Consider the following 110,344-nt stretch of genomic DNA (forward strand, 5'->3'; position numbering starts at 1 on the left):
CTTAAAAATATCATAAGCAAGTTAAGTGGATCGTATTAGGTCAATATGACTCATTTAACATGTTTATGATATTAGGCGGTTACACGAGTCAACACGACTCATTTAACCTGCTTATGATATTAGGTCGGTTACACGCATTGGGTTCATGTCACCTGACTAATTTTTATATTGTATTCGTGTTGACAAATTTAACACTGTTATTAAAATAGATCATGTTTATGTTGACCCTAATCGTATCGCATGTCAGACAAATTCGTGGTGAACCTGACATGTCAATCCAATTTGACATCCCTGCTTATTTTAGTATTAAAAGAGGTAGACTCAAACTTAATTTTATTTTCATACTAAGTTTTTGAGTGCTTATTTGAGGAGATTTTTGTTGCCAATAATCTTGTTTGAGAAGTAATCCAATTCCAATATGTTTCACAATGCAAATGAAAAAGAAGGCTTAGATTACTTCCGGGTAAGGTTACCAATAACCAAGCTCTAAGTACAAACAAAGAAACATCCAATGCTTATCATATTTATGTGTTGCTTTTTATGTTGGTCCCCCCAAATTTCCACAACTCAACCTTTAGTAAAGTTCTTGTACAATGGCATCTTAAATAGAGACGTAGACATAAATTTAAAGCAAGATGAAAACATAAGCACTCACATTCAAAAAGATATAGCATTGTCACATAAAAAGATCAATAGAATCTATAAGCGTGGAAAGGGTGAAGATAATTAGAATTATTTTTTAATTTTAATTTTTATTGATTGTAACCAATTGAAAATAATTAATTTTTAAATAATGCTAAAATTGATAATATTAAAAAAAATTTCAGAAACATTGGAAAATGAAAATCCTTTTGGTTATTAGTAATTTTTTTAAAGATTTGATGTCAAAATAGTTTCAATCTTAATCTTTCTAATTTTTATTTTTTTGGTATCCGAATTCCACAATATATAGATGAAAAGTTAAATAAAAAAGAAATATTTTATTTTTAACCAAAAAATAACAAAAATTCTTTTTATTAAGAGAAAATTTAGAATATCTATGGTTCTGTCAGTTTGCTTCATCCTTCTTTACCAAAAAAAGAAAAGAAAATTCAAAACATTTGAAGCCTGCACAAACTAAGAGCGGGCTCAAGCCCAAATCTGGCCCACATGGGACGATGGCCTCGAATTTTGGTGGAGTAATTGAAATTTATCACAAACTAGATGTTTTCGATTTTATTAAAATCGCAAATTCAACTCATGGAGTTTACGATTTCAATGTGGAAAAACTTGAAAAAACATATCTACTCATGTATGAATTCGTAATTTCATAAAATCGCAGTAAAATCATTAAAATCGAATAGATTTTATATTTGCACTAAAACTGGTTAAATGGGCCGAATATAAAGGCTCCAAAAACCCATATAAAGGCTCCAAAAATACAAGCCGAAGATAGTGTGTTTTGATGAAATTGTGGATACCAAATTGAACAATTTGCTATTATGCTTGATGTTGTGCACTTGGTTTATTAGGTACGAGTAAGTGTGTAAACATCACTCCAATTTATATGTAAATATTTTTAATTACCAATTTAATATCTCGTGGTCTTCATGAGATACAGAATCATTCAGAAGTGGTCCGTGAATTTATAAATGTTAATGTTGTTATGCGATGTGACCGCAATTCATTGCTTAGTTTAAAATAATCCTTCATGTATAGTTAAAACAATGTATACGTTGTCCAGCATGTACTTGGAGCTATGCTATTTTTAAAATAGTATTTTAGGTGTTTCTAAAATTTTCTTATTCTACATGATTTTGTGGATTCTCCACCAATTCTAGAGATGAATGGGGTAAGATAGTTGAAGGTGTGCTGGAAAATCTGGTTCACCATGGTTCAAACTTTTAATATTGGTAAAGGAATTTAAGAAAAAAAAGAGAGAGAGAGAAGGGGCTATCGTTCATCTCCTCTAGTGTATAGCTCTGATCCCCCGTCAAAAATCATCTTCTTTACGAAAACCGTTTTTTCAGAATCTTTAACTCCACTTAGCTTTTGAATTGTGCAAAATCGCGAACCGAATAATAAAAAACCTAGCTTTTTGACAAAGAATCAATTGAAAGTATCATTCAACCTTATTCTTTTCAAATCTTAATAATTAGAGATTGGTTTATGATTTTTGAGACTATATTATTTTTTTTCATTTTACTCATATTTTTATTGGGTGAAATTCATTTTTATATTTATATTTAAGAATGACAATTTAAATATAGTATCATATATTTTTAAAAAATCAATAAATTTTAATTATTTTTTTAATTCTTGTAAAAAGAGCAAATGATACTACTACCTCTATTATGATACTTGTCACATTTAGAATTTCATGTCGTTAAGAAAATCATTAAATTTGTCTAAGTTAAGATAAATTTTTGAATAAATTGACTATATTACCCTTAATGTAATACTAATTCTCTAAGAAATCATTAAATTGAAGTAATAATTATTGATTATATACAAACGGTAAATATGAAAGAAAAAATTATGACTTCTTGAAACCACAAATATTATAAGTATTTTAAAATAAACTATTTTCTTAAATATAACAAGTATTATGGAAGGGAAGTAGTATTAAAGTGAAACGAAAGGAGTAGTATTTATGGATTTGGTTGGTTTAATCACCTTTATTATTGGTTTGTGAAACAACCCGAATTTTTATTTTCAAAGATTTTCTAATTAAATTTAATAAACCGACAGCCTGTAAATTAATATTAATATTTTAGTACGAATACTGTGAGAAACCGGATCGAAAACCGATTGAAAAAGGCTGAAAACCAGTTAAAAATCGATGATTTGGGCCGAATCGAATCGAACCGAACCGGTTCGACCCAAAGCATCTAGTATGTCCAGCGCTGCACCTTCATTTCTCACCCACCATTTCTGCGCCACCTCCAGCTCACCACCGCACCACCACCATCTCCTCCTTTCTTCCTTTTCTTCTTTCTTTCTTTCTTTTCTTTTCTTCTCTTTTCTTTTCTTCTCTTTTCTTCTTCCCTGTGTCTATCTCTGTGTGACTGGCGAGAGACAGCAGATCCACTGCGCGCCGCCCAGCCCTCGCCGCCTCTCTCCACACCGCCAATCGACCTCCGGCCACCAGCCCCATTTCCGGTTAATCGAATTCCGGCAACAATATATGAGGTATAATTTAGTTTTAGTGAATGAAATTAATTGTTTGTAGGTAATTTATTTAGTTAAGTTAGTGTTCTTGAATTTATTTAGTTAATTTATTTAGTGAATTGATTTAGTTTAGTTAGTTTAATTTTAATAATTTTAGTCGATTTAGTTAATGTTAGTAATATTAGTTAATTAGATTAATTTTATTATTTGAAGTTAATTAATTTAGTAATATTAGTTAATGAAATTAATTTTATTACTTATAGTCAATTAGTTTAGTTAAGTTAATGTTAGTAATGCTAGTTAATTAAATTAATTTTATTATTTGTAGTTAAGTAATTTGGTTAATTTAATTTGATAATTGTGAGTAGTTAACAGTTTTATAATTTTAGTATTGATTTAATTAAGGTAGTTTAAATATAATGTTATTGTAATGTATAATTTGGATTGTGTGGTGATGTTGAGATTGGAGGAGGATGGGAAAATGTTGTTTGATTAATTGCCCGACGGATGGGCCGTATGGATTGAATATTTGTGAAATTGTTGATATTTTAATAGGTAGATAGTCCAATTTTTAAGGGAGATGCTACCGAAATTTCGGTAGAAAAATAAAAATAAATTTGGTATAGAAATAAAATAAATTTCGGTAGAAGAAAATAAATAAACTAGAGTTAGATAAAATAAAATAAAACAGAATAAAATAATAATAATAATAATAATAATAATAAGAATAAAAGTTATGTCAGAAAAGAAATTTAATATAGAGAATAATTAAGTATAAAAAGTAAGAATAGGAAATAAAAGTTATTAAAGGTAAATAAATATCTTACCTGATATAATTATTTTCTGGTGTCATTCTCTGAATTTCTTAGATCGCCCAGGTCCATCTAGTGCTCCTCCAGGACAGAATCAAAGCTAGAATTTCGCTCTCCACCACTGTGAGTAATAATAAATAATGCATATCAACATGCATTTGCATAGCATTTTTTTTACAAACCTTATATATACATATATATTTTTTTATATTAAAGCTCATATTTATTTTATGTTGCATAATTGTATATTTTTATGTATTTGGTGCAGTACATTGAAAGAATTGTTTGAATAATTGTGTTGTGCATATATTGTGATTTGTTTGTGTGGAATTGGGATGAAGTGGGTCACCATGGGACTGTGAGACCGTACCGTTATATGGATCCAATATGATTACTGTTAGCCGGGTAAATGGGAGATTGGCGCCCCCGTGTGCACCTACTGCTATGATCTGTGTGATATGGAAAACCACAGGTTGGTTTCTTTATTGGGCGCACCTGATAATCTAGATTTGATCGCAGCCCGCAGGGTGGCCTCCTGTTGTGAGCGCCTGATGATCTAGATTTGATGGAGACGACCGGGTTACCTCCTGTTGGTATGAAAAAGAAAAGAGAGAATGGAAAAACAATGAGAGGGCTGGTCAAGTGAGGATTAGACCGGTCGGCCAGTATGGGGGATCGGCTCCCTGGTGCACATGTGAGAGGATGAGCCATGTGGGAGGACGGCTCATCGGGGGTTCGGTGACTCCACTGACTAATCTCCACGTGATGTGATTAATTGAAGGTGATATTATTTGTGGGTGCTGATGTAATGTCATCTGATTGACTGATGTGTGTTCATTCAGTATACTAGGGTGCATTTTGCTTGACTGTATGTGGTGTGTATTATTTATTATTATTCACTGAGTTGCAAAACTCACCCCCTTCTCTCCAAACCTCCTAGGTACTAGGAAGCAGCTGATTCGACTGAAGCTCTGCAATCTTCTCCGCAGAGTTATAAATGTAAACTTTATATTTCTGTTATTTAAATTTGGATGTATAAGTTACTCTACTATCAGATTATTATTGAACTCCGCAGTTATAGGGTTGTGTATTTATATTGGGTTTTATTATTAGCACTACGCTATAAATTAAAGATTATGTAATTAGCTGCAGGTGAACCGGTAAACCCATAATGTGATTATAATTTATTGTGGATAGGTCTTGGTTACATATTATGTATTAATTGTGATTGGGTCACATGGTTATATATGGGCTTACTGTTTTGTTGAAATTAGGAGAATTATGTAGACAGATTGAATAATTTAGGCTTACTACGGGCCTCGGGGGCCTTAAACTTACCTGGGCTCTAGTGCCGGTCCGGCCCACGGAAACGGGTCGTGACAAAGGTGGTATCAGAGCAAAAGTTCATAAATCTAGATGTAACTGCGGAGTAATTCCTGTCTTGTCTTGACATAGTCTTCCTTGCTTTCCTTTTCAGCGTTGTTCGCAATCAGGTTAGAGTCAAGTTGTTTGATGTGTAAAATTTGTATCCTTGTTCTGTAGAGATGTGATTTAGTTACTAATGCTAACGGGATGGTTTAAACAAAAATCCTTATATGGAATAAATAATATTCATATATAATTTAAGTATGTAAGAAGATAAGATATATAGGATTAATAAGTTGAAGTTAGATGATGAAAGTGTGCTATTTTTATTTAATACGTGTTGAATGCGGAATACATACATAAAAATGCATGAGTGCGTGTATATGTGTGCCTGCAGAATTGAGAATTAGTTGCTAGTTTTATTTAATAAGAGAACTAAATGGTTCGGATTTAAGGACATTAGAATCTATTTAAGTGGTGCCTTGAGTTAATATATGTATTTGGTGATGAGTATTTTTCATAAAGAATAATATTGGTGGAATTATTATACCAAGTGATTTTTAATTATGAGAATTAATTACTGCTTAGTGGAGAAAAGTGTATTGTAGCATTCATCAGCTATTTCTTTTCAAGGGTATGAATATAGGGAATAATATAAATTATTGTGGTTATAAGGAAAGTAAATTGTGATTCTTAGTAAGAGATAAAGTACTCTAATCTTTATGTACTTAGTAATGGATATTGTGTGGATTGTGGCATCTTATGGTTTAATATGGTACAAGTAAGAATTAAATCTAATGGTATTTAGCCTTTTGATATTTAAAATAATTGTTGCACACTCGATGGTATGTGAATTACAAATAATGATTTTTGTTTAATGGGAGATTCTATGATCTGAGGAGTTAATGACTCCATAAGGGAATTAAGGTACTTATGTTATGTAAACAGTGGGCTATGATGATTAAGTGTATTGATGAATGACATCGGACATGGAGAGATAATTGTCCAATTAATGAATTGATATAATACTAATGAATTAAATAAGTAAGGATGGATCTAGTCCTGTTATTGTATGGATATTAAGAAGAATCAATTACAGAAACGTGATGAGCATAAATTAGTATTATTTAAATGAGGATAATTATTATTTGGAGTTTGATAAATTTGGGTCATTGTTATTAAAATTGATAAAAAATAGGAGTGATGATGTATTAGGGGATTTAAGATAAGGATTTCTATATTTTGGGATTTCATGAGTGTAGAAAAATTGTGGTTTACAATTCATGAAAGAGTTATGGATCCATGTGTGATATAATTAAGATCCTAGTATATGTAGGATGTTTAATAAGCCAGACTAAGCTTATGGATCAAGTATAATAAAAAAAAAAGTAAAGGATAGCAAAGGAAATTAATGGTTTTGGGATTGAAATGCTATTATATTCAATGATAATTATATCAGGAAAATTATAGCTTGAATATAATTTGAACATAATTTGAATATAAAGAATAGAGGAGAATAATGTTTGTATAATTAAATAGTTTCTTGTTATCTCTTGGAATATAGAGAGAATGTGAATGTTAAGAAATTAAATGATCATGAATAGTAATTTTATGCTGTAAATAAATTTAAGATTTATGAAAACTTTAGAAAGTTAAAAGATGCTTTAGAATAAGTAGATAAAAATATGTAGTTAGACAAAAAGAAGTGAAATATTATTAAAGGTAGAATGATGGAACATGTATACTATTGAAGGTAGGAAAATGGCTTTGAGGTTTAAAATAATTATCACTGTCGGTGAGAATTCTAATAGAATATTAGATAAATAATGGATGATGTTATAACCAAACTTATGAGTTGAGTTAATCGGTCTTTTCGAGGTGAATTTTGAGGATTTGATGGATCATAAATAGTAAATTTAGAATCTAAAAAGAGATCAAATATAGGAAGCTATTGAATGTCTTGTGATAAACGAATAGATAACTGAGTCAAGGGTTGTAATCCCGATGATAAAAGAACTTAGTACTTATATTCAGAAAGAAAGATAGATTTTCTGCTTGAGAGAAAGAGATAAGAAAATTTTGACTTCTGTAATTTGATAAGTGTATTATGTTTTATGAGTTATCTTAATTGAACCCATATATTGAGCTTATAAATGTAACTTGTCGGTGGAAAGTACATACATAAAGACTTTCTATTACTTAGTGCATATTTTGAAAGTTACTTATTTTATTGAATGGAGAAGAAAAGTTAACAATTATGACCCTAGTAGAACATAAAGGTATTTGGAATAGTGGCATTTGGTAACAAACTAGCTGAGTTTTAATTTACTATTCGTTTGGAACAGTGAAACTTGGTATAAGAAATAAATAGGTGAATTTGGGATAGTTTTAACAATTTTAGTGAAGAGACTACATGCTAATATTTGAAGACTGATAATATAAGTTGTAAGATTATTGGATGTGATAACTAGATAAGATTATATCTTAATTATCTTGGAGTGCCACTTCATGTGTGTCCATCAGATCATTAATCAATGAAACTTTCTCATGGAATGATTGAGATACCAATTAGGATGAGAATCATGAATACATGATGTGGAGTCAATGTAAATCTACTCTGAATTCCTTAGCAATTGGTAGCAATTATGATTGAATGAATAGAATTGTGTTATAAATGGCAGTTTGCGACATATCGAATGGTTTAAGGGACTACTTAATTAGTTAGGTCCATTTGAGGACTGGTACATTAAAACTCAAATGTTGAGGAATTCAATTAGGTATTAACCTTGTTTGGAGTAAAGAATATAGAGAAGACATAATTAAGGTTGAAAATATTCCTAGATCGTATTAGGTATAAATTTTACAAATTTTTGGAGGTGCTAGACATTATGATAGACTTGGAGAAAAGGAATAACCCTATGATATTATTATCTAAATATTCTTTAAGAATTCAAGGGGTTAAAAAAAAAAAAAAAAAAAAAAAGACTAGATTTCATTATGAAATGGAGTATAATAGAACTGTGTTTGCGAATTTTAGAAAATAAATTAAGAATTAACCGACATGGCAATAGTTAACATGGCTAGTTGCATAAGTTCTGGTCATAATTAATTAAGAAATGGTATGGTATGACAACTGGAAAAAGGAACAGAGAAGTTAATAACTGAAAGAGGGACTTGATTGTGAATTTAAAATTCTCTATATAATTGATGTACTACTTGTTTTTATGGATTCTCATTAGTAGGATTTTTAAAGAGATTGTATATCTATCTTTCGTTAGAAAATGGTTAAGTTGTTAAAGAGGTGATGTGATTGGGATAGAAGCAAAGTATATCCTATCAGTTGATAGCACTTAGCCAGAGAAATGTCTTGATTCTATTTGAAATAAGCTTGTAGTAGTGGCAAGAATTTGTTCTCTTTAATTGGAAATGATTCAAATAGCACTTACTGGCAGAATTTGATAATAATCGAAAACTTTCTTGAGTTGGCAGCAATCATCTTATTTAATTATGAACAACTTCAATGATTATGAGGGCAAATATATGGAATTGGAATTGATGGAAAATGGATTGAGTCGGTATGTAGGTTTTGAATTTTAAAATAAGGAGTCCAAATTGGGATAGTAGTAAATTGAATATGTGGATTCTTGTATCAGAAGATTTAATACTTGGTTTGTGTATGAGCGTCTTATTGAGTGATGATCATTGCCTATAATAGCTAGTGAGAGATAAATGAGGCGATACATCAATGTAGGTCACATGATATATTAGTGCAAAGGTTATAAAAGACTTAAATTCTTACGTGTAAAGGTGAATAATAGTGTCAAATCTGTGCCTTGGGTTATGGATATTTGACTTGAGATGACGACTTGTAGATATAGTACAATTCAAGTTTAAATTAACCATGTGATAAGGTAGATATCTAATTGCTCATAAGAACAAGTATTCTCCTGAATATGAATGTCATAACTTTTAGCAGTTGCAGCATTATGTGAGAAGCACAAACACCATTGTTGTAAACAACTGTTGCATCCTAGTTTCTTGCTAGCTTTAAAATTCGAGGACGAATTTTTTTTAAGGGGGGAAGACTGAAACAACCCGAATTTTTATTTTCAAAGATTTTCCAATTAAATTTAATAAACCGAAAGCCTGTAAATTAATATTAATATTTTAGTACGAATACTGTGAGAAACCGGATCGAAAACCGATTGAAAAAGGCTGAAAACCAGTTAAAAATCGATGATTTGGACCGAATCGAATCGAACCGAACCGGTTCGACCCAAAGCATCTAGAAAATTCCTTTTTTTTATATGTCCAGCGCTGCACCTTCATTTCTCACCCACCATTTCTGCGCCACCTCCAGCTCACCACCGCACCACCACCATCTCCTCCTTTCTTCCTTTTCTTCTTTCTTTCTTTCTTTTCTTTTCTTCTCTTTTCTTTTCTTCTCTTTTCTTCTTCCCTGTGTCTATCTCTGTGTGACTGGCGAGAGACAGCAGATCCACTGCGCGCCGCCCAGCCCTCGCCGCCTCTCTCCACACCGCCAATCGACCTCCGGCCACCAGCCCCATTTCCGGTTAATCGAATTCCGGCAACAATATATGAGGTATAATTTAGTTTTAGTGAATGAAATTAATTGTTTGTAGGTAATTTATTTAGTTAAGTTAGTGTTCTTGAATTTATTTAGTTAATTTATTTAGTTAATTGATTTAGTTTAGTTAGTTTAATTTTAATAATTTTAGTCGATTTAGTTAATGTTAGTAATATTAGTTAATTAGATTAATTTTATTATTTGAAGTTAATTAATTTAGTAATATTAGTTAATGAAATTAATTTTATTACTTATAGTCAATTAGTTTAGTTAAGTTAATGTTAGTAATGCTAGTTAATTAAATTAATTTTATTATTTGTAGTTAAGTAATTTGGTTAATTTAATTTGATAATTGTGAGTAGTTAACAGTTTTATAATTTTAGTATTGATTTAATTAAGGTAGTTTAAATATAATGTTATTGTAATGTATAATTTGGATTGTGTGGTGATGTTGAGATTGGAGGAGGATGGGAAAATGTTGTTTGATTAATTGCCCGACGGATGGGCCGTATGGATTGAATATTTGTGAAATTGTTGATATTTTAATAGGTAGATAGTCCAATTTTTAAGGGAGATGCTACCGAAATTTCGGTAGAAAAATAAAAATAAATTTGGTATAGAAATAAAATAAATTTCGGTAGAAGAAAATAAATAAACTAGAGTTAGATAAAATAAAATAAAACAGAATAAAATAATAATAATAATAATAATAATAAGAATAAAAGTTATGTCAGAAAAGAAATTTAATATAGAGAATAATTAAGTATAAAAAGTAAGAATAGGAAATAAAAGTTATTAAAGGTAAATAAATATCTTACCTGATATAATTATTTTCTGGTGTCATTCTCTGAATTTCTTAGATCGCCCAGGTCCATCTAGTGCTCCTCCAGGACAGAATCAAAGCTAGAATTTCGCTCTCTACCACTGTGAGTAATAATAAATAATGCATATCAACATGCATTTGCATAGCATTTTTTTTACAAACCTTATATATACATATATATTTTTTTATATTAAAGCTCATATTTATTTTATGTTGCATAATTGTATATTTTTATGTATTTGGTGCAGTACATTGAAAGAATTGTTTGAATAATTGTGTTGTGCATATATTGTGATTTGTTTGTGTGGAATTGGGATGAAGTGGGTCACCATGGGACTGTGAGACCGTACCGTTATATGGATCCAATATGATTACTGTTAGCCGGGTAAATGGGAGATCGGCGCCCCCGTGTGCACCTACTGCTATGATCTGTGTGATATGGAAAACCACAGGTTGGTTTCTTTATTGGGCGCACCTGATAATCTAGATTTGATCGCAGCCCGCAGGATGGCCTCCTGTTGTGAGCGCCTGATGATCTAGATTTGATGGAGACGACCGGGTTACCTCCTGTTGGTATGAAAAAGAAAAGAGAGAATGGAAAAACAATGAGAGGGCTGGTCAAGTGAGGATTAGACCGGTCGGCCAGTATGGGGGATCGGCTCCCTGGTGCACATGTGAGAGGATGAGCCATGTGGGAGGACGGCTCATCGGGGGTTTGGTGACTCCACTGACTAATCTCCACGTGATGTGATTAATTGAAGGTGATATTATTTGTGGGTGCTGATGTAATGTCATCTGATTGACTGATGTGTGTTCATTCAGTATACTAGAGTGCATTTTGCTTGACTGTATGTGGTGTGTATTATTTATTATTATTCACTGAGTTGCAAAACTCACCCCCTTCTCTCCAAACCTCCCAGGTACTAGGAAGCAGCTGATTCGACTGAAGCTCTGCAATCTTCTCCGCAGAGTTATAAATGTAAACTTTATATTTCTGTTATTTAAATTTGGATGTATAAGTTACTCTACTATCAGATTATTATTGAACTCCGCAGTTATAGGGTTGTGTATTTATATTGGGCTTTATTATTAGCACTACGCTATAAATTAAAGATTATGTAATTAGCTGCAGGTGAACCGGTAAGCCCATAATGTGATTATAATTTATTGTGGATAGGTCTTGGTTACATATTATGTATTAATTGTGATTGGGTCACATGGTTATATATGGGCTTACTGTTTTGTTGAAATTAGGAGAATCATGTAGACAGATTGAATAATTTAGGCTTACTACGGGCCTTGGGGGCCTTAAGCTTACCTGGGCCCTAGTGTCGGTCCGGCCCACGGAAACGGGTCGTGACAGTTTGATTTAAATTTTTATAAATCACAGAATAGATATGGATTGGATAAAACTTCCAAACCAAACCTTGAATATCCCTAAGACTGATATTTCAAGAAACATACATTTATTTATTTATTTATTATTGTGTGTTTTGTATTTGAGAGTAGGAGATGAAGCATTACTTTAGCGTTTAGACTTTAGAGTAAGAGAATAGGAGATTAACGATATTGTCTTAGTTTACCAAGAGTAAGAAACAAGACAAAACCTTCTATTTTATCTTCTTCTTTTATTTCTTTTTTCAAGAAAATATAGATAAGATAAAACATTTTTAGTTTACCAAGAAGGAATAAGCGACTGAGAAAGAGATAAGATAAAGAAAGATAAAGATAAAGTATAAGGTAAGAAACGAGGAGAATGACTTGCCTTGCTTACTTTGAGTGCGAAGGGTAAGATGCAGTGCACTGTAATTGTTAGAACGCAAAACTTCAGTTATTTCAGTTTATTCGTTTTTCTATATTAAAAAGTAAATAAAAAAATCCAAAATGTAACATTTTTTTTTTCGACCGAACTGAACAAATTAAATTTAAAAACTGAACCTAATAGTCTGAACATTGTCGGTTTGGTTTGTTTTTTTTTTTTTTTTGGTTTGAACCAAAATTTGCTCATCTTCTATTTTGAGCATGAGTTGTCATTATGCCACAAAAGAAGATATATATGAATACAGTAGGAGGTTCATGAACCGCTCAAATCGATTTAAAAATCGTGGTTTTAAAAATTAGAGATTTTATTTTATTTTTAAAATTTGAAAAGCTGAATTAATAGTTCGGTTTATGATTTTAAAGTTAAAATACCAAAATCAAATAAACCAAATAGAAAGTGAAGGTTTACTATGGACTTCGTCTCACAGTGATCGCATATTTCTCACCCGAATACAAAACTGTGTCTAACCTAAAACTTGCCAGCAAACGCACAGCTCTGCATGATAGACACGTACTTCCCTACATACTCTCCATTTTCCCCTTCATAAATCCCACCTCTCTTTCTCTCTCTCTACCAAATCCAAAACCCTCAAGAAATCTGAGAATCTAACAAGCAAGGCAAGAGAAAGGCAACCCATAATGGGAAACAGAACTACGCTTTTCTTCTTACTGCTAGTTATTTGCTATGGAGTCACCGCCATGGCAAATGGGTTTAGTTATAATGAAGAGAGAGAGGGAAGCAGGAGCGAGAGGGAAGTGACAGAAGAAAGAGGAGAGGGAAGCAGGGGAGAAAGAATAGAAGGAGAAGATAGGTTTTTGTTGCAAGATTCAAAGCATGTGGTGAAAACTGATGCAGGGTATATGAGGGTGGTGAGAAATTTTGGTGGAAGAATGATAGAGAAGCCTATGCATATTGGGTTTATTACTATGGAACCGAAGTCTCTTTTTATCCCTCAATATCTTGACTCTAATTTAATCATCTTCATTCGAAGAGGTATGCTAATTTTATGGGGTGTTATCATATGCTAGATTATATATATTAAATAGGTTTTGGACATGATTTTTTTTTTCTATCCTGAAACATAATTGATTGGGCTGCAGGGGAAGCAAAGATTGGATTGATCTACGAAAACGAGCTGGCAGAGAGGCGATTGAAGAATGGGGATATATATCGAATCCCGGCCGGTTCAGCATTCTACTTGATCAACCCAGCAGAAGGGCAAAGACTTCATATAATTTGCAGCATTGATCCAACTGAGAGGTTCGGATTTGGTACTTTTCAGGTACTTTATTTTCCTTGCTAGAAAAAGATATATATTTGTATATACACAGTCTTCAAAAGACTAACTTTTTATTTTTTTTGTATATATTTGCAGTCTTTCTTCATTGGCGGAGGAACCTATCCAACTTCTGTTCTCTCTGGTTTTGAACCAGAAACACTTTCAACTGCCTTTAATGTAAGCCAAAATTTATGCAATTTTCAGTTTTTCTTACTCTTTTTAGGACAATTAGACTCCGATTGGGTTTCAAAATGACAACCTCACTGCACCGGAGACTTCCAGTATGGAATCTAAGCTTACTTAGATTGTTTCCGCTGACTAATATAATTGTTGGTCCATCATATGTAGGTCACAATGGATGAACTTAGGGATATCATGACAAGGCAAAATGAGGGTCCAATCGTATATTTGGACGATTCTCGAGCACCGAAAGCAAGCGTATGGAAAAAGTTCATTCAAATGAAGGAGCAAGACAGACTTCAGCACCTAAAGAGAATGATGAAGTTCCAACAAGAACCAATGGAAGAAGAGGAAGAAGAGGAGGAAACAACATGGTCATGGAAGAAACTCATGAGTTCTGTTTTCGGGCAGGAAAATGAGAAAAAAAAGCGTGAGAGGACCGGTAAATCACCAAAATCTTATAACATGTACAAGACCCCCGACTTCAAAAACAACTATGGATCCAGCATTGCCCTGGATGACACTAGTTATGATCCTCTCAAACACTCTGGCATTGGAGTATACTTCGTCAATCTCACTGCGGTATTGTTCTTATTCTTTTTCTTGTTACGTCAAATTTTGTAACATTGGATTCATACAAGTAAAACAGACATTTTCATTCCTACCAAATTGGAAATTTCAAAGAATTCGTTTGTAACTTTGCCTCTTAGGGATCAATGATGGCACCGCATGTGAATCCAACAGCAACAGAATACGGAATTGTTCTGAGAGGAACTGGCGTAATACAGATTGTGTATCCAAACGGAACACAAGCAATGAAAGCGAAAGTAGCAGAAAATGATGTGTTTTGGGTGCCAAGATATCACCCATTCTGTCAAATTGCATCAAGAACAGCTCCTTTTGAGTTCTTTGGATTCACAACCTCAGCTCAAAAGAATAGACCCCAATTCTTAGCTGGTTCAAACTCAGTTCTTACTACCTTAAGAGGCCCTGAGCTTGCAACTGCATTTGGCTTAAGCGAGGAAGGATTGGAGCACTTTGTTAATTCACAACGCGAGTCAGTTATATTGCCTTCAGCATCTGCAGCACCACCAGACAAGTTGAAGGAGGCGGCTAATTCTGAAAGGGTGCAAAAATTGATAAAGAGCTTTGATAATGATATGATAATGGGTTTTGATTAGAGAAGAGTAATGTAAAGAATAAAACGTGGTTGCAAACACAGACTGTAATAGCTGTTGGTAGTAGCTTTTTTTTACCCTTTTCGTTTATCTAGTTATCCTCAGAGTCGTTAATGAGTTTCTCTTAGTTTGTGAATAAAATTTACTTTCTTTTTTCTCATTATTTCTTGTGGATTTTCTACGGGTATGTTTGGCTTGACTTTGGATTAATAGATAAGAATATCAATTTTGATTTCATTTTGTTGGATTAAAAGGAATAGCTGAATCATTTCTTGATTATAGTAACTACATGGTGAAAACATTTTCTTGTTTGATTATAATAACCACGGGATGAATGAAAGGGTGAATATTAAGAGGAGTCAGGGATCAAAATGAAAATATACGGTGAATATTAGATAGACTAAGGGATCAAAATGAAAAGGGTATTATATTTTTTTGAAAAAATAAAAAGCATATTTAGTTTTTTTTTTTGGCATAAAAAGTCTATTTTCCCAAAAAAAAAAAAAAAAAGTAAGAGAGTATTTCTTGTTTGGGATTTTATTTTTATTTTTATTTTTATTGCATATGACCACGAATATATAGCAACTTAAAAAAAAAAAAAAAAAAAAAAAAAAAAAAAAAAACTTATTTTGGTGGACAAAATTCATGAAAATTTATATTTTTTTTTTTGGTTTTAATCATCCGCGTCCTAAGTTTGCAATTCTGGAGAAGTTCTTTCCTGTCATGTGTAATGACTTATGTTCTGCCGTCAGAGCAGGGAGCTGCGTGAGCGGCTTCTAATTTGGCAAATGCTTCAGCTTTGTTGTCGTTTAATCCCGATCTGTGCCGGACAGGCCCACAAAGAGTTGCAGTGCACTCTTCTGAATATTTAAAGAATTTTTCAAAATCTTTATTTAAGAGAGAGATTTCGAATCATCTCATTTCACAGTTTATTTTACCATTTAAAATTAAAATTTATATTATTTTTAATATAAATCTAATCTCGTTTTAAGCTCATAGCAATTTTTATACACGATTATATATCAAAATATATGAATATTTCATTTTTGATTAATAGCAATCAGGATTAGACTTGATTAGACAATACGTACGCCTTCATTTATGGATTATAATCAATAAAAAAAGTTAAAAATTATTTTTAATCTTTTTAATATATGGTCAGAAATATTTTTTTTTTTTTAAAAAAAAAAATTCATTTCATTCATGAGTGAAATCGAAATAAATACATGTGAATTTTAATATCCATTTTAAATTTGTTTAGAATATTTATTTAAATATTTTTATAATTTTAGTACATGTATTCATTTCAAACCGTTCAAGGGTATCCGCGAATTTGACGGACGGGAGCTTACTTCCTAAGACGGCTAATATTACCCAACAAGCCATAGTTTGAGTAGCCTGCGCCATTTTGAACTTTTTAACAAAATATCGTGCGGCCTAAAAGGCCCATAAAAAGCCCATCCTAAATCCAAATTTAGTAGGTCCATCTCTTCTCTCTCTTCCTCGACGCTGTCTTCGCCAACAAGTCTGAGAAGATCTGCTTATAAACCTTGTAGAAGAAATTAAATCAAATCAATTTTTCACATATATACTTCTGCTATTGTGTTCTAGCTATTATCCTCTTGATCATAAACCAAAGACGGCCGCGGCTATGGCGAAGGAGACCGGTTCAGAACCCGCCCAGCTTTTGGGCCCCGAATCTTCTTCTGAAAGAACACTGTAAGCCACCTCCCTCCCTCTCCACTTCCCAGTGTTATATTTTTGGTCTTACATGTATAGATGTACTTCTGTTCAATTTTTAGTCTTATATGTATAAATGAAACCCTAGCGTTGCATTTATTTATGTCATTTTGGTGCAGGTATCCATATGTAACGGGTACATCTGTTGTAGCTTTGAAGTATAAAGACGGCATTTTGATGGCTGCTGATATGGGAGGTTTGTTGCTTTACTTTTTAAAGTTGCTGATTTGTGGAAAAAATGTGTGAATGTTTTTTCTTTTAATTTTTACTATTTTTTATAATATTATTTTCTGCTTGATTTCCGAGGATATGAGCAAAGTAGTAGAATAGATAAATTCATTTAGAGTTGACTCAAAGACTTTGGATTATAATGTTTCAGTTGCGCTTGTATTTTTCTTGTGATTTAGATGTTTAATTAAACTAATGGAGTTTCAATTTCTATGTGATTGACATAATTATACCGAAGTACCAGGATCATAATTACAATTAAACAAATGGTGTCCTTTGCAATAAAACGAAAATCTCTGCTGTTATGCCAATTTTGTAGCCATTCACTCCCACTGTCTTCACTTATTAGGCTGTAAACATGAAATAGCAAATGGACAACACTACAAAGTAGCTAGCAATTTTTTTTTTTCGAAGATCAGAGATCACTTTGCATTAGGTTTTACATTTTTCTTAGCTTAAAACTTTACTTGAGATATTATTTTGCTCAATCGGAATTGAGGTATAGGTGGTGGGATTGTTTGTATCCAGCGCATATATTGGTTACATACTTGTGTAATATATAATAACATAGAATGAAAGAGGCATATCTGGAATCAGAATAGTGTCAGTCTGTATCAACCATCGCAGAAGATGCTAGATATGTTCGTTCTTCTAATTCATGTTAATTGTCAAGACCGTGTTAACTGTTCCCTCTTCTCTTCATCACTCCTGCACTTAATTTCAACCTTAAGTATGTTGCTCTTGCTCTTGGCATTATTCTTTTGCATTCTCAAGATCTTTACTTTTAACCTTATTTCAATATCATTGTATATTATGCTTGCATGTTTTCTTTTTAATTCACACCTTCCCTATTTCATTATCCCTGATAGTGTGAGTTGTATATAGTTTCTGCAATCAAACAATTGTTGCTAATTTCTTTCTTGCTTATTTGAAATTGGGAGTTGTTTCCTTTAATAATGTCTAGGTTGAGTGATGACAAAAATTTTTGTTGTCATTGAATATTGCCAGCATCTTATGGATCCACCTTGCGATATAAGAGTGTCGAGCGAATCAAGCCTATTGGGAAGCATTCTCTTCTTGGTGCCAGTGGAGAAATTAGTGATTTTCAGGAGATTCTACATTACCTTGATGAGTTGATGTAAGTTTAGGTTTTATAGAGATTGAAAAGGGTAAAGATTTAGTTAAGTTCTTGTTATTTCTCATGGTGTTTCGCTTGAAACTTCCAACGAACTTTTGGTTATAATGTCTGATGTCTGCAGCCTCTATGACAATATGTGGGATGACGGAAACTCTTTGGGTCCTAAAGAGGTGCACAACTATTTGACTAGGGTGATGTATAATAGGCGCAACAAGTTCAATCCATTGTGGAATTCACTAGTTCTTGGTGGAGTTAAAAATGGACAAAAGTATCTTGGCATGGTAGGCCTCAGTTACATTTTGTGCAATGATGCTCAGCTATAAATCATATTCTTTTGCTATTTTTAACCCACAGTAGGGCGGGCAAAACAAATTATTGTTATATTTAATAATGATTTCCTTATGTTCCCATGCATTTTCAGGTCAGTATGATTGGAGTGAATTTTGAGGACAATCACGTAGCTACTGGATTCGGAAACCACCTTGCACGGCCAATACTTCGTGATGAGTGGCATGAGGACCTGAGTTTTGAAGATGGTGTTAAATTATTGGAGAAATGCATGCGGGTCCTCCTATATCGTGATAGATCTGCTGTAAACAAGCTTCAGGTTTGGTTCTTTTTAAATACAGCTGCCTGATTATTGACATTTTCTCCAACTATATACTGCAAACTGAATTAAGTTTTGGGGTAGTTTTTTGCTATGTAGTTTGTCATTTTTGCGGTAAAGTGGATTAATCTATATCTGATTCATTATGGATTATGTTAAGGCTCTTTTGGGTTGAGTTGAAAGTCCAGAAAGTGTATTGGCAACTGACTTGCTGTATCCATTGCATCTAGAGAACTTGGAATATAATTGGGATGGATTGATGAAACTAACAAAACTCGTTTAGGATACAGAAGTCGATGCTCATATTGTCTAATCAACTGAATGGCATGCATTCTGATGTAATCTATGGAATTGAACTGCTAGTGCTAATTTCTCATATAATTGAGTGGGGACCCTAGCCACTTAGGAGTTATCCTGATTGACCAATTAAATTTCACGTGTCAATCATACTGCCAGTGATGCAGATACTTTTAATAAAATTGCGTTAGCTGCAATCCTTGCCTTTTGGTATTTCCTTGACTATAGGGAAGTGCTTCTTTGTTATGTGTTTGTCATTTCCTTATAGCATATAACTACTGATTCCATAGGCATTCTGTCTTGATAAATCCCTCTATTCTTGGTTGCTTATTTCAACAAATGCTATAAGACTTCTCTAATGCTATATCGTTATGTGATACCTCCAAGATGATAAATCAGCTGAAAGCAGGACAGATGGAAATGCCAGTGAGTCCAGTCTAAGAGGGTTGAAAGAAAGAAGCAATAGCGCTAGCAAGTTTCTCTTTGCAAAAACCATATAGTAAAAAAGAAAGGGTTCTAAAAAGGGCATTCAAAGAAAATAGATAGGGCTCTCAAATATGGCATTCAAAAGAAAAATGCGATTAATATATCAAATGGTTGGATCATATTTCTTTTGCCTTGGAATTAAAATATAAATATTTTTCAGAAGAAAAAAAAGGGAGAAAGGAAGTGAATGATGAAGTCAAAGCCTATGTTCACATGTTGATATAATCTCTCTCTCTCTCTGTAGTGAACCCTTTCAGACTCTTTCTTTTTGCTTTGTTAAATAATGTATAAGTTTCTTTGAGTTCAACGTTTTAGTCTATATGTGCATGTCTTCCACGTGTGTGCTTGTGCCCTTGCAGATATTCTTTCTTAATCTTCAGTCTGGCTAAATGTGAAAGCTACTTGCTTTGCAACTCTCACTGAGAATGACATTAAGGAAAATAGCTTATTTAGGATTGCTTGTATGGGTAAGGACTACCATAAACTAGGCTTTTAGAAGGGCTTAGACTGGGTGGTACATCTCAGCATCATGATGTTCAACACGTGATTTTAAGGATAGCATGTACCTAAATAAAGTAGTCGATTGGTTTCTATTGATTTAAATCAAACTTCTTTTTCCTTGGGTTCTAATGGTACATTAATTGTCTGAATAATATACTTGTCTTCAAACTGATACCTGTCCGGTTAAATTTTACAATTGCAGATAGCTAAAATCACGGAGGAAGGTGTAACAATTTCACCCCCATATGCACTGAAGACCTTCTGGGGATTCACTGCATTCCAGAATCCAACAGTTGGTGCTGAAGGATCATGGTAGAGCGGTAGATGATAGCCTGCTCGGAGGTTAATCAACTGAACTGCGAGATTCACTTGAACCATGTCGGGGTTCTCTTTTAATCTGCTAGATATTATATCTGAACCATGAATATTTGCTCCAATTACTGTGGGTTTCCTTTTTCTGCTTGTTGTAATGACTAGCCATCATGTGCTTTTGGGAAGAAATTAAATCCTGCAAGTTGTTCATGTGGGAAGACCAATTCTAATGGATAATTTATTAGCATTGATAAGTGAAGTAAGAAAGGATGGTGGAGGCATGTGAATATAAAAATATTCATATAATCAAAGTAATATATATATGTCTCGGGAAACACGGTTGCTATAACAGTGAATTTTCTATTTAACCTTTTTACTTTTCTTTAGTTATATTTTTATCATATAAAATTCTTTCTATCCATTTTATTATTTTTTTAATTAAATTTTTTGCCATAATAGTTTTTTTTTTCCACTTAATTCTTTTATTGTATTTTCTAATTCTATATGTATTTTTTAAAAATTAAATATTCTGTTCAATTATTTTTTAAATCAAGGACAAGATATTATAATTTTTTAAAAATTATCGTTATGTTTTTAAATAATTTTTTCCTAATTATTTTTATTAGTTAAAAATACTTAAAATTTATTTTTTAAGAAAAATTAAGCTTCTTGTTCTTTGATGTAAATTTGGAGAGTAAATTGTGCAAAAATGTTGATTTTTGGCAAATAAAATATTGCTTCCAAATTCATTGACCAAATTTGAGCTGTTCCTTCATTATTTAATCTCTTGGTTTGAAAAATATTATTTTTTCACCAACACTATATAATTTATAAAATCTTAGAATTTTATGTTTATGGTTGGATTTAATTAACCCTTCAACAATCTTATTTAAAAAAAAAAAATTAACTCGTTCATAATTTAATTTCCATATATGTTTCAAACTAATACTATAATCCATTTTAGATGGATTTACGTACTCGTGAATACGACTGCTCAGGTTACTGAAGTTGTATTGGTCAACTGTTAATGTTGATCAATCAATATTTTTCAGTATTTGGTTGCTTATCTAAAACTTGCTTACATGCTATTCCATTGGTTCCAATATTACTCGATAAAATCGGATCCAAACCAAACCCGTTCAGCTGATGCTCAAACCCGTCTTAAACGGAGTTTGAACGTCAAGTATTCATCCCTACTTCTGCTATGCTCATCTTTCATTAGAAAACAGAAGAAAAAACAGAAAATAATGAGCATATTAAAAAGAAAAAAAAACAATGAAATGAACAAAACAAACTTACAAAACTTCTTGTCCCCCCACTGTCTGTATTTAAACATAAACGTCGATACACTTGCAATGTTTCCTTCGCTGGAGGTATGATACCGGCGCAGCCATGCCTCCTTCCAAAGGATTGATTCAGGAGCGACGGTGTCATATCTCCTGCGTAGCAAACCTCTCAGTGCTTCTAATATATATGTAGAAGAGGAGATGATAGAACTTTAATCTTCTAATATTTGGTCTGGAATTTCCGTTGTTATTATTATTGGAACCCTTCATATATATAGAGAGGCAATAGGCTTATTAGCTGTAGGGTGTTAAATTGCTAATAACTAATCACTATTTGAACAGTGATTTGATGGCTTCTGTTGGCTATCATGTGGTCGGTATTTCAAGAAACTCCATATTTAAAGCCTCTTGTGATGTCACAGCTTGTATGTAAGCAATGTACTGATGTTTCCTCACGTCAAGTTGGCAATGGCGGATTGGACGGAAGTAAAATATAAAAATGATATAAAATAAAAGTGAAAATCTATTTGGAAAATATCTCTTATTTGGTATGGATGAAAATAATAAGAAAGATGTAACATAAATTTTTATTTTACATCATTTCTACCCTATTTTCACTTCATTTTGGGAGAAAAATAATTTTAACTCCAACTTTATTTTATTTCCTCCCTCTTCCCAAACATAGCATAAATTATACGGTGCCTTGCATATAAAATTGCAAATGATTGAAGTCACTAAACTGTTGGGATATCCTTTCAAGTCCCACGTCGAACAAATGTGAGAAGAGGAACCAAAATATAATTGGGAGGTGTCCAAAAATAAATTCGTGAGGACTTGATTCAAAGCGGACAATATCATACTAATTCAAAATTGGATGAGGGGACGCGCAGTCCCATCATAAACATATGCTCGCTTTGTCCCGAAATTTTTGTCTTACTTCCTCAATCCTAAGTTGTCTTAGTTTTCTCTTTGGAGCTTTGTTTTCCCCTCCTTTGCATCCAAAAGAAATATATCTATATATATAATTATATAATTAAAACCTAATCTTCTTTGGATTCGTCAATGCTAAATTGGTTAAAATACCTTAAATTAGATGAAGGTTCATTCACTTCATGGAATTAAATAATAAAAAGGTATTTAAAATCTAAAAATTTTTGAATTTGATTCAATGCATTCAACTTGATCTCATTCATCATTAATGCTTTGTATTGATGTTCTATCTCAATTCTTACACACACACATGTACTATATATGGTGAAAATTATTTGGATTGGAGTGGAGGGAGGTGGTCCCACTTTCTTTTTGGAAGGAAAAGGTCACAATCAAAGTATTCAAAAACTGAGCTGTAATTTCGTCAAAAAAAAAAAAAAAAAACTGAGCTGTAATCCCTTTACCATCTCACTTTCACCTTTTCAGATCTGTCCTTATTAGGCAGCTTGCTTTCACCAAATTACTCATAGTACACTTCCAGTTTTTTAACTTCTAACAACTTGGCACGGTTAAATTTGATTTTTACTTTGTTATTAAGCCAGAAATTATCATTGGAAAATTTGTCAAAATCTAACAATAATAGTTTTATTAAAATAAAAATAAAAGTTCGTTGATTTTGTTAATACAAATTGAAGATTAACGAAGCTTTGAAGATTGGTAGGTGTTTGGTTGAGCTTGACTATCTTTTTAACTAAGTTTGCAGGTTCTTAAAGGTTGTCAGGCTTGAGGCTTTCTGCCCCAAAAATATTAATATGTAATCCAGATTTTTATCCTGCTAAGTATTAGAGTAAAATCCAAACTGATAGAATAAAATTCAATCTATTTAATGACATATTGTATATGGAGTTTAGAAATTAAATTCAACTTAGATTAATATGGATAAGATATTAATATAATATAATCTGATTTCAATTTCATTTTCTTATATATAAACTTAATTTACACACTTAAACTCTATTTTCTTATAGAATCTTCAATTTCATTTTCTATATCACGAGATCGATTTACAAACACTAAACTATTAGTTTAATTTGAGTTTCATTAGTCGCAAATTGCAATGAACAATCCTGTATAACAAAATTTAAAATAGATTGTATAAAGTCGGTTTATACTAGAGAGAAACTTCAACTCTCATTCTTCCATACAAGAAGATTTGATATTCAAACATTAAACTTTAATTTAATCTGATTTCCTTGCAACTTGAAATGTATAATCATTATATACATTTTAAAAAAAAAAAAAAAAAGCTAAAGTGAAGGAGTAAAGTTCAGCTGCAACTTCTCTTCAAAGCAGTGGACAGCGAGGAGGAGATGCTTTCTATTTTGGCTTGTGCGTTTTCCTTTTTGCATGTGGGGTGGAGGCGGAGGACAATTAGGTGAGTGAACTGTGAACGTGGGTGATATTTACATGTGGCCCCTTTTTCTTCTTTTTCCATCACTAAAATTTGATGGAAGTGACTTTAGAGATTCACACACTCCTTCCTCTATTAGAAATTATATTATTTCTTGTCAGCTAAGAGGGGTTTGGTTCAGTGGTTGAGGAGCAGTTTTTGATAGTTATTTTTAATAATTAAATTAACCTGTTTGATAAACTAAAAAAAAAAAAAAAAAAAAATCTTAGCATCGACTAGCACTTTATATTTTCAATTGTTTCTGATTTGAAAAGCTTCATTTTGGATTTATCTTTAATCAAATTTATCAACAACAATATTACGCTTTCTTCAATTAACTTTTTAAGTCATTTCAGAAATTCATTAGGAAGACTTGTGCATTAGTAACTTAACTGCTATAAGTTATAGTAATGAATCTTCCATTGAGTTCATATAACCCCGCCCTAAAGTCCAGGCTCTTGTCGACTCTTTTGAGGATATCTTTGCCATATCTTCCTTTTTCACTTTCGATGTTTTCCACAATATTTTTTTTAATAGTCAGTCAAAACGCTAAACGCTATTTTTTATGATGTTCCGTAACATATCGTTTGAAATAACTTTTAGAAATTAAGGTAGCTTTTGTAAAAAGTTAATTCATATAACGTTTAGCTTATAAAAACAACTAACAGTTATCAAAATATTTAATTTTACCGAACAAATCCCTTTATCGTAGCAACTTCCATGGAAAGTTTGTTGTTGAACAAAACAAATGGTTTAAAAGAAATTTTTGACTAAGGCGTGTAAAAAGAAAGAAAAAATATGATCACGTCCCTAAATTATAGCAAAATTAGCACATTAGTCCTCTCACTTTCAAGAAGTGTCTCTGAAGTCCTTAAATTATGCTTCCTTCCCACAAATTGGTCCCTTCATCCATTTTTATTGCATTTTACTGTTAGTAAATTAGAAAAAGATCAGTCAAATGAAAGATAAATTAATTAAATGACAAGTGGTACCCTTGCCAAAGCACAATAAGTGGCCCTTTTTTATTCATACACTCTCTAAAACCCGACAAACCGAGTGAAACAATCCGGAAATTTTCTTTCAAAAGTTTTTTATTTAAAAATTTAAATATTAATTCTAACCAATGATATTAGGACATTATTATATTTAAAAATAATTCAATTGAGGCTTTGCAAAATTATTAAACAAAATTTAATAACAAATACTTTTGTTATTGCTAAATCAAACCTTAAAAATTAAATTAAACCCATAATCAATTAAAAATCACTCAAAACAAGGGTCTAGACTGAATCAACTCCGATTTAAACCAAACCACTCACTAAAACCCTGAAAAGAAAAAAAATCCCAATTTCCTATCTTCTCTCGCCGACTTTGCCGACAACCCCTACCCCCATCCCCTTCTATGGTTTCTATTCATCGGAGCTCAAGCTCCGCCGACTTAACCACCCGCACCTCGCTACCGATCCCTCCGGCCACCGCTTTCTATATTTCGATGCGTTGTAGTGTAAACGAGAGAGAAGCAAAGGCTGCATGCATTTCGTTTACGATCGGACAACTCCATCTCAATTTTGCCTCTCGATTTTCCGGCAACGTCTGTCCTTAGCCGGCAATTGTTATCTAGCCTTGTCATTTGTAGCTTCTTTGGCACCATTTTTCCTTTTTCTCGATCAATCATTGTGTCGCTAGAGAGAGAGTGCGACCTCGATTGAAGCAGTTCGTTCCTCCTTGTTGCTCGCTTTTCCGGCAACACCTGCCACTACCTGGTGGAAGATGAATTCATCATATTTTTATTTTGGGAAAAATTTCTTTCCTATTGTTAGCAGGGGCTATTAGTTTGAACAAGGTTAATTATGTCTTATCATAATTGACTAACGGCAAAATGCAATAAAAGTGGACGGAAGCATAATTTAGGAGTTTCAGAGCCACTTCTTAAAAATAGTAAGACTTACTTGTTAATTTTGCTATAATTGATGGCGTAATTAAATATTTTACGTATCCAACTTTAAATATTTAAAAAAAAAAAAAAAGAAAAGAAAAGGACATGTTTATTAATCAGAAATGTTCCCATAAAATGCATTCATGGGAGTTTGTAGAAATGGTGGAAATGCATCCATTTAAGCAGATGACTGTAAATCCAATCTCTCTCACGCAGCTTTAAATAGCATGATGTTGTGTTTAACAAACATTTCATTTCACCACCATACGACAAAAGATGATGCGACTCTACACTGTTCCAATAATGGTGTATGCTTTCTGGTTCGATGGCACTGCCTGTCATAATTATAAAATCACTACAATTATTATTTTTAAACAATTACTATAACATCCCTAAATGTCACGTAAACTCTCATATTCTTCTATCTAAAATATCAGCACTTCACTTTAATCAAACATCTTTTTGAAGAGGAATGTGCGATTTTTTTACGATAAAATGACTAATAGTGAGTTTAAGTAAATATTAACGACGTGGTAATAATTTCTCAAACACAAAGAGATTGCAAGTGTTAATTATAATATACTTTAGGAATCTAGTTATATTTTATCCTTATAATATTGGAATTAAATTGCCTAAACTGAGTTCATATCCATCCATTCTTGAAATTAAATTAATAAAAAAAAAATAGATTTTAAATGGAGGGAGGATATTCACGCCATTTACTAGAGAAAAAAAAAAAGATAAAGTGAGAATAATATTTAAAAAAAAGAATTTATTTTTATTGATTTGATTTATGGATGAACTTATTCAAAATAAATCTAGTTAGTTTAATTTTTTATTTTATGCTGTTATTAATTTTTAGTTTTTAAAATGAAAAAAAAATATTATATCTTGAAATGTTCTATTAAATGGTAGTAAATCGGAGTCTAACAAGCGAAATTTTTTAAAAAATATTAGTCGATTACTTCAAATCCTAACTCTTTTTTTCTTTTTGGAATTCTACAAATCCAACTTTAAGTTGGATAAACCTTTATTTTAATTTTTTTTATATGTTATGAAATTGGCCTTTTCTTTTTAGCCAAACATTTAGAATGTGTTTTTTTTTTTAATTTACCGATGAATTCATTTATATTATAAATTAGCTAATCAATTATTTGGACCTAATAAATTTTATTCACTTATTAATTATTTACGGAATATACTATTTTTTGGCTTTCTTACAAAGTGCATTTCCCGAGAAATGAACTTGTGTGTTTTTACACTTATAGAGATTGAGATTGCTAACCACCTCAACGAACATCTTGTTGATATATTAATTATTTGTTTAAAAAATAGTGCTCCTTACTTTCCAAAAACAGATAGTCCACTTTTTATTTCACATAGATTAGTGAGTATTAATAATTATTATGGTTAAAAGATAATTTTATTCGTATAACTTTTCAATTATGTTCATCTTAAATAACACATGAGTAATTATTATATTAAAATAATAAATAAAAATTGTTGAGGATTATTGAAAATAAAATAAAATTTAATAAGGATATAGTAGATAATTTAAGGATTAACTGTAATAAAAATAAAGAAAATGCATTATATTTTGAGACAAACGAAAAAAGAAAAATGGATTAAACTTGCAAGTAGCTTGCTCTTTTTATCCTTATTTGCAAGTTTAAGCAAATTTTTCCTCTTTTTAATGCTTTTAAAATTCTCTCCTTCTCGGATTAAACTTGTCTAAAATGAGTCTGCGTCCGTCCATGGATTAAATCAATGAAAATAATTTTTTTTAATTAGTTCTATTTTATAAAAAAAATTATTTTTTATCAGTTTAATATAGGAGAGGAAGCCGAAGTATGTAAGTCAATTTCCTCTATCTCTCCCTCTTATGTGACTTTATAAATCATAACACTCAACCGTTTTCTCAAAAAAGGAAAAAGAAAATCATAACCTTCAAAAGAGAAAAAAATGCAGTCCATGCTAAATCTCCATGGAACCTATGGCCTACCTCTTTCTGTTTTAGGAATCACTCACTGTCTCACTCTTTCTAGAGAGTACTCTCTCTCTCTCTCTCTCTCTCTCTCTCTCTCTCTTTATGTTTTTTAATATTTTTTTTTGTTTATTTCAATATTTATCTGATAATTATTATTGTCTTTATTTTTGGTGAAGAATGGCAGATCAGGATCGCAGACGACAGGCACTAAATAAACGAAGATCACAAGTTAGAGAGGGTATGCATGCAAATCAAGAAATGGGTATTGAAAGAATTATCCAAGAGGGTGAGAATGAGATAGATGGAGATCTAACTATTGTTTTACAGGATCTATCTTCTTCTTCGACAGCAAAGGCTGCATAACTTTTGGTTTTTTTAATTAGTGATATTATTATTAAATATTTATTGTATGCTTTTAATCTATTTTCTCTTTAATTTAGCAATATTAAGTACAGTTTTATTTTTTTTTCTGTGATGTTTATTGTTTGGTTTGATATGAATATGATATTCCGAATGTGTTCCTTTCTGTTATTTCCTTTTTTTTTTCTTCTTTTTCAATATGTAAATAAATTAAAATCATCATAATTTATTTATGTTTTTATATATAAGAAAAAACTGGCAGGCTTCCGAAATAGACTTATGACGTTCTTCAAGCTCATTTAGACTTTTGTTTTGGGATTGGATTTCGAGCTTTTTTTTTTTTTTTTTTTTCTTTTTAAGTTGTCTTTCAAAAGTCAAGAGTTAAAAGAATAAACTAAAGATTTTGGTGTTCATAAATCATGGTTTGCTAAAGCTTACTAATTAATTGTTACCTTAAATTCAATTATGTTTTTTAAAAATAATTCATATTGTATATTTAGTCATAAAAATATTTATTTAATTTTTAAAAACATCATATTACACGTCAATATATATAAATTAATTATTTTAAAATTCATTAATCGCTAAGTTTCAACTTGATCAATCTTATTTTCACTGTAATTTATGTTTTATAATTTTTAAAAATAATTTTTTATGTACTCATATAGCTTTTGAATAAAATTTAGTCGGTTTATAATTTATATAATTAAAGATCCATGTATCATGAATTTATAACCTTCAATTTGTAAATTGGAATATAGAATTTGTAATTAATATATTTTTATAAATTTCTTAATTAAAAGAAATTTATGCATGTACTAATTTACCTATTTTTTATGCTTGTAAAACTACTTTTATATCATATTTTATATACACGATTCAAATGATAAGCAATAATTTTATTTTTAAAAAATTTAATAATGCTAGAAGATAAATTTTATGTACATGAATTTGAATTATAATTTTTTTCTAGATAATTTTATATTTATCATTAGACAATATTTTATATAATACGTCATGCCATAGAAAATAAATATAGATAAAAGAAAAGATAAAGTTAGGAAATATATAGATAAAAAATAGAATAACAAGTTGAGTAACCTATTACCGTAAGTTTCTTTATACACGTGTCAATTAATGAGGATTCTGTAACAATACAGAATAATTACTCTCTGTACAGTAATCGTAGTAAAAGCGTAATCAGAACTTGGAGACAAAAAATTCATGTTGTTGGCTCTTTTATACTTTATCCTATTTATTAATATATGAAATAAATTTAATTTTTTTTCTCAGATTTTTTTTTACAAGTATTTCAATTTTTTTTTTCGATTTATATTTTGTTTTGCCTGGACATTAATATGATCATATATTCATATAGTTGACTCAAAGGAGTTTAGAACTAAGTGTTGGTTGTTTTTGTTTGTTGCAGCAATGATATATGCGGAGAGTGTATTTTCTACGATGAAAATAATGAAATTTGATTACATAATTATGCGAAGATAGTTTTATAAATGATTATTTAGTTATTATATCAAGAAAAATGTATTTTTATAATATTGAAAATTAAAAAAATTATTAACCGTATTGGAATATAAAAACTCGTAGGAAACAATTATAAAATGAAAAATCAATTTTATTTGCTTCCTTAGGAGTAACATCCTATATCGTCCGAATGAGATAATTTAACAGCAAAGAGTACTTGCAGAGTTGATTATTATGACTTAGATCATGAGTTTGATCCTCCAAAATTTAAATTTCTCTTGGGTCAATCTCTTTCTCCGAAGGCGAAATTAATCAAATTTATGGACAGTTAAACGGACATAAGCCTTAATAACTTGTGCAATTATAAAAAAAACAAAATCCTATTTCCGTGTCTTTGATTTCATGATATGAACTTTATAAGGGAAAAAAAAAGGTTGAGGATTTCAGAACTTGAACTCGTCATTTTTACAAAACATCGTTAATCACTTGTTACATTTAATTTACAAAATTAAAATTTTGAATTTTATTTTATTTTTTTTTAAATTAAAGCTGTTTGGTTTGCAGTAGAAAATCGGACTGTATCAAATCGAACCAGTGATGGGTTGGCAAATTAGCCGGTCCGACCATCTGGTCCGTTCCAATTTTCAAAACACTCATTCGACCATTACGACTCATGAGAAACTACCCACTTTTGGTTTGTCTACAACAACGAGAAAAAAATGCACGGTTCAACTTCTCACACTCGATTCTCTTTCAAGTGTTTATCAAATTCAGCTTCACTACTCACTATCAGAAACCCTAATCCTTGTGAAGAACTATCTCTCCCTCTGGAAAATGCCAGAAAGCTTCGAGATTTTTCTACGGCATGAACACTAGTAGAAAATTCGCTATCTGGGTAAGTTGATTACAAATGATTTCTATGCGTAAAGATTGCTGGACACAAATTTACTCTAAAATCTATTTTATCAATAATCCATGTTTCTCTTATAACTCCAAAGGCTCATCTAATTTTGCATTTCCATTTTTGACCTCTCTGAACCATTATTCTGTTAATTCTTGTCTATTTAAATCCAGTATCAATTCATTCAAGTTTGTGAATATTTTATCTCAAAACCGAATAGGTCCTGTTTCTATTTTGCCTTCAAATGCAAAACTTCAAGGCTTTTTTGGTGGGTTTTTGTTTTCCTTTTACTCAACTAGAGTACCTTCAAGGTCATTAAGAAGGAGGCAAAGTAAAAGATTAAAAGCAAGTAGGAAGCCCATTCTTGATGAAACTAAGTTTCAAGAAGCAATTGCTAAACTCCCACCAAGATTCAATAATGACGAACTGTGTTATGTCTTAACACTTGAAGAAGATACTTTAGTATGTTTTGAGATATTTAATTGGGCATCACAGCAGCATAGGTTTAGGCATGATACATCCACTTATCATATTATTATAAAGAAGCTTGGTGTTGCTAAAATGTATCAAGAAATGGATGATGTTGTAAATCAAGTGCTTGCTATTCCTCATATTGGTAATGAGGCTTTGTATAATACAATTATCTATTTTTTCACTGAAGCTAGGAAGTTGACCAGAGCAGTGAATATATTTAACCACATGAAAAATGGTCGTAACTTGGAATGCAGGCCATCGATTCGAACTTATAACATTCTTTTCACAGCAATGTTGAGTAGGGGGAAAAATTCTTATATAAATTATGTATATATGGAGACTATTAGATGTTTGTTTAAGCAGATGGTCAATGATGGAATTGAGCCTGATATTTACTCATTGAATTCTATGATAAAAGGGTATGTTCTTTCACTTCATGTTAATGATGCTCTGAGAATATTCCATCAAATGGGTGTGGTATATCAATGCTTGCCCAATTCATTCTCTTATGATTATTTGATCCATGGGTTATGTGCTCAAGGTCGAACGAATAATGCTCTGGAATTGTGCGATGAGATGAAGAGAAAAGGGTTTGTTCCAAGTAGTAAGTCATATAATTCGCTTGTTAATGCTTTGGCTCTTATCGGAGAAGTTGAGGAAGCAGTAAATTATTTATGGGAGATGATTGAGAAACAAAAATTGCCTGATTTCATCACATATCGAACAGTGTTGGATGAGATGTGCAGGCAAGGAAAGCTTGGGGAGGCTAGGAACTTGTTGAAGGAGTGGGAAGAGAAACACTTTGTGGATGGACCTACGTACAGGAAACTACTATACGTGCTTGAAGATGATTTTGGAAATTCAAATGACAGAAAATGAATCAGGTATGGAGCATTGGGCTGCTTTAACAATTTTGTACATGATATAGTTCTGCTATATTTGAAATGGAATTATATATCTTCTTCAATATCATAATTGATTATTATGTTATATCGGTATATTATGTAATTATGTAACTTTTGTGGAAGCATATATTGATGTGTTGTCTCCAGCTTGCAACTTAACATGTAATTCTGTTAAATACTTCACATTTGTTACCAATTATAATGCATATGAGAATTTGGCAAACAAAAGTCAAATTGGTGTTCCTAAATACCTTTATCAACTTTATTCAATTTTTTCAAAGCATGTCCAGTGAACTACAGTCTGCAATTTTAGAACCCTTCAGTGTTTTTTCTTGTTCTGGTTCCTGCCTATTTGAGTTCCTACTGCCAAGTATAGCGTTTTAATGGAGGATCATATTTATATAGAGGTCTATTTCTAATTCTAATCCCTGGTTGGATCTAAGCAGTGCATGAAATTCTCATGAGTGAATATTATCAGGGATGCTGTAAAGATAGTTTTGTAATTTCTGAGCTATCAATTTTGCTTAAACTTTAAAAATCAATGTGTATGTATTATGAAGCAGTTGTTTTCTATTTGTGTAAAAAGCAGAATGTTGATGTGATATTGTTCTGTCATTATTGCAGTTAGGTCAACCCAAGCTTACTATTTTCACAATCATGAACAATTCTTATACCTTGTGAAGCAAAGAAATCTCTTCAGAAAATAAATAAAATCTGACAACAATATTGAATGATTTTTGGCACTTCTGTTATGTGGAATTTAATGCAGATGTTGATAGTTGAAAGAATTAGTAACAAGTCTTGAGAGGGCTTGGTGTAGTATGCCAAATTCATGCAAATCTAATTCTTTACTGCTCGTGTCAGCATTTGATTCATATATGTCTGGACTTCTTCTGGAATCTCAGTTCTAATTTTGTTCATGTATAATATACGAATTGTTGATATAGGTTGCTTAATGGCCGACTCCAACTAGTTTATGATTAAGGCTTGGTGGTTGTTGTTGTTTGTTTAGGTTGCTTAATGGGCGCTCCATTGTCTGATTTGTGACGTGGCGGACAACTCTAACTTTCAATAAGAATTGCACAACCTAGCCAGATTGGAACTGGGTGCTCCCAAATGCTTAATTGACATTCTTCTACACTGCTGTAAAGTTTGCTGTGATCTTACCAAGATGATAAGTAATTTGTCAAGGAGCCGAAGACATGAAACCCAATTTCTTGAAGACCGATGATGATGGGTCCTCAAGATGATTCCCACCAAGCTCACTACTGGGGTGACTGTCCATGTAGGGGACATGCACCATGCTCTGAAGAATATAACCAGTGAAAATCACTACGTGGGGTAGAAGGTGGATTTTGTTTCAACTATGGCCCCAGGTTCTGTTGCATCTTGTTGCCATTACAGTATAGTGAATGTAGTTTGGCTAACGTGGTAGTTTGGCGCACCTTATGGTCCTATAGCTTTTGGCTTTATGGAAGCTCTATTTACCTAGTTTTGGATTTTATAAAGTTGAGATGTGTTATGTAGCAGATGGCCGAGGAGTTATTCTCAGTCATGTTAAACTTGAAGATTTTGAGCATTTAGTTTCGTATGGTGAATTCTGATGGTGGATTCCTGTGTCTAAAATAAATATTGTTTTTAGTCTTGTTGTAGTCATCGGGTTTTATCTACTCTGGATGGAAGTATATAAAATCTGAACTACAAATTCATAGCTTTTCTGAATGCAATAACTTTCACATTGTGCTCGAGTTAAATGAATATGAAATTTATAAACAAATTCAAAATTTTGAATCTTACTTGGACACTAAGTTTTATACTTAATAGTTTAGACTAGGGATGAAAGCCGGGCAGTATTTGCAAATTTTGAATTATTTGAATTATCCGGTATTTGCAAATTTTGAATCATGATTCAAACCCATTTAGAATTTTAATACATACATCTGTTAAACTCCTTCAAAATATCCCATTTATCCCTTAAATGGGCAAGTATTTGCAAATTTTAAATTCGTTTAAAATATCCCATAGATGGATGGTGTTCGCAAATTTTAAATTACCCAAATCTCTACTCCCTAGCTGTATCAAATTCGTAAGTAACTATCCGTATTTTTGTTAAAATTAAATTTAAATCAATTGGGACATTATTCTAAAATACCTATTCCGCTTCCATCAACCTTTACTTTATCATTGTTGCTAATTCAATGGGTATTTTGGATATAATAATGTCCATGCTGTGCTTGAAACCAATGAAATATTGAATTATTTGTTTCCCACTGTATATCATCAGAAACAAAGGAATTTTTATGATTGGTATCATAGAATATTAATCATGTGAGAACCATGATAAAATAACAATCTAGAAGAATTCATGCACCAATTTTACCAATTTCATGAAATTAAAGATAAAATTTTATAAAATTCATTCTTTTTCCCCTATCACAATCATTAAGTATGACGCGATAAGCATTACACAGTTACATGTTCAATGCTAAAAATTTTGTGAATCATAAACATGAACTTTCAAACTTTCAAGTGAAACTCCTTGTATAGGATGAGACTTTTGAAATGGGTCAACTCAACTGGTCCTTGCATACAAAATGAATGCATTCTCAAGCAGGTATTAAACAAACCTTGATCACGAGATGGATAAGAAAACAACATCAGACTTTGTCTACAATCCACAATGTGACCAGGGCTAGGATGTCTGTCCCATAGATGTCGAACCTTGTTGATTCCATTGCGACTTTCATCTGCACTTCTGCTTCTGTCTATAAATCCCTCAACTGCACCACATGAAAGGGCAATGAGCTATAAGAGAGAAGTGACTTTGGGAAGGGTCTGTATTATCAAATGATGAGAATTTCAGAATGATTCCAGTCTTTGTATTGCAAAATAATTGCAAAAGATTTTTTGAATAGAACCTCAAAGAAAGTTAGAATTCAAGCCTCTAGTCCCTCTATAATTAGAGTGTAAAAATAAGAGGTCTTTTAGGCTACCTTAATGAAAATCACAAATCTCGATCACTGTCAATCTGTGCTTTTGTTGCTGCCTTTTCTGCTTCCTCCAAAACGAATGATTTGAGAGATTCAACATCTCTAGGCCCTAATCATGTCAAACATGTAAAATTTAAGTCATAGGATTGCTATAAAAACACCGATAAAAAATCATTTTAATGCTGCCAAAGTAATGCCAAATGCAGAAGCAAATTCTGGTCCTAAAAAAGAAAAGCAAAGAAGTTGAGTTGAGTTTTTTTTTTAACTTAATCTTTTTAAGGGTATTTAGTTGCTCCATTTCTTAAAGGACTTGTTTATTATCATAAGAACTGCCAAAGCAAAAAAAAAAAAAAAAAAAAAAAAAAAAAAAAAAAAAAAAAAAAAAAAAAAAAAAAACAACAACAACAACAGAGAAAGAAATAATTACAGAGTGGAATGCAAATTTCCCTCCTAATTGAATGTTATAGATATGATTCAGAACCTCTAATTAAGAGGCTATGAGACCTCTTATTAGACAATGCATGAGTACTGAAAGGAAGTCTAGGACCTTATTCATGTTGGGATAGTTAAAGAAAAAAAGAAGCTTCTCATACAAGTTGCACATGCTATGCTGGCTTTAAGCCATTAACCCAATCACAAGCATCTTATTAAGAAGGAAACACCCAAGAAACACATAAACACTTTACTGCAGGTCTCGTAAAAATTGGCATGCAGATTAGCTGAAAGTTAACAATGATTCTCTATGATTTTAATAGACCAAAACTAACTTACAAGCTATTGTGATAGCTCTCATCATGGCGTATAAAATTTCATGATTTTTGGGAAATTTCACTTAAGTCTGTGTATCCAGCTAATATTGAATTCTCGTAACACTGATATATCTAGTCCTACAAATAGATTTGTTGTTAACAAAAGAAAATGACTTTCTTGGATTGCTTTTTAATTATAACTCCTCTCCACACAATTTCTTGTCCCTTCACCAGTGTACAATTTGCCCGTACAAGAAAACACTATTGCTAACACAGATTCCAGGTATACTCAATTTATGTCATACATGATTGCTCCCTATCCTTCTGAGTTCTTTTTATCCCAACCCTCGGTTGCTCTACTTGGATGACTGTACTAATTCTTTGTCCGCAGCAGGCATCAAAATCTAAGTTTAAGATTAATGTTCCAAATTGTAGGCTAAAACCTGAACAATAGGATATTGACCAAAACCTAAACGTATCATGAAAAGGTGTTGAAATCGTTAAATCTAAAGGCTAACTTTCACTCCTTAAATAATAAAAAGTACAATAAGAAACCCTTTATCATTTCAATCGTCAAAAGAAAGTTGGGAACAAATGAAATTTAAATTTTACCTTGATATTTAGCAACTTCTTCTCCATCATAGAAGAGCTTAAACGTAGGGTATGAGTGAATATCAACTTTTGTACATACAGATTTGCTCGTACCGCAATCAACTTCTCCGACCTCTATTTCATCTTCCCCTTCCATTGCTTTCCCAAGATCTTCCCACAATGAGCCCAAATTCTTGCTGCCATTCATCATTAAATTCACAACAATAAATATAAATTTCCATAAAAAAATTGTAGCTATAGCATACTCAAAAAAATTAAACAATTAACTAAACATTATCTCACTTACCAATGCTTACACCAAGGAACACAAAATTTCACAAACCATGCAGTATCTTTTTCCTTCACCTAAAAAATGAACAAACAAAACCAATCAATAACTTCATTAATGGTTATGATTTCGAATTATAGAAAAGGGAAATAAGAAAAAAGCAGTCAATTTAATCTATTTCCAAAAAAAAAAAGATTTGAAAGTGGAATTAGGTGATAAATCTGCTGACTGGTTTCATAGTACAATTATCTAAGCAGAATTACTCAAAAATTAAATCTCCAAATATAAATCCAACAGTGAAAATACCACATGATTTTATAAGGCATCACCTTGTCAGAGAAGGTGTCCGGGGTTAGGGTTATGACTTCGGCTTCTACGTGAGTTATAATTAAGCTCGAAACAAGGAGGATAAGAGATAAGAAAGCAGAAGCGGGACTAAGCTTCTTCATTATTGTGCAGATAGTGCAGATAGTGATGATGGTGGTGGTCGTGGCGTTATTTCCGGCGAAAATGGTACAAACAAGGACCCAACAATCTGCTCTTTGTTGATCTTCCAGATCTAGAACCGGTTTACAAACCTTTATACGGACAGCTGGCCGCCGGTTTACTCGTCACGTGCCATGCGCGTGAAAGCTATCATCCAAGCGACAATATTTACCATAATCAATTAACTAATTATAGTTGTAAACTACGTGTCGTTTAGTATCTCAATAATGGTCCATCCGCAGAGGATAAATACCAGTGAGGAGGTCGTGTAAAAATGAACGGCAATTGCAGATTAGTGTTTTTTTATTTTTCCTGATTATTTTATTTATAGTTATTTAAAATAATATTTTTATTAAATATTTTTTCAAATTTTAATTGATGTTTTTTATTTATATAATACATTATAATAAAAATAATATGATCACTTTAAAAATAAAAATATATGTTATTCATCATAATATATAAAAAATATATTTTTAATAGTTATGTACATTCTAACAACAACCTCTACTATCAAAATTTTATCCAAATATCAACATTCATCGGTTAACCGCTAAGTCATACAAATACCTTTAATGATTTAAGTTATCCATCTCGTACCTCATATTTACACTCTTTGAATACTTCCAGACACATGTTGAGGATTTTAAAAAATGTATCCTATTATTTGTTTTATTTTATTAATTTCAGACATTTTAAGGACACATCTAAGACATTTTAAAAGCACTTATTGAATATTTTAGAGACATGTTTGAAAGTTCTTCTAGGCTTTTAAATAAATTCATTAATAAAAATTTAAAACATTATTGTCTTAAATATATATTTGTGATTATTAATACTTAAAATACAAAATTAAAAAGAAACATAAAAAAATGAAAAAGTCTACCTTATAATTTATAATTTGCAATTTATTGCATATCTATTATTATCAACTTCAAGAACTAATTTATAATGTTAATTTGAAATCAGTAATTCAAAAGGCTATATATAAAAAAAAAGGGTTGACAATATTATATTAAACAATCTGAAACATGAAATATTATTGGAGATTAATTTGATATTTTTTAAAAATGTTAAAATTATTGAAATTGTGAATTTATCTTTAAATCTAAGCTCGTTGGAGATGCTATGATTTTCAATAATTATGTTAATTTCGAGGTTTACTGATTATGTTGAAATAATAAATTAAATATTTTTTAATTTTATATTTATTGTTATAAATGATTATTTACCTATTTGAATTATTAATAGATTATATTTATTTAGTGTAGCATATCTTAAATATGTCGGTATCCTACTTTATAATAAATTATTATATCCCATGTCCGTCGTGTCTTGTCGCGTGTCCCATGTTCGTTTTTGTACTACCTAGGCTAACCGCTACTCACTAGTTATCAGCAACCACTATCAACCATCCTCTAGTACGAACAACTAAATCAAATGAACATTTTAATTTAACGGATAGCTAATTTGTACTCAACAAATATATTATACTTGTTTGGTAGTTTTTTAATTAGAAGCATATTTTGGAGCTTTTTTTTTTTACATGACCGTTGATTTATATTTCATAGACTTCACTGGTCTCATAAAATAATTATTAATAATTTTTTTGAAATTAATATTTTTATGATTAATTTATTTATAATTATCAAATCACAATAATTTTAATATATATACACATTAATTACATAACTATATTTCTCATGGCCAACTTTCAATAGCTAACCGCGCGACCAACTGTTAGCCAAACTAAACAGACCCTAAAAAATGGTAAATATTTTAAATATATAATTTTTTATTTTAGTGATACAAAGTTTATAATAATATATTAATTGTAGACAAGTTTTAATAAAAAATTATATATAAAAATTAAATAATATATGCAATGGAAATAAGTATGTGCAACGCTTATTCAAGAAAGGTTAATTTTATAAAGTGTGGGATAGACATGTTATTATATTTTCAATGAGAAATATTTGTTTGTTATATTATAAATATCAAGATTTGAATTTTAAGTTCAAAAACATTCAAACTCTTGTTTGGAAGAACTGGATTTCCATAAAATTTTATAGATTTCAATTACAAATCTAAATTTTTATATTTAACAGGAGAAAATAAAAAATTATATTATATTATTTATATAAATAAAATTAATTCAATTATATAAATATGAATATACCTAAACTAAATTCTACAAAAAAGCGTAACTATTAAAAGAATTTTACAACCAAAACTTCATGACAAAATAATTCCGAACATAAAAATACACATAAATAAAATTTATTTATAAATGACTTTCACATTTTAAAATTATTTTATCCACAATAAAGGTAGCGTTTAAATTTTGAATTGAATTTCTTAAAAGTTTATAAAATTCATTCCTTCATTGTTTTATTTATATTAAAGATAGCGTTTAAATTTTGAAATGAATTTCTCGAAAGTTTATAAAATTCATTCATTCGAAATAAGGGATAATAAGGGGCAAGGTGTAAACATTCAATCAATATAATAGGAGATAAAATTTTTAGGAATAATGCTAATTTGGCCCTGAATTAGTGGGATTTACCTTTTAGCTCAATTTAGCACGTAAAGTTGTTTAAAATAATTAAAAAAATAATATTCTCTCAGTCTCATTTTGTTTACATAGTTTGACAAAATTTAATTAATAAAATTTATTTTGCTATTTTTTACCTTAACTCATTAAATATTAATAAAAATCATTCATTTAATGAACAATCATAAAGGTTATTATGAAAAAAATAATTATTTACATATTTAAATTTAGAAACCTTGTAAACATTTTGGAACATTTAAAAAATGAATAATAAGCAAATAAAATGGGACGGATGGAGTATTTAATTTTTTAAGCTAATTTGGCCCCTGAACTTGTTTTGATTTTTAAAAATTAATGAATTAATTCAATTTAATATAATTGATTTTTATTCTTTTTTTTGTTTTACACTCAAAAACACTATGTCAAACTTTTCGAATACTTGTGAATAACAGTTTAAAATCCATAAAACATAACAGATTTATAAAATATGCAGTATAACTTTCATTTGTTCAAAAGAAATGCATAGATTTCATTTGAATAGTCCAATAATAAAAGCCAACTTTAAAATATGTAAATTACATTTATAAACTCAAAATTATTGGTGAAATTAAAAAGAGATATAATATACTTCATGTATTTATTCATATTTAATTAATTTTTAATTAAATTATACAATCCGATAATTTTAATAAATATTTATACAAAGATTATCACATTGCTTGTAGTGAAAAATCATGAACTAAATTGACCTAAAATATTAAACATTAGCTTTTTAAATATTTTAAAAAAAGTTCATGAGTTAAACTGAGAAAAATATTAAATTTGATGATTTTTTATCATTTTAATTAAATAAGTTAAGCGGTTAAATTGGAAAAAAAAAAAAAGAAAGTGAAATCTGATTTTTTTTTTTGTGCCCCTAAGCAAGTAGATGACCCAAATTAACCTATATTTCTAATTTTATACAAATAAGCAATAAAGTTCGGCTGTGGACCCAACAATTATTTAGATAATCCTGATTTATTAACATAAATTCGTATTCATCATTTTGATACTGATTCAGGAAATGCAGAAATGAAATATGACGGGTTGATCAGAATGACCTTTTCCATTTCAGCGGCTTCATTATCCAATCAAGGATTCTGATCCATGTTAGGTGTCTGACGTGGCACAAAAAAGAGCCGCTCAAATGTTGCAGCAAGGGACAAAAGTAACCACACCCTATAGAAACTCCAAGGAACCAAATGAAGAATAACGTAAGGACGTGCATCACAAAGCACGCACGCAACCTCACCGAAACTAAACCCGGACGTGTTCCCGTTTCAAAAACCGGATTTCATTATCGCCGATAGGTCCGGGATCTTTTGTAATTGGAGTTCTTTCTCCTGGTCAAAATAGAAAAAAATACACGCTATTGCAGCGAAACCACCACACCCAACAAAGAGAAGAGAAGAGAAGTCGGAGTTTTGAACTCTGCAAACCCTAACCGGTTCTTCTCTTCTATCCTGCGATTAGGTTTGTAAGTGTTTGTATTGATGCTGATTTCTTTTTTCAGTGTTTGGTGGTTTAGAGTTTTCCTGTTTTGATTTTGATTTTCTTTTGGAAATTAGTTTGATTATTTTGTCTTTGGTAAATTTCTAAATAGATCGATCGCTCTTTCGAGACTGTGCATGGGCTGGTTGGGCTGGTTTGGTTGGCTAATTCATTAATCGATGGTTTAAAGTATTGATTTGGGTACTGAATTTGGGCTGCAAGTTTTTTTGAGGTCAAAGATGGATTTGGTAACTAGTTGCAAGGTATCTTACTTGTCTGGATAAATCTCTGTTCAATTCAATTTCTTAGCTCTTGCGCTTTTCATGTTTCCATCGTTTTCGAGGCAGTAAGCTAGTTGTTATAGCGAGAGGCAGTTTAATTAACTCAGGCAGGCAAAATAGTTTTATGTATGGTAAGTATGTGTTAATTATTTAGTTGCCAGAGCTTCAGTGGCATAATTCGCTGCAAGTTGTGTTTGGCATAGTAAATTATCTTGAGGTGGATGATTACTAGTTGCAAGGACTGAATTAGGGGAATCAGGAGAATTAGTATCTGTTGGTTTGTTGTAATTTGTGATTGAATTTGAGCTTAGTTACTAGACAGTTAATGCTTATTTCATTTTTAGAAATTTTGTTATTTATCCCTTCTAGTCTTTTAGCACATCTCTAGCTTCATTGAGGAGATGTTGAAAAATGGCATTCTTGAAGTTGCCATGCCTTCATATGTAGCCATATCTTTTGAATCATTAAATCATGTCAACTCCATGTTGGTGTAAAATGATTTTTGTCCATATCAGTTTGACAATGTTTTTAATCTCCCACTGCCAAACCTTCTCACCAACATACACAAGGGGAAACAAAAAAGCAAAGAAAAAAAAAAGACATAATAGTCGAATAATTTTGCATTGTTTGAAAGTATTTCATCAAGCCCCATTGCGCAAATCATTATATCTTACAAAATTGGTTGTTTTTGGAACTGGCATGTAGCATGACGTTTTGATGCCTTTCTTCTCATGTTGTTTAGTTCTTGTAGCCATCGTTTCCCATGATTGACTAGGCTCGTTGGATTTTTTTTTTCCTTTGCTCCTTTTTGCAAAGATGTGAAATTTTTACTTTTCTTGTAGGACAAATTGGCATATTTCCGGATAAAAGAACTCAAGGACGTCCTGACACAATTAGGCCTTTCAAAACAGGGGAAGAAGCAGGTATATGCCTGTAACATTCCTTATGCTGCTTTTTCTTTTTTTTTTTTCCTTCTCTTTTAAAAGGATGTTTAAGGACTGCCATATGACCCGACTTATTTAACCTTGGTGGTGATTCATGCCTATATAGTGGTTTGTAATTTATTTATTTCAATCATTTTTCTGTAAGCCTCTTAAAAAATGGGTTTGTTCTTTCTCAAGGTGTTTTTTTTGCATGATTCGTGAAAAGACTAAAATTCTTCATAATATAATTATTCCTATGTGACCCACGAACTGAAGAGGTGACCATTTCTGTGACTTTGTGTATGTAGGACCTTGTTGACCGAATATTAGCTGTTCTTGCAGATGAGCAAGGTAAATATTCCTTAGTGCCTCATTTTCTGTTTATGAAATAGAAGGAAGAGTTACTCTGGGTAAATCATTCATTCATTGCAAGAAAAATTGTTTATTAATTATTACATTATCAGTTACTTGTATATAGAAATCCACGAGCCTCTTCATTTTGCTCCCTTTTTTTTAAGTCTGTTTTTATATTATCTTTAATGTTGAGCGGGCTCTTTATTGGTGAATGTTTGTGCTCTGTATCTGTGATATTAAGGAAGTACCTAACAGAAGTAGTTTCACGTATCAAGTTCAATTGATTCCAAAGTTAATAGTTTTGTTTATGTATAATCGCATGATATTTACATATGAACATGTACTTATTGGCTTCTTCGGGCCATTGATAACTTGTAGCCGTCGCAATCCTTTGAATCGCTGTAGATGCTTATTTCACCATGAGGTTCTATTATTCAATCCTTGACAAAATATTATGTCACCAGTTGAAGAAACAATTAGAATTCTCATGATTTTTGTGCCATAGCTTCCTGATATTGCAAACTTTGATAAATTTTAATGAAATGTTTTGCAGTCTATATAAGTTTATTGAAGCCATTGTTATTGGAAGTAAATTTTGATGGAATTATACCATACTATTTCTAATTTTAATGCGGTTGAGAAACAGAAATTTATCTGATTAGTTGCCGACTTAGTTTAATTAAATATGCTTCTATAAATGGTGTATAGTAAATTTTTTAATTCTGTCTTGTTAATGAAGAATCTTGAGAGCCCAGGTCCCTATTTTTAAATCTCTGTGCTATTTATTTTAATGGTTTGGGTCAGTTTTTTTAATTATTTGGTAGTTCCATTTTCCTACATGAGGGATGGGGATCAGGGGTTTATGGTTTGTTATTTCTGGTTTTTGACCATTTATTTTATGCTATCATACATCGAAGAATAATCCTGTATGCCTTATTGTTCGACTTAATATTGAATATGATATTTACTATTTTTTTGTAGTTCCAAAGACATTGGCAAAGAAGAGTGCCGTTGGGAAGGAAGAGGTGGCAAAACTAGTTGATGACATTTACAGGTTCAACACTTACATGCTTGACTTGTAATTCCATTTTCGGAGACTCTTGCTTTAATTGTATTTTGCTTTTTGTGTATGAAATTACTAAAATCTTTGCATTATTTGTTTGCTACTGTTGCATTTGTTCCCTCCATTGACATGCACCTTTCTGTTGCTCTAGGAAAATGCAGGTTTCTGGGGCCACTGATTTAGCATCAAAGGGACAGGGAGTCTTGGATAGCAGTAAGACAGTGATTAAAGGGGAAATGGATGATACCTCTCACGTGGATACAAAAGTTCGCTGTCCTTGTGGAAGTTCACTGGAAACAGAATCAATGATCAAGGTTTATGCTACATGTCTTATCCTTTTTAAATTGAATTTCAATGTATTTAAGTTCCGGATGTACAAGAATATGATTAGTGGAAAAATGTTAACATTTGAAGTACTAAGAGTGCGTTTTGAGCTTGTTTTAGATTAAATTGATGCTCTTCCTTTATATTGTTCATTTCTTTTTTTATGAATTACAATTATCCTTTGCTTGGAACACTGTGTACTGTTATGCATCTAGTATGGGCATCTACTGCATTCAAATCTTTATACCCTAACACTGTACCCATTTAAACCCACTGATTTTTCTCCACTATGTTCTTTAGTAGCTACAAATCCAGAATCTAATATAGCTTGCAATTGTTCTTCATTGTTTGCTGAAGTTTCATGACTTTTCAACTGTGTTTGAAATTTTTAATGAGATGGTTTTACTTTATTTTGAGCTTTCGTGGTTCACCTAAAGCAGCATGGCCTTTCCAAGCTGAAGTGCAGTCAGGTTGTTTATGCATCCATGTCTTGAATTTTTGGCTCATTACACTTGGTCAATTAATATTGTTATAGATTTTGATGGCACTGAAATAGGATCTGGTGGCTTCTCATTAGAAAGCTGGGATTATGCACCTCTGTGTGTGCGGACCATCACAAGACATGCTACACTTTTGCATTATGTCTATCTACCATTCATGTTTTGAACTCATGTTAATGTGGAAGTTTGTTTTCAGCTTGAGTACATCAGCCACATTTTTCTATCTTTTCTCCATCACCCTCCCTTTAATTATGTCCATTAACAAATCGCTCATGCTGAATGGCCTTATCTTCTGAACTTGCAGTGTGAGGATCTCAAATGTGGTGTCTGGCAACATATTGGCTGTGTTATAATTCCTGAAAAACCCATGGAGGGCAGTCCACAAGTTCCTGACTTATTTTTTTGTGAGACCTGTCGACTCAGCCGTGCTGACCCGTATGTATCATTCACACTTTCCTCTGTTGTATTTATTTTTTAATGGATGGGACAGAAGGTTCTTCCTGCTTCTGTCACTCTGGGGCACTCAAAACAATCTTGGGAAGGGGCAGTTAACATTTTTCTGTACATTGCTTGATACAGATCCAGCTATATTATCTCTAGTTCTTGTTTTGGGCTAGCCTCTTTTGAAAATGAATGCTTTTCGTGATATTCCTATGTATAAATATAGACGCACAGGGATGAATGGGTTTTATGCTATATGATGCAGCTACACATGGTCAATTTATCTCTACTTTTATGTGCCTCTTGCGGTCTTTTACCACTTGATCATATATTTATTATGCTCTCTATATGACTATATCTATATGTGGATGTTCTGTACCTAGATTTAACTGCTAGAGATTACAACTACAATTGCATTGATTTTTGCTAGAGGTGTTTTATTTGATGAGCGGCACTTCCATGGTATTGTCCGACTTATATGAAGAGAAATAAAAATAATGATGTCAATATGGCACTTCAAAAGAAGAGGTGTATGTTTGTTATGGGTTGTCATTCTTGGATGATGGAAATGTTCACCCATTGAACTGGAAGGGTATGAATGTGTTGGGTAGGAAGAGATGCTCTAATCAAGTTATGAAAATTGAGGCCTAGTAAAATGCGCTAGTGCCTGTCGTGTCAACTATTGGTTGGGATAAATAAATTGTAGATGCGGGCATGGGGGATATTCATTGTGTGATGTTGATAGTAAGAGGAAGAATGAGAACCTTGATTTGCAAACACGCTTGGAAGGGACATTATGGACATTCTGTTATGGATGATAATTCCCCATTTTGTGCTGAAGGGTGCAATCTGTTATTTGTAGTCGGCTTAAAAATCTTCTAAAGAATGAGCTCATGGATTTCTGAACCAATAAGATAGTTTTGATTCTCTCTTATATATGTGGCATGAAATCTAAATTGTTAAAAGATCTAAAGCTCTTTGAGGTCTATTGTCAGCTTGTATTTCTGTCATACTTCTATTAATCTCTGATTGTTATCTGTTTGATGCTGTGGTGACTTGCTCATTTTGAACTTTCATTTGAATTTTATGATTGAGGCTGTAGTATGTGCATCTCATGGGATCTGTTTTTGCTCCCTCTTTCTCATTTTCTTATGTGTTTCATATGCACTCAGTGTGCGGGGAATGGAGCCTCCTTTCTTGGAACTGGTTTATATGTGATATGCTGAGCTTTATTGTCAATCAAACAAAAAGTTCTAATGTGTTTCTTAATATACAGTTTTTGGGTAACTGTTGCACATCCTCTGTATCCTGTGAAGTTGGCTACTACAAATATTCCAGCTGATGGGTGAGTGTATCTTCTGCGTTTTTCTTTTGATATCTCATAAATTGGGAAACCTATCTGCTTTTCCACCCATTTTATTAGAATCCATGTTCAAATTTGTTAACTGGAATGGTGGTACTCACAACATCATTTGCTTACTTGGTCTGGAAATTTTCTTTGGCCCATGCATGTGTGTATTCACTGATTCATGTTTGACATTACATGTGCCATGATATTGGCAGCAATTTAGAGTTAGAATTTGTGCTTTCTTTTCTTTTCTTTTCTTTTTTTATTAATTTTTTTTGACTTCTAATTTTGAAGGTAAACAAGTTGTCATATATGCATGTTATGTTTGGAGCATATTAGCGTTATTGCACGTGTTTAATTTGATATTTCTGTATCCTGAATTTTCCAGTCCAAGCCCAGTGCAGAGTGTGGAGAAGACATTTAATCTTACAAGGGTAGAGAAGGACTTGTTAGCTAAAACAGAATATGATGTTCAGGTTAGTTAGTGTACAAGCTCTAGAGATTTGTTCAATTAAAAATATACTAATGGTTGGTTTGTGGTACTGTTCCCTTTCAGGCTTGGTGTATGCTTTTGAATGACAAGGTTCCTTTTAGGATGCAGTGGCCTCAATATGCTGATCTACAAGTCAATGGTACTGTGGTTGGGCTCTAGCTTCTATCCATGATCGATGTTGGTTTTTACGTTTTAGCAGCCGAGAAGTGTTCTGTTTTTCTCTTAAAGCAAAATTGTCAGAATAGCCATGTTATAGTTTGGCTGCAGCTATATCTTTATTTTATGTGTTAAGAAATTATCACTTCTTTTGAGTATTATTTATCTCTCTATTGATTGAATTATGCATGACCTGCAGGTGTACCTGTCCGTGCTATTAATAGACCTGGTTCACAATTATTGGGGGCTAATGGTCGTGATGATGGTCCAATTGTGAGTTTTGTCCCTCTACATGCATGTCTTTTGCCTGCAGTTAATGCTATCTTGTTTTCCTGTAATTTATGAGTTTGTCCACGTGCCTTGATCATTCCATGACCAGTGTATTTGGGATATGGGCACATGTATTAGTTTGGAACTTACGTTTTTGGATCATAAGCTTTCTTGTGATTTGACTTGGTTTATCTACTGTTTTTGCTATTAGATTACACCATGTACAAAAGATGGGATCAATAAAATATCATTAACAGGATGTGATGCGCGTATTTTCTGTTTAGGAGTTAGAATTGTGAAGCGTAGAACTGTTCAACAGGTAATTATATGTCTTCCCCTCCTGTTTCTCCCCACTCCCTTCTGTAGTTGCATTTAATTGAAATATATTCTGTTTGATAGAATTAACTATGGAGTAAAAGAAATGCTCTTTTTGGTTTTCCTAGAATCCCATTTACCCTTAGAGCTTGTTTTACACCTTGTACTATCGTGTAGATACTCAACATGATCCCCAAGGAGTCTGAAGGTGAACATTTTCAAGATGCATTAGCTCGAGTTTGTCGTTGTGTTGGTGGTGGAGCAGCAGACAATGCCGACAGCGACAGTGACCTGGAAGTCGTTGCAGATTCTTTTGCTGTTAATCTCCGCTGTCCTGTAAGTTGTATCATTTATTTTTAATCAGAAATGTGTGATTGCATATTTCTGGCTTTGCATTATGTTCAATGCAGAGGAGATGTCATACAAGAATGTGAAAGTTTGCAACTCTATGTTTTTGTTCATGTACTGAATTATAAGAATGGCTGTGATGATAATCAATGGACGGTAATAGTAGCATTCATCATCATGGACGTTGCGTATATTTTGTTGAATCCTTTAAATGAATATGGAGGCTTTTCAATGATTTGAACTTCTGGCTTGTCACAGTTGTGCTGCAATTGAGTAGGAAATGTAATATTTAACCAGTGATACTACTTTATATGAAGGTGTCACGTAACCTTTACTGATGTTCATATGGTGGCAATAATTGAATATTTTCATGTTTTCTTATGAAATAATATTCATATTCTGTTAAACAGAAAACTTATTTCTTTATAACTCGTTGTGTGTCTGTTATAAGGAATTTGTTTGCAGCCTACTATTATTTTTTATGTGAACTATGAGTAGCTGGAACTGGTTCAGGATTATTTTCAACAGTGATTTCTCATAGCTAATATTGGAACACAAGTGATTGTTTAAGATATTGATTTCCACTAAAAAACCCATGTGCAGATGAGTGGATCGAGAATGAAAGTTGCTGGAAGATTCAAACCTTGTGCTCACATGGGCTGTTTTGATCTTGAAGTTTTTGTGGAAATAAACCAGCGGTCTAGGAAGGCGAGCACTAATCTTTATCTTATTCTATGAGGGTTCTCTTATAGCTTTTTTGTGTCTCTAACTTAGCTTGGACTGTCTGCAGTGGCAATGCCCCATTTGTCTCAAGAACTACTCATTGGAGAATTTAATAATTGACCCATATTTCAATCGTGTCACTTCTAAGGTACTATTTCTTTGTTTTTGCAATCTGTGTTAATTGGTGTATGTATATTAAAGTATTGTTTACGTTGGTGGTGGTACAGATGTGGCATTGTGGTGAGGATATAACAGAGGTTGAGGTGAAGCCTGATGGTTCTTGGCGTGTGAAAACTAAAACTGAATCTGAACGTAGGGATGTTGGTGAACTTGCACAGTGGCATTCCCCTGATGGTTCTCTATGTGTAGCTAATGGTGGAGATATCAAATCAAAATTGGAAATGGAGAGGCAGATCAAGCAGGAAGGTACGTCAGAAGGGTATAATGGTACAGGTTTGAAACTTGGAATCAGGAAGAACCGCAATGGCTTTTGGGAAGTCAGCAAACCTGAGGATGTTAACACCTCCTCTTCTGGGAATAGATTGCTGGAGAAGTTTGAAAATCATGAACAGAAAGTTATCCCAACGAGCAGTAGTGCTACTGGCAGTGGTCGAGATGGTGAAGATCCAAGTGTGAATCAGGATGGTGGTGGCAATTTTGATTTCCCGAACAATGGAATAGAACTCGATTCTTTACCTATGAATATAGATTCAACATATGGTTTTGTGGACCGAAGCTTTTCTGCACCAGTAGGAGATGCAGAAGTTATTGTTCTTAGTGATTCAGATGATGAAAATGATATATTGATACCATCTGGAGCTGTTTACAAGAATAATCAAACTGATGATAATGGGGCTGATTTTTCATTGCCCCCTCCTGGAATTGCGAATCCTTATCCTGAAGATCCTACTGGTGGGAATGGTCTGGGCTTTCTAACTCATAATGATGATGATTTTGGGATGTCCCCATGGCCATTACCTCCCGGGGGTCAAGCTGCCCCTGGTTTTCAGTTGTTTAACTCAGATGTTTCAGATACCTTAGTTGATTTGCAGCATGGTCCTATTAACTGTCCCATGATGAATGGTTATACATATGCTCCGGAGAGTGTCATGGGATCTGCTAGTTTAGTCCCAGATTCTTCCATTGGTAGATCCGACACTGATATAAATGATGGTTTGGTTGATAACCCCTTAGCATTTGGGAATGATGATCCCTCTCTTCAAATCTTTCTTCCAACTAGGCCTTCAGATGTGTCAGGGCAGCCTGATTTAAGGGATCAAGCTGATGTGTCAAACGGTGTCCGTACGGAGGATTGGATCTCTCTTAGGCTTGGTGATGGTGGTGCCACTGGCAATCATGGTGATTCCATTCCTGCAAATGGGATTAATTCGAGACAGCAGATGCCATCAAGAGAAGGTGCCATGGACTCTTTGGCTGACACTGGTTTGTTCCCTTTTTTGTAATGCTTTTGTACTAAATTGATGTTTTAGACGCCGTATTGCTCCTATTGGTTGAGGAATTTCTTTCAGAAACAGAATTATAAATAATTTTATAGGAAATAGTGCCTTTCTTCGTGTCATTATGCTATTTATCCTCTTGTTAGTTTTTCATTTCCCAATTACAATTTTCCACTCTGATTATTCCTGCCTCTGCAGCTTCTTTGCTTCTTGGTATGAATGATGGCAGATCTGAGAAAGCAAGTCGGCAAAGATCTGACAGCGCTTTCACATTTCCTCGCCAAAAACGTTCTGTAAGACCGCGGTTGGTTTTTTCAATTGACTCGGATTCAGAGTAGACAAATGGAGCCTTTTTTTGCTGAGATTATTGTTGTTTTCTTTTGAATGGTTTCGGGGACAGAAACATTTTCATGGGAGGATTTGCTGATTGAAAAAAAATTCTGGTATTTGGTCCCCAATGACACGGAAGTTTCAGATAGTGGCATGAGGCGCAGTGGGGAGAAATTGTTATCAGGAAAACTGCCCTCTGAAATTTTGTTGGCAGTTGAAGATTATTTTCCTCAATTGGTGAGCTGTAGGCCTCGAATATGATACAATATATAATATAATATATAGCCCCCAATTTTGTGCAGCATAACCTTGGTTTCTGATGGTGGTTCTATTACAAGCACTTCTCTCTTATCTCGACAAGGATCTTTGTTCATTGCTGGTAAACTGTACAGTAGTTAGTCATTTAAGCCTGAAAAAATTGGATTTATCCATTGGATTTGGTTCATACCTTTGGATGTAGTGGGGGATCCCCCAGTTAGTAACACAAAACATCCATCTTTTTTTTTTTTGTCTCTGTTTAATGACGAGCTATAGCGCTTGTAAATGTCCTTTAGATTCAGTTATTTATAGAAAGAATAAGATACTTTATTGAAGAGTAACTTCTCAGAGCTACCGGGGTTATTTTTTGCCCTGGTGTTTTCTTTCATCTGGGGTTTAAATCTTGAATATATATTAGGCATTCGTTTAAGAAATCATTGGCGCATGTGGCTGGGCGCTGGGTATTAGATGTTCTTGATTGCAACGATGACAAACTCCATATGTGATGGGCTTTGAGATGTGCATCTGTTGCTTCTTGATGGTGGATGATCTCCTCGTTCATTCCCTTTCCATTATCTGATTCTCCCCCCCTTCCTTTTATTCTGTGGGTAGCAAGATCAATGTAACAAAGCATTTGTTCGACAGTATGATGCATTAAGCATTTGACAAATTTTAGTGTTTTTTGACATTAAATCTTATTCCGGCGAATTATTCTAGTTTCGTATGTGGTAATTATGGAATCATTTTAATTTTTATTCAAATTGCAGTTTATTTTACAAGTTATTATTTAGAAAATAAAAATAAATAAATTGGGAAAGGGAATCTGGAAAGGATATCTGTATTTTATCATGTTACTTTCTCTACGTTGCGTTGCACCTAAATATGCTGATGTCAATGTGAAACGTATTCGAATTAAACATCATATGAAGATGAAGTAACCATAAATTAAATTCGTCCTCTGGTGCCCGACATCTCAGTTGTCTCTTAACAGCTGCCTGTGTTTTACAGGTGTTGCAAGTAAATTAATATTGCTGGTGGTCTTTCAATGTCTATGAAGGATCATTTGATAAGAGCAGCCATATTCAGTTTATCAGTAAATTGTTTCAATCAGTTTGATTCGGTTACTGCCTTCTAAGGAGAACGAAAATTTGAAAACTGAACCACTCATTTCACCGAAGACTTACGATGCATTAAAAAACCTCACTTGCATTAATGCAAGAACGCATTATGATTTTCACCGACCCAATTCTTTTCAAGGTCCCGCAAGTATTAATTTTGATAACCTTGGAGAGACCACTGGTTTTTAAGATTACATCATGGACTTTATCACTTACGGGACTCTTTTAAGTCCAAAATTCTCAGAACTGAATTCTCACGGATTGCATATCATTCATTTCACAGAAACAGGAAAGGATATATGCAGCCTAATGCTCTTTCCACTGTTCATTCTTACTGTAAAAGAACTATAAAATTGAAAAAGTGAAAGCTAAATATGCATCAGTACAACAAATAAATAACTTACATTTGAAACTAGAACCCAATGTTCTTGTATTTACCTAAGACTAACAACTTGGGGTGGGAAAAAGCGAGAGAACCTTGAAAAATAGCAATAAAATTTAATTTCCTCGATGGTGTGGTAATGTAGCCAGAACAACTACCTTGAAGCCAAATTGCCATAATAAATAATAGCCGAATTTATCCGGTTACCTTACAGTACAGCTCATCGAACGCATCACTGCCTGAACTAGCTCAATCTCGTGCTTGTGCTTGAAGGTACTGCTGAGAGGATACCACTGCCGCATGGCAGAACGAAAACGCAATGACTTGCTGCATTTATTTGCCATTCTTCATTAATGAAAGCAGATTATGAATGCCGGAAACTCTCACAGCCTGGGCAGTTATGCAAGCTCTCATGAATATAAATATCACAGTCAAGGCAGAAGTACTGCTTGCATTTTGGGCAAGCAACACAAGGGCCAGGTTTGTTGCCTATGACAAAACCAACAAGAAGTCAGCTGAAAAGAAAAAGGACCTGGACTGAGAGAGAGACATATTTACAAATGATACAAGGGACATCAAATTATCTCGTTTACTTAAATCTGTACCAATAATTTAACCATGATTGTCAAATACAAATGCGTGCTATTGCAATTTCCATAACAATTCTTCTTAGGCTTTTACTTATGCAGAAATAGCAACATGAAACACAATTTATCACACAATTTATCTGCATAATGAATTCACATGATATGCACATGCATGCACACAAGTATCTTACATACCAGGATTGACGAGGTTCTGTTGGCAGCCAAAACAAGTTTTAGGTAGCTTGTTATGTAGTTCATTTTGGCGCAGAGACACCTCATCAAATGGTGTAATAGGGAAGAGGTGATGATACGACCTTGCCAAATGCGGTGAAGAAACAAGTGTTAATCCACAAATACGGCATTCAGTAGGAAGCTCACATACACGTGCCTTGCATCTTGGGCAAATGTAACCCTCACCAACTTTAGCTTCTTTATGACAAGAACAAATTGAGACAGAACCCTCTGCTGCCCTTTGTGGGAAACCCATCTTGATCAAGTTAGCAATTGCAAATTCTGCTATTGCTGGAGGTGGTGGTGCATGCTCCAGTATTAACTCTTTAAAATGGCCCTAAATGAGAGAAATACATAAATGATGATACCCCTTTACATTCAGATAAGTGAAAAGCTGAACTGATTATTAAGGCAAAATATAATGGAGGGAAGTGTGTAGAAGTAAACCAACCAAAAAGTTGATACATTCAAGATAAATTTAGATGGCTTTATGTTTCATTATAATTTCAGTTTCCTTTAACTTTTTGCAACTCGAGGTCATTTTGAACTTTTAAACAGCTAGTTTGTTATGTCTTCCATTTAATTTTCTTCTAAATCATTCAGTTCTGGGAACTATGAGATAATGACTTCTACCTCAAATTTCAAAGAAATTGTAGCAGTTCTCTCAAATCCATATGATCTAGAGATCCATGAAAACTCACCTCATCCATAGCAACAGAGTATAATCCACCAGTTTCTCGACAAAGATGTTTGCATATAAACATCTCTGCAGAAAGCCCAATAACTGAGCACCTAATTTTAGATTTCTTACATTTCTGGATAGTGTCCATTATATCTCCAGGATCACAGGTACTCAGAGCTGAATACAAGATGAGAACTTCGCGATGACCGTATGATGGAATTTGATCTAGATATACACGGACAAAATCTAGAGCATTTTGTAGTGAGGAATCACCTGAACATTCCAACTTGCCCATCAAAGCCTTAATGTGAGACTCGGGACTTCCACCAAGCTCTGTTAAAGAATGTGCAACCCCATCTTTAATAGTCACCAAACCAATCTGACTAAGTGGATTCTGATAAAAAAACTCCCTAACAAAGGCTTCAACATGTTTTGCAATCACAACCATTCTACTTGGTTTAAAATCCATCTCTCCTGCTGCCTACATACATTGAAGCAAACAAATACGAAGATAAATCTCCAAATTTATTGATTTAAATACTAAGTGAAATTTTGAATCTTTAGTAATAATAATCACATGATACAAGATCACAAGGTGTTGGTCAAAAGAGTATTAATAAAATATAAAGAAAAAAAGAACTATGAATCAAATTTTTACTGACAATAATTACAGGAAGTTTGTTTTATCAAATGCCTCTCAAATTCAAAAGGTATTAGTAAAAGATAAAAGAAAAATTCATCCATGATGCACGCATACATAATTGCAGATTCAATGGATGCAAAAGCGCACACCTGTGAATTTATTAATTTCAATACCAATTGAAGCTATAACCATAAAGTTCGAACATTTACTGATAATAGTTGCTTGAAAAATCCCAACAAATGGCTATCAAATTAAAAAGGGCATTCATAAAAGATAGAATCATACTCTAGAGAGATCGACAACAATGTAGAGAAAGCGAATGAGACCCTTTTGGATACGAGCTGTGGTTGCAGTGGCGGACAGAGCACGAAGGCGGCGGCGATACTGAGCATGGTAGATGGCCTTATTGTCTATAGGACGAAGAAGACCAGACTCATCTTCTTGTAAAGCTTCCCACGACCGCTCATCAGTGTAAGTTCTCTCCCACGCATCAAGATCACCATCTACATCATCTTCATCGTCATCCTCTTCACCAGTTTCTCCATTTAATCGTTTCTTTTCACTGTTGCTCATGCTTGGTGTGCTTTTTTTCAATGTCAATTGAACATCAATGTTAGTTTGTCTTAACTGTTCTTTTCTGTCGTTGGAACCCTAGATATTTACTGATGAAATTTTGGAGTGATGGACGTGATGTGATGGAAAGAAAGCAGGAAGGAAGACTGATTTTTAGATTCTATCAATATATTTGAAAAAAAAAAAGTTACATAATTTAACTGGGCTGGTAGGTCAGATGTCCGATATATCCTGAACACGTGGCAAGAACTCTCCGAATTACATGCGAGGGAGAGACGAAGAAATTTAATTATAATTGATTAAGCCGTCTCTGTTTATGAAGTTCGGATTACACTGGTTTAAAAAAAAAAGTTACATAATATAATTAATTTAATTGACACCTAAAATGAAGTAATTAATTTTTTTTATCTTTTAAATACTTATTTTTTATTTTTAAAAATTTTTCTCTCCCACAGGTAAATAGAGGTACTCTTTTATTGTAGCCGGAAACTTATTTTTTAAGGAAAAATTACAGTACAATTTCTATAGTTTATAAAATACAATTAGTTCGTTCATGTCTTTTAAGAAATAGATTAAAATATTCTTGTAATTTACTTCCATCAGACTATAAAGCCCTTTCATTCAATTTTTATATCTTTTCCGTTAAGTACTTTATGAACTGATAAAAATATTATCTTTAGTTTTTAAAATATAGGGATTGACTAATTATAATTTTTAAACTATAGGAAATGCACTGTAATTTTTGGTACAATATTTTAGTATCTCTTTTAATCTACTGTAATTTTCCTTTTATCAATTTACAGCTTTGCAAATTTGAGGAATAATGTTTTTCTTAAATATGGGAGAAATTATATATATATACATTCGCGAACGAGAAATATTGGGTTTTTAAAATGACCCTATAAGTTTATGGATTTGATAAAAATATCATTGAAGATTTTAATTTTATTGGTTTAAAAATAAAGATAGTTTAATTTTGATTGATTAATGTTAATTTCCTATAACAATGTAAATGAAGTTTAATCTAATTCTATGTAAGAAATTTGTTGAATTATAAACATCTACAAAGATAAAATAATCTATTTTTCATAATACAAAGATAAAATAATTAATTTTTCTATGAAATAGGATGAATTTGTAAATTTTTCTTTTTAAAACTAATATTTGACTAAATACAATCAAGACTATATTGTCGAAATAATATTTGAAAATATTAACACTACCCTTATTTTTAATAAACTCCCATGCTTATTATTTAACTAATATCATTTTTAGTAATTTTGATAGATTAAATTATTTTTAAGTAATTATTAAAAGTAAAATTTAAGTAATTTTACTAAACACTCAACTATTTATTTTTCATATATATTTTTCTTTTGCCAATTTAATGCGGGATTTTTGCACTTAAACTATTTATATATCTATTATATTTATTGGATTATTTTAGCGAGAAATCAATGAAAAAAGAATCATTGAGATTTAAGTGATTAGGTGAAATAAAAGATAATTTAGTTAAATTAAAAAGTATTTTTTATTATAATTTAAGTGATTCAAATATTTTCTTAATTACTGCAGATAAAAGTTGAGACAGAGAGTATAACAAATATAATAGTAAGAATTATATGTACAATGTAAAATTAAAAAAAAAAAGAGAAATTTTTAATTTTAATTAGTCTACTTAGATTTGGTTTAACACTTCATTCTAAAATCCAAAAAATGATTTTATAATCCATACGATGCAAGAAGTTTTATTTTGTTGTCAATTTTGACAAACAAGACAAGTTACAGAAAGAACAAAATTGAGATTTATTTAGGAACAACATGGCGATAGAATTAGTCTACAAAAGCTCTTTATTCTTTAGAAAAAAGAATATAAATATGCAATAAATAGGTTTTAAAAAGAAAATATAGAAAATCAGTAAAACAGAAAACAATTTCATGTTAGTATTATTATTATTATGCAGGGACTGAGAAACCTAGTTTGAGACTCTCCCTTTTCATCTTCTTATTTCAAATAGGCTTCTTTTTTTTTTTTTTTTTCTTTGTTTCCTGTGCATATTTTAGGATATACTCTTCTAAAAAAAAAAAAAAAAAGTTACATACTAACATGTTACTATTCTCTTCAAAAAAAAAAAAAATTTTACTATTTAAGATTTCATGGCTGTTTTTATGTTTTCATTTATAATCTGCGAAGTACATTAAACACTCATTGTTATAATAAATGCAATCAATTGAAAGCTAATGTATAAAGGTATCAAAAAAAAAAAAAACGTAATAAAACAAAAATTATTTTACGCCCACCGTGGGGCTCGAACCCACGACCACAAGGTTAAGAGCCTTGCGCTCTACCGACTGAGCTAGACGGGCTGTTTGAATAATTTTGCATAATAATATATTTGATTAAGATAAAATATCAAAACTTAGGAAAGTAAGAAATATTCTCGTTTTCATGAAAGAAGTGGGATAAAATGAGAATGAGACATTATTTTGTGGAGTTACTTGCAAAAGCAGCCATTTTCAATTGTTCAATGTTATAAAACAAGATAGTAATCATGCCGAAACCATGTAATTTCAAATAACAATTGGCCTCCAATTTTATTCACCTGTCCGAATTGTAATTATGCAGCTAAGGTTTAGCAGCAACGCTATTTATCATCAAAATCCCTTTCATGCAAAAGATGCCAATAATTCAACTCAAGAGTATCAATTGTTCTCTTGAACATAGTCATAGACCACATTCCTTTCAAGACATTTCCAAAGTCTACTAAACACATAATGGATAAATTAATCAAAACAAAATATTAGCTTGTTAATCTACAAAATTGCTATCCAGTACTAATTCTTTCCACCTCAGAAACATTAAGGTTAAAAAGAGAAAATTGAAAAACAAAAATAAAACAACTGCAAAGAAGAAAAATACAAACAGAAGTCCCTAATTTCTCTGCCAACTCTTCTGTTCATCTCAGGAGAAAACTTAAGACAAACATCATTGGTGAAAGCTCCCGCTGACTGAGGTTGATATAAGCGGACTGTCAGAAAGTTCATTGCCCACATTTTATACAGCCTTTTAAATTAAGCAAGATCTCAATTGGTCTAGCAAGTTATGCAGTTAACATATTTAGATGAGATGTAGACATATCCTTTGTTGCTTATGCCTAATCAAGTCAGTCATCAGTTTCGGACTCGAGAACTGGGAGGATGCTTAAGGCTGATGAACCAAGATGCATTCCCCGAACTATGCCTCCATATCCTTCATTGATCCTGTGGCATAAAAGCAAGATGGAATCCCACAATGACGTCCTTCCCTGGAAACAAAAAACAAAAACCTCTATCATATACAATACCATATATAACTGTTCCTGACTTCCAGTCGACTAATAATGTCATAAATTGTTTATTGTCATTAAATTTCAATCGCTTTATTAAATTCTCCCTTATTGAACCCTCTGTTCTGTTGGGTAATTAACAATTTCTTTATGTTGTTTTAGCCCTCTGCATGCTTCCCATCCATCATTTTCATGTTTATACAACCCATTACCTACCTGAAGGGAGAACTGCAGTTTCTTATCCCAGTACAAGGCAATAACTGGAGGGCTTTGCTTTCCAACAACCAGTATACAAGCCCCTGGGTGAAGAGTCGAAGGAACACCGGAAATGACAGAGATGTACTTCTCTGGAAACCTTTCTTTTGGATGCAGAACCCCCAAGAATAAGGGGTTCTTGCTAGAATGAGCTCCAGCATAAGATGTCGGATCAACATGAAACATCCATTTTGGATGCTCCAAAAATGCACAAAACAAATATAAGAGCAAGTGGGAATCCGTAGGAAGCTCAAGAGTCCACTTCTTCTTGTTTTTGTCATAAACCTCTCCACTTCCCAGATACTCGTAATTTTTCAAGCAAGTTCCTTCAGCAAGCTCTGTCAAAATTCCAAAAGCAGGAAACTGAGTTGCGTATGCATGGAATAAATGACTGTAATTAGACATGGAGATTTTCAAAAGATAAATGGAGATGAAAATTATACTATAAGCATAAGCGAAAATATATTATTCTGAGTACCTCGAATTCTTTGTACCATGTAATCTTCTGGAACATTGCTATGTGGTAGCAAACCTTTGGCCCATTCTCCTTTCATCAATGTATGAAGCCTTTGGTGTTCAGTGATAGCATCCACACACTCCTGCATGATAGGGATCATTGGATTTTGCTGTGGGGACTGTTGCAGACTTGCCAGAGGCAACTTGGCTACATGTGATAAGGTCAGTCATCCCAAGTCATTATGAATGATCCACATAATAAACCCAACCAAAGAGAAATGAAAAGGTAACAATGGAGCAACTTACACATAGAAGAATCAAGAGCCTGCATAAGAGTAGCACGTAATTGATGGAGAAGTCCATCTTCATCAAGTGTGAATGCCGGTTGCCATTCCTTCATATCAATTGAAGACACAGTAGCAGGAGTTCCGCTAGTTGATGAATCACTTCCCACTTGACTGATTGTGACTGAAATACCAAGTTTGGCAGCTGCTTGCATTACCTGCATATGAAAACAACCGAGAAAAATCAAGTAGAAACGGATACCAATATAGTAGATTTCAGCTTTTGCCATATTTACTGGTGAGGCGGTGACACAACAAGAAAAAGGGCTACAGGACAAACATCCAAGTATAACAAACTTTTCTTAGATTTCTGAATTAACTAATTGCAAAAAGATGCCAACTTCTGAATGCTATGCATAGTGACTAAGCAACACTCCAAGTTTTTGTAAAGTATGCAGGTCACCAGACCAATACAAGTTTTCAAAAATGAGTATAAACAGATATTTATCAAATGTTTAAGCTTCTATCTCAAAGTAGCATGTGGCATGCAACTAGAAATTTAATGCTCCTGATATACCAATGATGTTTTCCTGGAAGTCTTGGATGCAAAACTATTGCTGAACAATGATATAATCCCAAATTCCCCTTGGATACATAACATAGCCAGATATGTACTAATAATACTAACAAAATGTGGAGAGAAAATATTGGATTTTTATGATAGTGACAATAATCACAAGATAGAGATTGATAACAGCAATGATGACAGACCTGAATGTGGCTGGTTTCAATCTTGTTAAGCAGAGGATTGAGTAGAACTGATGAAAACCATTGCCTGAGACGGTCACGCCATTGCTCAATTTGAGGATAGATTCCCAACTGCTTGAAAGCCTCAATAGACTCTTCCATTGACATAGGTGGAGGAAGTTCACCCTCTCCTTTCTTAGGCGGAGTAGTAAATTTCTGGGAACCAGGAGACATCCTAACAGGCCTCAAGGGAGTGCTCCTTGCAGTTCCAGAAGTGTTAGCTGGACTAGCTACAGTATTAGGACTAGCTACGCCAAAGCCCCTAACAGTGGGAGGTGGAGTAGCATTTTTCCCAGCTGACTCGGTAATTCTCTCATCTACTTCTGCCAAGAACCGCTCAAGCTGTTCTTCTGTGGTTATCTCTTTAGTAGCAGAGGCTCGCTTACTTGACCAAGGAGTTGAGACCGCTGAATCCATCCCTGGAGAAGATAGAGTAGAAGGTAATGGTGAACTAGCACCAGGAACAAGGTATAGAGAGGAAGGAGAACTCTTAGATTTGGATGGGGTGCTAAAAGAAGTCATTTTGTTTCCACTGCCAGCTTTTGATTTATCAGAGCCAATTTGGGACTTGCGATTGGAACTGGTAATTGGCTGATGAATTGGAACAAGGATATCCGAAGCAGACAATATAGGTTTGGACTTGGGAGGTTTCCTCAAAGATTCTGTTGCAACTGATTCAACTGTTGGCTTTATTCCCAAAAGCCCCAGCTGACGGCTTGTTAGAAGTGACTGATCCTTGGTTTCTTTAGAGGGAAATTTTACTGGACCACCAGCTAATCTTTTTCCTCTATGCCAAGAGATGGCTTTGAAAAGTGCAAATAAAGATCCGATAAAAACCAAACCCAGCAAAGCTTGTACTGCTTTGGAGAATATATCTGCCACACACACCACAAAAAAAAGTTAACTATCAAATATAGTAGTAGTACCAAAATAGTTATTCAAATAACTAAGAAACATTCTATTGATTTAGTGAACTTACAAGCTACTTCTTGAGGCAAATTTGTGAATCTCATCATTTCAGTTAGTCCATTTTCCCTTCAAAATTTTGAACAAAATGATAATGTCAGTCACATCAAGTTGAATTGCATATACCAACAAAGATTCCCAGGTTTCTCAAAAGTAGAAAAAAAAAAAAAAAAAAAAAACAAGCAAGTAGAAAGAAGATTCAGGGAAAAATGAAATGTAAAAAAAATATCAATAGCAGTATTTACCTAGCTCCTAGAACAATTGATGCATAATGAAGCTACAAACAAACTATTTCTTAATTTTTTCTTCCTACTAGAAAATCAAATCCTTATATTGGAAGATAAAACCTTGCATATACTTGAAACTATTCAAAATAAGCACTGATTTTTTTTTTTTTTATATTGAGTTCTTCCTGAAGTCCTAACTCTAGTTCCTCCACTGGGACAAAACAATTTGAACAAAAAACACATATGCAACTAAATAAAACCAATTAAAAAAAAAAAAAGTGAAAACCCCTTAAAACCCTAATTACCAAACAATCACTAATAAAACTCTACAAGAGAACCCTATATTGTCAAGTCAAGCTACAGAGCTACAGGTACACACAAACATATACATGAAAGAAGATATCATATGTGAAGACTATACCTGGAGATGGTGGAGATAAGAGCCAGCGCAGAGGCAGAGGAGAGGGAGAATATGAAGAAAAAAGCGGATTTGGAGGGATGGAGGCTGTTGGCGGTTAAGGCAGCGGATAAAGCTGGGTTTTGATACACTGCGAACTTTGATGGTTTGGTCACTGGAGGCGAACCCTTCTCTCGAGCACCGCCTCCACCGCTACCACTTTCCATATTAGGTAATAATTGGCCGTGGAAGCTGGGATTTGGAGGTACGAAACAAAAACGTCGTGGTTATTTCATTGGCGGAGAGATGAAAAAGGACACTTTTATTTCTCTGCCTGCCTCGATGTTTTGGAGCTCAAAAGTAAGAAGTTCAAACTTCAAACCTACAGCTGCTTTCAACTTCTGATCACTGGAAAAGTACCGTTCGGTAAATTACCTAATGGAAAATTTCATTAAAAGACTCTAAATTCTGAAATTTTGTTATTTACTCACCGATCTCAACCCATTAGTTGTCACTTATTTTTATATTTAAAATTTAAATTAATTATAAATTTAGTATCTAAATTTTTTAAAATTTTTTATTTCAGTATTTTAATAAAAAATATTTACAATCAGATATTTAAATTTAAAAATATTTTCAACCGGATATCTTCGACCTAAATAGCAAGCTGAAAATACAGACAGTACATGAATATCGTGACAAGGTGAATTTTGCTGATGTGGATGTAGATTTTATTCTGACGTGGAGTTTTTTGCTATTTTTTGCTGACATCCTCTCGCTACCCTCGTATCACTGTAACAACATAATATCATCTGATTGTAATAAAAAAAATAATAAAAGTTTTCACCATAATCAATCAATAAAGAGTTTTACATGCACATTTATATCCACCATCAAATTAGCCAAAAGCTCCCAAAATCATTAGTTACCAATTTAATTTGTTGTTGGCAAAATAGATTTGAGGACAATTACATTCATAACAAAATGCATTACCGTTAGCCTTCTCAAACCCAGCTATCTACGGTTCTGCAAATCTAGCAAAGAAAATCTCAAGAGCTTGTGCCAATAACCCCAATGACATGCCAATCTCCGCCTCTCAAGCATGGAGCAATATTCTGCAAAACCAATCCTTCGTATGTTTAATTATCTTCTCTGCCTATAAATCAATCAAAAGAGTTTTTTTTAGGTTACATCGAAGAAGTATCTGGAAGTCCAATACTTCTCAATTTCCTCTGTGTTCTTTCTGAAATCCTCCCAGCAATTAGAGACCACCTACATAATTGATTTGTTTAACAAGAAGGTAAGTGAAAGCATTGCCCAAAAAATTTTAACTAACCAGTTATCAATTATTGCAAAGCTTATCAGTGGAGAGCATGAGGGAGCTCTTGCAATGAGTGAACCCAATGGTAACTTCTATGATCTTTTAAACATCTTATATCTTATGTTTATGGGTAATTATAATGGCCTTGAACCTGCTCTTTGTTTAATCTTGGCTAATATCTTTTAGTCTTCCATCAGCTGGATCTGATGTTGTTAGCATGAAATGCAAAGCTGATCGCGTAGATGGGGGCTATGTTCCAAATGGGAACAAGATGTGGTGCATAAATGGTCCTGTTGCTCAGACATTGGTAGTCCTTTTGTTGAATTTTTCTTTTATTTCTAACATGCCTTGGCTCCCTTTTATGTGCATAATTGCTTAATTATAATTTAGTCTTCTTAGTGTTAAGTTGTGTTCTGGATTTTTAATATGAAATATGTATCGATTTATTTACTATCATAACACCATTTTTAAAAGTTAGAAGCAATCAATTGTGATGATAGGCACATATTGGAAAAAAGATTCATTTCTAACATTGCAATTCAGAATTTTATTATTGTGAATATGGAGACAGAGGGTTCATAATTTTATATGAGTAGGCAATGTACCAAAATGAATTTTATTCAGGGTGTTGCGTGTGTTTGTGAACTATGATTGTGATCTCATGAAACTCTAATGTTACAGGTTTGATTGAAGACATGTCTGTACATGCATTTTTCATCCCTTTCTTTCCTCAAGTTTGCAATATTTTCGTGTACTGAATCATGTTCTTGTACATAATGATTACCTCATGCAGCAGTTATTACGGCTGCTATAATCTATACCATATTTTGTTTAATGAAGTTATCCTTATTTTTGGAAGTGACATGTAAAAGTTTCCTACGGGTTATTTATGCAAAAACAGACATCAAGGCTGGGTCAAAAGGAATCACAGCATTTATCATTGAGAAAGGAATGACTGGGTATTTGGAACTAAAATTTATTTAATTATTTATTTATTTTGAACAGGGCAGGTTATTAGATTTCTGGGCAGAAATTATCTTTTATATCATATCCAACACAACATAGCGCTGTTGGCCTTTTGGCGTTATTGATGGATATATACATGTACTTTCTGTTACAGTGCCAGGCAGTAAATTAACACTTTTAACACCGAGGCATGCAACCATGGAAGAGAATGTTCCAACTTCTAGTCTATTATTTTAAACATTAGTGTACATGCTCTGTGCATAAATGCAACATATTGGGATGAGAACATCTGAGTTTATTTCCTCTGGAAGTTGAAGGCAGAGATTCATTGGTTGTAGAAGAAAGTTTAATTTTGGACATTGTTAAGAATATCCATGAATGTTTCAAAAATTACCCACTGTAGACTGAACATGAAATATGAAGTTCAGTAGTATACATGACTTGTGTTTTATTTCTTTTTGGTGAATGCAGATTTACTACTTCCCAGAAGCTAGACAAACTTGGATGCGAGGAAGCGATACGTATGTTGACAATGCTCTAAGAAAATCTCCGTATTTTAGTCCCCTAGCCCATCTTTTTCTCTCTTTCTAACATAGGAGACGGTCGAACAGGTGTGAGCTTGTTTTTGAGAATTGCTTTGTTCCAGAAGAAAATGTGCTTGGACAGGAAGGAAAAGGTTTTCTCATACTGTAAGCTTATGTTTTCTTTTGGTTATGTGAAGATGTTTCATCTCTTCTTCCTGCGAGTGCTCATCATTTGAGGCATAGAAAGTTGTTAGGTATCTTTTATTATATTACTGTAACTACTAAATCAGACCGGTTGCAACAGTCTGAACTATTTAACATAAAAGTTCAGTATAGTTTCTTTAAGCGCCTGCAACCAACTTACTATCCCCTAAGACTCCCAATGCAAATCCTGTAGTTTCATTGAGTTTAAGCCTTGTGAATCTACATCAAAATGCTCCTTTGATTATGAAATTATCGCTTTAACTGTAGAGATCTAAATTCATTATCATCTGAGATTAACATATAATGTCGGTCGCATCAATGCTTGGAAAAGCTGCCACTTTCCACTGAGCTTCCAACTACTTGGGACAAATTAGAAGGAATTTTTTGTTGCTGTGGTGCTCTCATAACACTGCGATTGATGATTTTGTCCTCCCTGTCCTTTTTGATGGGAGCGGGTATAAAGCGGAAACAACCCTCTTTGAAACCATATGAGGCAAACTAAAAACATTATCGAACAAATCAATAAACTGACCTCTTGAAGCGCAGAATCGCTCACCGGTCTTCTTTCCAGAGATCTTGGAGTCACCCACGATCTTCTGCAGTAATCCCTAACTATATCTCTTTTGGAACTCTCTGAGTGGCAGAGAATAGAATAACATCCGTCTCTTTATTCTTAGGGTTTTTCAATCTTATATTAAAAAAAACTCTCTTCGATAGGAAGATATTTTTTAATATAAAATAAATTAAATAAAAAAATTATTTAATTAAAATAATATCAATTATTTTAAAACTAAATAATTTATCTATTATTTAATACACCCTTAACTTTCCAAATAATTAGGGCACTACAGGGACCGCAGGAATAAAATAAATCAGGCTACTAATTATAATAAGAACCTATGTAGACCAACATATTCTTATTATAATTAATCATGAATTATTCCACTAAAAACTCATGACTGAACTCCTTATTTATTTTACAATTCCACAACATAATAAAATAATGTTCCCCACGTTAAGATTACAGATGCTGCCATTTAAATAACTTACTGACAATTTATTTAAATCACAATATAACTTTAAGATTGTCGCTCAACTTATTTCATGTGTCGGATTCAATATCCACCTGCAGGGTTTACACTATGAAACCTTATAAGCTTACTTAAAGTGCATCATCAATCTCTTAACCGAGACATGGATTCTATCATTAATTAATATTTCACAAACACAAAATATCTTTGCCCAATTCACCGGGAATATTATTCCAATAATGAAACTCACCCTTTAATGAATCAAAGCACAAGACAATCAATGTTTGCTCATATTAAAATAAATCAAGATTAAGAACAATAATCATTATTTCTAATGTCCTAGAGAATATGTTTAACAGTCAGTACTAAACATCCATTCTCTACTTGGTCCAATTAAATACATACAAAATGTACTAATCACAATTATTGTTCATATGCTAATAACATTTATTTAATGCAAATTTCCAATTAAATACAAAGAAATAATTGTCAATAGAAAATCATTCATAGCTATACTATTACATATGCATGGTTAATAGTATATCTCTATCAATCTCCCACTTAGACTTATAACCATGCATCTATAATTTTAACTCTCATTCCTTCTACATGACTGTCAAAAGTCTTTGCTGGTAAGCTTTTTGTAAAAGGATCTGCCAGGTTGTTTTCCGATGCAATCTTTGTCACTACCACATCTCCCCTTTGAACTATGTCTCGTATCAAATGATACTTCCTCTCAATGTGTTTTGCCCTTTTATGGCTCCGTGGCTCCTTCGAGTTTGCAACTGCCCCACTATTATCACAATAAAGTGTAATAGGCAATTGCACTGAAGAAACTACGCCTAGATCCATAAGGAAGTTCCTAAGCCATACAGCTTCCTTTGCAGCTTCAGAAGCTGCCACATATTCAGCTTCCATGGTGGAGTCAGCAACACAAGTTTGCTTAATACTCCTCTAACTTATGGCTCCACCTCCCAAGACAAAAACATTACCAGAGGTTGACTTCCGAGAGTCCTTATCAGTCTGAAAATCCGAATCTGTATACCCAATGGGTACAAGATCGTCAGATTGATAAACTAACATATAATCCCTAGTCCTTTTCAAGTACTTGATTATATGCTTGACTGCAGTCCAGTGTTCTCGCCCAGGATTAGATTGAAATCTGCTAACCATGCCAACAGCAAAACAGATATCAGGTCTGGTACACAACATTGCATACATAAGGCTTCCAACTGCAGAAGCATATGGAACTGCCTTCATGTTCTCTATCTCCTCAGGTGTCTTAGGACATTGGTCCTTAGATAGAGTGATTCCATGTCTGAAGGGAAGAAAACCCTTCTTGGAATCCTGCATGCTGAAACGAGCAAGAATGGTATCAATATAAAGTGCTTGAGATAAGCCAATCATCCTTTTCTTGCGATCTCGCATAAGCTTAATCCCAAGAATATGAGCAGCCTCTCCCAAATCCTTCATATCAAAACGTTGGGATAGCCAATCTTTGACAGAATTCAACATACCTACACAATTCCCTATAAGCAGAATATCATCCACATATAGTACCAGAAAAACAACCTTACTACCATTCCATTTCTTATACACACAAGACTCATCATGACACTAATCAAAGCCAAAACTTTTAATCGCCTGGTCAAAACAAGTATTCCATGACCTAGATGCTTGTTTAAGCCCATAAATGGACCTATTCAATTTGCAAAGCAAATTTTCTTGTCCATTGTTTATGAAACCTTCTGGTTGCTTCATATAGATGCATTCATCAAGACTTCCATTTAGGAAAGCTGTCTTGACATCCATTTGCCAAATCTCATAATCATAATGAGCTGCAATGGATAGAAGAGTTCTAATAGACTTTAGCATGGCTACCGGCGAAAAAGTTTCCTCATAATCGATCCCTTCTTTCTGAGTAAACCCTTTCGCAACAAGCCTTGCCTTATAAGTTTGCACTTTACCGTCTATAACCCTCTTTTTCTTATAGATCCACTTGCATCCGATGGGTTTAACCCCTTCAGGTGGTTCTACAAGTTCCCAGACTTGATTAGAGTACATGGACTCCATCTCAGATTTCATAGCTACAAGCCACTTATCAGCATCTTTATCTTGTAGTGCTTCATCGTAACAGACAGGTTCAATATTCACTTCTTCAGGGATTTTATCAAAAGCTTCTCCCAAAAGTGTATATCGAACCGGTGGTCGTCTAATTCTCCCACTACGACGAAGTACTACAGGTTCTGCAATCACACCTTCATTTTGCTGTGGCTGTAAAGCCGGCAAGTCCATGACTGGTGGGACTACATCTTGATCATGTTCTGGAACTTCAACATGTCTGTCATCACCAGCAGGCAATGAAATGTTAGAAGCCCCAACATTGTGCTCCTGTATATTTGGATCAACAGCTGCCACTTCAGTTTCTACATAACTCCCACTACTTTCAGGTGGTAGTGAAATGTTAGGTATTGAATATTCAGGCTGATGTTGATTTACTGGTCGACTAACATTTCTTCCACTACGACTAGGCAATGGAATGTCAACTCCAACCATTGATGGTTTAGGTTGTTGTTCTAATGGAAAGGTTCTAGTTGGTATATTTTCTCCTCTCAATTCATACAAGGCTAATCGACTTTTGGGAATATGGTTTTTAATATAGTCTTCCTTAAGATAATGTGCATTGGTGCTAACAATGACCGTTTTATCTTGAGAACTATAAAATAAACCATCTTTAGTTCCTCTAGGATATCCAATAAAGAAGCATAAGTCTGTTTTTGATTCCAACTTATCTGCTTTCCCTTTCAACACATGGGCTGGACAACCCCACATCCGAACATGTCTTAGACTTGGCTTTCGCCCAGTCCACAGTTCTGTAGGAGTTTTAGGTACTGACTTAGATGGAACCAAATTCAGAATATATGCTGCCGTTTCTATGGCATACCCCCAAAACGAAATGGGCAAATCTGAATAACTCATCATTGATCTAACCATTTCCATAAGCGTCCTATTTCTTCTTTCTGCTACACCATTCTGTTGTGGCATACCAGGTGCAGACAACTGTGAAGTAATTCCTTGTTCTGATAAATAAGTAATGAATTCCCTAGAGAGGTATTCGCCACCACGGTCAGACCGTAACGACTTGATATATTTTCCATGTCGTTTCTCCGTTTCTGCCTTGAACTCTTTGAATTTCTCAAAGCATTCAGACTTACGGCGCAACAGGTAAATGTATCCATATCTTGAGTAATCATCTGTGAAAGTCACAAAATACTCAAAACCACCCCTAGCTTGGACACTCATTGGACCACACAAATCAGAATGAATTAATTCAAGTACATCATTAGTTCTATTACCCTTTATAGGAAAAGGCCTCTTAGTCATTTTACCTTCTAAACAAGATTCACAGGTTGGCAGTGCCTCCACTTTCAATGAACTCAATGGTCCATCCTTGACCAACCTAGAAATCCTATCTAAATTAATATGACCAAGCCTTAAATGCCACAAATAGGTATGACTAAATTCAATAGGACGTTTTCTTTTCAATGGAACAATGACATCAAAGTTATTAACTTCAGAATTAGGAATTTGCAGTTCAGGTGAAACTTTGAGAATAAAAAGATCATCAATCATTGAGCCAGAACATATCATTTGTTTTCTAAATTTAATAATGACAGAATCATCATAAAATTCATTAAAACAAACCGAATATCCATTCTTGCTCAAACTAGAAACTGAAATTAAATTCCTTCTAATTGAAGGTACATATAAAACATCCTTCAAAAACAATGTTCTATTATTCTCAAAATTCAAAGAAACATTTCCTATAGCCAGAACTGCAACTTCTGTGCCATCTCCCAGAAAAATGCTTACATCTCCTTTATTTAGCTGACGAGTTACCTGAAACTGCTGCAATGAATTGCAGACATGATTAGTGGCTCCAGAATCTACACACCATTGGAGTGTAGTCAACACCGCTAAACAAGTTTCAACTATCAGCATATAAAACAGAGACATACCTTGCTTCTTCTTGGCTAACCATGTTGGACATTGTGACTTCCATTGCCCAGGTTGCTTGCAGTGAAAACACTTACCCTTAGGCTTTTTCACAGCAACACTTGCACTAGTAGATGCAGCACTTATTTTAGGCTTAGCCTTGTGAGCATTTTTCTTCTTCTTACCCTTGTTCTGGGCAGAAGAAGAACCTCGCTCAACATTAAGCACAACAGGTGCAGCTCCTTGCTTAATGATAGTCTCAGCAGCCACCAGCTCATTCAGCAACTTAGACAGAGTGAAATCCATCTTATTCATGTTATAGTTCAAACGAAACTGCTGAAAACTGGCTGGCAAAGTGTTCAAGATCATTTCTATCTGTGTAGCATTGTCAACCTCAGCACCAAGAACCTCCATGTCATTCAGAAGACTCATCATCTTCAAGACATGAGTTCTAACTGGAGTTCCCTCCTCCATTTTGGAAGTAAGAATCTCCCTCAGTGCGTTTTGCCTTGCTGCACTAGTTTGATCTCCAAACATCTCCTTGAGATTTTCGAGCATGTCAAAAGTTGTGTCCATCTTCTGATGCTGATGTTGCAAAACATTTGACACAGAAGCCAAAATGTAACATCGCGCCATCTCATCAGCTTTAACCCATTTCTGGTAAGCTCTGGTGACCTCCTCAGAGGCACCCTCACCGGGTTTTTCAGGACAAACTTCAGTAAGCACAAACTTATACTCCTCAGTAGTAAGCAAAATGTCCAAATTCCTCTTCCAGTCAACATAGTTTGGACCCTCAAGTTTGTTTTGGGTTAAGATGTTAGCAAGGGGACTGAATGATGCCATTTCTATATCATGCATTAAACAAAAATAGCATATCAATAATAAACATTGAATAAATCAAAATTGCAAATATACAACATTGATATCACAATTCAAAAAAAATACACATTCACAACATTCATGAATAGCAACCTCGATGGGAGAATTCAACCAATCACATGTTTTGCATATTATAATTAGATAAGACCGGCACATACTACTCGATGGGAGATAACATGCCTCTTAAATTAACATTAATGTGTGAGAAAATATTACATCTGATTCATGTCACTAATTAATTTACTCAGATGGAGAGTTAAATCAATACAGACAAATTAGACTAGTTCAGTAATTATATTAAAACATGACATCTTCCGATGGGAAAGAAATGCAAATAATTACAACTAGAAAGTAATAAAAAACCACTCACAAATTAATTCATATAATTACAATAAATTAATTATAATCAAAATAGCAAAATAATATATTTTTAAGACAATTTTGCAAATAAAATTAACATTTTTGGTTGAAAATGTTAAAATTTAGTGTTCTGGTCTATTTATGCAAATAAATTAAAACATTCTGGGTTTATCTTGCAAAAACAGAAACATTCTGGGCCATTTCGCAAATTTCAGAACTTGTTTGGACTATTTTGCATAAAACAGAAACTATTGGGCCAAAATTGCAAAAATCGAAAACAGTCTAGGCAATTTTAATAATACCAGAAACAATCAGGGTCACTTTATAATTTAAATAACTCCAAGGGGCCAAAACGGAATAACTGATACTTTCTGGGTCAAAATATAAAACAATTAAAGTTTAGGGGTTAAAATATAATAAACAGAAGATCCAGGGTCAAAAAATAAAAACTTAAAGATCAGGGGTCAAAATATAAAATTTAACAAATAGAGGGACCAGAAGGGAAATTTGGCAAGCAGCAGCTTCTTCTTCACGAAGAAGCCCTAGCCGCCGCCCCTTTTTCCCTTCAACCTGCATTAACGCTGCTGGTTTTTTTTTTTTTTCTCTTGCCCCTCTACTGATCTTCAAAACAAAAACCAAATTTTGTCTTTTCTTGCCCCTCTCCTGTTCATCGAAACAACACCCAAAATATATATATATATATATATATATATATATATATATATATATATATATATATATATATATATATATATATGCTTTTTTTTTTATATATATATATATTAATTGCCCATTAAAAACTACAGTTTCAAAAAAAAGTTTGTATCAGGTACTGCACTTTTGTGCTGCTGCCCTTCAAAAACTCTTGAAGCTCTCTTAACCATGTACCAATCAAACAATCAAAACAGATAATAGATACACGATTGAAACATAACAAAATAGCCACCATCATACAGTTTCGTATGGCTCTGATACCAATTGATGGGAGCGGGTATAAAGCGGAAACAACCCTCTTTGAAACCATATGAGGCAAACTAAAAACATTATCGAACAAATCAATAAACTGACCTCTTGAAGCGCAGAATCGCTCACCGGTCTTCTTTCCAGAGATCTTGGAGTCACCCACGATCTTCTGCAGTAATCCCTAACTATCTCTCTTTTGGAACTCTCTGAGTGGCAGAGAATAGAATAACATCCGTCTCTTTATTCTTAGGGTTTTTCAATCTTATATTAAAAAAAACTCTCTTCGATAGGAAGATATTTTTTAATATAAAATAAATTAAATAAAAAAATTATTTAATTAAAATAATATCAATTATTTTAAAACTAAATAATTTATCTATTATTTAATACACCCTTAACTTTCCAAATAATTAGGGCACTACAGGGACCGCAGGAACAAAATAAATCAGGCTACTAATTATAATAAGAACCTATGTAGACCAACATATTCTTATTATAATTAATCATGAATTATTCCACTAAAAACTCATGACTGAACTCCTTATTTATTTTACAATTCCACAACATAATAAAATAATGTTCCCCACGTTAAGATTACAGATGCTGCCATTTAAATAACTTACTGACAATTTATTTAAATCACAATATAACTTTAAGATTGTCGCTCAACTTATTTCATGTGTCGGATTCAATATCCACCTGCAGGGTTTACACTATGAAACCTTATAAGCTTACTTAAAGTGCATCATCAATCTCTTAACCGAGACATGGATTCTATCATTAATTAATATTTCACAAACACAAAATATCTTTGCCCAATTCACCGGGAATATTATTCCAATAATGAAACTCACCCTTTAATGAATCAAAGCACAAGACAATCAATGTTTGCTCATATTAAAATAAATCAAGATTAAGAACAATAATCATTATTTCTAATGTCCTAGAGAATATGTTTAACAGTCAGTACTAAACATCCATTCTCTACTTGGTCCAATTAAATACATACAAAATGTACTAATCACAATTATTGTTCATATGCTAATAACATTTATTTAATGCAAATTTCCAATTAAATACAAAGAAATAATTGTCAATAGAAAATCATTCATAGCTATACTATTACATATGCATGGTTAATAGTATATCTCTATCAATTCCCCATTTTGTTGTTAAGTATTAAGCATCGTCCTTTCCTTTCAGGAGTTTATGTCCTGATGTCAGGACTAGATTTGGAGAGAGTTGTTTTTGTTGGTGGTCCTTTGGCTATCATGCAGGCATGTCTTGATGTGGTTCTTCCTTATATTCGACAAAGAGAACAGTTTGGTCGTCCAATTGGAGAATTTCAGTTTATACAGGTCCTTTAACAGTATTATGCAAGAGTTTCCAGTGTTTAATACTTTTTTTTGTGTGGCATCTTAGCTTTTACTCTTTCAATTGGCCTGCTATTGTAGGGGAAGATTGCTGACATGTATACTTCTTTGCAATCTTCAAGGTAAAGTAGCTTGTTAATATTAAAATGCACTTAAACGCACTTTCTTTACAATTTGACTTTGGTAAAGTAGCTTGTTAATATTTATGTTATTTCAGGTCCTATGTTTACTCTGTTGCAAGGGATTGTGACAATGGGAAAGTTGACCCTAAGGTAATGATGCTCTTTTAACGTCCCTCGTTTATTTATCTTCTAGTTTTTAATTTATAGACAAACTGTTATTTGGACCTACATTACTCATCCTTTGCTCCCATTATGTATCTCAGGGAGAAAAGGTCCATAATAAAATTATTTGGCTCATTTCATTTGAGAAATTTGTGGGCCAATGCCAACAGGATCAGAGTAATTATGACCTTTCATATAAATGTTTCTGCTTTAAGTGTGGGCATGCTTTTTCTCTTGTTATACTCCTTATAATCACGTGTTTATGTGTTCTCTCTTTTTTATTGACCATTTTGTGTTTCCATTTATATGTGTTGAATAATGCAAAGTGGACTTGTTATTTTGTTCTTTCTTTTCTCCATCCATGTTTTGATGTCAGGTCATTTATTATCTTATTGTAATAGCATCTGGTTATGCTAATGCTCAGGATTGTGCTGGAGTGATACTCTGTGCAGCTGAAAAGGCAACCCCAGCTTGCTCTGCAGGTGAAAGAGCACTAAATGACTTGTTAATATAATATTTGAAATAATAATTTTTATATTTTTTAACTATTCACTAAGTGTTTAATGAATTTAATTTTTATATATTGAGGTATGCAATACATTAAATAAAATATTTAATAAAATTAATTTTATAAATTTAAGTGTTCGAAAAAATTAAAATAAAAATTGAAATTTTTATCAATTTTTTCATAAAAATTATAACAGTGAATTTATTCCCGCTGGATAGATCTCATGAGTCATAAACTCATAATATGATATATGTTTGTCTCGTGCATAACTCTTTGATTGGCAGGATTATAATGACGTTAGTTTCCGGAATCATTAGATTTGTCAGAGCTAGTCTCTATCCCTTTCCTTTTCACTATTTCTTGGCACGCAACTCAATATTATGGAAATGGAGAAAACAAATAATACTAACCAAAAAAAAAAAAAAAAAAGAAAAAAGAGAACAAACAGAGAGCTGCTATCAGATAGAGACGCAGCATGCTGACTCACATCCCCTCCATCTTCATCTACTGGCTAGGTTAGGATTAATTACTGGTTAAGCTGACTGGTTGTCACTCCATTTATGAGATTGAAACCATGGATTTTATTTAAATGGAGAAGAGTGTGCAAATATATATAAGAAAAAACATAATTAGCTGTTAATCAAGTGCACTCACCTCTAATGGGCATCCCATTACAAAATTAATTAACGACTTTACCATTTAATCCTTAAAATTTCATTTAATCAAAAAGTTAAGCATTAAAAATTCACTAATGCAGTTTTTAGAACTTACAGGTAAGTCGTAATGGTAATAGTCTAATAGAAGCTGACGTGGTGCCATATCCTTTTAGTAGGGGGAGCAATTAAAAATATTTTTAGTGTACCTTCTCAAAAAAAAAAAAAAAAAGTGTAAATCTAAAGGGTTGTTTTTCCTTACATTAATTCAATTAATTAATTACTACTAACAGATAATCCTAAAATACTACTATAACGCAATGCTTTTCATATTAATATTAAAGTAAATTAAATATTAAATATTTATTATATTATATTATATTATATTATAAATAAATAATCGCACTACCATTATTTTCTGTCCTCTTCATTTTCGATTCTCTTCTTTTCTTTTTCTCTTATTCTTCTTCATTTCTCTTTGGAAAGCAGTAGCAAATAGCGAGTGACAATGCAAAGAGTATTTGCAGTAAGGTCCCTGTGTTCTTCGATCATAAGGAAGCAGACACAGCGCGCTTCTTTCTCTACATCGCTTCTCTTCGATGATACTCAGCTTCAGGTCTCTCTCTTTCTCCGATTAGATATGGTTAATATAAATTTTATTATAATTTGTATTTTACTGATGGTGTTTGGTTGCTAACTATTACAGTTTAAGGAAAGTGTTTCTCAATTCGCACAAGAAAATATTGCTCCTCATGCATCTAAAATAGACCAAACCAATAATTTCCCAAAGGTAATTGTATGGGATAATTCAAATAGCTTTTTTATGATTAGTTTTAATCCCAATTTTATTAAATTTGGTGTTTGTGTTGTTTCGCTTTGCTATAGGAAGCTAATCTGTGGAAGCTCATGGGAGATTTTAATCTCCTTGGAATTACAGCACCAGGTTTCATTTTCTTCCTTTTCTTTTCTTTTCTTTTTTTAAAAAATTTGTTATGATCTTCCTCTTTGTTTTTGTTTTATGAGAAATTAAAAATTAAAAATCTAACTAATAGAGAACCGTGTATTCTGCATTAATTTATTTTTCTCTGTTTGGAAGTGTGAGCTTTTTGAGATGGACCTCTAAATAGCATTCATTGAGTCAATTTGTACTTTTTTTTTTTTTTTTTTTTTTTTGTGTGTGTGTAGAGGAATATGGAGGACTTGGTCTTGGTTACTTGTATCACTGCATAGCGATGGAAGAAATTAGCCGTGCTTCAGGATCTGTTGGACTTTCCTATGGTGCCCATTCTAATTTGTGCATCAATCAGTTGGTAAAGAAAAGAGAGCTCTTGCAAATTTTATAGTATTTTGCACTGTTATGAGTTCTTGATGTAATTGTAATGGTCTTCTCAGGTGAGGAATGGAAGTCCTGCTCAGAAACAGAAATACTTGCCAAAGGTTCTATTTTCTCGCTTTATTATCTTTTGCCTCATTATATTACTTTTGCCATGCCATCCAGCAAATTATTGTGTGCTGCTGGCTAGCTATTTCTTTGTGCACTAATAAAATTATCAAACTGTAAATAGTTGTTATCGTCAGACTGAAGTTAATATTATTATCCAGCATTTTGCTTCAAAATTTTACTAGAAAGCAAGTATTTATATGAAATTTACTTTCCTATCCTCCTATCCCACCATATTCAGTTCGAGAAGATAGAATTATAATCTACAATGTTCTCCGGCTATCCAACAGCAGTGATAACGCCTATTGTCAACTTTAGCTAGGAAATATAACTAACCAGTTATCTGTTTTTGCAAAGCTTATCAGTGGAGAGCATGTGGGAGCTCTTGCAATGAGCGAACCAAATGGTAACTTCTATGATCTTTTAAACATCTTATATCTTATAGTTATGGGGTAATGATAACAACCTTGCAGCTGCTCTTTGTTTAATATTGGCTAATATCTTTGAGTCTTCTCTCAGCTGGATCTGATGTTGTTAGCATGAAATGCAAAGCTGATCGTGTAGATGCGGGCTATGTTCTAAATGGGAACAAGATGTGGTGCACAAATGGTCCTGTTGCACAGACATTGGTAATCCTTTTATTGCTGTTTTGTTTTATTTCTAACATGACTTGGCTCTATTTTATGTGCATAGTTGCTTAATTATTATTTGTTTTTCTTAGTGGTAAATTGTGTTCTTGATTTTTAATATGAAATATGTCTCAGTTTATTTACCAATTTAGCACCATTTCGAAAGGTAGAAGCAACAATTATATCTGCATGTAGCATCTCATCATCTCTTGCAATGACCACTATGCTAAAATGAAAATGACTCGGACAAATTTAGAAATCTAACCTGACAATCAATTGTGATGATAGGCACCTGTTGGAAAAAATTCACTTTTAACATTACACTTCAGAGTGATTTTAATTTCTATTCTTGTGAATGTGGAGAGAGAGGGTTCATAATTTGTAGAGTAGGCAATGTGCCAAAATGGATATTATTCAGGATGTTATGTGTGCTTATAAACTGTGGTTTGCAATGCATGAAATTTTATCTCTAATGCTACGGATTTGATTGAAGACATGTTTGTACACACATTTTGCATCCCTATCTTTCCTCAAATTTGCAATATTTTTGTGTACTGAATTATGTTCTTGTACACAATGATTGTAAATTATGCAGCTATTATTGTGGCTGTGATTATCTGTACCATATTTTGTTTCATGAAGTATCCTTATTTTGGAAGTGACATGTAAAAGTTTCTTGCAGGTTATTTATGCAAAAACAGACACCAAGGCAGGGTCAAAAGGAATAACAGCATTTATCATTGAGAAAGGAATGCCTGGGTACTTGGAACCAAATTTGTGTTATTTATCTATTTTCAAAAGAGCAGGCCATTAGATTTCCGGGTCTGGAAAGTAACAAGCTTTACTGAAAGATTATCATTTTATGTCATCTCCAACACAGCAGAGTGCTGTTGGGTTTTTGGCCTTAATGATGGATATATACATGTAGTTTCTGTTACAGAGCCGAATAAACACTTTTAACACCGAGTCAGGCAACTAGAAAGAGAAAATTCGAACTTCTAGTCTATTGTTTTCATTTGATTATAATTTTCTTAAACACCAGTATACCTGCTCTGTGCATTCATGCAACATATTGGGATGAGAACATCCGAGTTTGTTTTCTTTGGAAGTTGAAGGCAGAAATTCATTGGTTGTTGAAGAAAGATTTACTTTTGGACATCGTTGAGAATATCCCTGAATGTTTCAAAAATTACTAACAGACTGAATATGAAATATGAAGTTCAGTAGTATACCTGACTTGTGTTTTGTTTCTTTCTTGTGACTGCAGATTTAGTACAGCCCAGAAGCTAGACAAACTTGGGATGCGAGGAAGTGATACGTATGTTGACAATGCTCTGAGAAATCTCTGTATTGAGTCCCCTAGCCCATCTGTTTCCCTCTTTCTAACATAGGAGATGGTCTGAACAGGTGTGAGCTCGTTTTTGAGAATTGCTTTGTTCCAGAAGAAAATGTGCTTGGGCAGGAAGGAAAAGGTTTTCTCATACTGTAAGCTTATGTTTTTCTTTTGGTTATATGAAGATGTTTCATCTCTTCTTCTTGTGAGTGCTCATCATTTGAAGCAGAGACAGTTGCTAGGTACCTTTTCATTATGTTACTGTAACTACTAAACAAGACTGGTTGCAGTAGTTTGTGATATTTATCCTTTAAATGATGAAAAGTTCAATTCCTTAAGCACCTTCAACCTCCTTACTATCCCATTAAGACTCCCAATGGAAATCATGGAGTTGCATTGAGTTTAAACCTTGTGAAAATTCTAGTGCAAAATGGTATGTTGATTGTGAAATTAATTGCTTTAATTGCAGAGATCTAAATTCATTAGCATCTGAGATTAACATATTATGGGTGGATCAGTAGCGGTTGCATTTATGAAAAGCTGCCACTTCCATTGAGCTTCCAACTACTTAGGACAAAGTAGAATGGATTTTTTCTTGCTATGGTGCTTGGATAACACTGTGATTGATGCTTTATGCTCTCTATCTTCCTTTTTCCATTTTGTTGCCAAGTGTTAAGCATTGTCCTTTCCTTGCAGGAGTTTATGTCATGATGTCAGGGCTAGATTTGGAGAGACTTGTTTTGGCAGCTGGTCCTCTGGGTATCATGCAGGCATGTCTTGACGTTGTTCTTCCTTATATTCGACAAAGGGAACAGTTTGGTCGTCCAATTGGAGAATTTCAGTTTATACAGGTTCTCTACCATTATTACGCAAGAATTTCTAGTGTTTAATGCTTGATGTTTTTATGGCATCTTAGCTTTTACTCTTTTAATTGGTCTGCCATTACAGGGGAAGATTGCTGACATGTATACTTCCTTGCAATCTTCAAGGTAAATGGGATATGGTTCTTCCATTAAAAAGCACGTTGTTTATAATTTGACTTTGGTAAGGTAGCTTGTTAATATTTCTATTATTTCAGGTCCTATGTTTACTCTGTTGCAAGGGACTGTGACAATGGGAAAGTTGACCCTAAGGTAATGATGCTCTTTTCACATCTCTCTTCTGTTTATCTTCTAGTTTTTAATTTATTTACGTACTGTTACTCGGACCTCGTACATTACATGTCCTTGCTTCCATTATAAATGTATCTCCGGGACCAGTGGTCCATAATAAAATTATTTGGTTCATTTCACTTGTTTTGTGGGCCAATGTCAACATGATCAAAGTCATTATGACCTTTCACATAAATGTTTGTGCTCTAAGTACATGCACGCCTTTTCTCTTGTTATACTCCCCATAATCATTGTGTTTTATGTGTTCCCTTCACTTATTGTCCATTTTGTGTTTCCATTTCACTGTGTTAATAATGCAAAGTGGGCTTGTTATTTTGTTCTTTCTTTTCTCAATCTATTGTCTTGATGTCAGGTCGCTTATTATCTTATTATAATAACTTCTGTGCATGCTAATGGTCAGGATTGTGCTGGAGTGATACTCTGTGCAGCTGAAAGGGCAACCCAAGTTGCTTTGCAGGTGAGAGAGCACTAAATCACCTTTTTTCCCGTTTTTGTTTGCGAACCATAGAATTTTGTGCTTTGGTGAATATTTTCTTCATTTCTTACTTTGTCCCTATTCTCCTCTCCTCTCTTTCCTCCTTTTAATTGTCAAAGAAATGACAATGCAAACATTCAATATGAAATTTTATGAAGATATCAAACAAGGTCTACTAGGTTAATATATTCCAAATCTTGTGACTTCTTTTGCAGTTCTACACTAATTTAAAAATTCAAGTGATTTTGCTCAAGTTTTTACAAGTTATTTGCAATTGTACCCTGTTTTGCTAAAATGTTTTTTTTTTTTAAATTCTGTTCTTAATATGAATAAAGAACAGTTATATTTTCTAATTACTCTCTCCTCTCTCCCTCTCCTTACCATCCTCACTTGCACATGAATCAATTAATCAAAAATTACGAACACATCATGCAAATCTCACCAAAATCACCAAATACACTTCAACAACTGCTTAATTGCCATTATTGTTGTCACGGCATCACCATCAAAATGGCCAAGAAATACTTTCATCATTCTATTATTTCTAATGTGTTATGAATCTTAATCTCAGAAATTTCTTGACAATAATATTTATGGATTTTTTTTTTTTTTGTCCTTGAGAGAGAAGAAAAATTAATATATATATCACATGATCGCTAGCAACTTTTTGAATTGGCAAACAGGGCAGAGTTGCAAAAGAATGAATGACGGTTATGCCAATTAATTCCTTTTAGTTCTGTTTGGGACTATCTTTTCCACCTGCCCTAGCCAAAGTTGCTATCTTCTTGTGTATGGTATATTTCTTAAAGATTACGCTCAAATGACTAATTTTGCTCTTTTCTTCATTCCCTGACTTGCTTAACTAAAACACACTTGAGGGTTGATCTTAGAATGCATGTTATATTTTACTTCATCAATTACATTTCTATATTTTACTTCACAGGCTATACAATGTTTAGGCGGTAATGGGTATGTGAACGAGTACTCAACGGGCCGTCTTCTTCGAGATGCAAAACTATACGAGATTGGAGCAGGGACTAGTGAGATCAGAAGAATGATAATTGGCCGTGAACTCTTTAAGCAGTAGGAGAGAACATGCATAGTGCTTCAACGGTCACAGTAAATGATTTTCTTTTACACATTCTGAAATGTAAAACTCTCTTACAGCCAAGGGACTATGCATTACATGCATAGTTCTATATAATAAAATTTACCAGTTTATTGTTTGTGCATGTGTCAAGCATTAAATAATTCAATACATAGTAATTTGTTCTGCAGTTTTTAAAGACATGTAACTCTCCCTTTAAGCACTCGCGGTAAGTGCATATGGATAATTTAGGCTTGAGTACAGATTCGAATCCCTATTCCTACTCTTCAGGAAAAAGGAGAAAAAAATATACTTTGCCTTTGCAATTGCATACAAGGAAATTAGCGAGGAACAATTTTTTTAACTTTTGCTTTGAATTTTTATTTTAATTTAGCCAGTTAATTTTTGAAAATTTTTTCTCCCACCTCCTAGTAGGTAATCGTGGCTCACAGGTGGCAGAAGGCATATAAAACTTGGTCGTTGCCAAGAAAATTACTTCTATAATATTCGGCACTTGGAGACTCTTGTTTTTCACCTGCTTCATAAGCACTGCCCCTGAAATTATAATTTAATTTCTCTAATTTGGGGGTAATTGCAATTTCATAAAACAAAAGATTTACGTTGTAGTATCGAATACAACGACATCAAAGACGGACTACAAGTCTGTCCTCTTAATTGCGCTTATGAATATGATGAACACGAATTTAGGGTCAAGAAGTTATAATCAAGACATTGCCTAATTTGTAAAATTTCCATCCCAAAGAAATCAAAAAACGCTCTTAATTAACTAAAGCTTTTGTTTAATGCTCTTAAAACAAACAACAAGAAACACGAGAAATAAAACCAGCACAAGGGAAAAAAAAAAAAAAAAATACACTACTCTAATACCTTCTGCTTCCCTTTTCCCTCCAGAACTTTCTTCCTCTCGCAGATTGAAATTCATATGCATTATAATCAGCTGAGTCGATTTCAAAATTGCATGGACATAAAATCTTCTTGGGTTTCAATTCTTCTAAATATTGAAATTCAACCCTAGGCTTACTCAAGAACAGCCCTAATTCAAATGATACGTAAGCATCCAAACATGCATACTCAATTTGTTCAAATGTAAGTTCCTTCACATCCCATTTACTCATTGTAATTTCCTTAGGTTTTGGAATAAACTTTTGAAGGAATTTTCTAGCTAAAGCTTTCAATCCCATCTTTCTAATATCTTTATCGTGATATTTTTTTGAAGCCCAATAACCCACATCCTTAGTACGTGCAACATGAATCCCATAATCTTCATGAAGCTTGTACGCATCGTTTCCTACTTCTTTACCAACAAAAGTGAATTTCTCATTGCCAAGAAAATTGCTAAAAGACGAAGGAATGGACACTGCGTGACAAAATTGAAATATGAGACATCTTTTACCAACACAGAGTTGAACAATGGCGACTTTTTGGTGGCTATTAGATTCTGTAGGTAAACACCATTCGGTGTCAAGACCTACAAGAAGCTTGCAGAGTTTACGCTTGTAGATATGCATTGTGGTGGCTATCCATTCATCGACTACACTAGCTGTTGAAGTTACTGTGGTGAAGATATGAGCATCGTAATATTGAATATCATGTGAAGAGGAATCGGCAACGAAAGACATTGTTGTTATTTTTTGAAGAGAAAAGAAAATAGAAGTGAATAAATTGTTGTTGGTTTGGTAGAGTGATGGGTAGAGTATAGTTTTGGTTGATTTATATAGAGGATTCACTGCATGAGTAACTCCTTTTCCAACTAGGTATGGTGTAGGATTATTAGAAAACCTTTCCGGTTTAGGATAATAAATATACGATGATAGCTTTGGTGGCAAGTAATTAAAAATAAAAATAAAAAAAAAGGTTAAAACAAAACAAATAAAATAGAGCTTTACAATTTTTAATTGCTATCAGAATTTTAATTAATTATAAGTGATTTAAGGAATACAAAGATATAGAGAGATAATACAGGACGAGTTTTCTGGCTTAGACCAATGTTGATGAAAAGACCCCATTGCACGAAAACCTGTTAATAATTCCATGTCCGAAATCAAAACGAGAATTTAAAAAATGAACATAATAATAAAAAAAAAATGATGCCATCTTGATGCCTATCGAAGAAGAAAACATACTTTTGCGGAACGTTGTTCTTACTTGGTAAAATTTCACTACAACATATAAAAGTGGCGAACACTAGAAAAGAAAAAGAAACAGAAAAAAAATAGAACAAACACTGCAACCTGAAGTTTCCTCCTGCTAATCCTTTTGCTTTCCTTTTCTTTCATAGCTTTCTTCCCCTTACAGATTCATTAAGATTCAAATCTTCTAGATAGTATAATTCAATTCTAAACTTTGCTCAGAAAATCCCTTATTCCCACGAAACAAAAGCATCCAAACATGCATACTCAATTTGTTCAAGTCTAAGCTCCTTAGCATTCCATTCACTAATTGTAATTTCTTTAGGTTTTGGAATCTCTTTTTGAAGGAATTGTCTAACTAAAGCTTTCAACCCCATTTTTCTAATATCTCTATCATTATATTTCTCTGAAGCCCAATGACCCATATCTTTAGTCCGTGCAACATGAACCCCATAACCTTCAGAACGCTTATTTGCATCGTTCCATACTTCTTTACCAACAAAAGTGAATTTCTCGTCGCCAAGAAAATTGATTAGAGATAATGGAATGGAGTCTGCATGACAAAGTTGTAATATAAGACATCTTTCTCCTACACAAAGTTGAATAATGGCAACTTTTTGACGACCATTAGATTCACTAGGTAAACACCATTCTGTGTCGAGGCCTATAAGAATTTCGCAAAGCTCGCGCCTATGATATGCTTTGTGGTGGCTATCCATTCGTCAACTGCACTTGCCATTGAAGTGACCGTGGTGAATATATGAAGACAGTAATATTGAATATTATGGAAAGAGCAATGGCCAACAAAAGACATTGTTAGCGAATTCGCCGTAAGAGTAAGAACACAAATTTGATTAAATTTTGGGCCTCGAGGGGATTAAATCTTCTTTTTATACAAAGAACAAAAAAAGAAATAATTATTCTTGTTGTACCAAAAAAAAAAAAAAAGAAATAGTTATTGATCCAGTAATATAGGTAGAGTATAGTTTTGGTTGATTTATATAGAGGATTCATTATATTAGAAATTTGAAGAATAGGATAATAAATTTGGAAATTTTCCCTTCTAATAAATTTAGGGTATTAGTAATAACAGCAAAAATATAATAGTATAAATTGGAAAAAAATTAGGACGTCAAGCTACTGTACTGACATTTATTATTCAAATAAAACTACATAATTAATTATTACCATAAAAAAATTATGTTCGTTCATCCTCTCTTTGATAACTACGTGCAAAAAATTCGTGAATGACATGGCACGTTCATCACCATGCATGAGTTTTTGCAGCTCCCGAACATTCTAAACTTGACCATTTATTTCTGGAGATTCTCTTTATATCAAATCATAAAATTATTGCTCACCGGGATAATGCTATATATTATTTAGTAGAACCTGCTGATGTTAAACGGGGACTATAAGATATTTGATCGGAAAAGATTTGATTACATCCGGTATATAAATCTAACCTATACACCAAATTAATTACAAATAATGTTTTAAAATTTAACCGAGGATATTCAATATTGTTTTTAGAAAAATCCTTGTGCACGAGACCATCCATACAAGGATGTAAATAAAAATTTCCTATTTGATCTTTTTCCTAAATGGCACTGCTCTTTCTTTTTTTTTTTTTTTCCCCCTTCGGTTTTGCTACTACTACATAGTTTGTTCAATTTAATATTAGTCTTCACTTTTACAATGTTGTTTTCATGGTTATTTGGAGATAGATTTATTTAACTTGTGGAGGGTAGAGCGTTAATAAATGGTGCGTCAATAATCCCATAATGATTAACTACAAATAAATGAATAAATAGCTTTCAATGAGAAGGAGAATCCAATCAAAATAGCTTAAGGTTGCTCTCTAATTAGGAATGCCCAACTCGCTATGGATACAATAATTAAGTGAATAGTATTAACGAATGATAATACTGATTATAGTGATAGATTGAGTTGAAAAGATGAAAGCGCTAACTTCAAACAATTTGACACACTACATATTTATCATTATACATGTCTAATGCCATTAAAGGCACGACAGTAGGCTTCTGAGCATCAATATGTTCCACTAATAAAGACAATCATTAGACTTGCGACTTAAATTATGAAAAGATACATAACTAGTTAGGTTCAGGTTTTAATAGTAAGTCCACGAACAAAGCGAGCATAGTACTCAAAGCAAATACGGGCACACAAACACACACACATATATATAACCCTTCTTACTGTGGCGAAGAATCTGGCTGGCCGACTGACGAAGATTTTGATGCCTCCATTAGAACAGGTGCTTGATCCAAACAGCTTTGAGTATCATCACCAATTACTCCAATGGTCATCTTCTCCACTTCTTCTTGAGTATATATATGGATTTTGGATACCACATTACAGAACTCACTGTCATCAGAAAAAATAAAAACTCACTGTCAGGATCAAATAGTGAAACATCTATGAAAAATGGTAAAAATCCATCCTTTTTTCACCGACACTCTTCAGCATGTGCGTTTTGAGCCTACATGCACATGATTATCATATTATCACATGTAATTTTAATATTACTGATATGACAGTGATAAGGCATACTGCAACCATATAATTATGAAATGCACTGGATAACAGATAGTAGAAGGTGGGTTTCACTACAAAGACACTTACTGCCACGGGTCGTCACCAACAACCATTACATCATTCTCACTGTCAGTATACAAGATCCGCCATCCTTTGTTAGGATCTCGAAGGAGGCCTTCCATGCTAAATAGTCGCTCTAGTTCACTCAAGAGGTCACCATAGCCATTCAGTCTTGAGAGATCAATAGCTCTTCCAACCAAGCTGCCTTGCTTGTGAACCTTTAACAATTCATGCTTATACAAGTAAGGCAACAAATTAAAGAAGAAAGTAAATGACTTGCATTGCTTACAATGTAGCTTACCTTTGTACAACTCCGCTTACCAGAGTTTTGTGAGTTTGGAGCAGGTGAATCTGCAGTCAAGGAGAAACCAAATAGCTTGCAGCCACCACCAGCCCTGTTAAAAGAGTTGTCCTTTTGATTCATTAGATTTACACCTATAGTTGGTGAAGCAGAAATAGTTTCCTGTGACTTGTGCTCATTTGATTTATTTGGTTTTCCAACTTCATCCCTAGCAACACTAGTCTGAATGGAAGGTGCTCCGAACTGGAAATTTTCTCTTGGGAAGTCGGTGGCATATGAGCGCATTCTTGGATCTTGGCTAGTTTTGTAAAGACCACCATAAGGAAAATACATATTTTGGAGGTTTTCTGCTGCTAGAGGGTAGAAATTGGGCCTTGGTGCATGATATACATTGAAAGAACCACATCCTATGTTGGGTTTGCCCCAAGCACCCAGATTGAAATCACCTTTTGCAGTCAGTGATCTCAGTGGGCATATTTCTTGACCTTGCAAGACCTTCGGAAACCTGTCAGTTTCCGCAAAGCCTGTGTAAGTAGTGGAGCGAGCCCTTGTTATCTCGCTGATATTAGCCTTTTCTCTTCCATTTGACACCAGATTTTGATGTGCTGGATTTCGCATCTCAAAATCAGGCGGGCGGTTTAATGTGTCACATCCATATAGGGGTGATACAAAACCTACATTTTCTTGACCTTGCAAGACCTTAGAGGGTCTTCCAGACTCCTCAAAGTCTAAAAGCCCACCACCTCCTGCAGAACCGAGAAATGGGACATCAAACCACAAAAATTAAGAAGCTTAAGTAGTTTTCAACAGAAAAATTTATACCGGTGATGGGGTTATCAGGTGGGGTTGCTGGCAGACCAGTCCTCAGTTTCTTCAGCCTTGGGGAGGACTGAATGCTCAAGGGTGGAAGTGAAACAGAAGGATCAATCTCCCACGGGGAAACTCGTTCTTGATGATCACTAGCAATATCTTCGTCCCACCTCACCTGTTTAATGGAATATCAAGAGTTCTATATTAACTAGGTCACACAAAAATCATATGATAACTAAAAGTTTGACACCATCCCTCTTACTGAACTCAGAAATGTGTATTTATATCCCTAAACCAAATATCTACCAATTTACAAATTATTAACCTGCAAATTTTAATTTTTTTCACAACTTTCAAAAGGAATAATTCAAAGTTTGAATTCCGTCATTGGATTACAGAGGAGAATGGCATTTTCCTCGTAATTCTATCACTTAGCTGGCTCCATGAAAAATTCTGTCAGATTAAGTTGCTTCTTGCTACATAAAGAAATAATGATTTTCTAGTATTCAAACAGAATATCTAACAGTTTCCAAAATTGTCATTTATATTAGGAAATATTCATCATCTGGAAGAGGGAAAGAGAGGTACAATCATTTTGAGCAAACAATTGTGGAAATCATATACTTTGTCTTCAAGTAGCAGAGAAAACAAACATATGCTTATATCACATCAGAATGTACAGAAACAAAATAATCCAAGTAAAGAAATATTCCATGATATGTGAAGCATGTTAAAAAATTACCATTAAGCATCTCCATTTGGAGTTGGGCCATCTATAAGGATCCAAATCACTAATGCCAGTTACAACACCACTGCACCTGGAACAAGGTAAAAACACCATCATATTCCCAGAAGATAATAATTGCAGGAACAATAATTAGTTTTAGCACATTTCAAAATTCATACAAGACCTTCTGTCTGGAGAATCATCCATTTCAAATCTCATTTTGAATCTTGTACCGATGCACACAGGATTCATGATGCTTTTCATGTATTTCTTGCAAGGTACAACAAACTCTGCATGACTGGCCCTGCATTTTCAAGTATTTCAAATTCCTTTATTATCTAGTATATGGCAGGTAAAAAAGGTAAATAGATTTACAAAAATTGGAGAGGAACTATATTCCTGTCTACTAATCATGAACATCTATCAACTTGATAACACCACACAAGAACAGCAATTTCAACCTTTCCAGAAATTCTCAATTTGATTCTGTAAATCAGTTACAATTCAATTTTTCCAACTACCTCGAAACCTATAATTGCCACATCAACAGAAGTCACTTTTTTCTTTAAATCTGTAATACAGGCTTGATATTTTCCAAACAATTCCGTGCAGAATAAATATATATATACATAGCTCAAGTACTTTATGTACATGCAAGAATGGATCTGCATTATTAAAAATTTTCATGAGGTTAACATTTTTAACTTTCCTAAGAGAGTTGCTCTGAAACTGATATCCCATATTGATTTGGGATTAGGTTTTTATTCAAAGTATAAGATTTGGCAATCTTTCTCCTCTTGAGCAACTTTTGAGGATGAAGTTAGGCCCAGTCCAACATGGTATCAGAGTCTACCCTACTTCAATGTTAAGCCACCCATAGATGAGTTTGCCTGCAAACCTCATGCTCCAGATATTCATGCCTGGGCGTGAGGATGGGGGTCTTTATTCAAAATATAAGACTTGGCAACCCTCCTCTTGAGCTCGCATTTGGGGATGGAGTTAAGCCAAGTGCATTTTACAACACAAACTACTTAATTGTATTTCAAGCACATCAGATTACTGCAACTATTTGTAAGACTGTAATAGTGAATCTTAGATGTCCCCTAAGATGGTCAACAAACCAACAAAAATGCTGTCAACAATTGGCCAAGTTATGCCCACTTATGTACACGATTGCAATTGAGGGGCACAGTCGAGATGAGAACAATAGAACTGGCACAACAAAGATGAGCAGCAGAAGAATGAAGCTTAATAGACATCAGAATTCATAATAACTTTGCAGCTTCGTATGTGAGAATAAAGTGCATTTTCTCCAGGAAATTGTTTAGCATCATAAATTTACTTCTGACAGAATATAGTACCACAACATTGTCTATCAGTGAGAACATGACTAGGTATGCTGTTTCCTTTATTGGTTTGACAATTTGCTTCTTTCACAATAATCAATTTCTAGGCCTGTCATCAGTCAGGTTAATTCATACACAATAATAATAATCATTCAGGTAGTATCCAATCATGGTGTCAACTGAAACAAACCACTATTCCTATTATAGAACATGATTCTTTAATCAAAAATTCACAAGCCTGAACAAGACTAGTATATTCTGGACTCTGGATGGGAAAACTACAGTAATAAATTCCTGGTACCGATGTTGGCAATCTGAACCTGAGCATCACAGTTTCATCACTTGAGAAGAAATAATCACTAGGCTTATTTGACTATTATAATAATATTATACTGAAACCTATATTAGATACAACTTAAATGTCCACTATACTTACTCCAGACTTCACCTTATGTATTTATTTTTATCTTCACGCGTATATTCAACTGTTTCTACTTACTAATATACCTAAGACATCTTTTAGAATTAGCAAGGGGAGTAGGCTGCCAAGGTTTGAACTTATGACTCCTATACCATACATAAGGCAGGCACTTGATCATATTCCGATCATTCAGGTTCATCTTTATGGTTCTCCCTGTTCACATGCCACCATGCCTCGCATTCTTTCAAACTCCACAAAAAATGAAAAGAGTTGACTAAATAGCTACTTTACTTAATATTTCAACAGGCTTGCATAACTCCACAAAATTAATGTCAGATAATTCTCCTCAGTCCTAACCAGCTGGTAAGTTTATTTGAGGACATACACAAAGCCTCTTCCTGCTTAGCCCACAAATTCGACAGAAAGAGACAATATCCTCATCCACATATCAGGAGAAAACAGTTATTTTGTTAAGCAATATAGCGTTATAGCAATGAAGTGCGAGCAAATTGAATAGGCCACGAGTGAAACAACAGCATGTCTCAAGAAGCCTACACCACAACAAAGTGGAAACACCTCCAAACTACAAAATTAACATCGATTAGATTGTGTCCCCATCCTGATGCAACACTAAACAAGTGTATTTCCCTCAGAAGTTGGGACTATACAGCTTCTCAAAACCTTGGCCATCCTGAATCGTGAAACAATCTACATCTCTGATATCACTTATATATTGCTCATATCAAAGTTTTAATGAGTGATACTATTCGTTGTTGATGGCGCAGGCCTTTACCTTATCAATTTGGTATCTCGCTTTATTAAGCTTCTCAAATTCCACCAAATAATTTACAGTAATTTAATTATGGCTTTCATAGGATTTAATAATTAATAGTAATACCAAAATAATAGGATTAATTGAAATATCAATAAGATCCAATTCCTAATAGGAGTAATACCTTGGACTGTATAAGACGTTAAACATGCTCTTTGTGGATATTGCATTAGCCGCTAGAGAAAGTATACTGGGATATGAATTGTGCTTGCCAATAACTGAATCAGGAAGACCATTTCTTGGTCGAGCAGCTCTTCTAATCCCCAACCTCAGCTCTCCATCTTCACCCCTAAGAAGACCAATAGAAAACAGATTGTGAGCTTAAAATAACCAGATATTAATGACATTTATATTCCAAACAAAAATTGGATTCTTTCAAAACAGTATGTTCAAACATCATTGGGAAATTGTTCGACATTTCTTACTTAATCAAAAATTGAACTTTTAGGATCTTAATGACATTTGAACAGCTAAAAGTATTTTTGAATTTGTAGCTTTCTAAGAAAATACTCCATTTCCTAATGATTTGTTTTTCCTAATAGGCTAGTTACTAAATTTGAGGAGGATCTTTTCCCTAACCTTCAAAAGGAGTAAATATACACTTCAGAATCATTATCCTGTATGTATACCTTAGAAATAGCACCGCATCCCCTGAAACAAGATTCTTTTGACTCACAAAAATACTCCACCCCGTAGTAAGCAGATGCCTTCTCGGTTGACCTAAAAAGCAATAAGCATTAAGCAATACCCTCAGCATTTTCCTCACTTAGACCTAACCCAAATATTCCATTAAGCTTTACCTCTATAAATATGTCGAAATCTCCATTCTACTCCATGCAAGTCTTTGGCTACAAGCTCTTGAGAGGGTCTCTGCTGTTTGTAATCCTATAAATAAAGAAATAGCAATACATACAGAACAAAGTCTAACTACAGTTACCAAATGAGTTTGTCAACCAACAATAAAGCAACTAAAGGCATAAAAACATACTAGAGGAGGGAAACAGTCTTCAGCAGCTCTACGGGGAACAGAGAATCCTCCATGGGTGCTAGTATCAGAAGCTGTGAGTGTTTTACAGAACATATGAGGAGTTGATTTTGCTGGTAATCCACCTGCACCCTCGTCATCCACACCTAATTCTTCAAGTTCTTTTCCCTCTAAATTCTGCCCTGCCAACTATGGAATTTCGCAGAACATGACACAATCAGCTTCAAAGTACAAACCTTGAGCTAGCTTATGGAGCAAGACTAAAAGCTTAAGAGGAAAAAGTAAGGAAATTGAGACCTGAAAAGGACACAGTACCTAATCCCCAAAAAAGAAAGCAATTCTCTTCAAATAAAACACCAATAACTTAAAAAAAAAAAAAAAAAAAAAAAAAAAAAAAAAAAAAGGAAGAAGAAGATTGGCAGGAAATGAGCAATAACATCAATTGAGAAATACCTCTGGTTGAGGAAGCAAAGTAAGCTGCGTGTAGACCTCATCATTCTCCTTATTGGCCTGTTTCAAGGGAGCAGAATTAGAAAACTAAAAAAACAGCAGCAAATCAGGAAGCAAATGACTGAAAATCTTCAACGTTTGAAAGAAGCTAAATAGAAAGAACGCAGAGGAAGTTAAAATTAAAAAAAAAAAAAAAAAAAAAAAAAAAAAAAAAGACTTTAGCACTTACAAGGAGTTGCACATTTACTACTTTGCAAAAGATTTGTGGTTGAAGATCAAAGGTGGGCATTTCCACAGGAGAGAAAGGAGAGGAAGAGGCAACCTGTTCAAGGTGGCCTTGAGGGAAGTAAACAACCACATTCCCTTTCTTGGGCAGTGAAGTAAGAGGACCAGCACAAGCATGCCAAAGCTCCAAGTAAATAGACGAGGAAACTGGAGATGGAGATGAATTAGAAGAACAAGAAGAAGAGGAAGAGTCCCCGGTAGTACAAAATGCATTCTTCTCCACCTCAGTCACTGCATGGTTCAGATCAATTTCCATGAACACCCACCCAGTGTTGTAATCTTAGTATGTGGGCTTAAAAAAATAAGTACAACCACATAACCAAACACCAAAAATATCAAGAAATAAACAAAAAAGAAAAGTAGGGATAAGAGAGTAATCAAATGAGAAAGAAGGGTACCCACAAAGCTAAGAGAAAAACATAGAAAATTGGAAATGAGGTCAAATCATAGCAAGAAACTCTTTTTTTTTTAAGGCCATAAAGCTAATACAGGAGACCGTGCAAGAAGATGAATAGAAAACAACAAGAAGGTCATGTTTAGAAAAGGATACCCACACAAAGCTAAAAAGATTAGAAAGAAAGAAACGAAGAAAGAAAAGGGTATCAAATAATAACAAGAAATTCAAAGTATGATTCCTCCCCCATTTGCAGGTACTGAGAAGAGGGAGCAGAAGTAGCAGACATAGACAATTGCATAGGAAGCACAGAAAACAAAAGGCAAAAAAAAGCCAATGTGGTGGTGGCTTTTGGACTTAGACTGTAGAGAAAGAGAGAGAGTGAGAGAGAAGGACTGTGTTGGGTGGAGGGGACAGGCTAAGACAGTACACAACCCACACTCTCCCCCACACTTCTCACTCTTCTTCTCTCAATTTGCTTTCTTGCTTTGCATAGCTTTCTCCCTTTTTTTTTTTTTCCTTTTTTTATTGACAATTTACAATCAGTCCTTTTCTTTCAAATAAAAATTAATTAAATTTTCACTATTTATGAGGGTCCTCCTCTACCAAGACAAAATGGGGGTTTTCATTTAATGCAACAACAGAAGAACTAATTCTCCTTAACAACCCTTTTTGTGTATTGGGTTCAACACAAAACAGTAAAGATTGAGAACAACCCAATAAAGTTTGAATCTTTAACAGCTAAAAAGAACAAAAAAAGTCTAAAACCATATATGTATGTACAAATATTTTGAGTATGGTCTTCAAATGGACCAATTTTGTTGGGTAATCTTTCCTCAGTTAAGTTTCATTCAGTTGAGTTAGGGTAACAAAGATTCAAGAAACCAGACACATGAACAACACAATACACTGGTTCATTAATAAAACTGAAAACTTTTGTGAGAGAGAAAAGGAGTTGTCAATGTGAATTGGGGCCCTAAGAACTTTGGCAGCAACTATCATGGGCGCGTTGTTAGTTGTTAGGACTCAGTGACTCAGACACCCAGCAGTCCTCTCTTTTATATCTCAAGTCTCATCACCCTTTGTTCTTTTATATTTTCTGCACAGAGCCGGTTCCCCAGCTCCATTTTTATGCGCGTGAAACCAAACGCTTCTGTCTCCCTTTTTGGTTTGTTTTATAGTCGAGAAAATAACATTTTACCTAACAGAAAAAAAGGATTGGGATAATTGCAATTTTGGTGTATGAAATTTTCAAAAATTTCTATTTTGGTTTATGAACGGAAAAAGTTTACAATTTAATGAATCAACTTCTAAATTTTTAACAATTGAGTAAATTTTAAACATGTGGACAGTCGAAAATCTCTGTAGGATGATCGGGCCCCATATTGTCAATTATGTGTTGCTGATTGAGCGCCAATTAGGATGCCATATGGATTAAACAGAGCAGAGGATGTGAAAAGACCTAAGTATTCTCTACCTTCTTCTCATCTCCCTCTCACCTAAAAACTTATCTGATCGACTTAGCTATGATTTGTTTCTTTTAGATCCTAGATCTAAGCACTTTGTCTTCTCTGATCACAGTCTTTTAACTCTAGTGACCTGCAATAGCTAATTTGTGTCTATTTCCTTTAATTGCTCCTTCTTTGCCTCTTTTTATCCCTCACCTCCTTTTTCTTGATTCTATAGATCCTTTTTTCAGAAATAAATTCCATCTTTTCTGACGCGGAACCCTATGGAAATTAATTCTAAGAACTCTATGACAAGATTTGGAAGAGATCAAAGATCAAACTAAACTCCCCTCTATGGCACCCAAAGCTTAAAGAAGCAAGAACACCTATAATAGAGTAAAGAATAAGATAAACGCCACAAATAAATTGATAAGTTTACCTTGATTCTTGATGCAATTAGAAGAATGCAATCTCACACTCTCTCTAAAGCAAAGAACACGCCTAAGCATGAACAAGTAGAAGAATTTCTATTTCATTGAATTAATTGTTTTATGAATACAATATAACAAGCTATTTATACTAATTCTAAGAGGTCCTGATCCTTAAAGGATTTAGAATAGTTAGTCTAAATCAGCTAAGGATTAGGATTTAGCAAATCTAAACCAACTAAGGATAAGACTAGCAAATCTAAACAACTTAAGGATTTGGTTAACTAATCCAAATCAACTAAAAATTGACCAAATCTAAACAAATCAAGGAAAATAACCGAGGGTGGCCGAATTATAGGAGGCCCAACCCATTAACATTGTTAAAACTCAAAATAAACTAACTAATCTAGCTAGAGGCAGACACGGGCACGGCCTGGGGCGTGCTTCAAGGTAAATGTTTCCTCGCGAGAGTCAGAGGCTTGCACGGCCTGGGGCGTGCCACCTAGCACGGGCGTGATAACCTAGCACGGTCTGGGCGTGCCATATGCTGGAAATTCAGGTTCCAACTCAACATTGGCTTCCAATAATGTGAGAAACTTAGGTGTTCCTTCAAGTTCTTCATAGCACTTGTTAAAAGCAAGGTCATGGAGCTCTTGTGTAACTTGTTCTTGAATGTATAAGGACATGGTTGCTCCATATTTCTTTGCACGGCTCCTTGTAATTGGTCCACTAGGAAGTACTAATGGATTGCCATTGTCGTGGTCATTGTTCCCTTGAGCTCCATAGGTGATTGGTGATAGTGGATCCGTATCATTTTCTTATGATAGTTCCTATCATAGGCGAAGTAGTTATTCCCATTTTCTTGCTTTTATTCATCAATCGATCTGTTTTTATTTTGCATATTCTCCATCTTTATCCTGTTAAAAATTAAAGTTCGATACTTACTAGTTTGTTTCAGAGAGAAAAAGATTACTCTTTTTAGAATTTTAAAGACTCATCTTTACATTTGTAGGACTCTTCAAGCAATCTCCACCATCTTTTAACCTCTCAACACGGCCCTTGTAGCTCTTTAATTCTCCACCATCCTTTTAGAATTTTAGAGACTCATCTTCAAATTCCTAAAAACCGCAGAATTCACAATCCCATTACATCTTTAATTCTCGAAAAATCAAATGGCCCATATTGAATGACAACCAAAGTTACAGTAGTCTGGTCCAGTAACTTACGGCTTTTCTTGATGAGAATTATTGCATTTTGAGCGACTAAATTGCGCATCGAGGTCGACATGAAGGAAGAGAGTCGATCGCAAAGTGAGCACCATTCAAGGACTTTTTAAGGGTTCAAATTGCACAGAGAGAGAGAGAGTGTGTGTGTGTGTGTGTCGTAGTGTGTTTTTTTTTTTTTTTTTGGTTCGATTTAAAATTTTAAATCTACTTTGTTTATTGATTTGGAAATTGAAATCTCCATATCTATTTCTAGGATTTTCCTTTTAATCATCATTTGAGAGAGAAATCTAGTTTGTTATTGATTTCGGAATTGAAATCTCCATATCTACTTCTAGGATTTTCCTTTTAATGATCATTTGAGAGAGAGAGAAAGAGAGAGAAGAGGGTGAGATAAAGAAGGGGTAAATGGGTTAATTTACACTTACGATGCATTTAATCTACGTGGCATCCTAATTGGCATCCAGTCAGCAACACATAAGTGACAATGTGGCCCGATCATCCTACATGGATTTTCGGTTGTCGACTTGCACAAAATTACTAAATTGTTAAAAATTTAGGAGTTGATTCACCAAATTGTAAACTTTTTTTTTGTTCATAGACTAAAATAGAAATTTTTCAAAAGTTCAAACACCAAAATTGCAATTATCCCAAAAAAATTATGTGGATTTTTTTAAAAGATTTTTTTATTTATTTTTTGTGAGTAGTACAAAATTATAATAATAAATTGTGGAGAAATGAAATTTCATTATAACGAGAATGTTTAGAAATTATAAATTTGCTTAATAACAGTGTGTCAATCAGCTATAGTTAGTATTCTCATATATCGTAAAAGATATAGATATAGAAAATCTCGATTTCAAATATTCTCCTTCAATTTGTATGAATTTATTTAAAGAAGAGGACTACCTTCTATTTATGTACCATCTAATATTATCTCGATTTATTGGACCTTCAATGTATAAAAAGATATACATAAAAATCGGTGGTTCCACAAAATATTGGTACTACATTTTATTTTTGTTTGGATTAATTAAAATTTGAACATTCTATTTCTTTTGAAAGATGTTTATTAGGGCAATTTAATGAATGTCATAAATTAAATTTTTATATTAATAAAATATCAAAAAATATAAAAATTAAGAGAAGGTTAATATTGATAAAAAATAAATCATTAATCCCCAAATTATGCTCATGCAGATTTTGTGATTCAACTACGGCGACTAGGATGGAGACAAAGGCGATGGCGCCAAAAACTGCGACGTCGATGACAATAAAAGCGACAATAAAAAGGTGAAATAGTAAATAAATAATAAAAAAAATATTTTTTAAAAATATTTAAAGTCTAACTGACATTTTTTAAAAATAAAAAGTTTTAAAATATGATATTTATTAGCATATTCCATGGTTATTTTATGGTTCCAGCAAGGGCATGTAAAATAACATCTTTACTGACTATAATCTATAGTATTAAATTTTTAACTTATAACATTAACAAAGTACTAACATTATAATTTCAGGTGAGACAAAATAAATAAACAGTGCACAGTATGACAACAATACTAGCCAATGAATAGTTGAGTGAGGACCGTACACTTTGTAATTCATACTCTAGTTCAATTGTTTTCCTCTAAAAGTTTCGTATTATTATCTTTTTATTATTCACCACAACTATAAATTATTTTTACACCCAATTATAGTATTTGAACCGTTAGTTCATATTTACAAAATTTAGCCTTATTCTACTTATTTATAACAAGTTGATAATGCAATTTTGGCATATAAATTTTTGAAAATTTTATATTTTGGTGTAGGAACGAAAAAGTTTATAATTTAGTGATTAAACTTTTTTAACAATTAAATGATATGTTCATATGTGGATAGCTGGAATTCTTGTAGGACGGTTGAAGATCATTTGTTCATTTATTTTTTATTTATTGGGTGTCAAATAGAATTCCTCATACATTGCCAAGTGAATTAAAAACGCTGATAAAATGAATTGACAAAAAAAAAAAAAAAAAATTATTAGCGAGCAAGACTTTAAAGTTTAATCTCAAATTACGGGAGTTAAATCAAGTTTAAATACAAAATTAACCTCTTGTCCACATCTAACTTATTAATTGATAGAGATAAATTGTTAAACTATGTTATAAAATAAGTTATTGCTATAAGAATATGAAATTGGTCTTTTTACTTTTTATAATAATGTAAGAATTAAGAGGCATGAGATTTAATGCTCCCTATTACAAAAATTTTCACAATTTCATTGAGTTTAATTAAGGGAAAAGTTATTTATTATTGTATAATTTATATATTATTTTCACCCATTGGACCGAAAAAAAAAATATTGCTAAAAAATTGCATAAAAATCTTATTTTATGATGCAATAAAAATAATTGAAATTAAGCATTTAAATTTATCAAATGTTTTTTATTATTTTTCAAATTAGTTAAATAAAACAACTAATTTTTAAAAATAAATTACATTGATCAATTTTATAATTATTTAAAATACCCAAAGAAAGTGTAATTTTCCTTTCTATACAAACTCTTATGTAATGCATTAACGTCTTGGATTTCTTATTCTCCTTTAATGATTTTTGTTTTTAAATAAAATATAAGAAATTTCGAGTTCTTATTAATGTAAATTCAATTTGTAAGCTTTCACCAAATTAAAGCACATGTAATTGACAAGCTTGAAATAGCCAGAGATTCTCTATCAACAAATAGATAAAAGAAAAAACAAAAAACCGAAAACTAACAGAAAACTGTTTCCATCTTTTTGGCTAAACCAAAAATAATGATTTCTAACATAATAATAAATTAATAATATAAATTTCCAAAGAGAAATCAAATATGGATCATGGAGAGTTGTTGGCTTGAAGAGTGCATTTCACGTAATATGTGAGCGAGTGGAGAGGAACAGAGGTGTCAAGTAGAAAGGGAAGTGATGCTATCGGATGGCCTGCGCCTTTGACGCTGCTTCATAGGCCCACCACATACATTCTCTCTCACGCCTTGATTTCCCCGACCCGATTTACCCTCATACTTGTCTTTATTTACAAACATTACCCCTCTTCTTCGCTGCATACAAAATTTTACACTGACACATCCAGTGCACGAGCATTTACAAAGCTGTCGCTTCCTCTTTACCCTTCCTGTGGGAAACAAAAAGATTTTTTTTTTCTTAATTACTTTTTATTATCAAAATCCCAATAATCACTTGAGGGCATGAATTACTATTGTACCAATTTACTTTGCCTCAGTACATAAATTCAATATTCAACATTGAACATTTTACGAACTGCCCAATAAATAAATTTGCGCCTCAAATTTTTATTTCTTGGCATCTTCAAATTTATGGAGAACTTATTATAACATTTCATTTACACATTTCAGTAACAATTAGGCATCTCGCTCAAATTAAATAATTTTACAAGAGTTCAATTATGATCCTACACTTTTATATTTTATTTTGATGAAATGTATATATATTACTGAAACGGGAAAGTACATGGTCATGATAGATTTTCTGCAAACTTAAGGGTGTTACAAGACAAATTGTGTAAACTTCAGGGACAAATCTATGTATTTAGCCTTTTACCAATTGAATATTTGAACTTATAAAATTATACATATTAAATACTTTATTTGATTCACTAAACACCCTAATTAGTAAAATTAGATTGATTATTAAATAATTAAAAAAATATAAAAATTATTACTCTAAAAGTTATATCAAATTAATATTTTACATATAAAAATTAAAAATCTTAAAAATTATTATTTTTTGTGTAAGAATGTATAGGATAATTACAAGAAGTGAAGTTTAGAATCTCACAAAATCAATTTTAAAGTTCAGTATTATAAAATTTTATTATCAAAATTCAGAGTCTAAATCATGTATTCAACCATCTACTTTTATATTGTGTTTATTAGTCTCCTTATGAGATTCCAAATTAGGGTGGATGTTGGAATATCTTGCTTTGAACGGGGGAGCCAGACTCCTAATCTTGGAGGATAAAAAAAAAATATTATTTTATAAAGTTAAATTTTTTCTAAAAAACATTTGGAGCTGGAGCAAAGGCAAACCCCAAGCCTTCTTCGATGATTACGTTAATTGACATGGGATACCAGTGGCGGGGTATTTTAGGAATTCGCACCGTTTTAATCTATTTAAATAGAATATGAATAGTTATAAAAGGGTTTGAGATGTCATGAATAGTGAAATTACTATCCGTTACTTCAAAAAATTAATATAGTATTAATTATTTCATTTTAACTTTACTCTTATCTTAGATATCTTCACTAAATTTTATCTCTCTTAATTACAAAAATTAATAAAAGGGTTATTCAGTCGATTACTTTTATTTTTTCTAGTAATGATATGATTCAGTTATTTTTTTAATCCTTATGAAAAATAAAAAAGTATCAAAATTAATGGAATGAATGTAGTATAATAATAAATTCGTGAGTTTAGGCTATTTCAACCTTAATATTCATCCAATTCAAAACATATTATATGCATGTGTGTGTAGATGTACTTTCTAAATTTGAGAACCCGTTTGGAATGAATGAATTCTACAAAATTTTATGGAATTCATTTGGAAATTCAAAATTTTACATTTTGAATGAAAACAGTACAGATTTGAATTCTATACAATTTAATATACTTTATTCAAATTCTATTAAAATTGATGGAATTTCTAAAAAATCCCACGAAACTAAAACATAAACATTGAAATTTATTTTGACAAAACTATCCTCTATTCACAAACGCACTCCAATTTTCTTAACTGCTTCTTCACCGTCATTTCTTTTCAGCTTTAGATAAAAATTATCTTAATGTATCTTTAGCCAACAACTTATTTTATAATAATAATTATTATTGTTATTTTAAACCAAGAGCAAAAAAGCAAATTAATAGCGCCAACTTCAATTATTTTCTAGGATACGAACTCTTCTGCTAAAACGCAGTGCTTCGTTTCTTAGACAATTGCCAACACAATTTCATTCGCTGTATAAATTTATTTAATTATACATGTATAATTAACTAATTCGAGGTGAAATGTGATTGCATTTATTTATACGAATTGTATTATCTATATTTGAATAAAGAAACAACAAGGTTATTATATTGTGGATAATAAATTGAATTGATATTTGTTATTTTTTTGTTAAATTATTATATTAAGGGAATTTTAGAAAATAAAAATAAATGAATTTTCACTAAAAATTCATTTCAAATATAATTTTATGTGATTTAATTGAATTTCTTATTTTAATTTATAATATACCAAATATAAATTCTACATTCATGATTCATTTGCTCCAAACACAGTGATAATCAATTTGTATTCAATAAAAATTTCATTGTCTTCTGCCAATGATAAGTACTGTACATAATAGAGAAACAGATAGGAAACAAAATAATAGAAACAAAAGAATGTAATATTGCAATTTGGAAGGGGATAAAAAAGGCAATGAGGAAAGTGACACCTTGGATATTTTGGTATTATTTTTTAGTATTTATTCTTGGACCTTTGATATTAGTTTCAACTTTACATATAAAATCAAGCTTTTAAAATTTAGAGTTTCCAATATTGAAAAGGTTTATTTAAATATTAAATTTGAAAAGTTTCTATTTAAATATAACAATCCAATTTAAACATATATAATATTACAGTTTTTAATATAATTGATTTCACTAAAAATCAAATTAAATAAATAATCTCACTGAAAAATATTTTAGCTCTGCCACTGACCTTTTTTTTCTTCTTCCTTTTTCTTTATAAAAAATGGAGAGAGATTCATGTAGCAAAGTTAGGCTAAACCATTCATATAAAATACTCTGAAATTTTTAGATTATAATAATTACATACAAAGTAATCTTAATCTCCTGAAAATTTTAATTTGAACTTTTTGTTTTAATTGCACTTTAAATTTAAATCATAGCAAATTTATTACGACAAATTTTCGATTGAAATTATGATAGATTTACTGAATAAAAAATAAAAATTGCGGGTCTCACCTCTGTACATGGTCTGTGTTTTCTAATCCCATGTATTGGTTAAATACGGTCTAATTGCACCCTAAATTCAAATTATAAATCTATTAATAAAAAACAAAAACAACAAGTCTCGATTCTATATATCGGGTTAGTTTGATCCAAGGTGTTAGTTAAGTGAAACAATGCATTTCACTTTAACCAACCTAATTCTAATCTTCCTCTCCATTCATCAATTGTCATCTTCTATCTCCATCTCTCTTCTTCATGCCTCCACTTTTCTTCTCTCTTGTCATGAATATCATCTATGGAACCATCAAGAAGTGTTTTGCTTTATTCCGAGTTTCACCATATTTGGATTACTCTTTTTCTCTACTAATCTAGAGTTTACATCATTGAAATTACCTCATTTTGAGCCCATAAATCATAATTGGAACCATAAAAAATTAATAGTAATGGAATGTGTGATAGGTTGATGAGATTGAGAATTATGAGAGATGGACATGGGATGATGACAAACTCATGTAAGAAAAAGAAAATTTAATAATAACCAAACCTGAAGGTAGCCTATGAAGACTGAATTTAGGACAGTTAAACAACGAAAATTTTTTAAAGGATTTGATAGGAAAGGTCTGAAAATAAAAGAAACCAAATCCTCAAAAGATGGCTCTAATATAGAAAGAATTAAAAAAAAAAAAAAAGAAAGAAAGAAAGAATTAAGTATGGTAAGTGTATAAAAAAATCATGAAAGGATTTTAATTTTTATATTGAATTAAAAGGGGCATTACTTTAGAAGGAGCTCAATTCTCAACCAAACATGGATTTCATAGAAGTTAGGAGTGTGTACTGCCACGCCCTTTTGGGTGCACGTGGGGGTTGGTTTTTTGGATGTTTCTTTTTACCAGAAGAAAGTAAGGTTACAAAAACAATGAGATGTCACACCAATACTTGTCTCCAAAACATATACTATGTACGTATAAACAACAGGCTTTATTACTTTATTAAAGCTACAACTCTCTCTCTCAATTTCTTAACAGAAAACTCTGTAGCAATATATTATTTTATATAGAAAGATTAATAATAAATTATTTATATAAAAATAAAAAAATAAAATTTTGATCGGAAATATTTAATGGCATTAATAAAATATAATATTTATGGTATAAATAATAGTTTATTTTACTGGATAGATATTCATGACTACTGTTTGATTTCATGATTTTCTAGAAGATCAATATGATCATCTTCAAATTTGTTCATTCTATTAGAGAGGAGATATACACTTTTTCCTCTATAATTATTCAAATAACAAAAGATCATAGACAAAATCACTGTAATGATAATAATAACTTAAAACTATATTTGAGAACAAAATTAAAATTTATTAATTATTAAAATTGAAAATTTTATTGAAATAATTGCAATTATTATTTATGTATTTCAATTTTAATAAGAAAAATAATTCTATTTTGGCACTCAGACTTTTTAAAAATAATTTTTAAAAATATAAAAATTGAGTTTATAAGAGCATCTCCAATGCAACCGTTGATTGCATTAATTTATTTGCCACGTCTGAAAATTTGAAAGTTAAAGATAAAAACGCTCTCCAATGCTATTGTTTGTTTAGTTTATGAGTCTGTTTAGTCTATGGGTAAAGACAAAAATATTTTCCAACCTTATTGTTTGTTTAGTCTATGAGTCTGATGTGTCAAAAAGAAAAAATGATATTATCTATCACGCTCTCTATTTTCAGAGGATATGTAAAACAACGTGATTCAACTTTTTGTTCTCTTTTCTTATTTATTCACTTTTTTTCTTATTTATTTATTTTCCTTTATTCCTTCTCTTTTATTTGAATTCAAAATTCTTTTTGCGCTGAAATTGATTTCTTCTTCGCGTATTGAAAAACTATTTTTAAAATCTAACATCTACAAATACATATTCGGCCACATCGCTATCTATAGCTTCTATTAATTAAAATATATGGTTACAATACAATGTCCATATTAGCCATCAGCGGCCATTCGTTGTCACTCATCAAGTCTCACTTGTCTCCTTTTCCTCTATTGAACGTTAATAGATGAAGGATGAGAATCAGCAATAGTGGTCTCCTCCCCTTTTTCCTCTCCTCTCGGCCGCAAGATTGACCGGCTCTAAACTAGCAAAATCATGGTTCATGAGCTATCCAAATGGCAGTTACCCATTGGTTAACTTAATTTTTTAATATATACATATGTTGAAAAATTAATAAAAGTAATGATATACAAGCCAAAAAAATTATAAATAAATAGTCTAAAAGTTTCTAAAATTTAAAGAAAAATACTCCCATGATTAAAATATAATTTTTGAAGTATTTATATAATTTTCTCAAACAAATAATTTTAAAAATAAAACTTAATTTCAGAATAGCAAATATTGCTATACTATGAAAATATAAATATTCCAATTCAATTTAAACGTTAAAATTCTTAAAATATAAAATCAAAGGTATTCTATATAGCAACATTTCATAGGCTAGGAGAATATTATCTTGGATTAAGATGGCTCTAGCCGGAATAAAAGTAGATTGATTAGGAGATAACTTTGCCAAGCCAGGGATTTAGAGATAATTTTGTAACCAAAATTGCTGAGACTGATTGTTCTAAATTTGGATAATTTTCAGGACAAGGAACTTATGGGATGAGGGCTACATTTGTTCTATGGAACCAGCATAAACGCGAATTAAAGAAACCTTGAACATAAGGCTGTAACCATAAGAATAAACTCAAACTTGGCTCGATAATTATAAATGATCCAAGCTCGAGCTCAAACTTGAAATTTTTGCAAATTATAACAGTATTATTTTGATGTAGGTTTAATTAATTTTGTTATTCAACTAGCTTGTGATTGAGATTGGTTCAATAAAGTTGGCTTGAAAACTAATGAGCCAAGCTTGAGCTGAGCTCATTTACTAAATGAGCTTAATAATTTACAATCATACTTAAACAGCTTCAATCACTTGTTTCTAATACTATCGACTAATATATTTTTATTCTACAGAGTTATATTTTCATGCTTGATGTAAGATACTATTCAAGTAAAATCTTCTCTATAATTGAACTTTAGGTTTCAAACCGTAATCTCAACGGTACTTCCGTGGTTTTTAATATAACTAATCCAAACTATGGAATTTTTTTTTTCAATTGCAAATCTCTTTCGTGAACAGTTAATTAAAAACATCAAGTGTCTCTGTTGAAAACAAAAGCATACACCATTTTTTAAAAAATTATTATTGTTACTAATTAATTATAAAAAGAAAAAAGATATTGTCTTTAAAGAAAGAGAGAGAAAAGAGGAGAAAGAGTCAAAAAGGACTGTCCCTCGAGCGTCATGCCGGTTGCTTTGTGTAGGGTTACATTCAGTAGTTGCTTGACAAATACTACACACGAAATCACTCTCACTCTCACTTATCTTTTGTTTGTTTTTCTTTTATCATCGATGAGAGATTTGTGCGCTTGTCTGGTCGACTGTTGTTTTTTTTTGGATGCTTTTATCGCCCGCATTTGTAGTATTCTTTCTCATGTGTCTCTGTCTCCCCTTTCCCCAATGCTTCCTTTTTATCTCCGGTCACTACCACCATTCCCTATCACCATATTTTATTGCTTCTTTCTTCTTCTTCTTCTTCTTCTTCTTTTTTCTTTTATATATATAATGCATATTTGACAAACGGTTGATGCCAATTAACTAGCCATAAGGTCAGATGTCCAATCGGTACAAAAAAACGTTTAGGAACAGAAATAATTACAAATTTGCCAAATAAGAGTAATCTCGTGTTCAAAATGAACATTCGGATACTCGTGAATAAACTAAATAAAAAATAAATTTTGCAGGTATCTCCAGTCTACAGTTAGAATTAAATCCTGCTCGCACCGGATAAATGCACCAAAGGTAAAGTGCTCTAATTTATATTTTCTTCATTCATGAGAATCGAACCATTAATATCGCTTAATGAATAAAAATATCGAATCACTCATTCCAACACCCGTGATTAAAAATCTTAGCTTACTTTTAGCGAGAGAATTAAAAGATTTTGGTAAATTGTTATGTTAATTACTTAATTATATGTCTAAGAAAGGAAGACATATATATATTGATTTAATCAATGAACAAAAACTTGTTAATTAGTGTAGATGACATGTTGTCCCTGGCATAGTACTTCCATGGGACCTTTGACATGATGCTATAGCTATCCTGCAATTTGGCCTATTTCATTTTGCAAAGGAATTTTTTGTTTTTGCTTTTTTTTTTTTTCCCCCTTTATATATATAATATAATTTTGTTGTGGCTTAGCTAGATTCAAAAAGAGTTGGCCAGCTTTGATTTAATCTGAAGTGGGACCAATAGAGGGGGACAAATGGTATCCCATAATTACAAACTTGCAACTAGGGCATCTCTTCTATTGAATAGGTGCCTTTAACAAAGTTGATACTCATCAACTAACCAAAAAAAGAAAAAAAAAAAAAAAAAGTAAGGCTCACCTTAGTAGTCAAGTACCCATCATTTTATACTGGATATATATTTATATTATATAACACTAACCTTAAAAACATAATTAAACATAATTATGGATTTTCAGTTCTTAAAATAATAATAATACATTTGATTGAAACATGACAAAGCGTAGAATTAATTAAGTGAGATTTGACTAATAAATTATGTTAAAGAAAGGTCTTAATTAGATTACAAAGTTTTTCAGTTTTTTTTTTTTTTTTTAAATTCATTTATAGAATGATTCAATGGGTTAGACCATAAATGGAGTCCTTTTTCTCTTCTTTAACTTTAATGCCTATTGATACAAATGTAATTATAATTGTATATTAATTTTTTAAATATTATCAAAGAATATTTTTAGTGCGACTCAAAATGGCTTGATTAATTTTCCCATGTCTCGTAGAAAACGTAGAGATGGAGAGATTTCGAATTCGATTTCTGTCCACTGTAAAGGATATCACAAATTTAGTGAATGTTATTAAAAGGATGCTACCCTTACTGCATAGTCTACAATATTATTCCAGTCCATTAAACCTTTCAAACATAAAAAAAAATAATACTTAAAAGTGAAATTCAAATTATAATACCCCACGTAACTTTATTGCTTCATGAAAATTTTGAGATTTTCTTCGTCATTTTACTTCTTATATACACAGCTAGGTAGTGGAGGTAGGACAATTATTTAGGGGTGTCAAACAAATTTTTTAACCTCTTATAGTTAATATTTACATCGTCTCTATACCTTTATTAAATTTAATCTTATTTTCAATAATCCTCGTTAATTCTTGCTTACTATTTCCATTTTATTTAAAATAGACATAATAAAAAAATTATATAAATAAAATTATCCTTTAACCATAATAATTGTTATTTTACAATCTGTGTGAAAATAGAAAGTGGACTATATTTTTGAGATGGATGGAGTATTATATTCTCTCATTAATTAAGGATGTTGAGGGTGAAAGCTTTTAGGTTTGAATCTTCTCTATCACATGTTTTTTTCATTAATTTAATAAAACATTATTTGAAGTGAAGAGCTATAACCAACTGTGTAACTTATTGATATTATTTCTATCTATTTGATCTCTAATAAAAAATAAGGAGAAGAAAAGAAAGAAATCATCAGACTTTAAATTCTAACATTTGAAATATTTCTCCCGTTTGTAAATAAAGATCTTATATGTACTAACAAATCCCTTAAAAAAATTACAAATAGCAAAATAATAATAATAATAGTATTGTGATAATGTTTGTTTAAGGAAGAAATATGAGATTTCATTACTTAAATTTCAATGGAGGACACAACCCTTTGAAAGACTAGATGTGCAAAAAATTATTATAGTCAAAAAGATACAACGGAGTTCGCTTGTTCTAATAAAATTGGATACTGAACTTAGGATCTATTCAATAAAATTTTATGGCCATTAACTACTTTAGTAGTGTTTAGCTATAAAGTAACTTTTTATGAAACGTTAAAAGTTAAATGTTATATGAGTTAATTTTCTATAAAACTTTATTTTAACCTTTAAAAACTAGTTCAAACGCTATATTATCAAACACTATAAAAAATAGCGTTTAATGTTTTGACCAATCAAAAAACTAAAGCTACTTAATAAAATAATTAAAATTTTCAAAGTACTTGGTTACACAAATTTTCTGAATATTTTCTACCTGGCTCGATTATCTAGGGACTTCTTGTTTGTATCCAACACAAAGAAATGGAGAACACATATTCCCCATATTGCACGCGTATCCAAAGAGAAGCAAAAACCAAATTCTCCATGTAAAATGAATATAAAATTACTCCACACAAGATAGAGAGCATTACAAACTCATTTTGAATTGAAATTACAAATTATAAAGATCGAAAAAGAGGGAATATTCAAACATAAAATCTAATGATCTCAAAGCATCAACATTTGCCAATTTAACTACGTGTAATTCACTATCATGCAAGTAAATATTTCTACAGTAAATAAAGAAAAACACAATATTTCTAATACAATAACAAGACTGAATTGAGGTGACCTGAGCCACAGTCAGGCCACCGGCAATTACAGAGTTGTGTTGGCCGATGTTGGGGATAGTGAAGGCCCTAATACAAAACCCCATTTCTATATATCAATTATGCCAAAAAAAGATTTTGCTTTTGTTTTGCTTCCCAACATAGTAACTAAAACCCTACAAAAAATCTGTTATTGCTCCCTAACAATTCACAATAATTGATGTTTTCAGTCCCAGACATGCGGGAAACCAAAGTCGCTCTTCATGTGACCGTTGTTGGGGTAACAAAATAATTATTCCATATATATACCCACACATTAGAATCAACTAATCACAGTTCGTTTTTTTTTTTAAAAAAAAAAAAAAAAAAAAAACCGAATTCATGTATAGGGCAGACTTCAATTGAATATGTTATTTAACTTTTAATATCAAAAATTTTTTTATTTTAATAATATTATAATTAAATTATAAAATAATATTGTTGCATTAAATTTACATGTACCACCATATTATAGAGGGATGAACAAAAAGCTATTAGGGAAATAATAAATTTTTATTTATGTTATTTTTTACCCCCCTCCATCCTATAATCTTTCTGCAACTTTTCTTTTTCATGCATCCCTCCTAAATTTTCGTCTTGTTTCTTTTTTTTTTTTTTTAAGTGAATGATATTTTAAGTGTACTATTTTATCCTTATTTAATATGTTTATTTGTCAATTAATATAATAAACTACTATAGTAACATTAATTATCTTTATATAAATATAAATTAAAATATTAATCTTTAATCTTTCAACAAACTCTATTTAGTCAAATGTTTGGTTATAATTTGATTAATTTCAATAACAATTTAATATGGGTCATTTAATTTTAATAAATATTAATATAAGGGTGTAATAGGAAAAAAAACGAAGTAAAAATTATAATTTAACTATTTTAATTTAATTTTCTTAATCTATATTTAAGTAAATGCGGGATAAAAATTATAGGATGGAAGGAATATAAAATAAGAGTTTCTATAGACAATTTGTCAATAAGAAAACAAGACATTTTGTAAATTCTACCCTCAAGAGCTAAAAGCTAAATTGTCTATAAAAACTGTTTGAGTAAATTTTCATGAAAAGCTAAAAGCTAAATATTACATAAGTTAACTTTTCATAAAATGTTACTTTAATATCTAAAAATAAATTCAAATGTTATGTTACAGAATACTATAAAAAATAGCGTTTATCGTTTTGACTGTTTAAAAAGCTATTGCCGAACACGGCCTATATAAAAAAAATGACAATTTAACAACAATTACAATAATTGGGATAATAACTACTTTAATACTTAAAATGAAAAGATTGAAATGTTTATATAATGTTACCTTTATTATTTTTATTTTGTTTAATATCAAAATTGACAATACATACAATTGGTTGTTAAGAAACAAAAGAAAATATGAAGACAAATAATAGATAAAAGTCAAAGAAAAACAAATAGGAGCTTTAATGAATCAATAATTGTTAATTGAGAGCATATAATAACTAATAAATGTTTTTTTATATAACACAATTCTTTGATTAAATTTTTGTAAATTAAATCACTATATATTTTCGTTGAAGCATAAATTAATGGTCTAACCATTAAATTTACTTCCAACATTTTGAGCAACTGTAATTTCATTCTAAATAAATGGAATACCCTAAATTTATGAATATAGTTGTAAGCACGTCTTAGTTTATTTTTAGACTATAGTTGCACTGTAACCCCTTGTTTAGAATGAATAAATTTCACAAAATTTTATAAAATTCATTTATAAATCAAAATTTTTATGTTTAGTATTAATATAACCCCTTGTCTATAATAAATGAATTCCATAAAATTTTATAAAAATCATTTATAAATCTAAATTTTTATATTTAGTATGAAAAAAAAAGAATAATTCAATTATATAAATTCAATTCTATCTAGCTAGCTATCTATATAAATATATAAAAGCGGAATCCGAATTGATAACATGGCACAATTGTAAAATGTGGTTGCTTACATGACATTTTTTTTTTATTTTTTCATTATTTTTATTTAGTTATCTAATTTAAAAAAATTAAATTATAAAACTCTTCATTTCTTTTTCAACAATTATTATCCCATAACAATTGATTTTTTCGATTTCTTTTCAATAATTAATAAACCAAATAACAAATTTATTTTCTTAATGATAAATTCATTGTATTCATTATTTATTCAATTCAACTATATATATTCTCAATACTT

The 110,344-nt window shown here is 32.4% G+C and overlaps 14 protein-coding genes, 2 long non-coding RNA genes and 1 other non-coding gene across 24 annotated transcripts; 9 read left to right on the forward strand and 8 right to left on the reverse strand.

Annotated features, from left to right (window-relative positions):
• The first annotated feature begins 2,999 nt into the window (after positions 1–2,999).
• LOC119370973 (uncharacterized) lies at positions 3,000–10,824 on the forward strand. Of its 2 annotated transcripts, XR_016322571.1 has the most exons (4): positions 3,000–3,171; positions 4,020–4,085; positions 4,903–4,961; positions 10,776–10,824. It is a non-coding gene; the product is annotated as an uncharacterized LOC119370973 (long non-coding RNA). The 2 variants fall into 2 exon arrangements; XR_016322570.1 differs by lacking the exon at positions 10,776–10,824 and having other exon boundaries at positions 4,903–5,052.
• A 2,265-nt stretch (positions 10,825–13,089) lies between these two features.
• LOC105628129 (RmlC-like cupins superfamily protein) lies at positions 13,090–15,357 on the forward strand. Its single transcript, XM_012209475.4, has 5 exons — positions 13,090–13,553; positions 13,661–13,842; positions 13,936–14,016; positions 14,188–14,601; positions 14,730–15,357. Exons 1-5 carry the CDS (start codon positions 13,199–13,201, stop codon positions 15,198–15,200), a joined length of 1,503 nt encoding a protein of 500 aa, XP_012064865.1. The 5' UTR covers positions 13,090–13,198; the 3' UTR covers positions 15,201–15,357.
• A 1,353-nt stretch (positions 15,358–16,710) lies between these two features.
• LOC105628127 (proteasome subunit beta type-4) lies at positions 16,711–20,724 on the forward strand. The gene is made up of 6 exons (XM_012209474.4): positions 16,711–16,916; positions 17,057–17,133; positions 18,174–18,303; positions 18,425–18,584; positions 18,725–18,910; positions 20,397–20,724. The coding sequence occupies exons 1-6, from the start codon at positions 16,849–16,851 to the stop codon at positions 20,508–20,510; spliced, it is 735 nt and encodes a 244-aa protein (XP_012064864.1). The 5' UTR covers positions 16,711–16,848; the 3' UTR covers positions 20,511–20,724.
• A 4,638-nt stretch (positions 20,725–25,362) lies between these two features.
• LOC110008840 (uncharacterized) lies at positions 25,363–26,495 on the reverse strand. The gene is made up of 2 exons (XR_002283642.3): positions 26,122–26,495; positions 25,363–25,932 (listed from the first exon to the last, which is right to left on the reverse strand). It is a non-coding gene; the product is annotated as an uncharacterized LOC110008840 (long non-coding RNA).
• Positions 26,496–27,978: 1,483 nt separating this feature from the next.
• Positions 27,979–28,555, forward strand: LOC110008848 (uncharacterized). The gene is made up of 2 exons (XM_089725970.1): positions 27,979–28,156; positions 28,272–28,555. The coding sequence occupies exons 1-2, from the start codon at positions 28,071–28,073 to the stop codon at positions 28,456–28,458; spliced, it is 273 nt and encodes a 90-aa protein (XP_089582096.1). The 5' UTR covers positions 27,979–28,070; the 3' UTR covers positions 28,459–28,555.
• Positions 28,556–30,633: 2,078 nt separating this feature from the next.
• Positions 30,634–33,873, forward strand: LOC105628126 (pentatricopeptide repeat-containing protein At2g27800, mitochondrial). 2 transcript variants are annotated; one of them, XM_089716465.1, is made up of 2 exons: positions 30,634–32,196; positions 33,165–33,873. In XM_089716465.1, exon 1 carries the CDS (start codon positions 30,848–30,850, stop codon positions 32,189–32,191), a length of 1,344 nt encoding a protein of 447 aa, XP_089572591.1. In that variant the 5' UTR covers positions 30,634–30,847; the 3' UTR covers positions 32,192–32,196; positions 33,165–33,873. The 2 variants fall into 2 exon arrangements, with proteins under 2 accessions (XP_089572591.1, XP_012064863.1); XM_012209473.4 differs by having other exon boundaries at positions 33,230–33,873.
• A 727-nt stretch (positions 33,874–34,600) lies between these two features.
• On the reverse strand, positions 34,601–37,398 carry PDIL5-1 (PDI-like 5-1). Its single transcript, XM_012209472.4, has 5 exons — positions 37,166–37,398; positions 36,855–36,913; positions 36,569–36,744; positions 35,211–35,316; positions 34,601–34,997 (listed from the first exon to the last, which is right to left on the reverse strand). Exons 1-4 carry the CDS (start codon positions 37,283–37,285, stop codon positions 35,222–35,224), a joined length of 450 nt encoding a protein of 149 aa, XP_012064862.1. The 5' UTR covers positions 37,286–37,398; the 3' UTR covers positions 34,601–34,997; positions 35,211–35,221.
• A 3,749-nt stretch (positions 37,399–41,147) lies between these two features.
• SIZ1 (DNA-binding protein with MIZ/SP-RING zinc finger, PHD-finger and SAP domain-containing protein) lies at positions 41,148–51,325 on the forward strand. Of its 4 annotated transcripts, XM_089717410.1 has the most exons (18): positions 41,148–41,388; positions 41,519–41,669; positions 42,530–42,610; positions 42,919–42,961; positions 43,946–44,042; positions 44,179–44,341; positions 45,156–45,286; positions 46,569–46,637; positions 47,029–47,116; positions 47,197–47,272; positions 47,489–47,562; positions 47,771–47,878; positions 48,052–48,210; positions 48,826–48,930; positions 49,013–49,093; positions 49,173–50,388; positions 50,601–50,695; positions 50,803–51,325. In XM_089717410.1, exons 2-18 carry the CDS (start codon positions 41,646–41,648, stop codon positions 50,827–50,829), a joined length of 2,637 nt encoding a protein of 878 aa, XP_089573536.1. In that variant the 5' UTR covers positions 41,148–41,388; positions 41,519–41,645; the 3' UTR covers positions 50,830–51,325. The 4 variants fall into 4 exon arrangements, with proteins under 4 accessions (XP_089573536.1, XP_089573530.1, XP_089573529.1 ...); XM_089717404.1 differs by having other exon boundaries at positions 41,149–41,392; positions 50,601–51,325; XM_089717403.1 differs by having other exon boundaries at positions 41,149–41,388; positions 50,601–51,325.
• A 1,083-nt stretch (positions 51,326–52,408) lies between these two features.
• Positions 52,409–55,371, reverse strand: GTF2H2 (general transcription factor II H2). Its single transcript, XM_012209468.4, has 4 exons — positions 54,919–55,371; positions 54,010–54,471; positions 53,273–53,645; positions 52,409–52,979 (listed from the first exon to the last, which is right to left on the reverse strand). The coding sequence occupies exons 1-4, from the start codon at positions 55,204–55,206 to the stop codon at positions 52,855–52,857; spliced, it is 1,248 nt and encodes a 415-aa protein (XP_012064858.1). The 5' UTR covers positions 55,207–55,371; the 3' UTR covers positions 52,409–52,854.
• Positions 55,372–57,500: 2,129 nt separating this feature from the next.
• TRNAK-CUU (transfer RNA lysine (anticodon CUU)) lies at positions 57,501–57,573 on the reverse strand. The gene has a single exon. It is a non-coding gene; the product is annotated as a tRNA-Lys (tRNA).
• A 393-nt stretch (positions 57,574–57,966) lies between these two features.
• Positions 57,967–62,331, reverse strand: LOC105628122 (cytochrome B561, amino-terminal protein). The gene is made up of 7 exons (XM_012209467.4): positions 61,949–62,331; positions 61,314–61,369; positions 60,299–61,209; positions 59,550–59,745; positions 59,266–59,451; positions 58,749–59,125; positions 57,967–58,511 (listed from the first exon to the last, which is right to left on the reverse strand). The coding sequence occupies exons 1-7, from the start codon at positions 62,149–62,151 to the stop codon at positions 58,371–58,373; spliced, it is 2,070 nt and encodes a 689-aa protein (XP_012064857.1). The 5' UTR covers positions 62,152–62,331; the 3' UTR covers positions 57,967–58,370.
• Positions 62,332–62,780: 449 nt separating this feature from the next.
• LOC110008707 (2-methylacyl-CoA dehydrogenase, mitochondrial-like) lies at positions 62,781–65,141 on the forward strand. The gene is made up of 4 exons (XM_020676880.3): positions 62,781–63,330; positions 63,443–63,552; positions 64,683–64,732; positions 64,823–65,141. The coding sequence occupies exons 1-4, from the start codon at positions 63,315–63,317 to the stop codon at positions 64,902–64,904; spliced, it is 258 nt and encodes an 85-aa protein (XP_020532539.1). The 5' UTR covers positions 62,781–63,314; the 3' UTR covers positions 64,905–65,141.
• An 8,243-nt stretch (positions 65,142–73,384) lies between these two features.
• On the forward strand, positions 73,385–74,339 carry LOC105628337 (isovaleryl-CoA dehydrogenase, mitochondrial-like). The gene is made up of 4 exons (XM_089718425.1): positions 73,385–73,526; positions 73,623–73,663; positions 73,759–73,813; positions 74,250–74,339. Exons 1-4 carry the CDS (start codon positions 73,386–73,388, stop codon positions 74,337–74,339), a joined length of 327 nt encoding a protein of 108 aa, XP_089574551.1. The 5' UTR covers position 73,385.
• Positions 74,340–75,402: 1,063 nt separating this feature from the next.
• LOC105628121 (isovaleryl-CoA dehydrogenase, mitochondrial) lies at positions 75,403–81,262 on the forward strand. Its single transcript, XM_012209466.3, has 15 exons — positions 75,403–75,602; positions 75,693–75,776; positions 75,872–75,929; positions 76,172–76,296; positions 76,379–76,423; positions 76,785–76,833; positions 76,947–77,056; positions 77,739–77,815; positions 78,324–78,374; positions 78,464–78,528; positions 79,086–79,240; positions 79,338–79,378; positions 79,468–79,522; positions 79,962–80,018; positions 80,980–81,262. Exons 1-15 carry the CDS (start codon positions 75,495–75,497, stop codon positions 81,121–81,123), a joined length of 1,224 nt encoding a protein of 407 aa, XP_012064856.1. The 5' UTR covers positions 75,403–75,494; the 3' UTR covers positions 81,124–81,262.
• A 742-nt stretch (positions 81,263–82,004) lies between these two features.
• LOC105628336 (3'-5' exonuclease) lies at positions 82,005–82,774 on the reverse strand. Its single transcript, XM_012209732.3, has one exon. It carries the CDS (start codon positions 82,761–82,763, stop codon positions 82,005–82,007), a length of 759 nt encoding a protein of 252 aa, XP_012065122.1. The 5' UTR covers positions 82,764–82,774.
• A 717-nt stretch (positions 82,775–83,491) lies between these two features.
• On the reverse strand, positions 83,492–83,992 carry LOC105628334 (3'-5' exonuclease). The gene is given in 1 exon segment (XM_012209731.2): positions 83,492–83,992. A coding segment is annotated over 1 exon segment (501 nt).
• A 1,253-nt stretch (positions 83,993–85,245) lies between these two features.
• ARF4 (auxin response factor 4) lies at positions 85,246–92,929 on the reverse strand. 3 transcript variants are annotated; one of them, XM_089720325.1, is made up of 12 exons: positions 91,997–92,925; positions 91,771–91,827; positions 91,321–91,506; positions 91,133–91,217; positions 90,962–91,052; positions 90,457–90,621; positions 87,918–88,037; positions 87,749–87,818; positions 87,019–87,181; positions 86,197–86,942; positions 85,923–86,113; positions 85,246–85,664 (listed from the first exon to the last, which is right to left on the reverse strand). In XM_089720325.1, exons 1-12 carry the CDS (start codon positions 92,306–92,308, stop codon positions 85,493–85,495), a joined length of 2,358 nt encoding a protein of 785 aa, XP_089576451.1. In that variant the 5' UTR covers positions 92,309–92,925; the 3' UTR covers positions 85,246–85,492. The 3 variants fall into 3 exon arrangements, with proteins under 3 accessions (XP_089576451.1, XP_089576446.1, XP_089576452.1); XM_089720320.1 differs by having other exon boundaries at positions 87,749–87,824; positions 91,997–92,924; XM_089720326.1 differs by lacking the exon at positions 85,246–85,664 and having other exon boundaries at positions 85,930–86,113; positions 86,217–86,942; positions 87,749–87,824; positions 91,997–92,929.
• Positions 92,930–110,344: the final 17,415 nt, after the last annotated feature.

This window comes from Jatropha curcas, chromosome 1 (genome assembly GCF_041381405.1).
Source record: "Jatropha curcas cultivar XTBG-Jc1 chromosome 1, XTBG_Jcur_1.0, whole genome shotgun sequence".
Taxonomy (NCBI): domain Eukaryota; kingdom Viridiplantae; phylum Streptophyta; class Magnoliopsida; order Malpighiales; family Euphorbiaceae; genus Jatropha; species Jatropha curcas.

Bases quoted from the DNA above. Each gene is read 5' to 3' on its own strand.
- LOC105628127 (XM_012209474.4), top strand. From the start codon at position 16,849: ATGGCGAAGGAGACCGGTTCAGAACCCGCCCAGCTTTTGGGCCCCGAA. The intron at 18,585-18,724 runs GTAGGCCTCAGT...ATGCATTTTCAG, and splicing joins GACAAAAGTATCTTGGCATG to GTCAGTATGATTGGAGTGAA. The intron at 18,911-20,396 runs GTTTGGTTCTTT...TTACAATTGCAG, and splicing joins CTGCTGTAAACAAGCTTCAG to ATAGCTAAAATCACGGAGGA.
- LOC110008848 (XM_089725970.1), top strand. From the start codon at position 28,071: ATGCAGTCCATGCTAAATCTCCATGGAACCTATGGCCTACCTCTTTCT. The intron at 28,157-28,271 runs GTACTCTCTCTC...TTTTTGGTGAAG, and splicing joins TGTCTCACTCTTTCTAGAGA to AATGGCAGATCAGGATCGCA.
- GTF2H2 (XM_012209468.4), bottom strand. From the start codon at position 55,206: ATGAGCAACAGTGAAAAGAAACGATTAAATGGAGAAACTGGTGAAGAG. The intron at 53,646-54,009 runs GTGAGTTTTCAT...TCTCTCATTTAG, and splicing joins ACTCTGTTGCTATGGATGAG to GGCCATTTTAAAGAGTTAAT. The intron at 52,980-53,272 runs GTATGTAAGATA...GTTTTGTCATAG, and splicing joins ACAGAACCTCGTCAATCCTG to GCAACAAACCTGGCCCTTGT.
- ARF4 (XM_089720320.1), bottom strand. From the start codon at position 92,308: ATGGAAATTGATCTGAACCATGCAGTGACTGAGGTGGAGAAGAATGCA. The intron at 91,218-91,320 runs GTATGTTTTTAT...CTTTATTTATAG, and splicing joins AAGACTGTTTCCCTCCTCTA to GATTACAAACAGCAGAGACC. The intron at 91,053-91,132 runs GTAAAGCTTAAT...ATTGCTTTTTAG, and splicing joins ATTTCGACATATTTATAGAG to GTCAACCGAGAAGGCATCTG.
- SIZ1 (XM_089717404.1), top strand. From the start codon at position 41,646: ATGGATTTGGTAACTAGTTGCAAG. The intron at 41,670-42,529 runs GTATCTTACTTG...CTTTTCTTGTAG, and splicing joins ATTTGGTAACTAGTTGCAAG to GACAAATTGGCATATTTCCG. The intron at 47,563-47,770 runs GTGAGTTTTGTC...TTTTGCTATTAG, and splicing joins GTCGTGATGATGGTCCAATT to ATTACACCATGTACAAAAGA.
- LOC105628336 (XM_012209732.3), bottom strand. From the start codon at position 82,763: ATGTCTTTCGTTGCCGATTCCTCTTCACATGATATTCAATATTACGAT.
- LOC110008707 (XM_020676880.3), top strand. The intron at 63,553-64,682 runs GTAGTCCTTTTG...TGGTGAATGCAG, and splicing joins GTCCTGTTGCTCAGACATTG to ATTTACTACTTCCCAGAAGC. The intron at 64,733-64,822 runs GTATGTTGACAA...ACGGTCGAACAG, and splicing joins TGGATGCGAGGAAGCGATAC to GTGTGAGCTTGTTTTTGAGA.
- PDIL5-1 (XM_012209472.4), bottom strand. From the start codon at position 37,285: ATGAAGAAGCTTAGTCCCGCTTCTGCTTTCTTATCTCTTATCCTCCTT. The intron at 36,914-37,165 runs GTGATGCCTTAT...TTCATTTTTTAG, and splicing joins CGGACACCTTCTCTGACAAG to GTGAAGGAAAAAGATACTGC. The intron at 36,745-36,854 runs GTAAGTGAGATA...GATGAATGGCAG, and splicing joins GTTCCTTGGTGTAAGCATTG to CAAGAATTTGGGCTCATTGT.
- LOC105628129 (XM_012209475.4), top strand. From the start codon at position 13,199: ATGGGAAACAGAACTACGCTTTTCTTCTTACTGCTAGTTATTTGCTAT. The intron at 13,554-13,660 runs GTATGCTAATTT...ATTGGGCTGCAG, and splicing joins AATCATCTTCATTCGAAGAG to GGGAAGCAAAGATTGGATTG. The intron at 13,843-13,935 runs GTACTTTATTTT...ATATATTTGCAG, and splicing joins TCGGATTTGGTACTTTTCAG to TCTTTCTTCATTGGCGGAGG.
- LOC105628121 (XM_012209466.3), top strand. From the start codon at position 75,495: ATGCAAAGAGTATTTGCAGTAAGGTCCCTGTGTTCTTCGATCATAAGG. The intron at 77,057-77,738 runs GTAATCCTTTTA...AGTTTCTTGCAG, and splicing joins GTCCTGTTGCACAGACATTG to GTTATTTATGCAAAAACAGA. The intron at 77,816-78,323 runs GTACTTGGAACC...TTGTGACTGCAG, and splicing joins ATTGAGAAAGGAATGCCTGG to ATTTAGTACAGCCCAGAAGC.
- LOC105628337 (XM_089718425.1), top strand. From the start codon at position 73,386: ATGTCAGGACTAGATTTGGAGAGAGTTGTTTTTGTTGGTGGTCCTTTG. The intron at 73,527-73,622 runs GTCCTTTAACAG...CTGCTATTGTAG, and splicing joins GAGAATTTCAGTTTATACAG to GGGAAGATTGCTGACATGTA. The intron at 73,814-74,249 runs GTAATGATGCTC...GCTAATGCTCAG, and splicing joins ATGGGAAAGTTGACCCTAAG to GATTGTGCTGGAGTGATACT.
- LOC105628126 (XM_089716465.1), top strand. From the start codon at position 30,848: ATGATTTCTATGCGTAAAGATTGCTGGACACAAATTTACTCTAAAATC.
- LOC105628122 (XM_012209467.4), bottom strand. From the start codon at position 62,151: ATGGAAAGTGGTAGCGGTGGAGGCGGTGCTCGAGAGAAGGGTTCGCCT. The intron at 59,746-60,298 runs GTCTGTCATCAT...TTTCATATGCAG, and splicing joins TTGAAACCAGCCACATTCAG to GTAATGCAAGCAGCTGCCAA. The intron at 59,126-59,265 runs GTACTCAGAATA...GAATTTTGACAG, and splicing joins CATGGTACAAAGAATTCGAG to AGCTTGCTGAAGGAACTTGC.